Genomic DNA, 128,247 nt, shown 5'->3' on the forward strand with positions numbered 1-128,247 from the left:
GAAAAAAACATGAAACACCTGAAGGAACCAGACAAACTCCATCCAGAAAGTCTCCAATCTGTGTTCAAACCTTTAATAACCACTTTATAATGTGACAAAACACACTTTCCTTGACAAACAAGATTTATTTACCCTCTTCCTGTGATTGTTGACATGAGGTTCAAGCATAAAATTCTGTGACTGAGCCCATAAAAAAAGAAAAAAACAAATAAAAAATTGGCCAGTCTGCTCTCTGAGGTTGTCTCTCTGGGCAGCGCCACACTGCCTCTAGTGTGGGTCCTGTTTTTTTGTTTGTTTGTTTTTTTTTTTTTGGGGGGGGGGGGGTAGCTTTGCTCTGTGAAAGTGCAACAATTATATTCCCTTTATAACAACAATAATGGGGATCTGGTCGATCCATTCCTACGACATGTGAGCCTTTTCCAGTAAAGGCACAGGCTCCCTGCATCACTGACATTTTCTGAGAAGGAAAAATGACCACATGACTAAATTTTATTTGACCATTCCCTTGAAAATTACCCCTTACTGATATTTAATAATCGTTCACGACGATAAAGACAAAGTCTTAGGAAGAAAACAGATTAGACATCTATTAGACCATGGAGCAGGCATAAAAGAAAGGCAGGCCAAATTTAAGTCGAGTATCGTTTAAGGCTTCTAGGTTTAGAGTCAAAGAACTTTACATTCGCACCTATTTGCAATACTGATGTTTGTCAAGACATTGCAGTGTCTCCAGTTCTGAAAGTCCGAAAGTTTTATGGTATTTTTCTGTAAGAAAAAAAAGATGACAAATTAGATCCAAAGGAAAATGAGGGTGCCTCTTTGTTTTTCCTTTGAGTTGACTACAGCACAGACCATACTGGGCAGTTCTCAGTCCCAGTGAGAACTGTTAAATTAAGAATTTGAATTAGGGTTAATCTACATACTATAATGTGATGCTTTAACATCCCCTTACCCACACGCTGCTTCTCCATCTCCACAACCTCCACTCCCCACACCCACCCATTAACCACATGCGCTATGATCTTGGTGTGGTGCAGCTGTGTCAGCCCAGGCCTGTATGGCATCCTGCATACTGTTAGTCCAGACCACGAAACCATACTCTTCAATGGCTGCCCTTCAATCAGAGCACCAACACACACACACCCACAGCACTCCTGAGCCTTTAATGATTAAAATAGCCTCTGAACACTGAGAGGACAGAAGAGGCCGGTGATGGAAGAGGAGCTCTGAAGATTTGTTTTTCACTGTCTAGTTTGGTCTGTCAAAACATTTTCCTTTTTTTTTAAACACTTTTATGGGTTTGATTTAGGCATTTACAAACAAGCCAATCAGCACAGATGAAATGAAACACAGGATAGAATAAGCCAGTACATTAAAATCACATCAATACTAATCAAGTTGTTTAAATCAAGAGCAATAGAAGAATAAGATAACAGTCATCAGACAGCAGCTCCAGACTCGGTGGCAACCTCCGGGACTGAAAAATGACGCCGGCGTAAAACTGCAGATCTTCTAATGGCCTTTTTTTGTAGTCTGCCGCCAGAAATCATCATAAAATACTCGACTTTAGAGAAGAAATAAACACATTTACAGTCTGGTTGAAAAACAAAAACAGTTCTGGGCCCATAGCCAATTAACCTCTTCATGGCAATTGTAGAGGAGTTGCGTTTTTATATGGTAAAATTATTTTACATTTATGTTTATTAAGGCTCAAAATCATCTGTATAGGGAAATCTTTGAAATGCAGGCAATGCAGGCATTCAGTGAGGCAAACAAACCAGGTGAGCAGCAGGCGATGAGCAAAGCCAAAAGAAAAACTGTATAAAAGTTAATAACTATGTAACAAAATCTATAAAGAAAACTAGAATGAAAAGAAAACCAGGAGAATGCAATCTACGTAGGACAACACAGGAAAAACCGACTGGAAAAGTGTCTCAGTTGATAAGTACATAGGTGAGAATGTACAGTGTTGTCATAAAGTATCTGCCCCCTTCCTGAATTTTTACTTTTTTTGCACATTTTTCAGACTTAAGTGTTTCCGATCAGCAAACAAATTTTATTGTTAGACCAAGATAACCTGAGTAAATACAAAGAGCAGGTTTTTTAAATGATGATTTCATTTATTAAGAGAAAAAAGGTTTCAGAAAAACATCCACTTTACCAATATTATATTAAGGATGCAAATTCATGCAAAGATAATAGTTAGGCTCCATGCAATGCTGTTTGATGAGCAGCAATAATTGGAAACAGAAACGCTAAGATTTGCTTTCACTAGATGGAAATGTTGGCAGTGCTGGACAAATTTACTTCAAAGTGTCTCAACCTATAAATCATTTTGTTAATTCTGTGATTTGTTTTAAACCAGTGCTGCAGTTAGATCTCATCAGTCCTGGATATTTACGCAAAATCTTTATTGGCATTAAACAGAATTATGGCATAAAAACACTCATCCTCACCCACAATGATGAAGAAGCTAAGAAGTAAGCTTAAGTCTACATCAAGTTCAAGTTGGGTATCTTTTCCCTGCATCCTGCAACTGAAGGAGGACCTCTGTACTGACTGACTGACCGTCCCTGTTTCCTATTAAACCAAAGAGGTGTTGGGGTCCTTAAGGACAGTTTGGAGTACAGTTGAACCTCTGTGGAGCTGACACGTTCACAAACATCAGAGGAAGATTTGTGCGTCAGAACTGAAAGCCTCAGTGTGTGTGAGGTAACAGTTTTTTAAACATCTATCTATCCATTTATCTATCTATCTATGCATGAAAGACTTTTTTTTTTTAAAGAGGGGGCGTTACGGAGGAGGGATGTCGGGAAAGAGGTCTGTGTTTGATTTATGGCCCTAATAAATCCCAACTCTTTACCCTCTAACCCCTGAACCAGCCAGGCAGCTCCCTAAAACCTTAATTACTCCCCTGCCGACCCCCTCTATATCCTCATGGGGCGCGAGAGAAAGGAAAGAGAGCGAACAGTGGCCATATTATTCTGCTGTAAAACCGAATGGCGTCCTTGTAATCACCTGACTGCCTCATCAGCCAGAAAGCCAGTGCGGCAGTTGGCCAGTGAGACAGTTCGTTATTCAGTGACTTCTATGGCCGGTGGCCTGGCTGGATGAATTATAGAGGCCCTTCTAGCTTCACCACCAAAACACACACTGATTCATTCTCGGTCCAGACTTAATGGGACATATCTAAAAAGTATTTTTACGTTTACAACCCAAGAACCAGGGCTTTTTATTGTGGGTAAATTGGGCTTCCATTGTGAAGACAGACACAGAAAGTCTGTGCCTTTCTTCAGATTTGCATCCAATTTCAAAAACAGTATTTCCAGACCAGGTTATTTTCTGGCTTTTTGCACAGCTGATTTGAAAGTGGTGTTAAAAAGTTAGCTTATAGTCAAATAAACCATCTTCTCTCATATATGTGGACATGTAACTCTGAAATAATGATAGAAGAGCTGAACAAATGTCAGCTTTATGGCTCACACATCAAGATTTTAACCATTTTCTTTTATTTTAGTGACTTTTATTTTCACACATGGGTGGATAATTTGTTCTTCTTCATCTTGACATTGATTTCAGGTCACTCAAAAACAAAACTTTTCAAGGAATCCTGTCGAGAAATTTGACAGATTGACTGATTTGCAGCAAAAAAGTAGTGTTGTGGTTTTTTTCACCACCAAAGAAGGAGCAAACCAACCACAAACACAACGTTAGCGCAACAATGGAGAAATATTTTTATCGTTCCCAGAAATTGTACAAATGCATCGCATACTGAGCTGGATCAATTCAAGATGTCTTGAGGAAAAAACATACCTTTAAATCTGATGTAGTTCAGTTATAGTATATTTTGTGCATCACATATTGTTGAGAATCTATAAAAAAGGAGATTTGGAAACTAATGTAGCTTTCCGAAAAAGAAACAACATCAACAGCCTTTGAGGATTAACAGGCCAGTTATAAGAAAAAAGATTAAAATGATTTAAAATGCAAGTTTCTTGGTGCCTAAATCTAAAAATAAAAGTGACTTAAAATTATGATAAAATAGCACCAGAGAAATAAAAAAAAAACACTTGGCACTATGGGGGATTTAACCTACACTCTCCTCTGTAAATGATGAGTGACTCCTATTACCACCACCATCTTTTTCTTAAAGCACTCTTTATTGCTGCATGTAAGCAGAGGGAAATTTGAGTCTGTAAGCATAAAACTCTGTGACCGTCAAACTTCCTACATAAAAACGTCACAAACTGCCATTTAGAAATGAGGCAGCCATTTTTTTTGTCTATGTGCATGCAAAGAGAGAAAATTGGGATTTTTTTAATGAGTTTATCACACTGCTGGGAGATGTGATTAACTGACTGTAAGTCTGATCAGGGTGATCCTTTTTCCACTGTGCAAAGCAGCACCGTCCAGAAATGCACTGTGCTGGTCTGTCAGATATTAAACAGGTAAAATACCCTGTAGCATGTGCGCTGTAATACTGTGTTACTTTAGATTTATTTATGTTTAAATACTTAGTCCAGATTTAATTTGAGAAAAACAAAATCGTATTCATACAAATAAAACTTGACTAAGATGTTTTTTAGTCTTTTAGATCAGAATCTGTACTTTTTATGTTTAAGTAGAGCTCAGTCACTCACCTTTTCTTCTAAGTATAATGTGGTAAAACTATACAGTCAGCACAGAAGACAGTCCAGCAATTCCCAGGTTGGTCTTCCTGCACCTCAAAACTTGGAGTGCTGTGGAAAAGTATGTGAGCCCTTCCTGATTTCTTAGTTTTTAGAAATCAGTCATGAATCAACCACATTTTTTGGGAAAACTGGCTTCAATTTCACACCCAGACCTATCCAATCAAGAAATCATTTAAATAACATGTCTGACAAAGTGAAGTAGGCCAAAAGAACTAAAGATACAGATGAGCAATAAAGTCATTGACATCTATCAGTCTGGACAGGGTTACAAAGCCAATAACTGAATAATGTCACTCCTTCATTAGCACTTGCTGGTTTTCATCTCAGCTCTAACTTAACCGGCGTCCCAAATCCTGCTCGTCTGGCTGCCCAGTTGTCCAATCAGTCCATTCAGCTGTCAGCTTTGCTGACACACTGGACTCACTCACTGACTGACTTGTTTCCTGGCCAGCAGAGTTGTTGTGTCAGACTAGATTTATGTCTGTGGTGATAACTCATTTCAGACATACTGCTTTCCCCATGGGGGAGCAATAAAACCACTCACTGTGCTAACCTGTTTTACCCTGAATTCAGTGGAAACACTCCGAGCCTTTGTTGCTGTTTACATTTTCATTTTTGGACCCTGGCTGCTGTTTACCGAATACAACATTCCCATAAGCCCAAATTAATCACTGCTGACGCTACAGCAGATATCGGATTCTTATAAGAAGATGGGAATTAATCAATTCTAGCATTACTGGAATTTACACGACTGACTTCCAAGATACAAAATCAGTGACCGCTGAAGCCGAAACACATCTTAAAATATTATATAGCATGTTATAACTTTTAATGTCTCCTGGAAACCTTGTTATCCAACTCTCTGGCCTGTTTTAATAAAATGATAACAAGCAGTATTTCATCTTCTGTTCTCTAATAAATCTCACACATAGTTGGATCCAGCAACAGTTGGAATTTGTTTTACTAAATTTAAAGCAATTTAAAGATCATGACTGAAGACAAGCAGTATTAGAAGCAGGTGAGAGGATAATCAGTGGGACTGCAGTTGCTTTTTCCAGGATCAGACGGCCCGAGTTCTCGACTTTCAAGGACAGAAAGACAAAGGATGCAGCCTTTTAAGTGTTTAAGAGACACTCAGTCGAGACGAAACCACAGCTGTAAAGACAAAAGAAGAACCCAGAGGTCTCATAAATCACTTTTGTTTTTAAAAATGCAGCATTCACACCCGCTTTCAACAACGACGACAACCACTTCCTTCAAGACGACCACATGAACCAATAACAAGCTGGAAGGAGGCTTCTTTAAAAGAAAGAAACAGATGTTTATGTCAGTTGTCCACAGAGGGTAAACCGAAGCAGGAACACTGGAGAAGTTGGAAGTTTCATAACTTTAAGTGTCAAGAATCCAAAATCATAATAACTGCATGCACAGACACAGAGTCCATGTGACGTGCTTTGGTGCCACCAAAAGTACAACACATAGGCTCATTGGGCACAAACCAATGACAGTTTCTCAGTACGTCAATGTGGGAGGCGCTCCTAGATGCCACATTTCTTCTGACCACCAACACCTATCATTAAGTCAAGAATTTCTCAAATGTAAGCATTAACTGTTGTGTTGACGTAACGTTTTGGATAAGCACTGACCAAATCATCAACCATAACCACAGTTTTAACCTCTGAGGGTAACAACAGCTTCCACTGTTGGTAGAAAATATACTCGCTAAGACTTCCACTAGTCACTGTTTACAAAAACAGACTAATTAAAGAATAAAAACCTAAAGATGGTTTCAAGCTGGTGTTTATGCAAATGCAGTCCACCTTTTGCTACACACATGAATGGTTTGTTGTCATCCACCAAAGCCTGCTCAAACATTATTAACCAGCTAAACTCTGACAAGAAGTAAAATACCCAAAATCCTTTTACAGCTTTCACATGTTTATATTCAGATATTTATTTATTGAGATAAGTGTGAGATTTGTTTATTTGCTCCCAGCTGATTCACCACATCTTCTCCCAGAACTTTTCTTGCATATTAGTCAAGCACTTATCTGCAGTATCTTTCTCTCTCACACACACACACACACACACACACACACACACACACACACACACACCTTCAGACACCAAGTTACTTTTTGACACAACACTCAGTATTTTGCACATTTCGATTGCACTGTCTTGTGTTTGTATCGTCCTGTTCTGGCAAGTGTTGCACTGTCTTGTCTTGTTTTTTTGCAATTTTTGTACATTGCACTTTATGTAGTCCTGTGTTGATTGTCTGTTATATGTCATATGTAGCACCAGAGTCTGAGAGAAACGTTATCTTGTTTCACTCTGTACTGTACCACTGCACATGGCTGAAATGACAATAAAAGCCACTTGACTTAACTTGAAGTGTCAACTTTTCCAACTGTTGAAAATTGTAGATTACATTTTACCTTGAAACATAGCCAGGTGCCTGCTTTGTTATCTTTTGTTGAAATATCTTTTAGTGGAGCGTTTGCAGTTGGAAAGAGCTATTCTGGGACAGTAACATTAACAGATCCTTAAAAAAATTATATAATTGTACCAGGCTACTTTCCACCTCAGTTACTTACGTATAGCGTAACCACTTTTGAGTGATGTGCTGTTGGACTTTTGCACAGCCTCAGGGCTACTCGAATGGACACTAGTAGGTCATAAATTCCACTTAAATTGTACATATTCACTCTTATGTCCAGCCTCAAGAACTGGAAGCGCTGCAGCTTTGACAGACACACCAAAATACATCTACAATATTTAGAATGCTTCACATTTTAAAAGGCTGTTGGTTTTTTGTTCCTCTTTAGTCTTATTAGCTGCACTACACTTCAGCATTAGTCTGAAACTTTCTTGGATTTATTTTATTTCTTTTCCAACACAGGGCTCGTGTTTACTCTGAATATACTGTATGCTCTCACCTCAGGACAGTCAAACATTTCAAATCTGTGTTTATGAAGGACAACGTTATTGTTCATGTGGGTTTAAAGTTTAATCACATTAAGAATAATTATACTCATGACATAAGCTTAGGAAAAGTCTCCAAGGGGTTTATCATTGTGAGTTGATGACTAATATATCCTTATAAGGAAGGATATGGGTAAAATTTACCTAATATTACAGCTCATAAAGACTTGGAGCGCTTTGGTAATTTGTTTCACTTGGCTTGTTTGGGTGCATATTTTACAACATGAATAAAATATGGCTAAATTCTGGTTCAAGGTTAGAGTAAGACATGAGAAACTGTGCTTTTATAACAGACTCTGACCCACTTCAAACCATACAAAAACAGCACAGTAAGACAAACAAAACTAACTCGCTGATTGAGGAAAAAGGTTTTCAGGCCTCTGAATGCAAGTTGATTTTCACATCAGCAAGTTAATGTATGCGCACTAATTTTACAGTAAATTGTCCAGAAAAAAACTATAAAAGCTGTGTCAACTAGAGCCATGCACCTAGTTTTAAAGCAACCACTTCTTTTAATAATATGAAAAACTGTCATTTGATAACAGGTTGTTGGGGCTTTTTACAGAGTCATTACCCAGCTGATGTGAACGATTACCATCGAGCGCAACCAAGCAGGCCTCTAATTGTTCATGTATGGAGCCCCGAGGATGTGACTGATGGATGTCATTAAGTCGAATTTGCGTCAACGGACGTGTAGCGAGCATATTACAGTCCATCTCCCTCAACCCTGCACTTTCTCCTCAGAAGGCAGCTAATGGCCCAGAAGGTCCAGGTAGCAATTTAGGCCTCTTAAGTTTTAAATGCTTCCTACTGTAAAGCTGAACTACACACACACACACACACACACACACACGCAACGGAACGCTAAAAACCATTTATGATCTTTGTAGGTTACATTTCGACTCAAAGACAACGAGGAAAATTGGAAGCACAAAATTTTTTTATTTTTTCTTCCAGTTTCTGACTCACATTTGTCGATTTAACAACACTTTTTAAAGCAGTTTTTAATCAAATAAGTAGATGTGTAGTTTAAACAAACAAACACAAAAATGAATTTTTTCTGCTCACAGTCTGGTGTGACGCTACTTTCAGCTTCCCTTTTGCCACCAGGGGTTGGCACAGCGTGTACGGCATGTTTCATTTTACACCAAATAGCCTTCCTGATGCGAGCCCAACTGGGATTTTTGCCACAGATGAAATTCTTAAAGGATGCCTATGGTGCTATTCTTTTTTCCTGTCATATCTATACTGGTGTAATGGTGGAAAGATTGAAAATAATGAAGTTGACATATACTCGGGGAACACTTGTGAGCACGTCTGAATCAAGTTACAGACACCTTGCCACAAATTTTTCGTGGGCCTAAAGCAAATTGTATTGATGATCAGTTTTGTCCTTTTTTAATAAATAGATACAATTAGGCAGAAAATGTCACCTCTGATCTTGATCTTGAGATGAAGGTCACCAGTCTTCAAACTCATCTGAGATTTTGCCTTGTTCTCAAGTTATTGCACTCAAGATTTTTAGAAAACTTGACCTCTGTCCTTGAGGCCAAAGTCAGAGATTCAAACTCATCTTCAATTTTTTGTAGATACACCTATGTTACCAGTTTAAAAATCCTGCATTCCCTCAGTCTTCGTGTTATTGCCTTCACAAATCTAGGTGTCCTCAACATCACTTCACTTTTACCCCTCAGAATAATCATCACAATGCACCTTTACTAAAACGTCAAGTCTCTGGTATTAATGGAAACAATGATACTGTGTTTCATGTGTGTCTCCTTGTCTGTTCTCCTTCTCTCCTTCTATCTGATGCACTTGTTCACAGTCCCACTCCCAGATGAGTGATGAGTGAGAGATCTTTCCCTGGGACAAGCGCACTTTTGGGATGTGTCCACTTAGAACAGGAATAAACACATTTTTGTTTCCATCCATCCATTTTCTTATCCAATTCAGGGTCGCCAGGGGGCTAGAGCCTATCCCAGCTACCGTCAGGCAAAAGGCAGGGTACACCCTGGACAGGTCACCAGTCTGTTGCAGGGCTAACAAGGAGACACAGAACCACTTGCACATATGAGCAAATTAGAAGTTGTGCATCCTTGTTGCCAGTTTCATTAATTTTGCATAGCTAGCTGAGCCTAGGTGACATATGGACCGCTGTATTCTACCAATGATAATTTTTCATGAAAGCAAATACACATCCATGTTTTGATAATATATAGTTTCAAGAGTTCTCTCTTGGATGGGCTGCGACTGTGAGCGGACCCCCAACACAGGTTGTTCCTAATGCTTGGATTAATACAGTTTTTTGCAGTGTTTTTAACTGACTGTCCAAACCTGCTGTTTGTGAGGAGAAGCCAGTGCTGACTTAAAGGGAAAGAGGCTATGAGGGCTTCTTTCAGACAATCAGAAGTAATGAGGGGCCCAGTATGAGAAAAATAAGGATTATTCTTTAAATTGTGAATTTGTGGGCAAAGCTACTCTATTAGAGTCAAAGAACAAAAACAGCATCCAATCGAACTAAAAGAAAAGTATGAATACAGAGGTGGCAGAATTTTTAAAAACTTGAAGCGTTAAACTCCACAATGGTGGAAATGGACTTTTCTGTGAAAACTTTTTATCCTAAATCATTACTTTAGAAATTCCTCAAGAAAAAGCCGCAGAATTGCGATGTCATGCTCATTTATTTCACAGTACAGAGTCCCAAGAAAGAAATACAGAGGTCAAAAAACACATGAGAAGGATGATATTGCGGCCGATGTTAAACTATTAAATGAACGAATATTGGATGAGGTGCCACAATTTATCTTAAAAATGAATCTGTTCAATTGAGTGTTTCCTATGCACACAGATAAGAAAAGAGGAGGACTTTGAAACCTGCGCACTGGAGCGAAGAAGGTAACCGAAGCATTAATCATGAACAGGTCATTTGGTTCACAAACAAATCTAGTTTTACAACCGAGAGCGTTCTGGAAAATATATAATAACATTTTGTCTTGATAGCTGCTGGAAATTGGTCTGTAATTTTCCTTAACAACCTGCACTGAGCAACATCTGTGCGCCTTCGGCTGTTCAGAAATGTGTAAGATAAAATCTCAGCCATTTGCCTCATTGAGTATCAGAGCAGTTGGATGATTTTCAGAAAGATTGCAGCTGCAGGGATCATGCAGTGCTGCGTTCAGGTGCTGTGGTGCGTGGAGAGTTCTCACAGTCAGACCTGAAAGTCTTCGTTCCCAATAAAAATATCCTGTAGACCAGAAAAATGACTTCGAGGCTCCAAACACAAATGATCCATATAAACCTTAAAACACTCAAAAACAATCAAGATATTCAGCAGAGTTTGAATTACTTTTAGCGCAGTAATATTCTTTGCTTCTTTCCTCCTTCACACCCTTTTGGTCCCACATTATAAAAATGGGCTCCACTTCTTAGTGGTGGAATTTATTTGAAAACCATTTGGAAAACCCCGTTAAACTAGCTCGAGCTCCGAGACATCTTGTCTGTGTGTCTGCGTGTGTGATTCGCGAGTGCGGTCATGTTTGCGGGTTATCGCTCATGTATTTGAATTAAATATATGTTCAAAGACAACTGACTTTTGCAGGGGTTTTATAGCACCGTGATTGCATGAGACGGGTTTTATGGGTGAACTTTACAACATGAACAGAACACAACAAAGAGCAGCTGCCGGTGAGCACTTTGTTCCTTATGAATGACAAGATTACTCAGCTTTTATTGTCATAACAAGACAAAGCATGTGTAACAACACTGTGAAGATTTACTGCTCTGTGGCCGTGCTTTGATCAAAATGCTGACTGCATGTTCAGTACGTAATGTTCAAACTCTGGTGTGAATGAAGGCACAGATAGTTGAAATCACACAGTGACATGGAGGGGATTTCTCATCCAGCAGGCTCCTAAGTAAAAGTAATTATGGGGAAAAGTGCTTAAGCTTCTTTTAAAAATTCATCTTTCTTTCATGTTAGCTTCAAACATAAAAGACAAAAGGCAAGGGAGGTAAATCTGTCAGAGTTGGGAAAAACAAAGTTTTGGTTTATTGTTATATTTCATATACATTTCATATATCTTGAGTCTTTAGAATTTTTTCTGCATTTTAATTATGGTTGGTGTGTTTGGTATGGTTGCTCATGTTATTTCCATGTCAAAGTTGTGCATTAGGGTCTTCTCTTCAAGTAATTACACATACGGAACACCTGCGAAAAGATAAAATTTAAAAATCTTTTTGGAGGTTTCTTCCAGTTCAAAGGGAGTTTTTCTGTCACACTGTCACCAAAGCGCTTACTCATAGAGAGTCATATGATTGTTGTGGTTTTCTGTGTTTATTTTTGTGGTTTTCTGTGTTTATTTTTGTATTATTGTAGGGTCTTTACCTTACAGTGTAAAGTGCTTTGAGGTGTTGTTGTGATTTGATGCTATATTAATTGAATTGAAAATTAAGTTAAAGTCTATGCACACCAGCAGCATTGCACCTTTGTGGAAAATCCATCCTCAAAAAAACTCGCTCTGTCATAGTTTAAGTGGAAGACACCAACTTGTCTGCAAGCAATCACCATTTGCCCTTAACAAGTGCAACAAACTAGAATTGGAGAACATTTCCCTTAAATGTAAAAGTTATGCCTTAATGCTACCAGCTAACATGTTTGAAAAGGTGCAACTTTTACACATAAGACCAGTATTCTCCATCTTTGGTTGGTGTCAGATAATCCGCCCTCAATCCGTGTCATAGTCAGCAGGTATGAGATCCAAACAGAAAACTACCTTTATTAAAGGCAAGATTCTCCCCCCCAAAAAAATCCCACAGACATACTACAGGTAGGACGACGAAGCAGACACAACACAGGACAAAGGGACAATTTATACTGACTGACACACTATAGGCTAATCATTGGAATAGGGAACAGGTGGGGTGCAAGGGACAGCTGAAGACAATTAAGGTAATGAAATAAAGGGATGTAAAACTAAACACACAAAACAAAGAGCAAAAGGCTTCAAAATAAAACAGGAAATGAATAACTGACAGGCTGAATACAAGGAAACAGGATGAACAAGAGAAAATAAACACATAGAGGCGGGAAACCATAAAACTCATAAATCAAAAGAAATCCAAGATGTTCAAGTTAAAGGCATAAAAATATAAATTTATGATTATAAATACAAACAAAAAATGTGGAAAAAAATAACAATAACCATGCAGTACTGCAACAATATCAGGCAACAGTTAGTATGAAAACAAAGAATTCCCAGCAGCATGCCCAAAATTTACCCATAAATTATATTTTCCAGTCATTTGTATGAGTAAACACGGATTCCCATCACCTCAGAAACAGAAACAGCTCAGTCTGAATCTTACAAGCGAAAAGAAAAGAAACATTTACTTACCATAAATAAAAAAAAATGTGATATCAAAATCCCCTGAGGGTGTTTTAGGATAATTAGCATGAGAACAAGCCATAATTATGTTGAACTAAAAATAGCGTAAAACAAACTTCATTTGCTTCCTCCACTGGCAAATGTCGACTCTGTAACTCAATCAAATCATCATCCATGCACGTCAGTTCACAGGTGAATGAGGGGTATTACCCAACTAAACGGCTTGTCAAACACTCCAGTCATCGCCCCAAACATAATAAACAATATTTCTTTAATTGTCAACACGACCCCCCAACGTAGCAGAAGTGAATTTTGGCTAATTTGTTATTGCAGCAAATCGCAATGGGGGGGAAAACCTACTGACTTACATTTCTTGGGAGACTTTGGAGTCACATTATTGCACATTTCTCCGTCCTCAAACTCCGTACTCGGAACTGTGCTCCCCACGTGTTTATGTTTATACTGATGTGGGCTTTGGTAACGATTTTAAAATCCTTCAACCAGACTGTTACATTGGATGTTCCAGTTGACATGATTTACAGCTATTAATTAAACACAATATGTCAGCATTGTTTATACAGTAATTCTGAGGGCAACACTGGCGATATATTACAAAACGCAGTGTATGATTATAGTTTCAAGTTAATTAAACACCCGCGGCAGACAAAAGTGCTCATCAAGACTTGAATTTAAACCAAAACATAACAATCAGGCCTCCAACTGCACATGGAAAATGCTTTTTTGTTGTTGTTTTTTGTATTTGCAATGCAAGTTGGGACAGTTAAGAAGAGTTACTGCATGACTGAAATGCCCCTTAAATCCCCAAGAGTGTCTGTGGGCATGTGGACTACATGGAAAAATAAGAAAGAATGTAAAGGGAAAACAAAGAAGAAGAATAAGGCTGTCATCACGCGCTTTTCATCTATCATCGGTAAAATATGTAATTATCAGTCCGGAAGAGCGGCACTCCTCCTAGTCTCCTCTTTTCCTCTGTGAATGTGTGTGTGTTTGTTTTCTCAGCCGCCTTAAAACCTCTCTTTCACACACACACAAGGACACAAGTTCATAAACAGACAACTGTGATCCTGGGATCCTCTGCTGAGCTCCGCGCTTTGTCAGAGGCATTTTATTTGTAGGGCAAAAAAAAAAGAGTTGCTTCTTCTTTTCCACCTCCCACAATATCCTAAATCCAGTTTTCCTTTTTTCTACCTCCCACATTTAACATTTTTTTTCTATGCAGTTATTGACTTTCACATCTGCCAGTAGCTGGAAATACCTGGTACAGAAGTATTTAAACCCTCATTTAAGCACATGGGTGTTTTCATGGACTAAAAACATCCTGGCATCATGAAATTGTGTCTGAACATCTTATCACTAAGAGGTTTTTGCTTTTCATGCAACATTTCAGATCATCTCACCATTTGGATTTCCGGGAATAATTTTAATTTGGATTGTATTAAATTACATAACAACCTAAAAACGTGCCATGAAACCAATTTAAATTTTCAGGTCTCAGGGTCAAGCTAATCTACAGTTTCTTAATGGGAAAAGTTCATTTATGGTTCAGTATTTAAGCTAATTCAGCCTACACAATAATGGTGTGCATTTGAAAGCTGTCAGCATCTATCCAATAGATGCTCTATTGCAGGGGTAGGGAACTCAAGGCCTTGAGAGCCGGTGTCCTGCAGATTTTAGATGTGTTGCTGATCCAACACAGCTGATTTAAATGGCTAAATTACCTCCTGAACATGTCTTGAAGTTCTACAGAGGCCTGGTAATGAACTAATCATTTGATTCAGGTGTGTTGACCCAGGGTGACCCAGGTTTCTTGTCATCTTCAAGAAACCACTCTGCAATGATTTGAGCTTTTTGACTTTGTGCTGGAAACAGCCATCAGAAGATGGGCACACTAGGCTGTGGCGTTGAACCATGCTCAGGTGGTACTAACCACCACTGCTAGCTGCCTGAATTGTCAATACGAGACAGGATGGATGCATGTTTTCATGTTTATACCAGTTTCTGATCTCCTGTTGTCCAGTTTTGGTGAGCTAGTGCAAACTGTAGCCTCAGTTTTTTGTTCTTAGCTGAGTTGCTGCCACGTGATTGGCTGATTAGATATTTATGTTAAAGAGCAGTGGAACAGATATACCTAATAACAGTTACTAATTTGCATACAGTCAAGATTGTAAGTTACACCTGCTGTTTTACGCTGCTGTCTGCACTGCTACGCTTGGGTGCTCCTGTGTCTAATTTACAGGTATCAACACGTGAGCTTTATCTGGATAGACGGTCTACGTCATGAGATTTCCATACGCCAATTTGTCACAACATCTAACCCAGGTCATGGGAAGTAATGGCAACTTCAAAACTGAGTCAGTCTGTTACTCAGCAGGCAAAAATATGATGCTAAGGCGACCTGCCAGGGTGTACCCTGCCTCTCGCCCTAAGACAGCTGGGATAGGCACCAGCCCACGAGCGACCCTGAAAAGGATAAGCAGAAGCGAATGGATGGCTAGATGGAGGTTTCAAAATACAAAGTACAAAAACGGTGTAGTGATGTCACAGCAGCTAACAGTGACTTTTTTCTTTTTTAGCATTTTCTTTATTCAGACATATCCAGAAACTTAAAACCATATATGGTTTTCTTTTGTCTCCAGCTTAAAGTAAATAAAAGTATTGTTTGATTTCTTTAAACAGGTGGAGGATGCCAGCAGTGTTTTTTGGAAAACACTGTGAACTTGTTACACAAACATCACCTGATCCAAATCTTCCAAACTGATAGGAAACTCCTTGGAAATCTTGTTTGCTAGAGAGCTAAACAAATAAAGTTAACAGCTATCCATTGTCAAATCAAAAGACTTCAAATCAACATTTTGTTTACATGCCCTCAGTAAGTCAAACACATTGTAACAGAATCACCTCTCCTCCAGCATCCATGAGATAAGGATTTTCCCGGGTGGCCCGACTCCTGCCGGGAACAGAGCTAATCCGTTAAGATGAACAGCAGCGTTTTGTAAACAGGGAACAATGCATAAAAATGGCTGTAATTCCTAAATGGTTAATTTTTAAAAAAAAATTGTAAATCACCTTAAATTAAAGCTGAAATTCTGCACTTCATTCACATATTGATTGGTTTTAAATCTACAACAAAATAATGTGGTTTGGCCCCAAAAATGTATGCATCTGTGCTGCAGATGATGTCTGTGTCCCCTTCTTTATCAGGGTAAAAGTAGAGGACATTTTGAAACTAGGATCCAGGCTCCCCTCTTCAATCCGCGGAGCAGAAACGAGCAGCAGCAGCAGCTCCAACATTCGAGACTAGAGAGGTTCACAGCAGGAGCTTAATTAAAACAAACTGGCAGTGCTGTCGTACACACAGATGTGGGTGAAACAACCGGAGCCGCTAAGTCTCCCAAACGAAATAAACTGGTGCCGCCAAATAAGACCGTGTCCAGACAAATGTGAGGAAAACGCTTGCAATCACTGTTTATGTGGTTTGTGATGTGAAATACACTCATTTTCAGTCTGTCTCAAAAATACACAAAAAGACATCAACACATCTAAAGCTCATATTTTGTTTAAAAAACAGGGATGAGTGGAAAAAACTGTGAGTTTGTATGACAAAGTCTTGAAGACCCCACGACCCCCGTTCCCACCGTTTATGATAAGCCGAGGTAACTCCTTGGCTGTACTCCAAAGTCAGGCATGCCAGGTGAACTGGTGATTCTAAACTGGCCGTGGATGACAAAGTGTTTACAGTTTATAAGTCCTGGATGGATGGATGGTTAAATGTGGCTAAAGTGCTGTTACTCGTCACCAAGTTAGCAAGTGGTTGCTGAAATTGATCACAAAGTTTACCAGTGATTTGCTCTGTTTGTCTTGCTGTTGTTTAGTGAATGGTGAACGCTCGTGAAAATGGTTTAACAGAGGAAACAAAATAAAAACTAACTGAAAGACAATAGAATGAAAATTGAATATGGGGCCAGTTTCTCCCTCAGCCTCAGTTGAAGAAGACATTTTAATCTCAAGGGTCTTACTGGGCAAATAATAGTAATTGGATGATCTTCTGTTTTTAAGACACCCTTTCCATTAGACATACTGTTTTGACCCACTGTTGACGTGAGATTTTTATGTTAAGTTTAGTGAAAATAAGCGTTTTCTGACTTCTTTGAGGCCTTTATTAGTCAGCCAGTTTAGATATATAAAGGGATACAAATTAAGCTGTGGATGTTGCAGATGTGTTATCCAGTTCTGTTTTCAGCTTTGTGAAGCACATTATACATCGCAAAGATCTGCTATGGAAGGTGTTACTTAAAAAAAAAGAAAAAAAAACACCAGTTAAATGAGAAGAGAAGAACAACGCAGAGAGACACAGACTTTAAATTAATCACTGTGAGCGTAAACATGCACTATCTGTGATAACATACAATATTTGTTTGACTGTGATCTCTCTGGTATGTCAGCGAATGCTGTGTTTGTACCACCAATGACAAATCTGTGCTCCTCCCTCTGTTTGTTTGGCTTTGTTTTGCTTTCATCTACAAACCTCCAGAACAAGACAAGGGCCAGCTGTTCTTACCAGAGGACGAGGAGGAGGAGGAGGGCAGAGAAAGTGACCTCCTGCTCTCACCCAGAGGTCAGCAGGGAGGTTGTGTTTGTCCGAAAGTGATGGAAAATGGTCAGTTTGTTTAAGAAAAGTCATACTGAAGAAAACAGTGTGGGCATATTTCTAGGTTATTATTAGAATGGGAGAGGTTTAATGTAATCCGCGCCTCTTTCACTTGTTTTTATTTGAAAACTGACCTACAAATTGTGTAAAATCTCAAATATTCCTAATTTCACATAAGAACGTCTTGTTTTTTTTAACGTTTCTATATCATCAGTATTTGCGATTATTTACAGATGACAATATGGCAGATTGTTGGTGTGGTCACAAACTAAACTGTTGCACAATTAGCAGAAAAGCAGCATGTTTCCACCCAAACATGAGTTTCTGATCCGTGAGCTGCAGAAACGGTCTGTCTCAAAGCTGTAGTGAGCGCCGTGGGGTGATAGACAGTCTGGCGAGAGCCCCGGTGACCGGGAGGCTCAAACTGTGACCAGCATCTGACCACACAGCTACGGGTCAGTCTACACAGAGACAGACAGGGCGACGGCGGCCGGGGTTTCCTCCAGAAGACGTTAATGATCCAGAGACAAAGAAACGGTCGAGAGAAAAGCACTCTGTCTGCCATTAGAGGCACCGCTGTTACATTTAATTTAACCCAATAACAGACAGTGCAAACACACTATCAGTTAATCAGTGGTGACCTGCTGAGCAGAATCACAGAGATTATAAGGTAGCTGGTCTCATAACCAAAAGATACTCATTCACTTGTTTTCTCAGGAATCTTAGTATTTAATAATATAATTGCATTTCTGTTTGACCTAATTAACACTTGTGTATGAGCATCATACATTCTCCTACACAACGACAATGCATGTGAACAATATTGAAAAATATTATTTTTCAAATGCAAGCATGGAGAAAAGTTACCAGCCTTTTCTTAATGTCTCGTTGATTAGGTGATAGTGAGATATTTTATGAGCTATGTGGTGGAAACTACAGCAAATCTCTTAGAAAATGGCGTACTGGAGCTAAAATTATACACTTTTGGCCGATGTCCACATTTACAAACCCATAACTCACGACAGAAATGAGCAGAACAGGTAAGCGCCTGCTCGGTGCTGCTAAGCATGGAAACTACTGCAGACAGAGGCCTTTCTGTCTAAACTGAGGAGGAAACGCAGGCGTCATGCAGCACCAGGACGTCCTGACAGGCAGGCGGCCGCTCCGACCAATTAAAAGGTGAGAGCAGAGGAAGAGCAGGATGTCAGGAGCTGTGCCCGAGCCGTCTGGGCTTCCCTGTAACATTGGGATTACTGTAATTCTCTATTTCAGGCAGTTCTACTACAGCTTATTTCAACTGTCTGAGATTTTCCTCAACCACTTTCAAATGTAAACCTTCACTCAGCATGAAATCTAAACTGTGTCATGAAAAGTCATGAAAGGGAAAATTCAAGAGTTAGCTCGACATCGAAGAGAGAAAAAGACAATGAAACACTCTGAGCCATATATCATAGAGAATAATAGTGCAATATAAAAGTCACATGAGCGGATGTGCTGATGTTTTGCCTTTTTAACTCTTCTTCAGCAGCTGATTATAACAGGGTGTAGCTGAGATTGATGGGTTTGGATATAAAAAAGAATCAAATGACATATCAGTGATATAATGTTCATCATCATGGGGAAAAGACGGCAATTCCTAATTCCTCAGCCAGAGTAATAGACAGACCAGCACTGAGGCAAACAGCAAATGCCTCTGAAAAAACAGAGTGTAGATATCCACAATCTGCTGGAAGTAAACGTGTCATCGCTGAATACAATAAATGTACAGTTTCCTACTTTTACCTGTCTATGTAACTCTACTTTTAACAAAAATATCTAAGAGGAACATTTCTCAGCTGCTCCAACTTTTGGAAAGTCAAACTGAAAAACCTAACAGTGACATACACAAGTTGTTACTTTATGAGGATCATCCTTCTCTTTTCTGAGAAATGCACTTTACATACACTCTCCTCCCTGTGCCACAAGCAGCAGGCGCACCTCGCAAACGGAGGGCGCCCTTACTCCCAGCAAATGGGCGATAGAAAACCAATCGGTGCCTATGCCATTCCCAATATGCGTTGGTTGATGTCGGGGCAGCATGAGTACGAGCAATTTTTTGTTTTGATTTTTTTTGCCGATGCCCATGATGCTGCCCCCCCACCACGATGCCGCCCCGGGCAACCACCCGTGTCGCCCGTATCAAAAACCGCTACTGGATCTAGTGTTGCACTGTGCTGTAGTGCAAAGTTTGCAATGAGATTTTTGTAACTGTGAGTACAAACAGTTCTACCATAGCTATGTGATGGACTGGTTAAGTGCATTTATAAGTAGCTCTGGAATGAAACTGTCTCTGAGCCCTGGAGGTCGGCATCTGAAAGGCTCTGTTTGCAGGCTGTGGCATGGGTGTGGGGGGTTTGTCCTTTAAGACTGGAAGCTGCACCATCATCTCTGTAAATGTACCCAATCACTGCTGTGTCATCCAATTTTATGACAATGACAAAAGCAGGTGAATGCAGAAGTTGTGGCAGAGTCAGTGTAGGGAATTTCGCCAGGTAACAGGTGTGTTTTAATTAAGTAATCACTGAGTATACTAAAAAATAATAAAGATGGTCTAAATTGAGAGTCAAATGCTACTAATGTTTGCACATCTGTGCAACAATGACAGATATATAACCTCTGAGGACATTTGCATGAGCAGGTTTATCATTTCCCATATCCGGTCCAGAACGCAATTAAAACTAGAGTAAGACTATTAAGGATCTTACACAGATTAAAAGCTCATCTTAAATATCATTAAATGATGAGAAAACACTGAACACAGAGATCAGTGGCAGAAAAGTGGATTATGCTGTGAGAAAAGGAACTTATTAAAAACTCTCCTTTCTCCAGTTAGTGGACTTCAAACAGCACGGTGCTGTGAGGTCTGGCATGTCCAGCAGTAATCTCAGTGTTGATGGTGTGCGTTTTTTTGACGGAGGAGACAACAGAGAGGCTCGCGGTCGTCTTTTGATGAGGCCAGATGAGACCTTCAGCCACATTCCTCGTCAGTCTCCCGGGCTGCCGCTCGCCACATTACTGTCTGCAGTCCAAACAAACAAGGCCAGCCTCAGAGGGCCTCCTGAGCCGTGCCAAGCCCAGCCGGGACAAACCGCCCACCTCTGACGGTCTGAAAATATAGATTCTCCATTTTAACTCCAGTAACAAGAAGTTTTTTCAATAATAAAACAAAGTCGTTCCACACAGTCTGACACAAGCTGTTGTCACTTATGATGTCTAGACGTCAACAACCTGTCACTGGAAATTTGTGTGTTCCTGAACAACATGCATTTAAAAGTTCCCAGTCACTAATTATTTGTTTTTGTATTACACAAAATGTGGACCAGTTGCTAAGGACCAGTTGCCAACAAGTGGCCTGCCAAAGCAGTAGAAATACTCTAGTTTCACAAGCTGTGTCATCTGAAACCAAAACTTGGATACAAATGGCTAACTAGCTCTAATCTCAAAGCCGATTTATTAGCCATAATCTGAGAAAAAGTGAACAAAAGAAAACTAGGTGCTAACCTAAGGATAGCTGTGACACAACTGAACCAAAGTGAATGAAAATCAACTTGAGTACTTGAAAAGCACCAGCCTTCCAGGATAAGAGAGAGCGCCATCTCACAAGGCAACCAGCTTATATAGACTCCCAAGCAGGTGAAGTCACTCCTTTATTTAGGAGAAACCGTTAATTAGGACCTGAAAAATAGTACACGGTAGACATGAGCTCTCTCTGAAGTGTGGCTCTGGCCTCTGTCGTTTGAGAGGTGCTCAGAGCTGCTACTCCACCACATCAAAGGGAGCCCGTTGAGATGGTTCGGGCACCTATGCCTTCTAGGTGAGCTGATCCGGTCATGTCCTTTCAGGAGGAGGTCCCAGGGTAGACCCAGGGCGTCGCTGGAGAGGATTTATCTCTCATCTGGCCTGGGAACGACTCAGTGTTCCCATAAATGAGGTGAAGGAGGTGAATCGGAAGAAGGCAAGTCTGGGCTTCTCTGCTTAGACTGCAGAGCAAGCCCCAAATAAATGGAAGAAGATGGATGGATGGATCGGTTTGGCAAATAAATGCACCAACCCAATCCTACACATACTGTTATACAGCTAGCAGGTAGCTAAAGTTACTTTAAGCCACTGAAAATCTTGATGACTTGCTCTTATTAATGGGATCAATATTCTACATTCAGTGACAGCATTCACCCACCAGGTGACATTTCTTTTTTTCAATGCCTAATTAAGTATATGTGTATATGACAGGTGATGGTGATACATGGTTTGTGCTATTTTGCACCAATGGATAAATCTATTTATGTAAACGGACTATTGTGGGTTTGAGTTAGAGCTTATTTAGCCTCAATATGGACATTTTTCTTCATACATGGCATAAATACAACTGAGAATATGGTTTTTTATGGCTGCTCCACAGTGGCAATTTAAAACAGGTTTTTAAAAGCCAAGTAAAACTTAAATTCAGCTCCTAAAATATATATCTAACAGAAAACAGGTGGTGTTTTTGCATGCAGGTCTGTGTGTGGGCTGTTGTTTTATACTGTACCTCTAACAGAGGCTGAACACAGCTCATAAACACAAGCCACAGGATCCTGATTCAACACAAAGCTTCACCCGAGCAGTTTTTCGTGGTGTCCTGTCAGCCACTTCTTTAAAAAGCAACAGTAAAGTCAGATCTGAGAAGTGAAAACTGAAAGTTTTGGACTTGAAGAATTCAATCATGAGAGAGGAGTTTAGGATATCCGCTGCTGGAATTGAAATATAAAGAAATCTGTCCATAGTAGAGTCTGTGGAAGTCACCCGATTGCTGTTGACTTTTCCTTTTACAGTGCAAACTGTATCCTTCCTCATGCAAATGAACCTCTCCTTCTTTCTTTCTAGCCCTTCTCTTTAGCTAGCTTTGAATCTCAAATGACTGAATTTTACATGTTATACAAATTATGACATTTACATGTAACCAGGCACAGGCTGGACAAACATATATACATTAAATCAGAGTCCTATTGAAAAAGAGACAAAACAGGTATGGGTAAAATATACTTTATGTTATCAGAGCCAGTCTGAGCTGATAATAAAATGTCTAAGAATCACAGTGTCTGCTGTCCTTCCATTAATGCCACAGTTTTAATCTATAGACAAAAGACTTTTTTCAAGCTTTCACTTTGACTGAAAATGTTTTATCTACTCCAATCTAGTCATCTTTTGTAAGTTAACACGATAACTAAATAAAAGTAGCGTTGCATGATGAAGTTTAGCCCGTATGATGAAGAAAACTGAACCAGTCAGGAACTTCTGCCGCCTGCTTTGTCAGGAGGAGGCAGCCTGGGCAAACAGTAAGTTAGATAATGAAGTAATAAGTTAATTTGTTCTGTGTGTCATTAAAACCCATGTGGGGTGGACATTAAATAAATACAAATCGGCTCAGCTCCTGGCATTTGCGTAACACGATGCCGTCTCACAACATTTATTTGACATTGGATTCCTTCTTGTCTCCTGAGTGGGCCTGAATCTGTAAGACTTTATCATGGCTGTCAGAGCAGATTGACACATAACCTTTAAAAGAATCTGTCAGGATGCCAGGCTGCGACCGCTGTATGTTATTATGTGTGCGTGCCTTTGAATTTGCATCCCTGTGACAGACAGAGACATCAAGTCGTCAAAGAGGACAATGCGTCTGGTGCGGAGCTGAACTCGGGGAGATGGAGACAAAGAGATGGTGTGACAGGTTGGAGGAGGTGACAGAGAACTAAAGGCCAATGGGTGAATCTGTTTATGCCGCCACCTGCCCCCTCGCTGTCTGAAAAAATGACCATTAAGTCAAGGAAGGGAATTCCAGGAGATGCAGGCCTTCCCTTTTGTCTTCATATTCATTCTCCTGGTGATTTTCACTGAACTATGAGCCAGACTGCACAATGCCTTCCCGTTGAGATTAGGTTAAAGCTCAGACACAGATACCTGCTGATTGGTGTAACGTAATCTACAATACAACAACACTCAGCAGAACTTATTAGGCAAACTATTAGTTAGATTAGCCCCAAAATTGCCAAAATATTTTCCACAAGGCACCAACACCACAAACAAAGAGATTCTGATTAGCCTGAAACTCACAGTCTCCCTTCGTGGTGCCAATCATTTTATGGCAAAGTTATATAAACTATACCTTCGTACACTTCTCGTGAAAGGAGCTGTGAGCTACACAGACCGAGCTGTAAACAAGTTTATTTCTGCTTTATATTCGGGTGTGTTAAATATCGCAAACCGCTTGTTCAGCAGACGTTATTAGTTGCTAATCAACTTTGAATGAGCCACATGTCTCTCTTGACTGTCTTCCAGTGCTTTGTCCTCACCATCATCCAGTGATCCAGTGTCCGGCCCGCCACAGGGGTTGTATTATGGGCCGGTGGGGGTGTCACTCAACCCTCTGAGAGGAGAAAGCGGAGGGAGGTGATTTAGCATTAGGTCATCCCTACCCCTCCTGCTCGCTCTCTGAGGCTCGCTGACAGGTCTCATCATACAGGGGGACCTGCCGGGCAGATTGACAACTCAATGAGCCGACCAGCGCGAGGCTTTCACAAGCACTATTTCATGGCCTCTGTCTTTGTTTAACAAACCCCCTACACCACCCATATACCCTCCACTACTGCCCCCAATCTTTGCTTTTCTCCCTGGTTTTCTTGCAAACTGTCTTCCGTCTGCTTTGCTCATTAAAGATAGGCTAGAGCAGCTCCACTCGTCTTAATCATTAGTGACAGTGAAACAACAACCATTAATAGTAAATATCAAAAATTAGCAGTATATATCAGAAATTAACAGTTTATTTCAGCGCCAAAATGTGCTCAAATTCTTTAAAATATCTTAATTTCGGGGATCAAGTGTTGAATCAAAGTGCAGGATGCAGAAAAAAATTACTTATTATACACAAAATCTCAGCAAACTACACAATCAAGAGTTGAGCTACCAAAATTTGCAAACTGGTACATCTTAGGCCCTTTAAAGGTTCTTATCTATCTCATATAAATTAGCTATATCATGTTGCCTAGCAACCATCTACTAACATGCTACAATGACCCACTTCTAACATCTATCTACCGATAACACATTATTAAAGCATCATATCATTTTAATATCTTGAAAATAACGTCTAATTTCAGTCCATAAAACTTCATCATGCATGCTGCCGAGCAACCACCTAGCAACGGACCAAAATCACAGATCAAACAATACCGTAACGTGGTGTGTACTACAAAAGAAGGTACACTTGTTTAGCTGCTGGCACAAAAAAATGGATATGCATCCAACAGAAGATAATTGAAACATAAATCAACATAAATCAAGGTAGGATTGTTTTCTCATGCATTTCAATAAAGGCTTCATTTGGTGACAGAGGAGTCGCCCCCTGTTGGCCAGCTCAGTAACTATATTGAATGCTAAAGTCTTCAGGTTTTCTCTAAATTGCTTTAAATCTCCTCTATCTTTAGAGAATTAATGAATGGTAATGAGAGCACAGGTATTTCCTACATGCTGGGCATGAATGTCTCACCTACTACACATCCAGCCACTACCTTGTGGTTCTTGCGAAACACTGAGATGCAGGATTGACTGAAGTACACATGACTGCTCAGGACACCAGGCTGAGCAGTGGATGCAAGGTGAGGCTTGAGCAAAGGAAGCATGCAGGGAGAGGAGGGAGTGAAGAAAGGAGGAAAAGTGGGAGGCTTGGAGGGGAGGGGATACCGTTCCGCTTTGGTGCCTTTCAATATACCGGCCACAAAAACCGGCTCGCTCCATATACCTCATCTTTGCATGTGAAAGGACGGCTCCATTGTCCAGGCCTAACTGCACATTTAACCTGTCTGGAATGAAAGAAAGGGGAAATTTCTCCCCCTGTCTCTCCCCTCAAACCCACTCTCGTCTTAACAAACCAATTAGCCGTACATTTCTCCCGCAAAGACGACTTATTTACACTTGGGCTAAATAGTGAGTGAACAACCAGCTCACGGATGTTTAATTTTTAGCCAGAGGGAAGAACCAAGGCTGTTTTCCCTTTTTTCCCCTCGTATTTGTGCTTAATTTGGGCCTTGAGGAAAGATGCAGATTTGGTGTCTTTATCAGGGACTGAATGCCGAGTTTGATAGTGATGTCTGTCTTTTCATCAAATTTGGGCCTTTTCAGTTTGCAATAAGTTGTTTTTAACTCTGTGAAAAAGAAACGCTTATATTTTCATTTTGCTGTTATCACTTTTTGAAGCTCTTCTGTATAGTGCTGTATGATACTGCAAATTATGGTATCAATCTAATACCAAGTACTGCCAATACCGTTACCGATACCTTTCACTCATAAAGGCAGCTTATGTATTAAAGATCAGTGTGTCATGATTTATGAGATGAATCATCAGTTTTCAAATTCTAAACACACTTTAATGACCACTAAATCACTGTGATTTTTTTTAACTTTCCACAATAAGGAGTTAACACAACAAAGCACACTTTTCAGCTCTTCATGTATTGTGAAACTGGGTTGGGGGTTTTTTGGACACCTGGAATGTAAATATACAGCTTCTGATGTTATCAATCTCTTTATTTTCAAAATAAAATTAGCCAGCCAGCTACATACTGAACTTCGAGGATAGTAACAAAGTATCGATCTCATCCCACTAGTATCGATCTAATACCGATACCAGCATTGGTATTGATACTTTTGATATTTTGTATTGTTAATGCTAGTATTGAAGTTGCAAACTATTTTGATAGACAGTACCATTTTTAAAACATTACAAGTTACCAATATGTGCATAAGTTTTGATGTGAATGTGCACATTATTTTGTAGACCCAGCCATAAATTTCATTTACATCTGAATAAATCTGATATTTAAAAAAAACACAGAAAAATAGATGTTGTTGTTCAATGTGGTCTAATGACACATTTGTTGTCTAAACCTTAAGGCTCTTATAGTTTTCATCCAAACACTGGTATAATAAATTGATCAATTTCTGTCCTTAAATAGGGGCTCAATTTTGTTTGGGTTTTTTTTTTCACTAGAGGAGGCAAAATGATCCCAAGCTACTCTGCAGCCGTGCCCACTGAGAGTCCCAGCTCATGCTGAGGGGCAGAGTGGGGATCATTTTTTCTGCCAAAGCCCCTGGCTGTGTTTTGAGTTTTAAAAAGGAGGGTTGTTTGGCTCTGAAAGCACACTGACGCAATCCGACTCCAAGCCAGGCAGGCTGTGTGTGTCTTACAGGTGCCACATTAAGCAGTTATTAAGGAGCTGATGGCTTATCATTAAACATCTTTAAATCACTTGTTAATGCTTTATAGATCAGCATTGTCATTTTGCAAGGTTCTAAAAGAAAAAAATCCACTCAGATAATGTATTTTTGTCTTATTCCAATATTATTGCATGTTTGAAAGTAATGTATTTACAGTCTTTAATATTAACAGTTGTTATAACACTTAGTAGAAGACTTTGTTCCGGGGACACAAAAATGATCAAGTGAGACGTTAATAATGCCTCAGTGGAAGCCTGTACTGTGTGCAAAACTACTGCGCATAGTTGTTAGAGCAGGGGTGTCAAACATAAGGCCCGGGGACCAGAATCAACATAGCAAAAACAAAGTTCAGCCCACTAGTTGGCTTTGGAAAACGTGAGGAAGGGCACAAAATGTAGGTTTTATAGATTTTCCTACTGATCAAGACTTTCCCCATGGCCGTTCCTACTACACCAAAGTAATTAAGTAATAGATGCACAATGTCTTAAAGAAAATTAAAATGTCACAAAATGGGATTTAAGCAAGTTTTTTTCCCTAAATAATAAAGAGTAATGGAAAGGAATGGGTTGTTTTTTTTATTGTTTAAAGGAAACTTTAAAAAGCAGCTTTTTGATAAATGTATCAAGTTACCTACTTACCCAAACCCCTCATTACCCTTTAATTTGCCCACATTTGGATTTAGACAAAAAAATATTTGTAATGACTATATTCAAAAGGATTACCTTATACTTAGTTTATGTCACAATACTGCAGTAAGCTACTCACTTTGGTTGCCTCAATAAAAAATTATTATAAAAAATTTTTTTTAAATTGCTTTAAACTTCACAGTTGGGATGTGGTGGTTCTGTTAATGTTCCTGAACAGCCCTCAGACTTATTTGAGAGAATCTTACATGGACTATATTTCCACTACTTGCTTTCACCATCGCCAAATTATGAAGCAGATTGTCATATATTGCACTAGTCCACCAAACCAGAGGTCAGTTGAGGTTAAGACGCGGTGAGTAGCCGTGGATGTGATTGTCAGTGAGATGCCAGGGATGTGAATGCAGTCCTGAATGGGGAGGCTGCTGCTCCCCTAATGCTCTATCATGAATACGGCTTCCTGAAGAGACCTGGTGAGAGGACGCCGTCTCTGTACCTGTGAAGCCGTCAAGCGGCCGACTGGGGTTTGTTTGTGTCTTCAGTTGAGTCGGACCTCAGCAAGGGTTCTCCCAACACAATGTCCAGTACGCGGGCCCTCTGCCTCTGAAGCTCAGCCGAGGGGCCAGCTGTAAGAGCGTCTCAGCCGGGGTCCCGGGGCCAGAGTGGGTCCAAAGGCCTGGTGCTGGGAGTCTCCGACAGGGGCAGCTGCTTCCCAGCGGCCCCTCAACGCCCAGCTCATTCTTTTAATTAGACACTTGGAGAATTAACTCCCGCGTAGACGAGATCAGCCTCCACTCCCCTGCAGCCTGAGCAAAGTGGACTGGAAGGAAAATAAGGTACACTTGATAAGCTCTTCAGCTTTAAACTGTTCATTTCAATAAAAAGTGGTGGTGAGTGGTTTTAACTACTTTTAGCGTTCTGCAGCCAATGGGGTTCATTTTCTCTGGTCAGAGCAGCATGCTGGAACAGGTTTAATTTGATTTGGGGTTTATTTAGCAATGCCTGTGTTTGTTGAATTGTCTATAGAGCTGGTTGGAAAAATTAAGAGTTCATTCTGTCCTCTATCTACAGTAGTGCTATCATCCCCTATGTATGGAGAGGAGGGTTGCTCAGATCTAATACAACCATGCTTCTGGCAATCCTGTCACAACCTGACCTAACTGAACTCACCTGGTAAAGCCAAATTTACCAACCTTAAACACAAAGTTTTATGCTTGCTACTTCACCAGTACAAAACAAAGTACAGCACATGTAATCCAGTACTAAACAAATATCTCAAGGTTGAGCAATCTTCAGATGACTTCTAATCACAAATTGAAAGTGAAAGTTGTGCAAGTTCCCAGAATTTTTTAATATTGTCTTTTAATCAACTAGAACTAAACTAAATTTTAAAAATTTTGTTGCTAGAAGAATGTTGACAAAAAGCATACAACACAAGGAAGATTTATCTCCTGACCCGTCCGGGGCCAGGTTCCTATGCTGCTGAACAATCCCCACACTGCAGCACACGTGCTGTCCCAGGGACGTACATAAAAACTAATGGTTTGAAGTTCTGTTTTTTTTTTTAAAATGAAATATATGTAATTTCTTTATATGATCTTTTTTTTTTTTCTCTAGTGATGGGACATTTGTTGCACATGGAAACATATAACATCAAATATAACTCTGTTGTTTTCACTGTGTTTGCTGCAGTTTATCCACTGTGATGCTTCCCACTAGTTAATACAGTTTACAACGGTGGGTTATACAGTAATTGGGATACTTACCTACATAGAGCAAAATGATTTTTTTGCACCTGTCAGTAACTACGTTGGGTATTTTACCATTGGAGTCCGGGGGGACTGTGTCCTTTTTGGAGACATTTCTGCTTTGGTTTCATTTTCTGCTAATTAATAAAGAACTTGAAAACAGTCCACACAGATTTATTCCCAAACAAAGCTTCACTATGCTGAGCTGTGGAGGGAGTTTTATCTGCTGTCACAACAAGGTCATAATGCTTCCGCAGAGCTACACCTTTCCCAGGATCATTAGAGATTTAAGAAGCGCCGCTTTTGCAAGCTATCTGCAAACTTGTGAGACTACTGCAACACAATGGCTACACTGTTTGTCATGAAGCTGTACCTCAGGTGTAAAATATTGTTTTTCTTGAAATAATACAGTGTGTCTATGAGTTTCACTGTTTTCCTGTGGGATGTTGAATTTTTCAATTTGGTTACTGTAATTAAAATTGTATTCAGTGGTTTTATTATAAAACTACTGCCGTATGGAAGACTGTATGCCCCCTCCCCCACTCCTGCTTTGAGGCTGAAAAGTGACATCATTGTCAAAGTGTCTAAACTCAATTGCTGTCTGTACCGCTTCTTCAGTATAGGATGATTTTCATTGTTTTAAATCACCATCCCAAACATGTACCTGGAAAAATATATCATTTAGAAAAACTTGCATGCTTGAAAATAACTATCTTGCTATCTTGGCCTGGAGGATTAAATGTAAATGTTGGCTCATGCCTTGTGTTTTTTTTTTCTAGACTTATTGTGTGTGGAATTTCATCCGCTGCTGTTCCTGCCTCACAATCATTACTGTGAATACAGCATCTTAATTAGCGGAGACGGGATGCTGCTTATGGGGGCAGGTGCAGCTTTTAAATGACTTGACATTTTTTGCAGTGTGCAGGAGGTGGCAGGTTGTGATCTTGCAACCCACATCTCATATACATAATCCAGGAGGCAGGCAGGCAGGCAGGCCCTGCTCGTGTTGAATGGGGGGATTCTCCCTTCCTCTGGGGACGTTTCAGGGCTGAAAGAGAAACCTCACCACCCGGCTACCGGGGGACGGTGGGCGCAGTGAGAAAATGAAGACCTCTGCGCCCCTCTAAATCCCCAGGAATTTCTCATTAAGCATAGGTCCCGGTCTGCTGAGGGCCCTCTGGGCCCTCACCCACCCCCCGTGAGGGGTCTCCCTCTCTGGCAAGGAGAATGAAGCTCTCCACTCCACTTTGTGCTGGCTGCCGGCTACCAGGAGCTGTTATTCACCTTTTCTATTCTAACCAGCACAAGGGCTTTCTCCCAATCATGCTTTCAAAGCCCTCAGGACTTCCTCTTCTTTTCATTCAGTTTTTACATAAGTGTGTGTGTGAGAGTGTGTGTGTGTGTGTGTGTGTGTGTGTGTGTGTGTGTGTGTGTGTGTGTGTGTGTGTGTGTGTGTGGTGTCCCAAAAGAGAGAAAGGCATAATTGAATTTGACATTTTTTAATGGTCTCCTGAGATATTTTTGTCTGGCGGCACCAAAGCTGGAATGAAGCGGACTCTCATTTCAAAGAGTTTTTTTTTCTTTTTTTTTCACACGTTGTTCATGAGTACAAGTAGGATTAATGAGGATTATGTATATGAGGAGAGGTAATGAGTTTTGATGAGAGTAGAGAGGATATTTAGTGTAAGATTTCAAAACATCCCAGTGAGTCGGGATTTGGCAACATTAGCTCATGGCTTTTCCTGTTTTTTGTTTTGAAGTGACTTTCTCCTCATATTTTTCTGACAATATTTGGCCTGAATTTTACAAAATAGCGGGCTGACTGGAATGACAGTGCCGTGTTTTTCACATCATAAAGAGCACAATTAAGTTTAAGAAAAAAAACATGCCGTTTGTTCTTCTGAAAGAGATGCTGTTGCCTCCCCTTTGTGGAGAACAGCTGCCGTTACAACCACAAAACATTCCCAAAAGCACATGCAGCGGACACTCACAAGCCACTTGATTAGGTACTGCAGTTCACGGAATATTTTTAGACCCTTCTATAAAAACTCCTCGAAATGATTGTGTGTGTGTGTGTGTGTGTGTGGGGGGGGGGGTCCTATTATTTCAGCAGTTTATGAAAGACATTAATAGTCACCTAATTCCCCTTTTTTCCCCATTCTGATGCTCAGTTTCAACTTCAGCAGGTTTTCCTCATCGTGTCTACTTGCTTAAATCCCCTGTGTTGCTTCTATAGGATTGGCTGACTAGATATTTGCACCAACAAGCACTTAAGTGGTACTTAATAAACTACTAGCTGAGTTTATTCAATGTGTCATCTGTTTATTTGGTTAGCCTTCCCAAAGTGTAACATAAATAAGAATTTAAGAAACATACCTAGATATATTGAATACAGTATATCTTCGATTCATATAGAAAATGCTCTGTGGTTTCTAAAATGCATTTATGTAGCATCATTTCTGGGCTTGTTTATTCCTGTTTTAATCTTTTCATAGTCCTTTTATACTGTGCATAGATCATTTTATTGACCCATCACGAGTCGCTCTGCTCAATTTCCTGAGCCACTAATTTTGTGTGTATGTGCTATTGATATCGATAGCGGACTTTTAATGCATGTAAATCCCAGCTATATAAAGTTAAAACATCTAATTATGATATTTAAGAGTACTGAAAACATAAGCTGTCTCTTCAGAATTTCATTTTAGGACACCAGGAAACAAGAGTCCACTAATGTTTTCTGCTGGACGGCTCATCTGGTCACTGCAGTTCATCCATCAGCTGTGCGTGTTTGTGAGTCCGTGGGGAGGTGTTGGAACGATCGACAGAGACTCATTACCTCGACTGTGTCAACATGTGCAGCAGGAGAAAAACTCCATATGGTTCCCTCGTTGATGGAGAGCCTGTGATGGACTTGAAGGGTGACCCTTCTGGGCTGGTGTCCATATCTGTGGTGAAAAGATGATTCAGCATCTGGGGCTGTTGGTTAGCACTGACTCAACTCCAGGTGCTGAGCTTTCTGACAGTTTTCATTCTTTAAAAAGAAATGTTTCCTCTGGTGTGGTGTCCTCAATTTGTCCTCAATGTGTGTTGCTGTTTGGGATGTTTACATAAAGGTTGTGCAGATAATTTATCATTTTGAAAGTGTAAAAATTTGTTTTATCTACCTATTAATTGGTGCTTGTAACAGGCGTTAAATGCTTGGGAGACAATAAAAACAATGGGAGAAAAGAAATTACGAAACATCAAAGTCAACCTCAAAGGACATTTTCTGCTCTTTTTTTTTTTCAGGGAAAAAATTGGCAACTGTGAGGATGTACTTACATGCAGTATGTAGTATAGACAATGGCTTTTGTTATTTAGTTAACACATATTAGTTTATGGCTTTCATCTGGGGTCATCATCAAACATGTTACAGACACTGTTTTAATTAGTGCTCACTGAGTTTTAACCCTGCAATCTTTTAATGGTCACCAGGGGGCGATGGCCGTGGTTGCTGAAAGACTTTCAAGATTCAAGATTCTTTATTTGTCACATGCATAGTCATACAAGTACAACACACAGTGAAATGTGTTAATAAATAAATAAATAAATAAATAAATAAATAAGAGCATAGTCTGTGCTGAGCGGTTAGGAAGGCATCTGGACATGGGCACGCCAACTGCTAACTTTGTGTCCTATAAAAGTCTCTGTGGGGGAAAAGGCCAGCTGCCAACATTTTCGTACGTAGTTGGTGGGCTGAGTCAATTGTTTCAAGTGATTTTGATTAAAGAGTTCAAGTGAAGTCCACCAAAGATTGTTGGTCATCTTTGGAAAATACTAAAACTCCAAGAATTGAAGCACATAGTGGTTCACTGGGGAATGAATACAGGACATTCTGTGCGTAAAGCAGATGTAATTGCCACTACACTACAGATCCACCACAGAACACAGGAAACCAACTACTGAATGACCTAAAAACTATCAATTACTCAGTCTTTATTGACAGACTTTACATCCATTGTTAAAAAACAAAACAAAAAACACACAACATATAAACCTTAATAAAATAATTTAAAATATTTGTAAAGATTCAAAGAAATCTTAAAAGAAATCAATAAATACACAAACACTTCAACCAGTGCTTCCTCAGACTAGATGAGTAACGGGAGCCATTGACTGTCAGATCTGTGCTAAAATTTAGTGATATCTGATACAAGTGATTTCTCAGGGTGGTATCGACGATACTGATTCGATACCAATACTTTGTACGCACACCCCACTTTTCAGTTATTTATTTGTAAAAAATGTTTGGAATCATGCATGATTTTCGTTCCATTTTGCATTGGTCTTTCAGGTGGAATTCCAATAAAATTGATTCATGTTTGTGGCTGTAATGTGGGAAAGTTCAAGGGGGCCGAATACTTTTGCAAGCCACTGTATATCTTGTCATTTAACATATATATAGCTGCCTGGACATTTCAACAAAAACATTCAACATTCGCACTTTCCCTCATTCATAGTGCTGCTGTGTCACACTACAAATTTTGGTATCGATCCAATAGCAAGTAAATATTGGGCCAGTATTGCCGATATCAGTACCAATAATTGTAAGTTATTCAGGCAGCTAATTGGGAAGAGTAGTGTGCCATGACTTATGAGATGAATTCTCAATTTTCAAATTCTGAAACAGCACCAATCCGTCTGTCGATCTCCGGCTCCCTTCTCCCATCACTCGCGAACAAGACCCCAAGATACTTGAACTCCTCCACTTGGGGCAGGAACTCATCCCCGACCCGAAGTGGGCACTCCACCCTTTTCCGGCTGAGAACCATGGCTTCAGATTTGGAGGTGCTGATCCTCATTCCCGCTGATTTCACACTCGGCTGCGAACCGTTCCAGTGCAAGATGGAAGCCATCACCCGATGAAGCCAACAGAACCACATCATATGCGAAAAGCAGAGATGAGATTCTGAGGCCACCTAAGTGAAAGCCCTCCGCCACTTGGCTGCGCCTGGAAATCCTGTCCATAAAAATTATAAACAGAATCGGATTACAAAGGGCAGCCCTGGCGGAGCCCATCACCCACCAGGAACGAGTCCAACTTATTGCCGGTAATGCGAACCAAGCTCTTGCAACGGTTGTATAGGGATCGAATGGCCCGTAGCAATGGGACAGACACCCCATACTCCCATAGCACCTCCCACAGGACACCCCGAGGGACACGGTCAAATGCCTTCTCTAAGTCCACAAAACACATGTAGACTGGTTGGGCAAACTCCCACTTTAAACTTTATGGATGCACTTATTATGTGGCAGACATCTGAAACAGCATGGTTCCACTGGAGAGTGAACCCAGGACCTCCTACGTGTACGGTAAATCAGACGTGACGACCACAACACTATGGAACCACTACAGCTGACAAATCACTGAATGAATGGCTTTAAAAATCTGTACATGGCTCAATACACATAATTTAAAGGTGGTTTGGTCGTATTGAATAACACTTGAGGTCCTTGTTTTTTAATTAATGTGTAAGCACATTACACATCCTCGAGGAACAATCCTTTCCATCCAATATACATATCCACCAATGAAGTAAACAAAGACTGGATGCCTAAATAGAGTCCTAAAGTCCTAAACGCCTAAATAGATGGGCGTCGATTTGTGTGTAGTTTTGGATACAAAGCTTGTGTTTTTAATGTTTAGAACAAACCAATATTTTGGACTGGAGAAGATGTACAGGGAACAGATTGTCAGTGGTACTAGGTCAAAGATACACCATTTGGTATTGTCTAAAACACTGGTTCCACTGGGGATTGAACCCAGGACCTTCTGCGTGTAAAGCAGACGTGATGACCACTACACTATGGAAACCTCACGCCTTTGTGTAGACACAGTGCTGGGCTTTACCACCAACTTGCACTTTAGACGAGTGGGTTTGGAAACTTCATGAAACATATATGTCTTAACATATAATCAGACAGTAAATAATTGTCACATATAAAGCAGACGTGATACCCACAACACTGTGGAACCACGACATATCCTGCCACTAAATGAATGACCAGTGAGCATGTGACAGATGAAGGTGGCCTGGTCTCATGATTAACGGTCATGTCTGATGTTAGGTGATGGCAGCAGGATGCACTATGGGAAACTTTGGATTATGGTATTATTTTGATATCAGTGCTCCATAATGTGATTTTTTTTAAGTCTTGAACAGGAGATTTTTTTCATGTTCCCACCTTGTGTTGGTGTAGGTCACATACACCCTTACATTGAAACAGGTGGCCTCTTTTAGCAGGAAAACACATCCTATCACAGACATCTGGGCTGTGGAGGGTCCAATAAAGGGTGGTACAGCCCCGCATTACACCTTCAGAGCTGCTATGGCTGGACTAAGGACGCCTAAGTGATCTTAAGCAGGTGCTGATTGGTGTAACCTTTTATTACACTCTGCTCCGCGTTAATGTGGCAAGAGGATCGTATGTTTCTGTGAGCACTTGTCTAAAAGAAACAGAGATCTGCTTTCTGTCAGTGACCTGCCCACAGCCGTTTTCCTTGACCCCTGGGACAAATTAGCAGCCAGGCTGAGTGGTGGAGCCACATCTAACCTTCTTATTAGATCCATGAGATAGATAGTCCCATGCAGGCCAGGACAGCTGACAGCTGGGTTCAGCTGGGGTCAGAGGTCATGGATTGGCAGCAGTGGGGGAGTGAAGTGGAATCTGAAACAACAGGAAGAAACACACACACACACAGTTCCGGGAGGGAGACAGTCGTGGGCCTCCGGATCTCTCTCTTTCGCTCAGTCAGTTCACTAAAATCTCATATTTGAAATCAAGAGGCTTTGCTCTGTGTGTGTGTGTGTGTGTGTGTGTGTGTGTGTGTGTGTGTGTGTGTGTGTGTGTGTGTGTGTGTGTGTGTGTGTTTTACAGGAATCTAATGTTATGTAATTTGTAATTTATTTCTCTCCTTTATAAAGGGGGGGCATCTGAATCCTGTCATAAAAATTGCTTTTTCAATGATAAAATATTATTACAGATTGATACATAGTCTGATTTTCCTGACTTGCTTGTTTATGTCTGTATCCTTGTGTGCTCTGTATGTCAGTAACAACTTTGTAACAACTACTGAAGGAATTATTTGAATAAAAAGTATCCATAACGAAAAGGTTCCGGTGGCGATTGAACACAGGCAGAATAAATGGTATTAAATAACAATATACTTTTGTGGGCTAACTGTGAAACACGCAGTTAATTAAATGCACAAACGTAATTTTAAAGCAACTAAATTTTGTGTGTTAAGTATTACATTTTACATAAAGGTTTGTGTGTAACTGATATAAAGCGGGCAGGAAGGGTTAAAACATTTGTATAGTTCAAAACCTAAGGAGATATAGCAAACATTAAACAGAGATTGGGTTGGTTGGTTTGGCCTTACTTTGTGCACAGGTAAAAGTTGCTCATATAGTCATGATCTCATCCGGGATCTGACACTGTTTAGTCGCTTTAGTCACTTAAGACCTCTTTTCTGCGTTGGTGAAACTGTGTGAGCTCTGAGTGTTGGATCCGTCAACACTGGGCGCTGTTTTGCTGCCCCCTGGTGGATTTCTGAAGTCTTTACACTTTTTGTTTGGTTTGTTTTAATGATTATAAAGAAATGTGTTCTGAGGTGATAATTAAAAACATGTATGATATGATAATGTGATGCTTGTTAGGAAAATATGAATAATTCTTATAGCAAGCACAAAGGTGCATGTGTGTGCACACACATACACACACACACGCACATATTCAGTATTGTGAATACACTCCTATACTTTTAAGTTGAAGCAGTCAGTAAGATTGTGGGATTTCTGTCTTTGATTTTTGTAATATTTTGTATAAAAACCTTTTAGTGACAAATTTGATCGACGTGGACATGGATGACATTTGTGTTGTATGAGTCTGTGGAAAGATGTTGTTCCAGGTTAATGAATGTACTTGTCGAGATCACAGCATCCACTTTTATTCTCTAAAAACATTAGTAGAGTACTGTCCAAAAATCCTGAATCACTCTTCATTTCTTTGCATTTGGCTTTCGCAGAACCAAACTTTATTATAATATTTTATCTATAACACTGATCAAACAAATAAAATTGTATTTAATTATAATGTAATAATAATGCTTTATTTAAACTGATATCTATAATACTATTTATTGCATCCCATATAATTTTGGGTGTTTGTTTTTGTCTAAAAGAAGTGATGGGCATATGTTAATGTTTATGACCTTTATTGGGAAGCTGACATTTTTCACTTCTATGCTTGGTAGGTTCTCGGGGCCAAATCCAACTCATTTCAGCTACAGGCTAACACTGCAGTTTGCTCAGGTCTATACCGAGCTTCTGTTTCTCTGCTCCAGCCATAGAGTACGTATGAGATGGACACAACCACAGTAGGCAACTAAAATGTATCTTTGTTTATTATGTCTTTTGTCACTTTTTGCCAAAATCTTACTTACAGATGGTAAACTCAACTGTAACGGTGCCAGGCTGTGACTTATTTTTCATCCTTTAACTGCCTCTGTGGTAACAGCCTTTGTCCTGATTGTCCAGGTCACTAGACGTTACGGGTAGAAAAGCAGGAAGACATTGCATGACTTCCTGCGAGATAACGGCTGCATACACACATCTTTGTGTCTCTTTAGAATGCCTCGTAGCGAGACTATGCAGTGGTGAGACTATGCTCAGAGTCCATGCTTGATGGATGTTTGGTGCATGGACTCTGAGAACTCACTGCTGTTGACCTGCGATATCACTGTTTAATTTGACTGTTCAAAGCAGGCCACAGGGAGATGCTCCAGTGTTTCTAACTGGCTCTCTGCCACTAGGTCTGACTGAAACACTAAGAACACTGCTGCCTGTTGTAACTTCTCACAGGACAAGCTTACTCTAACAATGTATCCTTTTTTACTCTAATCTTGACAGTAATCTAAAAAATCATCATCCAGTACCATTTAATGAGACTTGAAACTCAAGAATGAGGCCATAAACTCATCAAGAAAAGTCATAAATTAAGTTAGCAAAAGGATGTTTTCCCATAAACTTCTATACAATCTAACTTGCATCTAAATAAGTCACCCCCTACTGGCTATTAAGAAGAATTCATGGTTTTCCTTCACCTTCCATCTCTTATGCACCGACTATGGATAAAGCCAGGGGTTAAAGTGGACTGGAACCGTTTTCCAGCACCATCAGTTAATGAGTAATCAAATCTGTTAAATAAATAAATAAATAAATAAAGTTTTATAAAATAATAAAATGATGTCATCCCACAGGTTCTTACAACCTCAATGTATCCTTTTTTTTCGATATCACCATGATGTGTTCATGCTGCTGATGTCAATAAAGTTGTTGCCAGACTTCAGCATCTGAGGGCTCTGGCTAGCATGTCAAACCATGAGTCAGTGTAAATGGAATAACATTCATAATTGGCAGGTAATTTCAAAAATTTCAAACAGCTCAACAAATATCATCAAATACAATCTAAAGTTTGGAGCACAAAATTATTGATTCATATTTATTGAAAATGAAAAGTTACTTTTAAGTCCACATGTAATTAAAAATTCCAATAAAAAAATAAAGGGGTATGTTAGCTGCCCCATACATCCCAATCTACTACATGTCTTTCTTTTCAGGGTAAGCAGTACCCTGGTAAGCAGGTCAGCAGCCATCAAGTTGTGTGTTATTACTGAGAACTTCCATTCAGCAAAATTCTTCCCTGTTAGGAGCAAGTTTTCCAAATCTGAAGGGAGATATTCTGAAAAGACTGACCAGATCCTCTCATCATTTTCTTTTATACTAGCATCTAATCTATCATGTGGCAGGGTGTTAAATTTCCAGTATCAAAGAGTAACGCTAGTTGGAGAAACTTTGATCCAACTATGTAGATAAACTTTCTGGAGATGAGAAGGAGCTTATAAATATTCCACTAGGTTCCCTGGAGATAAATGTCCAGAACCTGGAAATTAATTTCCACTCCCAGAAGGAGTGCAAATATGTTCCCTAATCAAAAAGCACTAAAAAAATAGAGGAATTTATCTTGTGCAAAGTCTTGTACAATCAGTGTGATGCATGTAAAGGGGGATTTGATCAGCCTGATTACTGCCAGACCTGATCACTTAAAATTAAATAGAGCCTGTCTGATAAAGTAAAGATCGCTACAAGAGTTCAAAGAGGGACACAACAACTTAAGACCAGTCGAGAAATAAAGTCACTGACATCTATCAGTCTGGGAAGGGTTACGAAGCCAGTTCTAAGATTTCGGGATTCCAATGAACCGCAGTGAGAGCCATTATCTACAAATGGAGAAAACCTGGAACAGTTCTGAATCTTCCCAGAAGTGTCCAGCCTACCAAAATTACTCCAATGTTTCATTCAGGAGGTCACAAAAGACCCCAGAGCAACATCTAAAGTACTGCAGGCCTTGCTTTCCTCAGTTAAGGTCAGAGTTGATGATTCAAGGATGAGATGGCATCCTTGAATCAGAGTTCAAGGAGGAAAAGGAGGAAACCACTGCTTATCAAAAAGAACACAAAGGCTCATCTCACATTTGCAAAAAAGATCTTGATGTTCCTCAAAACTTTTGGGAAAATTTTCTGTGGACTGATGAGATAAAAGCTGAACTTTTAGTAAGGGTTAAGTCCCATTACATCTGGTGTACAACTAGCACGACCTTTCATAAAACGATCATAACAACACTGAATCATGGTGGTGGTAGTTTGATCGCCTGGGGCTCCTTTGCTGATTCAAGAACTGGACGACTTGCGGTTATTGATCAACCAGATCTACCAGAAAATCCTCCAGGAGAATGTCCGGCTATTACTGTGCTCTGAAGCTCAAGCTGACTTGGGTTATGTAGCAGGACAGTGATCCAAAACACACCACTAAGTCCACCTCTGAATGACTGAAAGAAAAAAAAACAACAAAATGAAGGTTTTCAAGTGGAGTGGCCTGGTCAAAGTCTGGACTTAAATCAGATTGTAATGCTTGGGTATGACCTTAATCAGGCTCGAAAACCCTCCAGCGCTGCTGAATTAAAATAATTCTGCAAAAAAAGAGTGGGCCATCTATTATTAAAGTTTGGTTGAGGATCTGAAACATGTAACAAATATGCAAAAATAATAATATGTTGTCTTATAATAATAAGAGGGAGGGACTAAATGCTTCTGCACCACATTGTATGTATTTAGTAATTTCGTCCCAGACTTTGATACTAAAGTATGCATTAAAAAACTTATTTTTGATCTTCCCAGAGGCCCAACATTGGCAGAGGACAGCCTCCCTTTGCAGCCCACCCCGTCAGCTGTCAGAGTATGCAGGCAGTAATGTCAGCAAAAAAAAAAGGAGGGAGGAAGAGGGGGAAATACAGAGATCCCTCCCTCTGCTGTACAGGAAGAACAAAGTCCTGTGCTCAGCCCTGCAGGAAAAAAAGGAAAGGAAGGGCATTTGTTTTATTGTAAACACACAATTTATCAACAATTACTTCATGAGCCTCATATCCTGAAACTTCGATTGCAGATCCCAGTTGAGAGCAGAAAAAAATCCACCAAACCGAATGAAGAGAGTGGAGATAGGCAGACAAAATGCTCCTGATACAGACATCTAACTTTTCCTTGTGAAAAGTAAGATGTCTGTATCTGCCAACGACTGCCAGCGAGGTGAAAAGCAAGCCTGGCTAAGTTTAATCAGCCAATACTGGCACAAGTACAAAAGTATCAAAACAAAAAGTAAAGGAGTCAGGTTGGGGTTTCAGATGCTATCAGCGTGGACAAGAATATCTGCTATTTTATACGTATTAAATAAAAAAAAGAAAAAGTCAATTATGAGCATCACTCCCCATACAAATCTATCCAGCTTGTATACCGGTTTAAGTTCTGTTCCTTGAGCTTCAGAATTCAAGACCAATACTGAAAGAAGTTAAAAGCAGGTGAAACCCATTAAACCTAAAGAAGCTCATTCGGGTCAGCTGACGTGTTTGGAAAAAACTGCGATGACTGTGTGAACTCTTTTATTAGCAGAACAGAAACCACAGAGTCTTTCAGCTGAGTCATGTGAAGGCAGGGAAAATAAATATCTGTAACACACTAAATTGCTCATCACTATTAATCTGCATGTATAGTGAAACTCGAAAACCTCGTGGTGCTCTGCAGGAGAAGCACCCACTCTGGTTGATGCATGATGAACTGCAAATCCTTTACATAAGAGATGATACGTTTAATAGGGGAAAAAAGTGAAGGGAAAGTCTAACAGTCAATCAAATGAAAAAAACAAGAAGAGAAGTTCAAAGGGAAACCATATCATGGCACAGATAAGAACTCATAGGGTTGACAAATGTGCAGACCCATCGGTTTGATTCTTAACAGTGTATCTTAATTACGTGTATACCGTTTTTATAGTTCCCGCTCATTGCACTCATATCTAGCACTAGTTTTTGTGGTTTGTTTTCAGAGAATGAACTACTAAAGCTGTACTTTTGATAACTCACCAAGCACCAACCAGCAGACACACAAAGTCTGAAACTAGCATTTAGTTTTTATTAAGAAGGTGGTGGAGACCAGTAAATGTTGGACTTATTCTCACTGACTACTATATTAGACACACATTGCTAGTATGCCGTAAGACCTTCTTTTCCCTTCAGAGTTGTCCTAATTTCTAATGGCATAGATTCAACAAGTTTTAATATTCATAAGAGATTTTGGTCCAGCATCACACAGTTGTTGCAGATTTGTTGGCTGCACATCCATAACTTGGATCTCCTGCTCCACCCCATCTGAAAGGTGCTCTAGTAGGTTGTAGGTTGTGGTGTTTAAATGATGCTCAGCTGGTACTTAAAAACATAAAACGACCCAAGAAAATGTTTGCATCATCATTGATGAGTCTGTTTGAATTGTAGCCTCGGTTTCCTGTTTTTAGCTGACAGCAGAGGCATCCAGTGTGGCCTTTTGCAGCTGCACCCTGTCTGCTTCAAGGTTCGATTGTGTTGTGTTCAGAGATGCCCTTCTGCAAACCTGTGTTTGTAACAAGTGGTTATTTGAGTTACTGTTGTCTTCTTTGCCTTCAGCTTAAGGGAGTCTGACCATTCTCATCTGAACTCTGGCATCAAGAAAGCATTTTCATCCAGACAACTGCTGATCCGTTCTCTGTAAGCCCTACAGATGATTGTGTGGGAAAATCCCAGTAGACCATTCCATTTAGCACCAACAACCATGTGACATTCAAAATCAATCAAATCACCTTTCGTCTTTATTTTTTTTTAGCTCTATTTGAATGTCAGGAGGTCATCCTGACTATGTCTACATTTTTAAATGTTCTGACCTTCTGCCATATTAATGGCTGATTAGATATTCACATTCAAACTGGTGCACCAAATGAGGTAGCCAGAGAGTTTACATCAGTTGACTTTAAATGATTATATAATTTTTCCGTGTACATCCTGCTCCATGAGCTGGAGAGAACACGGCTGGAAGAATATTATTAGATACTTCAAGACACCATATCAAGAGAGATATAAAGGCGCTCATATGCCATGCTGGAGACAATGTGGCTTGACTGTTGCTAATCATTTCCATGTCTTTTGGGACCGTCCCAGGTTAAAAGATTTCTGGATGGGTGTCCAGGCCTCCTTAAGCGCAGTCTTTAACGCTCAAATACCTCTAGATTTTAAGGTTCTATACATGGGTCTGGTGCCTTTTCTGGAACGTAGGAGTGAGATTAAGTTGGTGCAACTACTCTTGGTGGCAAGTAAGAAAACAGTTACAAGAAGATGTTAAGCCCAGTTCAGCCTACCCTGGATGACTGGTTTGGGCTTTAGAGATATTTAGAATGGAAAAACTGACATATCAGTTAAGAAATCAAATTGTTCCAAATTTGGAACAAGTGGATCGTATTCATTACCCCCACAAGAGCTGACTTTACTTGATCTCAGTGGTACTTGTACCTTTGTAACCTACTTATCTAACTGTTGACCATTCTTAATTCATTTATTTTATTTACTTTTTTTTCTACTTTTTTTTCTCCCTGGCAGCAGAACGGGCAACCCCCCAGTTAATGATTATAGTTCCATATAATTTGTTCTACCTTTATGTAATATGAATCCCCTCCTAGAGAACATGTGAACCTTTTAGAACTTTATTTATCAGGCTATTCTCCTAGTAATATCCATTAGAGGATAATATGCACCTGTCGATCACTGTGTTTGTCATTTGCTTCTCCAGGATTAACTCCAAAAACCTGGAAGGACTCTGTTTTCATGTCATTCACATATTGCTATGTTGATAGATTTTTCTATCAACATAACACAGAGCACACAGAAAATATTTCTGTGTAACTGTGTCATCTAGTAACTGTTTGATAACAGGCTTTTGTATTAAATTGGTTCTCATCTCTCTCTAACTCTCTGGAATACCCTCAAGGAAGGTAGTGTGAGGATATAATGACAGAGGCGTGTAAAATCAGCCAAACAAACAAATATTTTACTCCCTCTTCATATAAGCAAATCAAAATAATGATTAAATGGCAGCTACGGACACCACAGTGGTGTCATAGCTGCCATAGGAATTCCCCTTTGGGATAAAAACAAGAAGTATATCTTACTAGTAAGTTGCTGTTTAAAATTTGTCTAATTTGTAGTTTAGTTTATGTTTTGTTTGATAATCTCACTATCATATATAATACATGACATCTATGTCTGCTAATAGTGTTCAACTCCTCCTACATGATCATGAGTTAAGCAAACAAACTTGGGACACAGATACATCGAAGTACATCTACTAAAGGTTCTCATCTACCATATCACATATTGTAGCGTTATTGCATTGCCTAGCAACCAACTACCAATCGTGTATGAGTTTATGCACCCACAATATCTTATAAAAGCAGAGTAGCATTTTAATTTCACGAGAGAGGCATCTAATCTATATCCACAAAAGCTGACGTACGCATTGTTACTTCGTAATGCCATCGAGTTGCCCAGCAACCACTTAACAACAGACTAAAACGACAGTGGAGGAGGATCTCAGCAGTGCGTGGAATCCACAAAAATGTGCTAATTCCTCTAATTCATCATAATATATACAGCACAAACAGACCAAACCATACTGTATTGTGACATCGTAATCGTAAAATATTATGTAGTGCTTTACAGTTGTGAAATTGGCTACAGGTTAGCAACATTTAGCACTAATATAACTTGTCAAAAATAATCACAGAACATTTTAAATAAGATAAGATAAGATAAGATAACCTTTATTAGTCCCACACGTGGGAAATTTGTTTTGTCACAGCAGGAAGTGGACAGTGCAAAAGTTATGACGCAAAAATTAGAATACAATAAGAATAAATACAGTACACAGCTGTACAGAATAGAATAAAATAATATACTATATACAGTAGAATAAAATTGAATAAAAATATACAATAAGATAAAAATAGAAATGCAGGACTGAGACTAATGAAATAGTTTTTCTCATTTAAGATGGACAAAATAACAGAAGCACAAAATCCTTCTGATGATTCAATTTCAATGAACTGTAACTGTGCGTATATTAATTCCAGTCTTTTTGAATCACTGAATCGTTTTTCCACGTCTTGCATCTACTGAGTTCATGGGTGTGTTAAATGAGTATTGACAACTTTTTCACACTTTAAATCATTTGCAAACGGAAGCTCTGACTCATAAAGCACCTGAACCTGCAATGATGCAGCGGTGGAAAGTCCGGGAAGCGGAGACTGACCGTGAAACCGAGTTGAGTGACGCCAACAGCGGCTCGCCGGGAGTTGCGCGACCGTGCCGATCCGCGGCGCTATTCTGCGCTGCGCAAACCCCTTAGCAGGCCCTGTCCTTTTTGCCCGTCTCTCCCCTCGCCTTTCTCCTGTCTGTCTCTACAAGTCTGTTTTTCTTTCTCAGCAGACCACTCCTGCCAAGATCGAGGCAGAAAAGCAAAACGCATCCTAAATCGTCCGGGTTTCCCCCTCCCTCTCAAACGGAAAGAGGAGCTCACACCAAGTGTGTGTGACGGCAGAAAGCGTACATTAATCTGACTCTTCTTTGTTCTGCTGGCTCAGAAATGATCTTATCGGACTAAAGGGTGTATTTATTTAACATCAATAGTTGACCCACCCAATGTTTTTTTGACAGAGGAGGGGTTGCGAGTGCTTTTTTGCGGCATGTCGGTTGTAAATGCCGTTTCTCACATCGCCACCCGGTGACTGTGGAGAGGTGTGTGTATGTGTGTGTGTGTCTTTGTGGTTGGGGGGGGGGTATTTTTTCGTTTACACCTGAAACAATCCCCCGACCATCCTCCGTGTCCCCAGTAACACATCCTCCCCACAAATCTTCAAATCTGGAGATTTCCTCAGCCATAAAAAACAAACACACCACGGCAGAAATCTCGTATGTCTCCCCGGCCGAGTGAGCTGCAGTTGTTTTCAGCTCTCAACCCCTCCGTGTGACAGAGAAGAAAAGCCTTCCCTTCAGACGTGCACACAAAAAGAAAAACTGGAAGCAAAGCAGCACGGTCGACGGTTAAAGTGCCATTAAATGTTGTGGTTTTTGCTGTCAAGACGTACGTTTGGCACACACACACACACACACACACCAGAGGATAAGAGAGCCTCAGTCCCCCTCCTGTCGTGGCAGAAACGCTCATAAGACAGTGACTTTGGGAGGCACAACATGTTACAGAAAATGTTACTGCCGTGACAAGACCCAAAGCAGCCTGCAGAAACCCCATCAGAGCACGGCAGAGGTGCGCTTTGTGGTTCAGTTTCTCCGTGACTGGGTGAACTTTATATCGAACATATATTAACACTTTGTGGCCTGTTTTTTTTCCCTCCTCTCAGGCTGGAGGACTCCATTTTGAAGGGACCGGGTGTGCAGCCAGAGAGACTACACAGCAACTCGTCTCAGGAAAGGAAACCCTTCTGTTTTTCCGGGTAGACTGCTGCACCATTTCACAGCCTCTCAGACGTGGTGGTGGACATTTTTGTTGATTTATTTATTTTTATTACTACTCGTCTTATCTCCAGGAGCATGTGAGCTTGCCCTCACATGCGGGGGTTGTGGTGGTGGTGGTGATGAAGAAGATGTCAGTTGTTGGCACAAGTTTGGCATATGGCATGTCATTGATGAAGGCAGCCCGCTTTGGGTTAATAATTGATGCTTGTAATTAAGAAGAGGGGCGGGGCGATTTTTTCTTTAGGTGTCGCGTGGTCGTCCGGTGCATTTTTTTGTTTTGTTTTGTTATGGGGTTTTTTGATGGCTGACAGCTCAGATTTTTCTCCTCTCTTTGTGTCTTTTTATATATCTTTTTTATTAAGGAGAAATTTACGGCCCCCTTCTGTGCTCCATGCTTTGGACCGGCTGGGGAGGGAGGCAGTGGTGACGACTGGCAGTGCGCACAGTAGAGATACTGACTTTCAAGGGGCAAGGCAGAGTCTGCGGGCAGGAAATAACCATGCAACAGAGCAAACATCCATAGACTGAGGAGGTGAGGGGGGATTATAAAGTTGTAGTTATAACAAAGCAAAGGGGGAGTGTCGCTGGAGGAGCACAACACGCCTGAATTTCTATTCCGGGGGCCGCTGGACCAGGCTTTTTAGCGCATGTTGAGAGGAGGAGGAGGGAGGAGGAGGAGGTGGAGGGAGGCTGTGGAGGGGGGGTAGAGAGTGAGTACGTTTCACAGGATCCAGGCCTAGTAGTATTGCCGCTGGGACTCTCCTCATCCGCTTTCAAAAAATTGGAAATTGACACATTTAAACGCCAAAATGAGCGGGGCGGGGGTCATTTTTGCGCTGGCCGACAGTGGAATGGTAAGATTCTCGCGACACATCCCGTGTCATGTGGCGTTTTCTGCGTGATTTTGCTGTTTGATGCACATAGCCTGCATCTGTCGGAGGGAAGCCCGTGGAAGTGTGTGTGAGTGTGTGTGTTCGTGAACTTGTTGTGTGTGTCGTGGTCTTCGCATGTTATGTATGTATGTGTCTTGTCTCTCGTGCATTCACTGAGCCACTGGAGAGCAGCGAACGACACGACACACACACACACACACACATGCAGCTGCACACAGACATACAAAAACACACAGATATATGTAGATGCAAACGCGCACACGCCTTTTGGGCACGCGCACGAACGGGTCCATTTTAATTCGCGTTTTCAGCGCCGGCGCGTGAACGCGGGCTTGATTTTCTTTTTTATTAATTATTTTTCCCCCCAACACGACGGGATGTGATAATGTCACCGGGTTTATTGATACTGTAGCCATGCGTGCGAGTTTACAGGCTGACCTTATCGCGCTTGATGTCATTTTCATCATATCGCGATAACATTCCTAAAAGGATTTTGCAGCTCGACCGCGGTGTTTGCGCAGAATCCCCTCTTACAATGACACGTTATTATTTCGACCTTCCCGTCGTCAGTGAGTCTGTTTACGTTTTTTTTTTGTTTTTTTTTTCCCAAATTTTGACACCACGGGAAGGCAGGCTGTGTTGCCTTTTGCGGATCTCGCCTCTGTGAGCTGTGCCCTTTCTCTGCCACTTTTTTTTTTCAAATATCTCATTACTCATTACTGCTTGGGATAACTTCAGATAAGCTCTTAAGACGTTTAAGTGACTGAAAGATGTGCCGAAACAAAATTTTAAAAAATGTCACAAATAAATCAAAGAAAATAACAGCCTTGAAGAATCAGAATGGATTTTAATGTACAAGGCATCTCCCAAAGTCTTTATGTTTTGGTTTTCCATTTAATGAAAGAAGGCCCTTCATTGATTATTTTGTCTTCATGTTTCAGGGAGGAGTCATGCCAGCATGAGTGGGCCTTACACAGGCCCAGGAAGGGAGAGTCATCAGACCAGCTGCCCTTTGACCCCTGGGTGTGACCTCACCGTCCTCTCCTGCCCCTCCAGACGCCAGGATCACAGGCTTGGGCTAACCATGTCAGGAGGCACCTCCTCACTCAAACATGCTTCCTCTATCTATGGGTTCACGACGCAAAGGGACCACTCCTCCTCATCCTCCTCCTCATCTTCGTACAGTCCTCTCAGGAGGCTCCAGCATCTCACCACCATGGTGAGCCAGCCTGACCTGGTCTTGCCGCTGCGGGAGCCAGAGAGGGGATGGGAGTGGGGGACACATAAGAAGAATAGGGAGAATATGGAGAGGGACTCCTGGGCTGATTGCACTGGCAGGGATCACTCTGGAACCCAGGTTACAAGCCGAGAGGCAACCGTTGTTAACATTGCTTCCAAAAAGAAACAACCTGAGGTCCAGACGGGAAGTAGAGACACACCGGCGCCTAATTATACTGATTCTATCACTTCGGAGAAAAAGACAGAAAACTGTTTCTCCGGCCCACCCAGTCCGGCCTTCTCCCTCGACAGTAACAGTCCCTTTGCGAACAACTTACTCCACTTTGAATCCTCTTTGTTTGAGGATGACGACAATGACATGGAGCGGAGGACCGTGCCACCTCTCAGTGGCATTCAGGAGAAACGGGAGAAGGTGGGGAATGTACTTCAGTCCGCCTCCGGAGACGTAAACTTGCACTCCAAAGACTCTTCTCTGACGACAGCCAAAGTCGTCACCCGCTCCCAGTCCTCCGGTCAGCGCAGGAGATACTGGGATGGCTCAGAGGACGAGTGGGACAGCGACACCGAGTTACTGCTATTTGAGGATAGCCCCTCAAGGCATTCAATGGCAAGTTTTTCCCCTTCTAAGTTATCTCGTCATGAAACAGCAGCAGTTCAGAGGTTTTTAGAAGTAGCAACGGCTTTTGGGTCTAGCCAAAGGATTGCTGGCATTCACCTGGCTGGGAAATACTTTCTCCGGAGCTGGATTACAAAACTTTTTCCACACACAAACCTTGACCATGACATGCAGTGGCTCACTGCCTGTAACCTGTCATAACAAATCACTGGTTATTTTAAATGCTGGCCTGATGCAGACAAACGCACAGCTCCACGGCTGTTGCCCTGCCTTTAACAAACCGCAGCTGTCTGTTTTTAAAAAGCAGCAAAGGATAATTTTCACCTCCGCCATAGGTGTTCAAGCTGAGGGCAGAACTGAAGGGAGGGCGTGGAGGGTGAAATATGATGCCAGCGGTGCCGATGGCTTACTGACGGCATGCTTAGCTACAGGGCCTGCAGTTTGAGCTGTAGCAGAGGACACACAACAAAGGCTATGGAGGCAAATTACTCAAAAGCTCTTATTTAGTTTTTGTTGCGATTTATAGTAAAAAGTGACAGTTCTTTTACAAATCCGATTTTAAAATACTCCTTAAAACTGCAGAACCTTTCTAAGAAGTTGCCTTTACCATCTCAGCAGTCCAGTTGTACTCATCAGTATCAGTGTGAATTTTACATACTTCTACGATGCATATTTCCAAAGTGCTAAACAAACACTGAATAAATAGTCCACAGTTAACCCACTAAATCCCCGGTACCATTATAACCATCCTATAAAGCACACGATTGACTGTAGGTACCAGTTATCCTAAAATCTATGACAAAATGTCAAATTTCATATTCATATTAATATTAACTTTACTGTTTGCACTGTTTTACATGTTTTTATGATGGAAAGCCTCTGTGGGCTGCCTTCTTTAGGACACCGATAGGCTCACATAACAATCGATATAAATACAACACAGCGGATGTTTTCACTCAGTACAGTATATTTAAAGTAGGATACAAACAAAGTCCATACCATCCTTTCACATGCACAAGTTCAAAAGCATGACCACAAAATCCATTTGAAGGCACCGTCTGACCATCAACCAGCATCTGGACCCTGAAACTGAAGCATCTAAATGAAATGCAGGCGTCATTCAAGGAGGTTCCTTCCTGCTATAAGGGAGTTTTTTCTTCCCACTGTCGCCAAGTGCCTGCTGATAGGGGGTTGTCTGACTTTTGGTGTTTTCTCTCTGTTATTCTAGCATCTTTACCTTTAGAGTATAAAGCACCACGAAAACAGCTATTGTTGTCATTTGGTGCTTTATAAATAAAATGTTATTTAATTCCTACAGTGACCTATCAGAATGTCTTAAAAACCCATAAAAGCTTTTTGTTTGTAGACATGATGGGACATTGATGGCAGCCTCACAGGAAAGCCGTGTTCGTGAAAAATTCAGTTTAGTTTCCTGTAGTTTAAAGAGTTTTCCTCAACTCAAAGGAGGTATTTGAATTAAATAAATTATATAGTACATCATGTGTTGTTACCTTTAGAAGTGCTGGTAAAAGGATTAAAAGGCTACTTTGGACAGAGCTGGGCTAGCTGTTATCAGTAGGCTTAGCTCTCATGTCCTGGCTTTACCCCTGTGAAACTGTGTCAGACATGTTGGATGGTTATTTAACTAATAAAATATTTGGCTAGTTGTAGTTATGGTATCTTAACCTTTTAGTAAAGTGACAATCTTAGGGGTTTTCATTTAAGTAGCAGTGATTATTGAGCCTCTGAAGCTATTCCCATATTTTATATATTTGCAGCGATGTGAACTAGGTGTCAACAAAAACAAATAAACAAAAAATGCCATATTGAGTTCATGCTAATTTAAGCCAAGCCAAATCCTTCAGCTTCAAATTAAAAGCATTTAACGGTTAAAAAACACATGATGTCAATGAGTTGAGCTTTTAAAGTGGTCACGTTCTGCATTTCAGAAGAAACATTGGAGTATTTTGAAATTGAGATGCCATATCCATCTGCGGTGGTGAAGAGAGAGCTGAGTGTGAAAGCAATGCTGTTCATTTACTGGTCAGTTGTCGTTCCTACCCTTATTTACGCCCATCAGGTCAGGGTAATGACCGGAAGGCTGAGATCCCGGATTCAAGTGATGGGAATGAGTTTCCTCCAAACAATGTCTGGGCTTAACCTTAAAGATAGGGTAGGGAGTTCAGTCATTTAGGAGAAGAGCCAACAATCTGCAGCAGTGGCTTGGGTAGCTGACGAGGATCCCTTCTGGACACCTTCTAGGTGAGGCGTTCCAGTCATGTCCTAATGGGAGGAAGCCTCAAGGCAGGCCCAGGACACAGAGATTACATCTCTTGGCTGGTCTGGGAACATCTCTGTGTCACCCTGGTTGGAGACTGTGGCTGGGCACAGAGAGGGCTGAGCATCTCAGCTCATACTGATGTCCCAGATAACTTGCAGAAAATGGATGGACGTGTTTTGAAATATTGCAGGGAGTAATAAAACAAGAACAGCCACAATGACCACAGTGTGGTTGGTTATCTCCACCAGGTAACCAAGTATTACTTTCACTATTCCCTGTTGTTCAAACTCATGCTGCATGCAGCTTAAAATCAGGTCACAGTTGGACTGCAGAATGATGGCAAAAGACAGGCTGCCTGTCAGCTTTATTCAAATGCCAGTAGTTTGTTTTTGCTGGCCAAGAAATCTGTGATCTATAGCGTAAAATCTGCATTTGCTGTTCCTACTATCACCCGCTGCAGTGATTCTCACACTGTGAGGTGTAGCGCCACGGCCGGATGGATGGGGATGACCAGGGGAGGGAAATATGACAAGAAATTCGATTCTTTTTCATTTTCAGTGATTTTTTTGTTTTTTGTTTTTCTCTCTTAGTCTAAAGTATGTCATGCCAGAAAAAGGTTGAGAACTAACACCCAGGCTTTTAGATTGACACCTTAAGTGAGCTTGTCTCCAGTGCTAACAGCTTTTCTGGTCACACAGCTCTCTCTGGAGCCCATAAAGCTTTATGAGACTTTATAGCCATACATCCTATAAAGTCTCATATGTGAGCACAGACTAATAAAAAAACAACTTTGCAAATATTGCAAAATACAACTAGTGACAATTTCTGAATGCTATATCATTTTATTTCACAATAATCCAAAATAAAATGCGTAGAATACTTTTTAAAGTGAAATTCTTGGTCACAGAAATGAAGAAAATAACTTTTTCATTCAACACTCATTTTGAATTGAGTAAGATATGAAAAGTTGTATCAGAAAAACAAAAATCAGTAGATGGAAGCAGAAACGTAAAATTTAATATAGTTATATTACAGGTCTTGCAGTCTCCCGTAGCAGTCGTAGCATTAAAGTGTTAGGCTTGTATCGGACTACTGATCATGCAATGTGGACACGGCGTCTTGGCCTTACAAGACACTCACGTGAAATGAGGCACTAATCTCATTTTTATTACCCCGAATTATTTTGTTGTGGTTATTTTTATTTATAAAAAGATTTGCATTGGTGCTTGTTGCATTTTGAATGCCTCTCGGTATATTTTAGGCTTAACCTGAATCATTAGACTCATCCGGGGCAGTAGGTCTAAAAAATGAGAAATATGCTCATGTTTTTAATTTTGTGGTACAACTTGTGATATTTGCTCAATCCAGCATAAAAGGTTGAATGATAATAGCATTTTGTTTAATTTTTGTGATAAAGAAAATCATGTTAAATAGTATTCTACATTATGTTTTGCATTATTGTGAAATGTAACTATATACAATGCAGAAATTGTCTTTTGCAAAGTGAAGTTAGTGTGTTTTCAAATATGGGACTTTGCAGAAGTCCTTCATTTTTTTTTTTTTTTTTTTACTTTCTTTTTATTTCAACTAGCTTATACTGAGAGCTTTTTTAGTGCACCTGTCCCAAACTGCAGATACTGATTTAATTTTGTGATAAGAGAAGGGCAGTGAACATTTCAGGCTTTAATCTTTAATAATTTCTTATATATTCATGTTCAAACGTGGACTCAGATTGTAAAAAAATTATATCTATTTATAAAAAATACATGTTTTATATAAGCTAAATTATGTCTAAATTTCAAACTGTGACATTTTCAAGAAAAATCAGAGCTGATTAAGCAGAAAAAATTCAAAAAAATTGATGACTTGAGATGCAATGACCCTTTATTTTTACACAGGGTTAAATCATAGCAGCTCCCAATGTCAGCCCTCTGGTCAGGCCTGCTACATGCCAGTCATAATTCAGGCCTGCTCATGTATCTCCAAGTTCAGCCTGGTTACATTTACACAAACAATCCAGCAGCTACAATTGGTACTGGGTTTTGGTGTTTCCATGCTGAGGTTTGTGTCACGGTTTGAACTGGGCATGATGACAAGTTAAAATTAGACCACAGAAAAGGTTTTTGGAGGCCGTGAAACTGAAACTTTTGGTTAAAATATAAAATGATAGTAAATCCTTTTCATATCTGTTTGTGTGAAATATTTGTACACTTACACAAGGTCATATTTTATCTTTGCTCTTGTCTGTTATATCTTCTGTACTGTTCTGTTAAGTGAAAATAATTCTTTTACTTATATTTCCCTCTTCATTTTTCTGTTGTCAGCCTCAGAGCAGCCTCAAGAAAAAGTCTTTGCCACCTGTGAAGTTTGTTGAGGGTGAAGTCGTTTGGGCAAAGTTCAGCCGGAGACCATGGTGGCCCTGCGAGGTGATTGTTGACCCCGTACAAGGAGTCTATCACAGAGCGAAAGGTGGGCCTGGAACATTGTTGACTTACTGTGATAACCCAAGCCGGTGCTTGGTAAATGAGTAGCTTTTAATTGTTCTGTGCAATGGTTTGGTCTCTTAACTTCAGCTGGTGGTTACAGAATGAATCCGTGAGTCAATTAACGGTGATTAACAGCACATACACAGCCTGACGTTGAGGCTGTTTGAGATATATTTGATTATTTTAACTTCTTATACTGGGGTTGCCAACTTAAAGTACAGGTTGCAGTGAGTGTGGGGATTTTGGGAGAAAATTATGAGGTGTGGTAATTTGGCTACACTGCAACTATGTGCTTCAGGAGAAAACTTTGCCACTTCTGTAAAGCCTGAACAATAATACCCTTAATAAATAGTGAAAGCCCAAATCTGCAGGTGGTGTTCTTTACAGAACAATTATACTGGTTTATGTTTTAATGGTTTCTAAACACAGTTTAGCTAGGTTCCCCAGTCATACACGGTAGGTTAACTGGTGAATGTGACTGTGAATGATTGTCTCTCTGTTATATGGCCTGTTTATGCCCGCCGTTCTCACAATGACGACAAAAGTGACGTCACATCAACTGGCGCCGCTGCTGTCATGTCTGTTATTACTGCCACTTGAATCAGATATCAGTGCAGGAGCTCAGACGTTCCCAGATTAAATAGAGATGAAAAGGGGGGGAAATGTCGTGACTTCTCCTCATAAACCAGCACTGATGTGGGGATTTTGGCTGAGTGGCGACACTTATCGTTCGGGAGTAAACTGTAACAAGTGGTGATGTAAATGGGTTGGAGATATGCTGGCGTTACTGTTCAAAGTGACCAATGTGGTGAGCATAAATTGGCCATTAGTCCTATAACAAACTGGCAGCCTGTCCAGGGTATATCCCGACTCTTTCCTAGTGACAAGCGGGTTAGGCTGCAGCTACAGCCACGACCCTGAATTGGTGAAGTGGAAGAAAATTGATGGATGTACACAGAACATTATCTCCTTATGTGATGCCAGGATGATGCCTTCCTGCTTTCTCTGGACAAAATATGTGTTTTTCACATGAAGTACACTTAAAAGATTACTCTCAAATTCATGCTCTCTGACATGAAAAGACAATTGTATGTATGTGTGTAGTTCTGTACAGTTTCATAAAATGTGTTTTCAGAGTTACTAGGCTACCCGTTTCCATATCAGAGGCATTCAAGCGGCAATAATAATTGGTGAATAAAAGCAACTGCTGTGTTTACTTACAGTAAAATAAAGACATCTGACATTATAAAGTTCAGGAATGAATTCGAGGGCTATGCGACTATGTATCGAGTGATGACTGCCTGAGGGTTTAGGGATATTGTCTTATTCTGTTATGTCCTTACTGTCCCTTACTGTAATTCTGTGTCTGGAATAATTGGTTTACAAATAATTAAAGAAGCTATCATTGTGCCAAGTGCATGCTCTCACTTTTGGGACGCTCATATGGATCCTGCTGCCAAATGTTATCTTAAGTGACGGATGACAGTCCTTTTCTACACTATGTTATCATTGGCTAGTTTTTCTTCACCTTTCACCATTTTATCAATGATGAACTATGATTGTATGCAGCTTTCTTAAAAGCTGTCATATATTGAGAACCTAAATGATTATGTTGGCTATGTGTTAGCCGCACATTAGTCTTTGTATACAAAGAATTGTTATTCACAAACAGTAACAATAACATTTCAAATTGCTCATTTATAGCAAATTACAATGAGTTTTTTTATTTATTTGGCGCGTTTCATTTCACGTAAACATAATGTGCCTAACATTAAAGATATAAATTAAAAACCTATGTAGGTGTCCTATGTCTTAAGGGAATAAAAACAAAAAAAACAAAGAAAAAAAGCATGATTATTGAATTTTTTTTAATGGTTCTTGGAGTGTTTTTATGATTCTAAAGTCACAGCGGGCCTCCTGCTGCGCCTGTTGCACATTTTCTTTTAATTTTACAGTACCTCCATAATCTGCAGCATATATGGTACTTTCCTTTCCCACAAAGAAGAAGTTCCATATAGAGCCATTTTTTTTCAGTTGATAGCATTGTGGTCATTTAGCAATATGTCATGCTCATAGTTCTGACATAAAGACATCATGTATTTCCATCAGTTATGGGTTGTTAAGACTGCTGTCTTCTTATATTTTCAAGTTCCCTTTTCTTCAGGTGATGCACTGATCTGACTGGACTGAGAGTAATTTTTGTTGTTGTCTCAGAGCCTAGCGACCGGCCCTGTCGGCTCTACCATGTCAGGACGTTTGGGGAGCCCCAGGAGCTGGTTTGGGTGGAGGAAAAATCAACTCATACTTTCCATGGAGGCTTTGAATTTGAACAGCTCCTCCTACTACGGCGGAGGGGGAAACAAAGGGAGCAGAACAGCAAATACACCGTAAATACCATTTTATTAATAGCAGGACAACACTTGCATGCCTTGAGTTAAAAAAAGAACCTTCCTGGTAGATAACAAAGGAAAGCTTGCACGTCCAGAAATAAAAGACTTGCTAAGGCCAAACAGGTTATTTCTGTAAGCTGAAATATGCGCAAAGATTGAGGAGTCTTTGCTTATCTTTCTCTAGATTGCTAAGCGGTTTAAGGAATCCTGGAAGTCCAGTGTGGCAGAAGCTGAATCCATTCTTCCTGAGAGACCCAAAATGGCGTCTTCCATGTCTTTGTCCATAGCTGATGCCTTCCATGATGCTTCCCCACTGGAAAGAGAGAATAAGACCCATCAAAACTTTCTTCCTGTCACTTCATCTGTCTCCACCCATACTGAGACGTCACACATAACCAATGGATCCATTCCATCCCCAGTAATTACACCCCCTGTTACAACTCCAACAAAGCCAAGCACTTTAAAGAAATCTTCTGGAAAGAAGAAACAGAATGAAGCATCAAAGGATACAAAAAGTAAACACTCTAAAAAGACATTGAATAATAGTCCTGACAAATCGGATAGAGACAGTGAGGAGTGCCCGTACTCTGACCTTGAGTCAGTCCCTAAAATTTTGTGTCCTAAAGCACTTGAACGTCAGCCTAAGCTAGTTCCAACTCAGCCGTCTGTTGTGGTTGTCAAAGAGGTAAAGAAGCAGCCTGAGATTCAAAGTGGTCTTTGGTTTAGCAAATCGAGCAAAGACAGGCGACCTAAAACAACCAGTCCAATGCCAGACCGCAGTCTCTTCAGTAAGGTCCCCTGTAAGAAAAAGAGCTCATCTGTTATTAGTAAAAAGACACCAGCTTCTTGTGCCTCCTCCTCTGTCAGTGCCGCCGCCAACGAGCAGTCAGGATTGTCGGACAAGCAGAAGACCACTGAAACGAATCTGCCTCCTGAACAGTCAGGAAATCTAAAGTGTAAAAACACTGTTGCTGCTAATGGGCACTTTGGTACAGCTGGTGGTGTGGGTGAGCAGAAGTCTCTAGACTCTGAGGATAGTGGTTGTTCAAAGGGTAGAAAGTCATTTGCCAGTTCAGTGGATACCATCAGTGGCACATGTGGCCAGTTAAGTCTTTCAGACATTAAGAAGTCCTTAGAGGCCACCGTGAAAGATAATTTGAGTGATCTATCCAGGTTTTCAGAGAGTGCAAAGATTGTCAGTCAAACTGAACATTCTGATGCGACATCTACTAAAAAACATTATACAACTGAAAACATTGCTGAGGAGGAAAAAGAGAGCAAAAATGCTTCAGCATCCTGTTTACAAGATAAAACTACGGACCCATTAGGGTGGCTAGAAACTCAAACGAGTCTGGTCTCTAAATGTAGGCTACCCTTTGTCAAATTAATACGCAAGGACATAAAAGATAAGAAGATCTCAAACTCCAATACAACTATTCATTCCAAAGACCAACCTGGAAGCACAAAGAAAGAGAGAAGATCGGATACTAACATGACTACATTGTCATCCAAACAATCAAACTGGATGGATGGTCAGGGAAGAGCCTCAAAAGACGAGGTAGTCGCCTCCAAAATAAAAGTCTCAGTTAAGAAATTAAAAGCACGCGGCAAGTCAAGTATGGTTAATTTCTCATCAGAATCATCACATGAGAATATCATGACCTCAAATGTTTCCACTGAGGAGTTTGGTAGCCCAGAAACAGAGGGAATACCAGTTTCAAATGGAAGTCTGAGTACTGTGAGTTACTCATCCTCGAACCAGTCAGATCAGTTTGAAGGTAAAAAGACACCCGACTCTAATGTAACAAGCAAGTCTTCTGAACAACTGGTCAGACCAGACCAAGCAACCACATCTGTCACATCACATAGAACGACCGTTCCACCATCTCACCAGCGTGCAAGGTTAGCATGTAGAAGAGCTTATTTTCCAGGACGTCCTTCCTCTGAGAAAACCAAGAAAGTGGCCTATAAATTAAAGCGTGGCCTAGATGAAGTGAATAAAGTCATGCAAGAGCAGCCTGCCCACCTCCCGGCCAGCAGTCGGCTGATGACTAGAGCGCTGAAGGCCATGCAAGAGGCTGAGGAAAAAAAGCGTGAAAAAGTCAAAAAGGAGGCTGAACAGAAACAACCCTTGAATAATTTTAGAAAATCTGAGGACCTGAGCTGCAGTCCCAAGGCCAAATCGGACTTTTGCACTAGTAAAAAATCTCCAAAATCACATTCTAATGACAGTGTTGAGTATGCGCCTGACAGTTTTTCCAGTTGTAGCAGCCCCCATTTGATTTTTTCTGATTCCAATGACTATGACACAGATGTTAAGAGTGAAGATGAAGACCTCTCAATTCCCTCAACTCCACCGATGGACTTTATACCTCTTACTTCTAAAGCAAAGGCAAAGAAGGAGGATTGCTCCTCAGATGCATGGTTATCGCATTCACCGTCTTCGCCATTTGCTTTTATAAATGCCTTTAAAAATGTTGAAGAGGTCTCTTTTCAGTCCCTGACAAATGAAAGCAATGGTAAACCAGTTTCTTTCAAGCCGGACACCAACTACAAGTTTAGCACCTTCCTTATGATGCTGAAGGACTTGCATGACACTAGAGAGCGAGACGGTGCGCCCTTAGAACTGGAGATTGGGCCACCAAGTGCACATGTTAAGGAAGAGCCTTTAGTGATGCCAGGGGAGGCTACGCCTGCAGGACAAGATCAACAATTAGATTTTGTTCATAGCATCTCAAACTCAAGTCCAGATAAAACCATAGTCGCACATAATGAGGAAGGTCCGTATCAGATGTCCAAGAGGCCCTACAACAGACGGGGTAGCTCATCCAGGTGGAAAAAGAAAGCCAATCGCAAAGTGCCTTGTCGTCGCGCCAGGTCTGGGCCTGGTTTCCCAGGACTTGAGTCAGGAATGTCGTCCATGCCAGCAAAGGACTCTTCATCAACAGAGGATTGCTCATCAAAAATGCCGGGCATATGGGAGCAGCCTGGAGGTGGTGAAGGAGCAGTTGTGGTGACCGAGGAGGACAGTTGGAGCAGAGTAAAGGAGAATCTACAGATCATGGTGCCTTTGGAGCAGAAGGGTCGTGACATTGCACTGTCTTTGGAAAAGCCTAATGGGCTTGTGGACTGCACTAAGAAGAAGGCGAGCTTGACGCACAACACTGGAGAAGGTGACAAGGATCCGACAGGTAAGGAGAATTTAGTGTAGAGGCCCCCCATGGAGAGACTAAGCTGATGGGTGTAATGTAGAAGAAAGATAATGAGAAAAACTGAATAGAAGCCAGGGAGGCAAGGGAGAGCTAAAAGCAATTGTTTTTAAAGAGGTTTTTGTGTGTCTCAAGTGCTCCCACACTAGCACCGGCTTTTTCAAGTGTATAAATGCATTCATATTAGTGTGTTTACATAAACTGCTAGAACAAGCAGAATGGTCAAAAGGTTAAGAGTAAAACCCTGAACTCTTCTCTCCCTCAGTGGTTGCCATCTTGGCTTAGTAGCAGAAACATAAGGATAATTTCAGCCAGTTGAAGGCTACATCATCAGCGTTAATTTTGATTAATGACAATTAATGACAGTCACACCATGTTTAGAGGCCATTTCTCCATCTCTTGTTTATTTTTTAGAATTTTGTTTTATTCGTTGTTATAAATGCCAGTACAGATAAACCGGCTAATCACTAAAATCCTCAATGCAAATAACCAAAATATAGATGATGTTTGTCATGTCTTTGCTGTTTTTTTTGTTTGTTTGTGGGGGTTGTTGTTGTAAAGGTTGTGTCGATCGGATTAGCTTCATAACCGTGTGTACTCGTTACCCTTTGATTACTCAATTACAGAAGTACCTCATTCTGTTTAGATTAAATATTAAGCACTCTGGCAAATACCTCCTTAAAAAATAAATACTTCAGCCATTTTCAACTGCAAATTGCTAAACGTGGCCAATATCAGTTTTATACAATACGATTACGTCAAGTAAAACAACACTGTAACTAAAACCTGCCATAAATGTTGCCATGAGACAGAGTCAGACTGATATCAGTGTGTGAGGCAATTACATGCAGACGGTTTCTGATAATACAACAATTAACTGTGATAAATCACACATCTGTCACTGACTACATAGGTAGGAATTTCTGTTTATTACATTTGTTCTCAGCAATAATCAGAATACATCCAGTTCATTTGAGTCCCCTCAAGTTGTGCTGATTGGGAAAGACTCCTTCAGACTGATGGCAACATGTTGGCAATGTGTCTGCTTTTATAAAGTAGGTGGTGAGTCAGTCCAAATTGGATTGTGACTGTTTGCAGAAAAGTTGCCTCCCATCGGGCAACCTGTGCAATCGCCTTGTGATTAGAAGTGGCCATTGGTGTGCAACAGCCTTAACGCTGGGACAACCATTTAGTCGCCACTAGTTGCAATTAGTCACAGAATATGAAAAAATTTCAATTAAAAAAAAATCAGTACAATTATCAGGCAGCTGGAGATGATAATCTTATTTATTTGGTTATTTGTTATGATACATGGATACATGCTGTCCTATTTTTACTTGCACAACTGAGCCATTAGCTTTCACTGAATTAGGGGGTTGTTTTGTCAAGCTGAGTCTTGGTTGATTTTTTTTTTTAGGTTGAGCCAATTCACAAGTTTGGTCGGCTAACATTATCTGCATGTGATGAGCCCTCTTGTTCGTAGTATTCCCAGCAGGGGCGAGTCTACAGAGGGGGAGACAAGGGAGGGCAACTGCCCTCCCTGCTGTAGTGCCTTGCCCCCCTAGCTTTTGTTAACTCCATTTACACATAGGGGATTTTCAAATACTTCACTGAAGAGTGAAGTATTTGAAAATACTTACGCCTCTTTTGTGTCCCTGTAATGGTACAGTATCATCACGCAAAATATCGTGATGCTTTTCTGCATCTGTTGTTTTATTTTTCCCCAACCCTAGTTTATACAATAATGTGTATGAAATGAAAAATCTGTGTTTCTGAATAGTAAATCCTTTAACCACAGGTGTAAATCTGTGTGCACATTAAACTGCAGGTATAAAAGTAACAGTACTTTAAACTGTTATGTTCAGTTCTGAATTCTGACTTGCCATTGAGGAATTTAAAAAAAAAATAGCAGTCTGTTTCTGCTCATGTAATGGGTAGACTACTAACATAGTTAGTCTACCAGTTGTACAAATACTAGTGCTCTCAGTGTTAATGTCGTTAAAATGACGTTGACGCCATAACCGCATTAACACGGCAAATCTCCGTTAGTGAGTTAGCGCGAATCGCCCCGTGCGTGGGGCTGCACGGCGTCAATGCATTAGCGCGGTTAGCTCGTTAACGTGTTAGCGCAGTCCAGCCACACACACGAGGTGATCCGTTAACGACATTAACGCTGACAGCACTAACAAATACTGATGCTGTCAAAGGGCTAAATAGGTCAAAAATAAATGTATATCTATAATCTTTTTAAAAATAAAATAAAATTTGTCCCCTTAGCACATAAACGAATAAGAAAACCAAGCAAGAGGATGCTTGAATGGACTGAAGAGTACGACCAGATTTTCTCCGTGAGGAAGAAAACGAGAAAGCCTCTCCAGTTGATTGGAAAGGTAAAAATCACACAAAGTAAGCTCTTTTGTAAGTACACATTATTATATGAGCATAACAGTTTAGTATTAACCAGCCAGTGTAACTTTATACTGCTTCACACAACTCATGCAATCTGCTCTCTCAGGCCTCTCAACCCATTACCTCCATATCTGAACCCTCGGAGTGTGACAAGAGCATGCAAGTCCAGCCATCCTTGAACTTACTTCCCGAAATACAGACACCACCCCCTGAGGAAATCTGTGCAACGACGCCCTCTGACCTACAAATTCCCTGCACTGAAAACACACCTTCACAAGATGCACCTGTTCTTTCCATCGACACGTTAACCCCTCCTCCTGAAGCAGAACCTTCGCTACCAGAAAGCATCGTCAAAGACAATGGTAGGACTATGTTTGTGTGCTTTTCTTTCTGAGGACACAAGTTCAGGTCAAGTCTCTGTGTAGACTGTGGTTGAAATATTATACGGTTAACTTTAAGATTTTCCTGCATTGGCGCTAAGAAGCCTGAACCATGACCAGAAATATGCAGATGTGTTGTAGACAGCGTTGTGGCCATAGGCACGGGTATCGACGTGCTCCTCTGCCATTTCAGTACTCATACCTTTCACACAGGGTCAACTTATACATGAACTCTTTTAATAAGTGCTGCTGAAGGTTCTACAAGTTAAAAGGTTCTTTCACTTGATAAGGGCAAGGCTTTTAAACTTCTCATTAGTGGTCATGATTGCCTTCAAATGGTAGTTTCTATTTGCCAGCATAAAAATAAATGTTTGACATCGGACAGAAAAGTCCTAGGAACTCAGTGAAGCTGTAAGAAGGATAATTGTAGATTTATAGAAGCTGTGGAGATCTATTGGAGTCCTTTCAAAACAACTGCAGATTCCATCATCAGTTCAAACAATTGTACATAAGTACACCTTATTTGGTTAAGTCACCACTTTGGATCTTCTGCTAGACCTTGTCAAACTGTCAGCCTCAGATGAGAGGAAGTTGGTTAGGACGTTCAGGAACAACCTAGGAACCATCAAAGGCTCAAGGCTGCTGTGAACTGGCAACTGGTGGAACACCAGTGTCGCTGTTCACAGTGAAGCCAGTTTTACATCGACACGGAGTGAGAGGATGCCGATCAAGAAAGAAGACCGTGCTCCAAAATCAACGCCTTCAAGCTCAACTGAAATTTGCAGTTGCCCAGGTGAACAAGCCAAATGCTTTTTGGAGGACAGTTTAAAGGTCAAAGACAAAGATTGAGCTGTTTGGCCTCTAGACAAGAGGCATGTATGGAGGATTAAACGTGGAGCTGTCAAACCACATAAGAACACAGTACCAACTGGTGCATGCATGGTGGCGGTATCATTGTGCTCTGGGGCGATTTTGCTGCCTGTAGTACATTGCACAAAGTGGATGGAATAATGAAGGAGGAGGACTTCGTCTTCACCATCAACAGCTAGACGCTTGAACACACTTGGACACAGTTTGGTGTTCCAACAGGACAATAAACCCAAACACACATAAAAACTGGTTTTAAATGGATAAAGAAGGCTAACATTAGGCTTCTGGAATAGCCTTCTGAAAGTCCCGCCCTCAACCATGTTGAAAATTTGTGGACTTAAACAAATATTAGTGGAGACGTATTTATATATTTGACCCTGTGTGGATTAAAGAAAATTAAAAATAAATTCAAAGCCCAAAATTACCGCGACATTCATGCCGCTGATAAGCAGTAATAAACCTGTAAGCACAACTGCACTTAAAGAAAGGCAAACAGAAATGATACAAGAACTTAGAGCTGGGCGATAGAATGATAACGATATGTATCGCGATATAACTTTTACTCGATAGAGAAATTAAGCTATCGCGATAGACCTCGCCGCTCTTGTCCTCTTAAAATAAAAAAAATAAAAAATAAAAAAAAGGTCAGCCAATCCAAACTAAGTAGCGCAGAGCCGAACCAATCACAGCCGCAGCGTCACGTCGCGTGACTTGTTACGTACAGCACAAGTGCCAAGCCGCACGTGTGTTTGTTTGGGAAGCAGCCAGCGGGTAATGGAGGAAATGAGTGTGCCGACTAGAAAAATCAACCGAGCGTGACCGAAGAGAAAACAGATGATGGTTCCAATGCCGGAGATTGTGGAACGGAAGAGCCATAGAAGTTCCGTAGTGTGAAGGTATTTCGGCTATTTCAAGTCTGACAAAAAACAGAGTAGCGTGCACTGTAAATTGTGCCGAAAGCAAGTCTGGAAATACAATAAACTGGTGCATGCGTCACACTGCGCCACGTTATTGTTTCGGTGAAATGAATTTCTACAATACTGTTACTGTTAATTCTACTCTCTGCAGTGTTTAAATGCTTACATACACACACAGTTACTGTCCGTCCACACATACGACTCGGTTCTGCTTCTATGCCGCAGCTTTGTTTACTTTTTCCCACCGAGGCTTCTAGACTTCTGATTGGCCAACATTTCTGCACGGTTAGGAATCTAGCGCCACCTGCTGCTTTGGCATGTTCATAGCAGCGTTTTCCTTCATTTCTGCCTTTATGTGTGGACGGGATTATTTTTTCAAAAATACCCGTGTACGTGTGGACGTAGCCTCAGTCTCTGACTGGAAGCGCTAATTCGTCATTCGGCTTTTGTCAGACTAAAGTAACTGTTAAAACTGTTTGAAAAGCTCAGCTATACAACAAGGAGAGATTGAGAATTTCCTTTTAGTTCTCAGTTTATTTGATATTGACAAAAGTTAGTCAGTTTTGTCTGTTCTTCTGTAAAACAAACTAAGATTTATTTTTAGAATTAATATTTTGTTTCTAAGTGGAATTGACAATTTAGTCTGTTTCGTTTGTTCTCTTTTGAAACTTAAACGCTTTAGCGGCTGCCTTTTGTGTAGTTTGCAATATTTGCCTTTATTTATCTGAAAAAGTCTCATGTTCCTTAAGTACATCTACCCTGTTGAACTTATTATGGGAAATAAATATTTAAATAAAAACAAGCTGCTGATTATTTCACATTTTACTTGTGAGCAACGGCACATTTAAATCTTACAAACATAGTTATTTGGCTTATATCGTGATAGATATCGTTATCGCCTGAAATGAAAAAAACATCGTGATATGAAAAAATCTCATATCGCCCAGCTCTACAAGAACTGGAACATGACAGGAATTCCTAAGAATTTGTAAGAATGAAGTTTGTGTTTTGTTTTAACAGGTTACAGTTCAGCGTGCAGTAAGTTAAGTGCTTAAAGTAAATACTGTCAGTAACACTGTAAAATGAGACCAGCTTAAGATGACTGGTTAAACAGGAGCTTTAACCAAATGAAGAGTAAATATTGTATTAAGCTTTATCAGAATCAGAAACTTTAGAATCAGAATCAGAAACTTTATTGTCATTGTCATGAGAACAACGAAATTAAGAATGGTCCCCGATCATTGCATCATCCCTAGCAATATCAAAATATAAATAAAACAATAAAATTCAATAAATAAAATAGATAGAATACTTAAAATACTAATAAGATATAACAGTAAAACATTCACATACATTCCCACACACATGCTTCAGACCGTGCATAGATTAACACAAGAGTGGCGTGATGGACATTTTTTTGTAGTATTCAGATGTGTTATTGCAGTTGGATAACAGCTGTGTTTGAGTCTATTAGTCCTTGCTCTGATTGCCCTGTACCGTCTGCCTGAGGGCAACAGTTCGAACAGGGAGTGGCCAGGATGTGAGGTGTCTTTTATGATGTTTTGGGCCTTTTTAAAACAGTGGGCGTTGTGTAGAACTTCCAGTGTGGGGAGAGGGCAGCCAGTGATCTTTTGGGCGGTGTTAATGATCCCTTGGAGTGCTTTCCTCTGAGCCCCTGTGCAGCTAGTGTACCAGATGCATATGCAGTAAGTTAGAACACTCTCAATGGTGGCTCTGTAGAAGGACACCAGCAGTCTCTGTGTGATGTTATTCCTCCTGAGAATTCTCAGGAAGTACAGTCTCTGTTGGGCCTTTTTCAGCAGCTCGGAGGTGTTCACACTCCAGGAAAGGTTCTCCTCTATATTGACTCCCAGGAAGCGGAAGCTTGCCACCCTTTCTACACAGTCCCCATTTATGAATAGTGGTTGGATCTCTGCCTTTTTCCTTCTGAAGTCTATTATGAGTTCTTTGGTTTTTGAAGTGTTGAGGAGGAGGTTATTGGCCTTACACCATGACGTCAGCTGCTCCACCTCGTCTCTGTACGTAGACTCGTCTCCCTTGGAAATGAGCCCCACCACTGTGGTGTCATCTGCAAATTTCACAAAGATGTTGCTGTGGTGGCGAGGAGTGCAGTCGTGTGTGTAGAGAGAGTAGAGCAGTGGACTGAGCACACAGCCCTGGGGTGAGCCAGTGCTGAGACTCAGGGCTGAGGATGTGTGATGGCCAACTCTGACTCTCTGTCTACGGCCCGAGAGGAAGCTATTGATCCACATGCAGGTGCTGTATGGAAGCCCCAGGTCTTGTAGCTTGGCCACCAGTTTGTGTGGAAGGATGGTGTTAAAAGCTGAGCAGTAATCCACGAAGAGCATCCGCACATAGCTACCATGCTCTTCCAGGTGAGTTAATGCAGCATGGAGTGCTGTGGCTACAGCGTCTTCCGTGGATCGGTTTGCTCTGTAGGCAAACTGGTGTGGATCCAGGCTTATTCTTGTGCCAGTGATCTCATTACTGTAAACTATCAGTTATTATTAATAAAGCACTAGTTATTCACATATTTACACATACACAAGTATTTTAAGCACTTCCTGTCGAGCACACATAGATACAGTCAGAAGAAATGTGGGTTCATGCAGACCAGGGGAATAAACCACTGATGACCTAACCTACCTCCTGAGCCACACATAGCTGCTGCAAATGGCTTTTTAATGTAGGAAAAACCTTGAGAGTATTCCACAGAGAACCAGTCACTTTCTGTTTTGTAGCAGGCTGATAATAGTCAGTTTTTATCATCACTTATGTTATTTGGTTTGTATCCACTGCTCCTACAAATGTGTGACGGAGCAAACAAAGTCTAATGCAGGCTGTCAGTGTTTCCACACATGGACTTAAAAATTTTCTAAAGCCACATAAAACTTTGATTTATGGGTGTGTTGAAAACTTGTGATGGTTAATGCTAATCTGGCTGTGACACTTGTTTTTCCAGGAAGCGCTCCTGTGCTGGAGAAGAAGCGCAAAAGAAAACCCACTCAGAAGATCCTGGAATACTGCCTGGAGGCCGAGGCATCAACAGGCCTCAAGAAGAAGGTACAGCATGTTTAATGAGTGTACATTTATTCGTTTGGTGTAATGTATTTGTATGTGCCAGCTTATAAGATAGAGCTGTACATTTTATTTAGCGCAAAAAAATCCATTTACCTTCATAAAAGCATTACATCAGATTAGATTTTACTGAGTTAGCAATTATAATTAGAAAGAAAATCTTAGTTTCCTCCTATAGTATCAGTAGTACAGTGCCATGAAAAAGTATTTGCACATTTGTCATACTTAAATGTTTCAGATCATCAAACAGATTTTAATATTAGACAAAGATTGACATCTGTCAGTCTGGAAAGGATTACAGAGATATTTCCGAGGCTTTGGGACTCTGGCAAACCACAGTGAGAGCCACAGATGAAGGAAACTTGGAACAGTAATGAACCTTCCCGGAGGTGGTCTACCAAGACACTAATGACTCCCCACGGATGTCACAAAAGAACCTGGAACATCATCTAAGGAACTGCGGGACTAACTTGGCTCAGTTAACCCTTTAAAGCCGGTCGGAGCGGGCACGCTCCGTTTTGCCTATTTTTAAATCCCTGTAGAACCGGAACTAGCGCAATAATTTTTTTTGCATATGAAACCGGAGGAGTTGTACTTACATCTTATGCCATCAGCTTGTCCTAGGTCACGGTTTCCTTCCACATATAGCTTTGCAAATATTGCATAAAAAGCGCTTGCAGGAACAAAAACATAATATTCCAGAAACACGCTTTGCCGATCCGATCAGCTGTTCGTAACACTTCCCACATTGAAACAGACGTCAGCGCGAACGATCGCATGTACGCTATTTCCTGCCCGAAATCGGAAGTGACGTCATTTTCGTGGAAAATGTAGTTTTTTACTTGTAAGCCTTAAAAGCCTATACTGGTGTTTTTAGAAGTCATGTTTGACTTTATGCTTTTCTGAATAGTTTCTGGGATGCTTAGAACTCGAATTGCACTGCTGGAAATAGTTTATTTTGATACACATGCTGTTTTCTTTGCAAATTTGCATCATAGGATTGTTTTTTCGTTTTTCCTGCAGTATATAAAAATTGCTGTATCTCAAAAATAAAACTATGAAGACACTCAAAATAAATTTCCTGTTGTTGTAAACTATTTTTTGCAACTTTTTTTGTATTTAAAATTTTGAGGGATAAACCTCTTAAATTTCTCCAAGTAGAAATATATGTAAAAAACAAAAAACAAAAAGATTTTCAATTTTTTTGTAGTTTATTGCACTTTTTTGCAATTAATGTAGTTACTATGGACTTAATGCATACATATTATTAAAATATGGGCTATAACAGTTGTATTGATGTATAGCAACTTGAAATGCTCCCAAAAATGGCTCTACAACATGTTAAAATATAAAGTAAGCTCTGGCAGACTTGGTTCTATGGTAGGTCTTAAAGGGTTAAGGTCAAAGATCTTATGCAAATATAAGAAAGAGACTGGGTAAAAATGGCATCAATGGGAGAGTTCAAGAGACACAGAAAACCACTGCTGACTAAACGGAACATAAAAGCTTATGACTCATTAAAAGTACTCTTATTATACAGGAGGATGATCCAAAACATGGCAGCAAGAAATCCTCTGAATGGCCAAAAAAGAAATAAAATGAAGGTTTTGGAGTACCTGAGTGAGTTCAGACTTTTATCCGATTGAGATACTTTGGCCTGACCTTAAACAGACCATTCATGGAATTGGAATTAAAATTCTGCAAAGAAGAGTGGACCAAAACTCCACAGTGATCTGAAAGACTGATTGATAGTTATCACAAAGTACTTTACAAAGTAGTTCTTGCTGCCAAGAGTGGCACAACCACTTGTTACGGGTTATTACTTTTTCACACAGGACTTAGCAGGTTTGGATAACTTTTTCTCCTTAATAAAATAAATAATCATTTAAAAACTGTTACTCCATGACTCCAAGACAAAATTAGTAGTCAAAGCTCTCATTATGTTATCCACGGTCAGATTTAGTCACTCCTGCACCAGCAAGACATTGTTTTTATTGCAAGCTGTAAAGCAAATAAGTATAAGGAAAATTTTCAAAAATGCACCAGTGGGAATGGAAAGTTCCTTGGGTGATCTACTAACACTAACACTTTGTGTATGAACACTAATTCATACACAAAGATGCAGTCGGTTTATTGCGATAATTGTGAGCAGCATGGATTAGTGACTTAGAAACAAGCGCACCTGATGAGGGAGTGCAAGGGAGCGTTTAAAGCCCTAACAAAAATGAATCGTTGTAAGTTTGGATTTTACAGGTTTTTCTCTCTGAAAACAGTGTGGCAGTTACGATAAATGAGAGGAGGCTGAAGGAGAGAATGCTTTACTATAACCGTGAACTCATTTGTTAGAAATAGGTGGGAACTGTGTGAGGTCCTGAGGCCTGAATCTCAGTTTGGAGTATAGGATTTTTCTGCACACCATTCAGGTCAGCTGTAGCGCAGATTTCAGGTTTATAGGGTGGAATAGTTTCTCCTCTGGATCAATCCTGCCTCCACCTGAGCTGTGAGAGATATCTCTGATAATACAAAGTGGAGAGAGTTGTAAGCAGCATGTAAGAACTGATGATCTGATGGTCAGACAGATGTCTTTACCTTCCTAAATTCAGTCTGATGCTTGGTCATAGTTGATGTTCAGTTATAGTCAAATAATAGAAACTTGCCACTGTGTTGAAAAAACCTTAGAAACACCAATGTGCATGTAGGCAAATGCATGACCGATGCACTGTGCTACTTAAATAAACAGCACTGCACCACGGGCATTAGAAACATTAGAATCCTTTTTCAGTCCAATAAAAACAACGTAGGGATGTTTGATTGGCCTCCGGTCACAAACATAAGCACCGGTTGAGTGTTTCCAGTCATTCCAGCATTTAAGAGATGATGGAGGGTTAATCCTCCCACACGTGTTTAGTTAAGATGTTTAGTTAAGCGCATCTAAACACGCATTATGTTAAGAGCTTCTTAAAGTCTGGGGCTTTCAAATAATGAAGTGTATTTCATTTTATGTAAGCTTTGCTTTGAGTTATAAATAACAAACACAAGTATAAATAATACAAGTAAAGGATTTATGCTGTGAATGCTGTGGAGATGAAGCTGAGACTATGAGATGATCAGATTATTTCAGATTATTGTGTAGTTAAAAAACAAACAAACAGATAAACAATTTTATAGAGCCAAAAGTGCCTTTAAAGATTAAAAGTGTTTGTTTTTAATTGAATTTATTTGTTTTTAAATATTTTATTTTAAACATCACTCACCTTACATTCAATCTCAGCTAAGAAAAGAAGTCAGTGACTTTCAAAAACAAAATAAAACTTTGACAGCGTGTAGTTCTTCCCTGATCCTCTGTGTATCACTCCTAAGAATGTCTTTAGAACTGATATCGTGTAGATGAGCACCCCCAGTTTCCCCAGCAAGAGATGCGTGGAGCCTCTACTTGAGGTTGAAGTTTCTCTCAGAGCTCCCTCGTGGTCTTGTTCACAAGTGAGACAAGACGGAGATGGAGATCAACAGATGGACTGGTGTATAAATCCAGTTTTCTGTGGTGAAGCGAGAGCAGATTAAGATCACAAATACAAGTGTTGAAAAGGCTCTGAAGAGAGGCTGGGCTCACCTTTAGAGACAGGACTCAATCACTCAGGAGGGGCTCAGGATACAGCTGTTGATTCCTCCACATCGAAATGAGCCAGTTGAGTTGGATCAGCCATGTGACTAGGATGCCTCCAGGACATCTCTTAGATTAAGTGTTTTGGGCTTGTCCTACATGCTGGAGGGATTATGTCTCTCCACTGGCTTGGAATCTTTGTGTCCCCCGAGAAGAGCTGGAGGAGGTGTGGGCATCTCAGACTGATGCCCTTTCCAACCTGGCTGGAATAAACGATGGATGGATGGGCATGGATGGAGGATTCTAGCCTTAAAATGCTTTTGAGAATTGCAGATAAGAGCTACAAACAAAGCAAAAAAAGAAACTTTTTTTTGTTTGATAGACTAAAACAATGTTGGTTTAACTGCAGTCATTTTTGAAAGTGTTCCTCTTTGTTCCAGGTCAAAACACTGAAGACTAATCCACCTCCAACTCCTCAATCTGGTCAGTGAGTTTTCGTAAAGCCTTCTAAATTACACTGTAGTGTGCGGTATCTCATCCAGGACTACTTTTATTTAACTTAACAGTAGGTAGCAGGCCTATATCTGTATTAGAGGCAGGCTTATAAAGACATGCTTGATCAGAGGATTTTTACTCATCTGCCACTTTTTCTTCTTCTCCTCCACTTGCCCAGTTTTCAACTCTTTGGGAATCACATTAATAGTGTAAAAATACAATTTTATGTCTGTGTTATCTTTGGTATTTTCCATAGTTTTTATTAAAGAAATGAGAACAAATAGTGTTTTTGTGACAGACCGCTAGTAACAAAGTGTCCAGAAATACAATTTAGAATTAGTGCTTTACTAAATTATCTGTTATATGTCGACACGACACACATCATCCCTTGAGTTTTGTATATTTATGCTTGACTGACTCATAGGTCAGTGTTAGTGATGGCTTAGAAAACAAAACAAACAAAACATGAGTGGAAAAGCAGCAGATTTAGAAAGGAGAAAATATAATAGGTAATTAAATGTTGTAAATGAAATAAAATAATCATTGTGTACATGTTAAATCTATAAAGTGTAATTACATTATTTGTTCAGTGGGTTTCAAACATTTTATGACACAGAAGAAGAAGAAGTTAACATAAAAAAAAAATCCAAGTCACCAGATTTTCTTTTTTCCTTGTAAATTAAATTTGGGAAAGCAGCCAACTAAAATACGCTCTGAGGAGTCCAGATGAATTTACAGCCAAGCGTATTTAATCTGCACAGTTAATGTAATTTAATATGATGCTAAGAGGAAGTCCTTGTTGTTATGAGTTGAAAATCTTGAAAAGCTAGTTTTTCTGTCTTACTGTTTCAAATATGGTTTTCTTCCACATAGACTGCTCAGCACCACCCCTAAAATCAAAGAGTAAGCCACTTCCAGCATCAGAGTCCACACCGGCAACGACCTCTGACCTCTGTACACCCACACCTTTGGTTCAGACCAGCACTCCTGCACCTTCTGCTCCAGAGCAGTCTTCGCCAGAACCCGGACAGGAGGAGACGGCACCAGCCGATGTCGACGATCCTCAACCGGACGACGGTAAAGCCGAGGACATCAAAAAGGACGGAGCAGAGTCAGAGGTTGGTCAGCTTTACTTTTTTACGTACAGCAATAATTAAAATTGTTGCTATGCAACAGCAAAGTCCTGCTTTGTCTCCTCAGGGTGAACCATCCAGCCTGGACAACAGTTTCTGCTCCATGAAGGACGACTTGTCACTGTGTGACGACTCACTTTTACCTACGAGGAAGATCATAGGGGACCGAGGAGGCCCGGCTTCCATGAAGGAGAACATATGTCAGGTGAGCTTTCAGCAGTTTAGTGACAAAAAGATCCCTAGAAATGTGTCCAGAAGCTCCATAAGAAAAGGTTTCATTTTAGCAGTGATAGATTAGAACGCTACTTGTGTCTTTACAAGAAGCTCTACAGCGACTTCTCTGCTGCTGTATTCAAACATTTTATCACAGCTTCCATTTCTGTTCAGTTCATTACTTTATGGTCAGATCTAAACAACAGTTAGCAGACATTAGATGTTTTCCTCTAAAAACTCTGAAGCCTTCATATCCACCTCGCAAACCATGCATACATGAGACGTAAAGTTCCCTCTCTCTGAGTCATTCTAGTTATGCTATGATCTCTGCTCAGGTGTGTGAGAAGACCGGGGAGCTGCTGCTCTGTGAGGGTCAGTGTTGTGGCGCTTTCCACCTGCCCTGCATATCTCTGGCCGAAGCACCGAAGGGGAAGTTTGTCTGTCCAGAGTGCAAATCAGGTAAAAACTAAACAGCTGTTCCCTGATGTCAGTAGAGCCTATAATTTAATTCTTGATGTGTGAATTTTCCAAATGTAAAAATCACTACAAAAGGTCAGACTGTAAAGTCTAAAGATGTTCTAGCATAAGAAATATCCAAGCGTTTGGATTTTTCTTCACTCCCCATGTTGCCTTAATCCACAACGGGTCACCGCAGTGGGTGGACTTTTATTTTTTATTTTTTGTGTCTGCTCCCAGGATCAAACTGGGAATCTATGTAAACCACTACACATAGACCACTACGCAAATTTATTTATTGTTATTATTTATTTATTATTTTTAGTTTTCAAAATTTTTCTTTATTTTTGGTTTCAATTTTATTTCTGTTTGTAAGACTTTTTAGTCTGTTTTAGCAATCATTAAATAATTTTTTTTTAAATAATTTAAAAAAAAATGCCTGTCATGTTTGCCATTTTATTTATTTTTGTTCATACAATGGAAAAACATGTTTAGTATTGAAATCATGTCTAGCATGGGAAGTTTTAAACAAATAGTTCACGATTAAAAACAGATTTAAAAAGAATTGTTAAAATAATCATAGTTTTATTAGGAATTATAGTTTTATTTATATATATTTTCCCAGTAATTTGTGTTCATTGCATTCTGGAAGCGATTAGAGGGAGAATTGAGGCCACTTATTATCTGCTGTTTTCATTTTGTTAAATTAATATGAAGATATATTTTTTTAGGTGATCATTTAAACCTGTGACTTTTCCTGTGTCCAGGACTCCACACCTGCTTTGTGTGTAAAAAGCGCGGTGAGGATGTGCGGCGCTGCATGATCCCTGTGTGCGGGAAGTTTTATCATGGCGAGTGCATCGCCAACTACGCCCCGACCGTACCCGTGAACAGAGGTTTCCGCTGCTCCATCCACGTTTGCCTCACCTGCTTCATCGCTAATCCCAACAGCTCCAACATCTCTAAAGGTAATCAGAGGACGCTCAGACCGCACCTTCACTGTAATCACCCGTCTTGCGCCGTGGCATTTACTCTCCTCTTTACGTCTACAGGTCGGCTGGTACGTTGCGTGCGCTGCCCGGTTGCCTATCACGCTACAGATCTTTGTATGGCAGCGGGCAGTGTTGTACTCTCCAACAACAGCATTGTCTGTCCTAACCATTTCACCCCCCGCCGCGGCGTCAAGAATCACGAACACGTGAACGTCAGCTGGTGCTTCGTCTGCACTGAAGGTACAGATGCGAAAGGAAACTCCAGACCAGACTAAACTGGTTTTGTTGCTGAGCTGTTTTCTTCACCTCAGATTTATATTTTATTTCACCTTACGGTTACGAATTACAGTCAGGTGGAAAATAAAGTACCGGTAAGGTTTTATGTCAGGATATTAATAAATCATCTGGTTCTCACAAAGTATTTTACGATCACCAACACGTGGCATATGTCACTGTCATTATTTATTTAACAAAAACTGAACCAAAATCCAGAATTACTGTATGAAAAACTTAAGAATACCTTTTATTGTTTCCACAAGAACTAAGATTTTTGTTTAATTCATTAATCATCGTTGTTTCAAAGGCTAGAGCTGAAGACCAAATTTCTGCTCTAAGGTAAACTTTCAAACTGGTCCAAAAACATGCAAAATCCACTGGAGATGCAGCCTCAACAGGCAGAAAAGCGTTTAGTGAAATACAGTTTTAATACATTTAAAAACATGGACAAAATTGAAGTAAAATAGACATAAAGCACCCAGAAAGGGTTAGGCCATAGACTCATTTGGACATAATCAAAGACCCAAGGCTCTTGGGAGCTCCCACTTTTTTAGGAATGGAAGTTTCCAGTTTTGGTCTGCTCTGGCAGGTGTTCTGGAAAATTTGGTATTTTCCAGTGTCTCATTGTTTACTATACCCAGTGGGATAGTGCCACAGAGTCCAACGGACTCCCACAAAATCACCACAGAGTCCCGCAGACTCTGTGGCAGCCAAGCCAAGTAATGATCTTAGAGAAGCAGTTGTTACTGCCTATCTGTCTGGGAAGGGTTACAAGTAGATTTCCAAACAATTTAAAGACCATCATTCTACCGTGAGAACGATCATTCACAAGTAGAAACTGAACACAGCTGCCAAACTTCCCAGAAGTGGACATTCCAGCAAATTTACCCCAACGTTGTTTAGCAAAACTGCAAAAAGCCCAAGAGCTGCATGTCAGACTCTCAAGGCCTCACCTGAAGTTCTTGATGGTACAATTTGAAAAAAAGAATGAACAAGTATGGCTTGTTTTGAGAGGTTTGTAGGAGAAAGAACATGGCACTACAGCTCAGTTTTCGCACAAGTCGGATCTGAACAAACCACAAGACTACTGGAATAAAGACCTTTGGATAGATGAGACCAAAGGGGAGATGTTTGACTGTAATGCGAAAAACGAAACAAGCCAATCAGCTGGAACATCTTATACCAGCTGCTGATGGTGGAAGTGTGATGATTTGGGCTTGTTTTACAGCAACAGGACCTTAAAGTCATTGAGCCAACCATAAACTCCTCTGTATACATACAGAGTACATATAGGACTAAATGTGAGACCAGCCGTCTGACAAGCTTTAGCTGTCAGACGGCTGGCTTCATGATTCATTGATGAGAGGTTAATGCAATGCTGTCCCTCCTCCTGTGCTCCAGGGGGCAGCCTACTCTGCTGTGAGTCCTGTCCTGCTGCATTTCATCGGGAGTGTCTGAACATCGAGATGCCCAAAGGCAGCTGGTACTGCAACGACTGCAAGGCCGGGAAGAAGCCTCGCTATAAAGACATTGTATGGGTCAAAGTTGGGCGCTACAGGTCAGCTATGACCCACAGAGTCTTTTAAATCTGAAAAGTCAGACGCACGTCATCAAATCCTTTAATCTCCCATTTTCTGCTCCATAAGGTGGTGGCCGGCAGAGGTCAGCCATCCCAAAACAATCCCAGAAAACATCCAGAGAATGAGGCACGATGTCGGCGAGTTCCCCGTTCATTTCTTCGGCTCCAACGACTACCTGTGGACCTACCAGGCCAGAGTCTTCCCTTACATGGACGTGGACGCCAACAGCAAGGAAAAGATGGGTAAAGGGGTTGATGCGACCTACAAAAAAGGTAGGCAAAAGTAAAATTTGTCCTTTGATCGGTTTGATATCATGGTTTGTGTTTGCGATCGCTGACTTTTGACGTCCTTCCTCAGCTTTGGAGGAGGCGGCTGTGCGGTTCCGTGAGCTGCAGGCAGAGAAGGAGCTTCGGCAGCTTCAAGAGGACAGGAAGAACGACAGGAAGCCTCCTCCATACAAACACATTAAGGTAATGGAGGTGCCTTTACTTTGAAATCAAGCTGCTTAAATCACAAAGAAACTGTAAAAAGCTTTCTTCATAAGTTGACTTAAAAAATGAGGTTTGATTGTAATGCTCGGTGATGAGTGATACACACCTTTCTGACTCATTCAGGTTAATCGACCAATAGGAAAGGTTCAGATCTTCACTGCTGACCTCTCAGAGATCCCCCGCTGTAACTGCAAGAAGACAGATGATAGTCCATGTGGGATGGACTCCGAGTGTATCAACCGCATGCTGCTCTACGAATGCCATCCACAGGTACCGAAACACCTTCATCACGCTCATGCACAGCTACAGATGGATTCACTGACTGATCCAAATCATTGAATTCAGGTGTTCCAGTCACTTCGATGGCCACAGGTGTATTAAATCATACAGACTGCTTCTACAAGTATTTTAATCCAGTTAGTTTGGTTTCATTTTTTTCTAGAATTTTATTGTACAAGGTGCATGATCTAAGTGTTTTTAGTTATTTAGTGAAATTTTCTACTTTCAGGATGTTAAGAAATGCGTTTAAAAATCTACTATGCTGCCACCAATAGCTGTGCTTGACCAATTGGAGTTTAGTGGGGCTAAGACGTAATAGTTGTATTGCTCCAGATCTTCTAAAGTTGAATCGGGAACTTTAGCGGCTGCCTGCCCTGGACTTTGCAGCCAGGTGTCGAGTATCTGACCGAGGCCGCTTCTTTACTTGCAGGTTTGCCCGGCGGCCGAGCGGTGCCTCAACCAGGCGTTCACCAAGCGTCAGTACAGCCAAGTAGAGATCTTTAGGACGCTGTCTCGAGGCTGGGGGCTCCGCTGTGTCCATGACATTAAGAAGGTAACCGCAGTGCTGCTGCTGTTGCTGCTGGAATTCCCATCATAAGCCAGGAGTGAATGATCCACGTTTCCCGTATGTGTTTGTTCTCTCAGGGTCAGTTTGTGAGCGAGTATGTCGGGGAGGTGATCGATGAGGAGGAGTGCAGGTCGAGGATCAGACACGCTCAGGACAACAACATCTGTAACTTCTACATGTTAACTCTTGACAAGGTACGACTCAGAGCCACGTGTGTTTTTAGGGTGTTTTCACATTAGCCTGTTACGTTCAGTTCACTTATGCAGGTGTGTACACATTAATCGCAAAACAACTGCACCAAGACCCTTCGGAGGAGGAGGTCTCATTCAGTTCCTAACCGATTCGTTTATGGTGTGAAAGTGATCAGACCTCAACCAACTATCAGGTGAACGTTGGAAGTTTAAATTAACATCTTCCCGTAGCCACATATATTTTGCATTCTGGGATGCAACAGGGTAACTTCGATGTACAAAGGTCTGTATGGGCTGGCAACCAGCTGTAAAATGTAAATTATCGTTTCATCATATCTTCCCTAATAACTAAGTGGAAAGAAACCAAACCACAGGAAAATACTTCAAGTTTACAAACCCATTAACTAGGGCTGTGCGATATGACCAAAATCTCATATAAGACATCTATCGTCCGATAACGATATAAATCACAAAAATTTAACATTTTCTGTAAATTCTGTGAATCTCGCGCAGCTCGACTTGCGGGAAGTGTTTCCAGCTGGGCGTCATGTACCTGGAGTCGAGTGTTGTAACCGATGCATGAAACGATACATTTTTAGACATAAGTTGTAACAGCCGCCGTTTTCTTTGTGAGTATTTATTACACAGCGTGCTGCGTTTGAGTCTAAGGTTTATTTTTTTTAGCACCTGACGGCTCTATGTTGCTTTTCATCGGAAAACACTCTGCATCGTCTTTCATATGATTCAGTTTATTTTGAAAAGTCTCAACAGGATCTTGAGCTTTATTGTGAAAGGTTTATGTGGAAAATAAACAAGCGGACACGTGATGCTGTTACCTTGTTGCTAACAACAAGGCATTAAAACAAGCGCTTGTCTGTCTGTAGTGTGGTTATATTAAATATAAGAGAAAGAGAGAACTTTAAGAAAATAATATAGCCACTACAGTGACCATCAAAACGATGAAAAAATATTGCCATAAACAGTTTATTTTGCGACACCACGAAACAAATGATAGCGTAAAATGAAACATTAGACGTCATCCGATATATCCATTATATCGAAAAGCCCTACCATTAACTGATTTGGACCAGAGTAAATGAACTATAACTGTGAAAACGCTGCTAACCTCAAGAGCAACCCTATTCAAGACTACAGAATGCACTAACTGAGGTTTTGCAGCTACGTGGCCGCTTACTACATGACATTAACTTGTCAGTTATTATGAATGTGTGACAATCATGGTGGCCATGTTGGATCAAGTGAATAAGGCCCCAGTCACATTGGGTCAGAGCTCAGTTAGTGGCCTCCCCAACTTTGTCTAGTAACTGGTAGTGTCGTTTTTCTTTTTGAGCGAGTATAGAGGATAAAGTGGTCAATGTAGTTCTGAGGAGAAATAACAAGTGCATCAACATTAACCAAGGACTTGAGCCTTAACAGGGAACACAGAAGAGTGTTTAAAGCAGTCCAAATTATGGTTTAAGAAAAAAAAACAGTAGCAAACTGCCACATGGTTAGATTAAATCTAATTAAGATCTAAAATTATTCACTTACACAGAACAGCTTTGGAGTAAAGCCTCTGAACATGAATGGCTTTCCTACATCTCTTGTTTCCTGCCGTCTCTTTTTTTCAATCAATACCTCCTGATAGGTATGAATGCACTTCTAACAGAATCGTGTGTTTGGTAGTTTTAACCTTGTTACCAGCAGTAGATGCTTTCTTGGCACTTTGGAAATTTCATGGCCAGACCTGTGTTTGAGTACAGGTTATAGCTACAACTTCAAACTAGAGACCTATACAGTAATTAAGTTTAATTTAATTTCTTGTTGGATGACTTTGTGTTTTAGGATCGGATCATTGATGCTGGGCCGAAGGGGAACGAGGCACGCTTCATGAACCACAGCTGTCAGCCAAACTGTGAGACGCAGAAGTGGACGGTGAACGGTGACACCCGGGTGGGACTGTTCGCTCTCATCGACATTGCCGCAGGTTCGCCGCCTCTTACAGATCAGAAGATAGAAGTTGTTTCTATCTTGATGTTTGGTGATGCCAGCAAGCCACTCTCACTCATTTGTGTTTATCCTTTCAGGCACAGAGCTCACCTTCAACTACAACCTGGAGTGTTTGGGCAACAGGAAGACAGTGTGTAAATGTGGAGCATCAAACTGCAGCGGCTTCTTAGGCCTCAGGCCAAAGGTGAGAGGAGGGACACGCCACAAAAATTAATAACCACCTGTGTTTGTTTGGGAATAACCTACTCCTCTGCTCTCTGAACCAGAACAACCCCCCGCCTGATGATAAAGATCGCAAGCTGAAGAGGAGAGGTCACGGCAAGAGGAAGAAAAAGGTGGTGTTGACCAAAGAAAGGGAGGACGAGTGTTTCATCTGCGGAGACGGAGGACAGATGGTGTCATGTAAAAAACCTGGATGTCCCAAGGTTTACCATGCAGACTGCCTGAACCTCACCAAGAGGCCTGCAGGTCAGTGACTTAATTTATTTAGGATTTTCTCTAATCCACACAATATCACCCAGTTTTTATGAAAATAAAATGTAGGATGGTCCCAAAACAGATCTATGCCACCAAATGTTTATTACAGCTGGTGGAAATGTTGTTGTGGTCCTCAGTGAAATAAAGATTCCTTAATGTTCTTGCATTTGTTGTAGGTCGGTGGGAATGTCCGTGGCACCAGTGTGACATATGCAGTAAGGAGGCTGCGTCCTTCTGCGAACTGTGCGTCAGTTCCTACTGCTGCCAGCACCGTGACGGCCTGCTCTTCATCTCCAAACTGGACGGCAAGCTGTCCTGTAGTGCCCATGACCCCTGCGGGGAACCGCTAGAAGCAGGCGAGATCCGAGAGTACACACCCGAACCCACAGCCCTCACCTCGGGGCTGGGCATGGCGGTCATTCCCTCCTCTGCTACTAACACTACCTGCAACGTTAACCCGACTGCCAGGAGGGCCTGGGACGTAAGCACCGGTGCCGGCATGTGCGCGTCAGAGTCCTTTCCTGCTTTTTCCATCCCAGTACCTATCACTATTCCCGTCGCAGCTCCTGCAACGTCGCCTCCTCCCAGTAGTTCTGATGCTCCCAGCAGCCCGCACGTGTTCGACCTCCCCCACTACTCGCCCATCTCCTCATATGAGGAGGAGAGGGATGTCTTGGAGGAAGACCTGTTGGCTGAAGAAGAGGAGGAGGAGGAGGAGCTGTTGGAAGAGGGTGATGCAGAGAGGCATAAATCAGACACTAGTGAAGACGACAGAGAGACGGTAATGGAGGAGGAGGGGGTCGAATACCTGGAGCTCAAAGATGAAGAAGAAGAAGAGGAGGAGGAGGATGAAGAAGAGGAGTGACGCACAGAGGATCATTATTTACAGAGTCACTACAGTGAGGAAGCACATGGAGGTTACTCAGTTACAGTCACTGTTAATGTTCAGTATTCAGTTGGATGTATGGAGGGGCTTTTAGGAGAAAACTACATTTAAAAAAATAAACAAATTGTGAGGTTTATAAATAAAAAATATAATATAATATAATTTATGTATACACTGACACACATCCAACAATTTTGCAGTTTATTTATGCTTGCATTACATGTAGTTTTACCCTGGTAATCACTCCCTACCTCCATCTACACACCTGCTACGAGTGCACAAAAACTATCCGGACCCGGGACATCAATCATGAGACTTGGAAACACATTTCGTCTTTTTTTGTTTTGTTTTCTCACATGTTTGTTGGAGGTGTAGGTCAGGTGTCCTATGAAGCTTTGTGCGGTTAGAGGCAGATGTTTTATGCTAGAAAAGAGAGTCACAGCTGGGCTCGGTTTGTGACTTCTACTGAGTTAAATCGGGATTATGTTTACATCCGTGCAGTTTGAGGCCGTGTCAGAAAAACGTTGTATTTGTCTAGAATTAAACTAGCTGAAGTTCTCTGTGTCCTTTTTAAAGCTTTTCTTTCTAATCTGAACACTGTTGAACCACCACAACCAACTCGCCCTTGTGGTCCAGTTGTCGGGACGCACGATGCTGGCAACACCTGCCACAAAGGCCCGAGTCAACGTACACGCAGGACTCCATATCCTGGGAATATTAATTGTTGCTTATATTAAATCCACTCTCCTCTCCATTTCCAGTTCTTCATGATGACTCACATCAATTAGTTGGTGCTTCAAGATCCAGGACTACCAGTGAAGATATGACAGGCTGCCTGGAGTAGTCTTAACCATGCCAACTTTGTCTTTCCTGGTGTTGTTGGGAAAAACAAAATGCAGTATAATGGAATCAACTGTTTTTTAATACATGTAGATTTGGTTTGCAGCTACAAATAGACTCTAGATTCGAACATTTCATGCCAAAAAAAAAAGATTAACTGTTTGAAAGTTAAAGTGTGAAAGATTTCGTGCCATCCTGGGACATTCAGCTCCACTGTTGTTGGACTGCAGGCTCACGTCGTCCAACAACTAATGGTGTGCAACGCGAAATGAACGCTCAGCCTTGCCCTTGCAGTCGGAAAGAAAAGGTAGCACTCAGTTGGCTCCAGTGTGTGTGCTGTGCTCTGTAGTCATTATTTATTCGCTGGTCTGTGACGCACAAACGGTGACGAGGGAGGGAGGGAGAGCGGCGGGGTCGATGCCCTCCTCCCTCGTTCTTGACCCCCGCACTTCTCGGGGAAACAAAAGTCTTTCGGAGGGAGCAAAAACGTTTGAAACGGCGGACTCCTGTCACCACGCTTGCACTTGGGTATGTGTTCTTGCCACGTTTCGCTCTGTCTTCAAGCTTAATATTGTCTGTGTGTTATCTGCCAATGCCTTAGAGTGTATTTCTTTGGAGATATTTTTAAGGAACAATGTCGCCCCTGTGAGAGCCAAGTTTCCCTACTAATGCCTTTTTACAGTTGCCCAACAAGAAATGTCTCATTCCAGTGTAATTATGTTAGATCTCAACCACTGACCTGTCAAAACAACTGCTATATAAATATATAAGAAGACATGAAATAAGCATCTTGTGGCTCGTATCTTTTTTTTTGTTTTGAGATTAATAATTATAAATCTGAAAAGAGATCTGTGAGATACTTGGATGCTTTTTAAAGCCAATAATGTCAATTTTTAAAATAATTACATTATACCACATTATTATTTAATTAAAATAAATCACACAAGTCAAGGATCCAAATTAGTATGTTTTCACTACTATAGATATATAGAAATATATATTTTTTTAATATGATATTTTGTGAATTATCAAAATTTTCTTTTTTATAACGACAGGACAGTCTGGGCAATAAGTTACAACTTTTTCCATTATTTTCCATTTATTTCTTACAATTTATGCCCAAAGAGTCATGGTGACAGATTTCCTTCATTGCAGCATTTTTTTATGCTTTTGAAATTGCACTTATTTTTCTAATACTAAAATATGTCATGGATTAAGTGTGTAGTTAAAAGTTATTTATATCAAGAAAAAGGAGTTTCACTGGTCCGATCCACTAAAGTGGGCTGTAAGTGTGGGATAAAAAGCCAAACATACCAACCTGAATCAAAAAGGTTTTTAGTATTCCTCGAATTCACTTCTGTAGGCAAACGTGCAAAGATTTATGCTGATATGCAATCCAATGCCAAAATTGCGCATATACAGTATTTTTGTCAGTCTTTGCCAAATATTACACACAAGCAAAATACTGTGGATCAATTCAAACTTACAATCTATCTGCGTTCTGAAACATTCTTGGAATGAGCCTTTTATTTTTCAGAACAGATGTGGACATCAGTTGTTTTTTAAAAAATATTTGCATCAATATTGAACATCAACACATCAAAGCAGCAACCTACAAGTCCATTGCGCAGTACAACTTAAAAGGCAATAAATTAGTGACTCGAATCTTAAATATAGCTTTAAATGTTTGTGGGACATTACAATGTTAGCCCACGAGGCTTTTCGCTGATCGTCCTTCTGCAGAAGAGCTTCTTCCTGAAATCATTTGAACATTCCAAGATTTTCCTGCTAGAAATCTGTCAGATATATTTCTTTCTTTGAGAGATGCATTCAAACTTAGAAAAACAGTAGATTATTTGTAGAAAAGTAACATTCCCTAAAAATGTTCTTTTAGGCAGCTCAGGCCATGCAATTTAATTACAGATATGTGGGCGTGTTGTTAGTCACCTCCTTAAAACCAGCTTATTTTTCGGACATTTTTACAGAAATTGTAGCTTATGATGCAAAACAGATCTGTTTTAGCAGCATTTAGTGTTCTTGCTGTGTTGGACACAGCAATTGGACTTCATACTGGATTTTTTTTGGGGGGGGGGGGGAATTTACACCCAATTCAGGCATTATTTAAATTATTTTGTCTTTGGGAATTATGCTTTTTGGGCCACAGTTTTTGGGGGGTTTTGTGGGTGTTGGTGCACTACCTTGAGTGGCAACTAGGACAAATGCACAACAAGTCTGAGTAGTGGCAGCGTACGGCGCTTTCGTGGCTGACACATGGCAAAAGATGTACTGTTACTGTAAAGGCCTCTATAAAGAAAAATGTCGTGTGTTTTGCCAGTTTTTCAAGTATTTCACTTAAAAATGCAGCGGGTAGAAAACTAGAAAAGACAAACCAAGATTGTGCCAGAATCTACAACCTTCATCCTGAAGCATGAGCTTAGTTTGGTCTCCACACAGGATTCAAACCCTACTCTTCTGGGTAAAAATTCTTCTGCAAAACCCAATAAGCTACCACATATGAATTCTTACTCAGGCTTTTTCTTTTTTTTAAACTTAACTGATTGATTTCTTTTAAAGCCTAAAATCAGAGCGTAGAGGAGTTGCATGAGTCTAGCGCCCTCTTGAAAGGTTATTATGGGTCATGTTGCCTACCCCGGCTTTAATTAAGAGCAGGAACACAAGTAGTTTTCTGACACACTTCATCCTAGCTGGCTTCTCCATCTGTGTAGCCTTGACTGAACATGAGCAGGACTGACAGATGTGTTTCCACAACAATGTTAAATACAGTTGGAGGTAAACAAAATCAGCATTTGCAAACAAACAACTCCCCCTCCCAAAACACAGCAACCGCTAAAACACACAGCATCAATCGAGTTCTCTTTCAGTCTGGCTTCAGTGAGGATCCCACACCCTTACCACTGCAGGCTGTTGTCCAACCACAGTGTTGCTTCTGATTGTTTAACACTGTGAACTTGGGGAGGCTTATCGCCCTGTGGGCTGCAGGAAAGTCACAAGTTGATATGGTGATAAATATGAATAACTTGGTGAAAAAAAGTGGGCGTGGTGGTCTTTAAGTCCCTCACCACCCAGCAGTTGAGGATCCTCTTCCCCAAAGTCTTGCAGCTCTCAGTTCATTATGGCACAAAAGAAAAAAAGAAACATATCCAACAAAGTATAAAGAGTTTTGTTTGATTTTCCTTTTTGTGATTTGGTACCACATTCATAGATGAGTTACAGCTTTCCAGCATTTCCAGGTTTGACTCCAGCTGAGGGAATGCAAACACTTCCTGTCCTGCTCCTCAGCATCAGTTGTTGTGACAACAGGAGTAGAAATAAGAGTCCTTCTTCTGGCCTAAGTCGACGCCCGTTTCCTCTGCTATGAAACAAAAGTGATAGGACTTTAAATTAGTTTGAGATCATTTCCAGGAGATAAACACATTGCATATTGCTTTTACATTTTGATAGTTTGTATAGATTAGAGAAAGTCCTGCCAAACCTAAGGAAACCTGTTTCACCCATTTCCCATTTAAGTTAATTAGCTGAAAGCTCTAACTTTATATTCACATCTAAAAGACTGGTACTGGTCTTTTTCCCCCAAAATTTTAGCAACAAAGATAATAGATATATTTCTCCAAAGTCTAAACTTTTCTACAAGGTCCCGCGTCTACTATATTATAGGTCAGTAATTTGTAACTTACTCCATTTTATGATGGTGTTCCTCAGGGATCATTTCTGGGACCACTGATATTTTCTAAGTATGAATGGCTACTTCATATCACTTGTGTCACAGTTAATTTCTGCTTTTTTATTTTGGATTAATACTATTTAAAAGCCCAAAATGTGATCCCTCATGCACCATCCCATCTGAGCACTAATACTGTAGTGTCTAAATCTCAGCTATACATTTACCAAACAGAAATTCTTGGACCCAAAAAAAAAAGAAAAAAAAGAAAGAACAATTGGTCTCAGCATTGTTTATTTATTACATATTCTGAAAGGATTTTTATTAATTTCTGTGCAAAAAAGTTTTGTTTTTTTTAAATCCATGAATTTTGTTTGTGAAATGTTATAACTTGGTTTCTTATTTTTTTTATTTTAAAAAGTATTTGTTTTAATACTACTAGAAAAAAATCTTTAGATATAAAGTATGTTGACTTGTATTCCATATAACTGTATGCTAGTTTAACATCATAATATAGATGAACTATTGATTTTGATGGAGTAACAACAAATTGCAATAAAGTAAATTAAATATAAAGTCATTAAATAAAAGTCAAGGGCTTTTATTTGTAATCCTTTGTTACTTCCATGCTTTTCTTTAATTCAAACACGTTTGTGGATGTGTAACATTTTTAATATTTTCTGCACAGATGCTAAACCTTTAACTTTAAAAAAATTTGATTTTCCTGAAAGTTCTGCAGTAAATTCTGCTACGGATAACATAACTTCAAACAAATTTCCATTACCCTTGCCACATGAATTGATATAAAGATAACAAAAACAATCTGTGTACATGAACGACACGCTTACCTGTCATATACTGGAAAGCAGTGCTGTTGTAATCCTCTGCAACTTTCTGGAATAACTCATCTGGAAAGCAGAGGAAGAATGAGGCCTGTCAGTTTCCATCAGTTCGTATCTGTCATGGCCAACAAAAACAAGCCAACTCACATTCCTAAAACCTGGTGTACAGCACGCAATAGCTTCTTTTAGTGTAAGCAGGCTGATAAGGGATGCTCCAAAACCTGCATCCAGCGAGAGAATGCTAAAAGCCACAAAGGAGACAACGCTCTTGTTCTAATTAGACTTTAATCATCAGATTCAGCCATGGCCTCACACTAGAATACTGGCAATAATCTACCAATTAATTAATCCATTCATTAAGCTTCTTAGATTAAATATTTTCTCTTGTCAGGAAGTAAATTAAATATGTCTGGCTGTGATTAGCGGAAAATTATGGTAACACTCTTTGATCACACTCGCATAAAAAAAGAGAAACACTCTTAAGTGCACAAAATTTATCAGTACATATTAAAACTATGTGCTAATAAGTAACTTAAAAATAACATTTGTCCAGTTCATGTCAGCTGTTTTGTTTGAAGAAGGGTGTGAAAATATGCAGAGATTCTCTTGGGTAAACAAAAATAAAAGGTGGACTTGGGTGAATCAGTAACCTACTTTTTATGCCATTTTGGTGGATTTTGTCATGTCAGTTTGTCCCTGTTTGATTCTGGCTACACACACCAATTCGAAAACCTCATGATGCACTACTCAGATCTTAAGCGGTCACCCTGTGTAACCTTCCTTCTGCCTCCTGTTTTTGTGAAGAAATGTGTCTAAGTTTGACCCCTGTGTTGCATTTTTACAGACAGAAAAGCTGCCAAAGAGCAACAGTTTTGATACTCTTGAAATGTTTCCAATCAAAAACTGAAAGGCTTTCATTTGCACATACAACACTGCTAAGAATACATTTAATCCAAAACTGAGTGGGTATCTGCAGCAGCTTCAAGCGTCTTTTATGAGGAGCCAACTTGTATCTGCCATGCTGTGTTCTGACCATCCTCTGATCATCCTGCATGTTAACGAAAACATACCCATATTTTTAATGCTACAGCTCACTTCCTCACTCATCAAAACCACGAATGAATGAATGAGGCTGCGGTCAGAGCCAACAACCTGTGTTACATGAAGTCTTCCGGTGACTCGAGGTCGAACTCACCTACATTATTCCCCGTTTTACTGGAGGTCTCAAAGTGCTGTGCACCAATCTCTGTGAATATTAACCAGAACATTCAGGTTAAACATCAGTCAGTCTGAAGGACAAACTTATGTAAGTGAAGAGAAATTGTGTTTGTGTTGCAACTCGGGCTGATCACACAGAGAAAGCAGACAGAAGTTAGAGATTTCTTAACATCCTTTTAACAACATCCAGAGTGTTCACAAGCTCTTCAGTATACAGTCTTTCCCCCAGTTTCAAACATGACAGCGCACGTGGAAAATCCTGTTTCTAAGGTTAAATGATCAACTTTGTCAACACATCTGACTGGTCTCTTAAAGCTGTCTCGGATACAATTTTCAAGAAAAAGACAAGAAAATATCAGAAACATTCAAGGAATCAACTATAAATCATTTTTCCACAGCTGAAGAGCATTTATAGAGTTCAAACACATATTTACAGTATATAAAGTAAGGAAAATGACTCATGTACTAAACACTCAGGGTATTTTTAAGTGACACTGTGGATACAACTGAAACTGTCTGTGATCGTCTGTAAATTTGTTCACATATAAAAGACAAAGTTGACTAGCTTTATATCAATAAACAACCAAACTAGGTTTTTTTATTCTTCCATGTTTTATGTATTTATGTTTACATTTTAGAAAATTATGAATGCCTCAACTTTAGGAATTTGAAAATTTCGAAAATCAGAAATCAGTAACCTGAAAGAAACCACAAGACTATTGCTCAACTGTTTTCATAAGTAATGCATACTGTTAAGCATACTGATGTTAATTCACTTCTGACCAGGCCACCGTCTCAGAAAGAAAACATGTTACAGCGTAATCTTTCTGCATGTCTACACTCCACTGGGCTCACCTTCAGCAAAGTCCTGAGCGTCGTGGTAGTCGATTTTGCGAAGACTCCGGTCTTCCTGGATCAGGTCGCTCTTGGTGCCACACAGGTAGATCTTACAGTGCTGCAGTGCACAACACACCAGAATAAAACACAATGTCCATTACTGACATGATGGAAATTTCAGAAATCCAATGTGGGACTTCAGCTTCAAGTAAACCTCGCTGACAGCAGACTGTGCGGCCACAGATAGTAATAACACATACATTTATCTGGATCAATAAAACAATCAAATAAAATAAAAACAATCTTCCATAAGGTTGTGGACTGAACTCTTATATTTTTTTTACTACAAACTGAACCATCTGATCACATCCATCAAGCTGAGTCTTATTTGATTAGATATTGCCTGCTTTAAATATATGGTACTTTCAGCTGTGTAAAGGACTGAAATAGAGTTCAGAATGAGACAGTGTTTTTTCAGTGCTTCATTATCCTAACAGATGCATATAAACTGACTGCTTTACAAAATGGAGGCCGGATTACCTCAGAGGCAATTACACTGAAACCCCAATTTAGCAACCAACACAGCCAACTAGCAGAGTTACACCATCATAATATAATTTTATTGTATAAATCGGCTATTGTATAAACGCAATTTGCTAACTTTACTTATGGTGTAAAACTGAATGCCCCCAAAACCCTTTGAGCTTCCATATTAAGATGACTGTTGGGCGTGTGAAGAAAAAAAAAAAAAAAAAAAATCACATATCAAATGACGTGCAATCATTTCAATGAAAGAAACCATCTTACCTCCTCGTAGTTTTGCAGCTCTTTGACCCAGAAGCGAGCTCGCTGGAAGCTGCTGCTGTCAGTCAGATCTGAAAGCCAAAAATATACAGCAGACTTTTCAGTATTCAACATCCTTGTCTAGACACACACACTAGGGCTGCCACGATTAGTCGACTAGTCACGATTACGTCGACTATCAAAATCGTCGACGACTGATTTAATAGTCGACGCGTCGTTTGAAGCTTTGTAAGATCACAAAAGACGCAGGAATAAGTGGCAGGATTTAAGAGTGTAATAACGGACTGAAACAGAAGATGGCAGCATTGCATGTACAAGGATGTCAGCTACCGTTAAACCCCGAAGAAGAAGAAGAAGAAGCAGCTGTGTCCCAGAATTCATAGCGCGGCCCAGCGCAGTTTCCAACAATGGCGGCAGCTAGTTAGTTTTAATGTTACTCTTATTATTCTTTCTGGGTCACAAAATAAACGTTTAACATATTTTCAGGCGAGAATGTAGCTGTGTAAACCTCAAATATCTGCTCAGTTTATCAGGACACCACATATTTTCAAAAGCGCTCCGACGTTTTCGGAGATGTCTGTTACCCACTAGCTCGTTAGCGAGCCGGGGCGAGGCTCACTAGAGCCCTGAGAACACCGGACTCCCCGCAAATCGTTTTCAAACCCACCGCTGTCTTTCGCTACTCAGGTTGAATATATATGAGTCACTTAGATAACTTAAAATGTTATTGTTTGGCTTTTTTTTAGTATTTTATTTGTTCCTGAGTAAATCAGTTTGTCTGAGATTAAAGTTATAGTTTTTACACAGCTGAATAAACGTCAAGCAGACAGCTGATTATCAGAAGTGTGAGATGCTCCAGAATATACTCCAGTGTCCTGTTATATTTTAGATAGCAAGGAGTTTATTAAACTCCACCGAAACAATCTGAAAACTTCATTAAAATTTAATAAACTATCATCTTGTCTTTATTTTTAGTTAGTACAGACCTTAAACACTTAAAGCTGTAAGCTAATGATAGTTATATAAGAGCAGATGCTGCTGGTGCAATAAGCTGTAGTTTTACGTCTAATGGATGATGATCTGATTAGTCGACTAATCGCAAAAATAATCTGTGACTAGTCGACTATCAAAATAATCGTTTGTGGCAGCCCTAACACACACACACACACACACTCACCAATCCATACAGAGCAGGCACCCCATATTCGTCACACATTAAAACTAACAGCCAATCTGTCCATTATTTGTTTGATAATATAATTGATTAAATATGCTGAAAGATTAGGCTATAAGGTGAAATACAATCCAACTTAAGAAGGAGGAAGTTAAAGAAGAAAGATGTTAAACTAAACATCACAGCAGTGTGACTAATCTGCTGGGAAATGACTATCCACCGACTATTTTTACAAAGTTCCCCAATGTGGAAAAAAGACACAGATCTGAAAGCAGTTCAGGACTGGACAGTGGCTCTTTGGTTAGAGGCCAACACCACACCAACTAGTTTGCTTCTTAACACTTAAGCCAGGATTCCTTGATGCCGATTCTAGGAAATGGGGTAATACACTGAAAGAAAAAAAAAAAAAACTGATAATGCATTACTGCCGTTTAAAAGGATTGAGAAATATTGTATCCCTAAACTCAATTTCTTTTGCCATTGACAAATTTGATATTATAGATTGCAAAGCACAACCGTACATATCTTCTATCAGAAAGCTGTGGTTTCAAATGCCTAAAATGATAGCCGTTGTTGCCACCTGTGGTTTTTCCAAGACCTTAGATAGATGGAAATGGGACCTTTCTGTCACAATAAATGATACTGAATAGGAAGATATACAGAGATTACAGACTGGAATTGAAAACCGGTGCTGCTTGAGAACCGGTTTCAAATTTTCCACAGCACTGTCATATGTGCACAGTTGAAACAGCCCAAAGCATTGGTAGCTGTAATCTTGTAATCTGTAACATGATTATTTAAAGTCGGATTAAAATGCCCACAACATGCTGAAACATTTTTCTACACAACAGCTCAAACCAGACATCACAACACCAGTTTGATTTACACGTCACCTGCTGAAATCATCACCAGGTCGAGTCAGTGTACCTGCCTTTGAAGGATTCTCCTGACTGTTTTACAGAGTGCAGTGATGGGCAGGACGTCTCATTTATGAAATGGAAACTGCTGCCTCGAGTGAGCTGTGGTAGCACCGAGCAGAACTGGTACTGAAGCCGACCCACACTTTCGTTTTGACCCTCATAACTTCAGAATTTATAATAATAATAATAATAATAATAATAATAATGGATTGGATTTATATAGCGCTTTTCAAGGCACCCAAAGCGCTTTACAATGCCACTATTCATTCACTCTCACATTCACACACTGGTGGAGGCAAGCTACGGTTGTAGCCACAGCTGCCCTGGGGCAGACTGAAAGAAGCGAGGCTGCCATATCGCGCCATCGACCCCTCTGGCCAACACCAGTAGGCGGTAGGGTAAAGTGTCTTGCCGAAGGACACAACGACCAGGACAGAGAGCCCGGGGATCGAACCGGCGACCTTCCGGTTACAGATGCGCTTCCCAACCCCCCTGAGCTACAGTCGCCCAAATGAGGGTGGGAAAACAAAATCTGAAACTAAGAAAAGAAACGCAGGCCAAGCTGACTTGTCACAGTTCTTGTGGTCCCCTTGTAACACATTAACAGTCACGACTCACCTATTAAAAGAACGTATCATGAAATTCAACCTGGCTGTGACTGAAAGTGAGTGAACACCATCATCTTTATAAACCAGATATGCGCGTCATAATTATCAGCAACACTGTGCTAATTTGCACACCGGCCAACCTGACATTCTTGATACTGATACTCAAAGCTGCTTAACAAACGCGATTTTGTTGCAACACTGAAGTGGTTGTAAAATTGCTCTTAAATGTGTTTTTCAGCCCTAAACAAATTATTGTGCTAACTCATGTATTTAGGCTAAGTTTAAGTTACAAGGCACCAAAAACAGTGGAAAAACAAGGATAATTAAGAAGCACCAACTTTCAACACACACAACAAATATCAGCTGATTTTGACAGGAGGTCAGGGTGAGTATCCAGTGAAGTTATTAACGTAGGAATATCTCCTCTTCACTGTAAAAGTATAGATTTACCATAGCAGACGATGGCGGCTCGAGCTCCTCTGTAGTAGATTCTGCTCATGGCTTCGTAACGCTCTGATCCAGCTGTGTCCTGAGTGGGAAACACAAGAGAAGAGATGAACTAACTGGAACTGGAACCTAAACAGTGATGAAATGATCAGGAGAGAAGCCTTAACTTTTTGTTTAAAGCTATCATAAACAGCTCAAATGCTTTATCTTTATGCCGCAACAGGCTGTGGTTCCAAAATTTTACAGGTCAAATTAATATTATGTATTTTTTTTTACCTCTATTCTTATTACCATTTATATGAGATATGATAAAAACTACTTTCATTAATAACTATTTGCATCCACCCACACACACGCCATCATTTTTACATAGTTTCCACATTCACACAGGGAAACCATTTGTTTAGCTTCGGACTTTTAATCCTTTAGCAGGTTGAGTCAGGACAGCTATGCAGAGAGTTCTTCTAACTGGCACTAACATCGACTAATTTAAATTAAAGTTAAGATACATTAATACTGGGTACATGCTGATGACATTAATCTATTCTGAAAGGAAAATTCAGAATCATCAACCTTCAGTTAGGTAGTAATTTAAGTATGATTATACCGGTATTAAAGATATAAAGAGGCTGTTGTTTTGGTTATTTCCTAAAACAGAAACCAGGTAGTCAGTTAAAAGCTAGGTCTTTGGAAATGTGATCAACACAAACAACACAAAGGCCTGTAGGGACAAAAGCACAACATGGGGTGGAGACCAGTCAGCTTGGCTGATGGTGCACAAAAAGGAAAATTCTGGACCGTTTATTGGAATAAATATGGTACATAAAGTTTTATTGTGTTGAGGAAGTTTTGGTTGTGACATAGCAAAGCTTAGCAATATTAGTTCTCTTGGTTCCAATAACTTTGAAGCTGTGACACCATGAGTGCAGTGGGTAGTTGGGTTTGGAAAAAATAGACAGAGTTACTGTTAGTATGAACCTTTTAACAGCATAAAGTAGCAACTTCAGCAGGACAAATGACATCGGACTGGCTTTGCTCTTACTCATGGCTATTTTCCGGTCTTCAAACAGAGGAAATTTTGAAAAAAGGAAAAAAAAAAAAAAGGGAAATATACAAAATTCCTTTTTGGGTTTATGAATCTTCCATCAGCTCATTGAACTGCAAGAAAGGGATCAAATGTGAAACGACTGACTATCACAAAGCACGTGCATTTTAGGCAGCCTCTAACTCACCCATATTCCAAGAGTAATCACTTTCTCTCCCACCTGGATTGGCTTGGCAACAAAAGCAGCACCGATGGTCTGTCAGAAAGAGAGAAGCAGTGGGGTTAGACACTGCAAACATATGATATGACTGCTTTCAGCCATGTTAGATTGATATTTGTCAGATGATATGTGGATTTCGTTTTTTCTTAAAGCTTTTCTCATTTCTCTAATTTGTGCCTCCTCGAAATGTACGCAGGTTTTGACACAGAAATCAATCTCATTGCGTCATACTGAAAGACTTCGTGTCTCCTAAAATCCATCTGGAGGACAGAGGAAAGGAAGAGAGATGGCTTGATGGAGGAGCTTTAAGTAAAGATCCACAGGTGTTTTCTACATGAGTGTTGTAGGAAATGTAAGCAATATCTAGATTTTCCAGAAAATCCTAAATATGCACTTTGAATACCATTAAAAGCTATTTTTATCATTTTGACGTTAATTGTTTTTTGTTTCCATTTGTAGATTTTAAACATGATGTGTGTTTACTTACGTCTTCTATTTTAGTGTTTGTGTTTTTGGAGACTTGGAAGGCTAACAGGTTTGCCTAAACCAGAAAGCATTTTGGGTTAACTCCTGCGGCTTTAAAGAGGCTAATGACTTGTATAAAACGGGTGTGACACCTAGCTGGAATAAACGAACCATGGTGGGAAAAATACTTGATTATTTGAGATGATTAATTGGATCATCAAACTTTCTGCACCTCACAGTATTGTCACATGGTGCAATTAGAAGTGGTCCAAGATATAAAACAAGTGCCATTAATCCTGTTGGGTCTAAGAAAACAATTTATGATGCAGTCATATTTAATTGGAATCACTTTAAAATAAGGCTCATAGGTGAAGATGGCTCACTTTGTTAAAAGCCTGTTGCATTGCCCACACCTAAGCTCGAGGAATCGAGAATAAATAAACTGTTAAGTGAGAACGAGGGAGGTCAACACTGTGAGGATAAAACCAATACTTTCACACTCTCACATGGAGAAAGTCATCAACAGAGCAGCTTCCTTTACAAGATAGAATTGAGGATGTCTGCCTCATAGGCCTACAGCTGCAGAAATGAGTGAGCCTTAAATCCTAGGTGGGGCCTCCTGGTTGTTCCAGACCTACATCTGAAGGTGCCTACTTTGGAATTACCTACCTGAGGAGATTAGGCTTGCAGAGTGGGTAACCACCTCTTAGAACTCTCTTTTACTTGATGTCTTACCTTATACTTTTGCCTTCTAGGCTCCCTTTATTCTTTTCTTATACATGTATAAGTTTACATTTTTTGTCCAACTTTAATGTTTAGATCTGCCATTGATTGGTCTGTGTTTGTCTGTTTGTCAAAGCCCTTTGCAAAGGTGGTATATATAGAATGTTTACTATACTGTTATTATTTATGGAAAATGCAGCATTAGCTTGCAGAAATGTACTAAAACATTACTGCAACCCTACTTCCTGTCAGAGCTTTGACGCATTGAAACAATCACAGACTTGATCTTCTGTTACCACAGCCTCCCTTGGGCTAAAGTTAAAACTGAAGCCCTTCATGGAGGCAGCAGACCAACATGGAAAATTGAAGTGGAGCAGCTGACACTCACATTCTGGTACGGGCCCACCAAGAAGCGATGGTGAACATATCTCTCCACCAGACTAGTCTTCCCCACGCTCTCTTTTCCTAGCATCACCACTTTGACGTCCACACGCATTGCGGTCATAACGACGGCGTCTGGAAAAGCCAGAGAAGAGACCACGGCACAGCAAACAAGGGAGAGCAGAGGGGAGTTGATTTATAAGGCAGCTGAAAAGAGAAAATACACGAGTTAGAGACTGAACTTTATAAATCATGCACTGGAAACAATGAGAAATTACCAACTTAAATCCTCACCCGTTCTGTAAGAGTCTGTTAACACCATAGTTACTTCACAGGGAATCTCACAATCATTTTTTTACGATTTGAATCTCTGGATGCATTTCTTTTCTTATTTTTTCAAAGATGAAAGTGAAACAAAACTGCAGCAGTAAGACCCAACCCTCAAAAACCTACATAAAAGTGGTAAAGAAAAAGGTACAATTGTAGCCTTAATTTCTAGTTTAATCTGACTAACAACATAAAACACGAATTATTTCCTTTAAATTTATAGCTACTACTGCATAACTGCTGCACTTGTCATTGAAAATAACCACTAATTATCATAACGTAGATTAAATATTTATACACTATGTACTTTACTATATTATTTTAAGATAACCTGAATTTAAAAGGAAAGTCTTACTAGGTGTGTTTCTATTCCTGAGATATAGAGTTAGCTTTAATTAGAGTTTTACTAAAGTCTCTTTCTTTTATTTTCTCTTAATAAAAAAAAAGCAAAGGTGTGGTTTTACTACCTTGCATGAAGCTAGAAATGATCCAGCTAGCTTACTTGCTCAAACACGGCCGAGCATTATCTTTACAGGGTTTCAGGGCTCCCGAGTTGGGCTAGGCTACATATAAAAACATCAAAACTCACCGGGTAGCTAGCTTGACTCAACAAATCTCTCGTAGCATCAGATCTCCTCCCAGCAGGAACCAAAACCAAGGCTGAGCCCCGTCTATCAAATCCGCTTTAAAGTGGACACAGCAGCCGTCGGCTCGCTCTTCATCTCTGCTCCCAGCCTCGCAGAGCCGGGTGGTGTTAGTACTGGTAGCGCTGGCGGTTAGCTCGGTTAACGTTATTATTGTTGCGCAATGAGTGAAATTATAAACAAGCCTTCAGTCAGCTGAGCGTGTTACTGGGACACACGGGAGCCAACTGGTCATGGTTTCTGGTTATCAGGAATCCAGTCCTCTGAAAACAGGTTCAGGTTACTGCCGCTGGGGCAGACACGAAGCTAAGTATCGTCTCTGTGAGGAAAAAAATCGCCAGCTGAGCTTTGTTTGGGTGGGTGGGAACCAAATACCGGAGAGAGGCGGTTTCCAAGAGGAAGTGGACCGAGTTCTATGACACAATCGACGGATGTTGAAAGCCACAAATGACCCTACCACAACCACAGCTTTTTACTGTTATTATTTAATTCAGTCTGCCTGTGTGCACCTTAATCTCATCAGAAAATCACCCAGAAGTTAAAAAAAAGAGACTTAAATCTAGAAGAATACAAGATTACAAGTTGCACACATAATAATAATATGTATTGATTTAGCATATTATACAATTAATTCATGGATATATTTATCTCAAGCATTAATTATTGAATGAGACCACCAGGCACAAGAAAATGATCCACTTTTTTAAACTTTATTTTATGAAAACATTTTTATTCAAAAGTAACAGAGAGTCACAAAAAGACATAAAACAACCAAAAACACTTTCACACCGAGTCCAAAGAAGCGCTTTTCTGTCATTTTGCGTCTCTGTGTTTGTTTTATGTGTGTTGCTTTGTTTCATTTGTTTGTGTTTGACTTATAATAACATAACTTTGTTGTGGTGGTCATTTTTATCTCTTTTAATAGGAATATGTAGCCATTATGTAGTTGTGCTGGGACCTTCTAAACATTTTAAGCCTGTTTTTGTTTACATTTACTCTTTTTTTTCTTTTTTTTAGAAATATATCTTTATTTACTTATTTATTATGTATTTATTCTGTTTTGGAACTAATTAAAGACTTATCATATTAATCATTTCTAAAACAGAATTATTGTTAGTTTTTTGTGTAAAGTTATCAATATAATTATTGACGATATCCACCACAGGACCAAGGACATTAATTTAATTCGGGGACCAAATGAAGAAAACAAAGACCACATACACAAAAAAGACAAGATGCAGTCAAAAACATCCAAAATGAACACAAAGGAATTAAGAAGCATTTGTATAAATTTGCATCTCTGTATTTATTTTATGTGTTGTTTTGTTTAATTTGTTTGTTACATTACATAACTGTTTGTAGTCTTTTATATCTTCTTTTAGTGGTGGTTTCATGTCGCACCGTAACTTCCTTGTTGTTTTTGGCGCTTTTTAGACTTTTTTTGGCCTCCACAGATGATTGTTACATGGACAAAGTACGATATCTATGGAGGCACTTAGAAGACGTTGATTGGTCCAAACAGCGGACTGTAAGGGTGAGAGAGAACTGTGATTGGTCCAGGGATCACAAGCGCTGGCTCGGCCCTAAGCCGTTGAGTAGTGTGAGGTCAGGCTCCACCAATCCCACCCAGCACACACTGTTCAGGGGAAAGAGACGACAACATGGCCGAAGCAGAGAGTAGCGAGTTAACTTCTGGTGGAATTTTTCAGGAGATCTTCACTTCTCCGCTGAATCTGACCCTGCTCAGTCTCTGCTTTTTCCTTTTGTACAAAATCTTCCGCGGGGACAAACCACCGGAGCTCAGCGAGGAGGACAAACCACTGCCCAAAATGAAGAAGAGAGATTTTACGCTTGCGGAGCTGAAGCCCTACGATGGGCTGCAGAACCCGCGGATCCTCATGGCCATCAACGGAAAAGTGTTTGACGTGACCAGAGGGAAGAAGTTCTACGGACCAGGTAACGTTCGCGCGTGCAGTGGTTACTAACTGTGGTGTCCTCGTGCCACGAACAAAACCAACGGCAGTTAGTTTAGCGTGGGTTTTAGTTTAGTTACTATCGCTAAATGCAAAAAAAAAACAAAAAACTGTTGCTGCTTGGCACAACTTTTAGTTGACTTCTGTGTCTTGGAGCTGGCGCCACACCCCCTTTAGTTGTTTAACTGAGATCCCGTTTCATAACAGAGGGGCTGCGGTGGCCTTGGAGCCAGAGATCGTCTATGAAGACGTTGGGTTCTTAGAAAAAGGGCTTGATCCCTGCAATGTTTAAAACATACCCGATGCTTCTTCTGTCCATAGAAGAGTCCAGTCTATTAGGGGTTTAAAACTGCAGTAGGGACCATTCAGGGTTTTATATGAGCCCCGGGGCATCCAGGTAATATAGTAAAAGCACAACAGTATGTACTGTGCGGATGGAGGACATAATATAGGAGTCAAAATATTGGTGCCTTCAGAGCTTGACACAAAGTAGATAGACTCTCTGATTGGTCTGAATGTGCTGTTAACATGTAGTTAATGTCTTAATAGCTGTTATCTAGATTGTTCTTTTTTATAGCTTTACATTTGGACTACTTTGAATTAATTTGACTATGTTTTTTTTGTAGTGACTAAGCAGAATTGATCTAAAACTCACTGCACCATCTTATGGTACAAACTGTTATTACACAAAAGTACAACCCAGCCCTGGTTCAGTTTCACTTGATGTCTCATCAATGCAATACACAACGCTTTGGACACAGATATAGCAGTTGTTTCTGATGATAGCTTTACAGAAAATGGACAACAATACGTTTAAACCAAACAAAATCACTTAAGCTGCACATTCCCATTTCTGAAAACCACTTTCTAAGAGGATGAAATGAAAGAGTGAAAACCACCAGGACTGTCATCTTTAACAAGTTTTTTTTAAGTTCCATTTAATTAATAAAAGCCAAAAATATGTTTAGCAAATGGCCAAAAATCTAAAGAAAAGTCTGAGGCCGTGAAAACACAAAATTTAAAAATTAGGTAAGTAAATTAGTTAGGGAAGTATCTGGATGTGGATGATATGATTTCCTGGACACAGTCAATTTTCTCTGTGACTTTTCACTTCTGTGGAAACGGGCACAGAGTGAGCACTCTCGGGTTTTGTCTTATCTAAGAATGTAACCTCTGTTGCGTGTAACCTCTGGACAACATGATAGTCATCTGTCACGCAGATTTTCTTAGTGCATTCCACACCCTGCCCTGTAGCCTAAATTCCACGGTTTGTCTCATTTCAGGAGTTTGGATCACTTATATTAAAATTTGCCCTCAAGTTGAAAAAGCTTTGGCAGCTCTCGAGGAAAACCTTAGGACTGGCTGTTGTTTGCTGTTGGGGGGGGGGCAAATAAGGCTGATTAACTCTATATGCTGATCTTTTTGTTATATCTTTTAAATAAATCCAAACTGAGGCAGGTGGTCACTCACCTAGTTCAGTATACTCTGGGATAAGACAGCATTCGTTAGGAGTTTTAAACACCCTCAATGATATGAACCACATCTTTGGGGGGGTTTTGGGGAAAATGTATCATTATCTGTATTTGAAATAACCTTTCTTTAACGTCAGATTTTTCCTCAGCGCGCTCTGTGGTTTAAAGACAAATATTCAAGATATTTTCCCATGCACGATCATCTGATCGTATGTCTTCCTCACCTTGCAGATGGACCGTACGGAGTGTTTGCAGGCAGAGATGCATCCAGAGGTCTGGCAACCTTCTGCCTGGATAAGGAGGGCCTGAAAGATGAACACGATGACCTGTCGGACCTGAACTCCATGCAAAAGGAGAGCCTTTCTGATTGGGAGTCTCAGTTCACCAGTGAGTGGAAGATAAAGCACACTGTCAGGTTATTAGGGTCCAAAAATGCCACAGAAAAAAATTTAAAAATGTTTTACAATTCTTGTGTATTTTATAATTTACTAAGCATTTATAGTAAAATAAAGCCTGTACTTAGATCAACCAGGGTTTCAGTCAACAAGTATGTCGGGCAGTTTGATTTGCCAGCTCTTAATCCATTATCTCCCTTTACCCTTTAGCCACAAATATTTATTTTCCTCACTGTCAGTAGCCTGTTATCAGATTAAAAGGATATCAGATTACAACTGGATTGCTTTAAGATTGTTTCCCATCATGCTCATAGTGCAAATTTGCAAAAACCTGTTGGAACCATGCAGGTGAAAAAGGAAGAGATTTTGGCCATCTCTGCCATTTATGTGTTCAGGGCTTTTTCCTGAAACAGCCCAGAAGCACAGAGAGAGAGCGATCAGAGAATGTCACTGCTTGCATGAGCTTAAACAAAATTGCAGTGATAAAATGTTTGATTTTCATAAGAAAATGAGAAAAAGAGTAACTTGAGGCGGCTCTGGATGAGTTTCATGGCCACCTCACGCAGGTGGCCTTGGTGTGAGGTCACATTAATAAAGTGAGACAGCTGCAGATCGCAACGTGCAGACCTTGGCTGTTTTCCCTTCGGGTCTTTTTTCTTTTTCTTTTTTTAAATTAGATTTTTGTTCTACGTTTCAGTGAAGTACGACTACATCGGCAAGCTTCTGAAGCCAGGAGAGGAGCCGACGGAGTACACCGATGACGAGGAAGGAAAAAACAAGAAGGCGAACTAAAACATGAACCGTGACCACAAGGGGGAACAAGATGCCTTAATGTATATTGGTAATTTGATAACCCTAATAGGGTCGCTGGAAAACTCCTCCACCTTCTGACCATCTACCACTACTTTTGGACCAATCTCGGCTTGTATACAATGACTGAATTCAATTTATCTTTATTAATCTCGTCTGAAGGCATTAACGGTTAGAAATGCAGCTTTCTAATGTAGAGTTCTTTAATTGTTTAGAGCTGTTACTGTAATCTCTCAAACACTGATCCACCAACCAATCCCAGCGTTTTGTTGAGCTCCTGGTAGTTATGTGGTGCTGAAAAAGGTGATCAGCTCATCTTGATGGTTGCCAGGTTTCGCTCTAGGGTCTCAGGAAGCGATTTTTGGTTATGATTGGCTGCCCATCAGAAACACCAGGCAGAGTTCTGTGCCTGAGATAACCATATTGCTGACATCCCCTCTCTGTGACCTCACAGAGACCCAAAAGTAGAAAAAACTGTCTGAAACTGAGCAGTGTAAAGTCTGAACCTTTGGCTCATAGGGGTTAGTTGTACATTTGAGTCTTTGGGCCTGTGTGATAAGAAAATCCATTGCTGTAAGATGACATAAATCACAGGAAATAATAATACACTGCCCTTGACACAGACTTGCGTCATTAAATCAAGGCCTTAAAGGAGGTAGTCTAAACACTGCTGGTGTCATTGTTCTGTAGCCGCTACATTGTGCAGTTCCTAACATGATAAGTTAAATCTAAAACTCGTCCATTGTCACTTTAATTATAAGAGTAAGTACATTTTCCTTACAAACTACATCTAACTTTCACATCAGGCCTGTTGTACTGATGATCTCTGAAGATTTGTACCTGCATGCATGTTCAAACTGTAAGAGGATGATGATGTACCATAGGTCTGTTATCCCTACCCTTCGGCTTACTCCTAACAGTTCCTGTAGCTGGAAAAAAATATTCCAAGTATAAAGGTCAAATTTTGCATGGCATAATTAAATACACTAAATCTGTCCCAAAAATGAGCTGATTTTGAGGGGATTTGGTGGGAACCTTTAACATATTTGATTGATCTTATATCAATGTCTCCATAGTCACTATTAACAAGTGAAAGATCCCTGGTTTGACTCCAGGAAGAGACACAGATCCCTTTGGGGTTCTTTAAGGGTATCTTTCAGGAGGGAACAGCTGAAAGTAGCTTTATAATACTACTGTGACAGTGCAGGTTGATGTGTTTCCTCTGCATGGAAAGGCCATCTTCTCTCTCCCTCTGCTGTCTCCTGCGATCTTACCACAGAACAGCAGTTAAGCATTTTAGCATCTGGATTCAACATCCCAGACAAAGGATTTGCTGCTCTTTTCATTCTCAATTTGCTTTTTGACCTGTAAAAGCAGTAGACATGTAAAAACCTTGTCAGTAAATGAATTAGAAAAAATGCGTAATGGTAAGTGCGGTCACCGTGGTGCTCCTTTAAACGAACAAACATTTGGAAATTATTTCCCCCCATTTATTCTGTTTACCTTGATTTTAACACTAAATCCATGATGACAGAGAGACCAAAACCAACCCTCAGATCAGCTGTCATGGACGTAACAGCTAAACTTTGAAGCGTTTTCAAGCCTTCAGACGTGAGTTCATTTGTAACTCAGGAGTTGTTTCTGACTGTAGAAAAATGTTTTCTTCTATGTAACTTCCATTTAAAACAAACAAAACATCCAATATGTTGACATTCCTGGTATGCGTATATATATTATTCATCATACAGTCATACTGTTATAATCCTGAAATGATGTTTTGATTTAAATAAAAAAAACTACAATATGAAGACTTGACTGTCTTGTGTCTTTCTATATCTATATTTCGATTTTTATTGAACATGTTTACATGCCTTTATGTTTATGCCCAATTCCGACCCTACCATCTGAATGGCTCAGCACAAATTAAGACCCATTAGACCATGTGATGTTTTTCCAGTCTCCTATTTGCCGAATCCACGCAAGCTCTTCTGACAGGAGTGGCACCCAGTGTGGTCTTTTCCTGATGTAGCCCATCTGGTTTAAGTTTCAGTGTGTTGTGTGCTCAGAGATGCTCTTCTGCATACCGCGGTTATAACGAGTCGTGTCATGGTGTGAGGACAACAACCTTGCCTTCAACACTGATAAGACAAAGGAGATAATAGTGGACATGAGGAAGAACAGCAGCACTACTTCTATGGACTGCCCTCGAGATGAAGGTTCAGAAGTGTGAAATCTAGAACATCCCGACTCAACAAATGTGTGTGTGTGTGTGTGTGTGTGTGTGTGTACACATATTTTACAAATTAAATAGAGTAAACAATAAATAAAATATATAAAATAAATAAAATAAAATATACAGAGTGACATCAACATCTGCATACCACACTTTTCTTTGCTTACTTATTTGTAATTATTTATCTTTTTTATTATTTTTTTATCCGTATTTTATCTTTTTATTTATTTAATTTAATTTAATTTAATTTTTGTTCTTTTACCCCTTACCTAACTTGGCATTTGTGAATGGACAGCAAAGGAAGAGTGTCATTGCACAGAGAATGCTATTTCTTCTGTACTGACAATAAACACTTTGAATTTGAGTTTCTGTTACCTTCCTATCAGCTCATAGGAGCCTGGCTATTCTCATCTGACCTCTTACATCAACAAGATATTTTCACCCTGAGAACTCACTGGGTAGTTTCTCTGTTTCTGGACCATTCTCTGTAATAGTTGTACAGGAAAATCTACGTGGATCAGTGTTTTCTGCAACAGTTTTCTACACTTCATTTACATCTGAAAAGCACTCTGATTTTAAAAAGTCCTGGATTGTGCCTGACAAACACACGATTCCTACAAAATGCAGAGTGAGTACTTGTGCAGAAAGCTCAGAACATTAGCATAAATGTTTGAGCTGGTAAACTTGTTAATTAGTTCTAAACTAATTTGTAGAAATTAACTAATAACCTACTCAGCCTACCCTAATCATTTTGTATCATCGATTTTAACCAAAAAACTTATGTGTCAGAAGTGGGATTCGAACCCACGCCTCCATTCGGAGACCAGAAGTCCCGTCTCTGCGGAAGGAGATTATCCTTGAGTCTGGCGCCTTAGACCACTCGGCCATCCTGACACGGTGCTCAACGATGTTGTTAGTAGGGGTCTTAACCCTAACACTGTGTAGCCTATGATTTGATTCGATTGTAATATATGTCGTTATATTTCTTAACAAAAGCAACTGCCAGTTATGTGAGCGTATTTTACAACTTTATCTCAGCTTAAAGTGCGTATTTATCTTCTGTATTCACTTTTAATGTTAAGACTTTATCTGCGCATGCTCGTTTTAAGACTCGTGATGATGCTGCGTTCAGGGAATAGAGAAGAGTGGGATAAATATGAAGTCATTTATATTATCTTTAGCGGATATCCGTTTAATTTGACATAACTAAGCATCAGCATTAATTCCACAGGTTTTAATATAGTAGGTTGATGTGAAAATTGAAAAACATCGTCACGAGAACAGCTCGTTTGCTAGCGGAGACCAGAGCCTTTTTATGGAAGGTTGAATGACTTACTCAAGTACATTGGCGGGGACTATTTTACTATTGAACATGAACGCAGCATAACTTCCGCTCTGTCTACGTGCGGCGGCCATATTACACTTCCGTGCTTCAAGGGTATCTGAAGACATCAGGCTAGGCAACATGTACCGGTTTGGTAAAGCTGCAGTGAACATTAGCGGTAAGAAAGCAGTTATTTTCATATAAATTCGCCCTAAATGGTTGCGTTTTTAGATCGGTGTGCTGTTTAATACTAGTTGACCTGGAGAATGACAGTTTGATGGGCCGGTGACCGCAGTCAGCATGCAGACAGGCTAACCTTAGCACCACTGAAGGAGGAAATCTTAAAAAGCTGTTTTCCCGATTAATTTAATAACCAGAGTTATATCCCGTAAGTGAGAGTCATTATTAGGTAGTCGTTTTAAAGTGCTCCTTATTCAATAAACATGTCGTTGTCCGACCCTCTGACCTGCGTAACTCGAAGACGTGACAGGCTAACACACTTGCAATGCTCATTTCTTTATCGAGTATTTATCCTAGTATGCATTCATTTTTGAAAGTACGCGAATGTACCCGTCTGATGTGAGAGTGCGATACTGCAAGGGCAAATAAGATTAGTAAATCTCTTGACTTGCCCTTCTAAAAGAGGCTAGCAGAAAGCGAAATTGATTGTGGAAGTATTGAGCTTAACATTTAATACAGCGAATTGTACTCACAAATACTATTTATTACAGGAGAGCAGAATGTACGTGCTTATTTTAAGCATGTATTGGTTTCTTTAAACCCCACTTTAAAAATGAGTTACTGTGTATGTTATGAAAGGGGACAACTGTAAAAAATACACAAAAACACATAGTTTAGATAGAAAATAGAAGCGCTCCATGAATACCTCTACATATACATCAATAATAAGATGAAGTAAAAAAATTAAACAAAAAGATGTTTGTTTAGATTTGTTTTGTTTTTATCATTAGTTTCTGTTACTGATTGATTTTGTTCCCTTTTTTTTTTTTTTTTTTTTTTTTAATTGATTGTTTTCAGTAGTTTCTGTATATCATCTCTTTTCATTCTGACAGCTCAGTCATTAACATGAGGACTGTTTCTTCTTGTCATGTAGGCCAGGCCATGCGGCAGGTGAGGCATGGATCCAACCTCCCCCAGAATTTCCACTCAAAGTACGGTGCCGGTGTGTTGGTCAGTGGAGCCATCTTCTGCACAGCCGTGTGGGGATACGTAAGTTTGATCGCATCACATTCAGTTATGAGCATGACCTGAACAGACCTTAACATTGATAATATAGTCAGTGTGGTTGGATGTTTGGTGTGGGGGGGAGGAGGAATAATCTATTTTTAAAGATAACAAAAAACATTGCGGTTAGTTTGGTCGATACTGAGATCACATTTGTTAAAACTATACTTTGGTTTAATTCAGTTTAAAACAGAATAAATGATTTAAATAAAGCAATTGCCAAGGTTTTGGGGACTGAATATAGACTCCCTACTGTATTGAGACGTTTGTTTCAAAATGAAATTCTACAGAATAACCATGTTTTCTGTATTGGTGTTTTTATTAAATGGCAAAAGTAAAAAGTAATTAAAAACAAAGTTTGATACTTCACACTCGCATTTTCCACTGATATGCAAATTTTTCAGTTTTTTAAAAATTGGTTTCATATTTCCAAACTTGTCTGTTTTCTCATTTTCACCAGGCAATTCTGAAAAAATAAATTTGACTTCTCTTGCTTCAGGTGCTAACTTCGACTGGCATCACCTGGAATCTGTCACCTGTCGGGAAGATCCAGCCCAAACCGTGGAGAGAGGAGTGAAGAGGTGCCATGACAGAGCTACCTTCCATCCAACCCTTCTGTTTGTACAGATGAATAAAATATCTGCGTGTTCAGACAGCAAATGCTCTTGTTTATTCCAACATGTTTCTTTGTCCAAATAAATTAAGTGTGATTCTACTGACTCCATCTGTTTGAATAAAGTTATTAGTTGGCTTGATATCAGACAGAACTGTTTTGAACTGAGGAAAAGTGAGTTGCTGAAGGGCATTAAAACATTTAAATAATACAGATTTTACTACCTGCCGTGTGTTTTTATTAGGCTTTTTAACAGAGGCTTAAGACATTTGAAGGGAGCAATATGGTAATCTAAAATTACAAGGTTTGTGTGATCATGAGAAATACTGTTACATGAGAAATACAGGCCTGAAAAACAAAAATAACCTGGAAAGCTTTGAATACCAATGTAGTCAGATTTTTAGTACACTCACTGGTACCAACCCATGTAGTTGACTTGAGATGAAGTTGAAGAATTTGGAGGTCATCCTTCATTATTCCATCCATTTGTGTTCAATGTACCAGTACCACTGTACCAGCCCCAGAGCATGATGCTATCTCTTTTGGGACCTTTGCAAAGTGGTGACACATTTTCTAACTAATGTACTCAGTACATCAAATATATTCATCCAAGGATGTGTATACAATAATAGAATAGAATAGCCTTTATTGTCATTGTACAGAGTACAACGAAATTGGAGTGCCACTCCCTTGGTGCAAGTTTCAATAATAAATATAAATGTGAAATATAAAAAGTACAAAAAAAACAATCGTAAGTACTCAAACAATAGTATGTACAATATATACAGGATAGCAGCATTAATATAATGACAGTATGAATAGCAGCATAATATAATGACAGTGACGGTATGGAATAGGTTCAATTGTTTTTGTGCTTATTTACTACGGTGAAAGCTCTGGGAAAGAAGCTATCCCTGAATCTAAATAATCTGTTAAAAGATTTCTTAAGTTTTAGTTACTGGTATGTTTTTAAAATGTATTATGAATTTCATTCATTTATTCAAAAGTATTAATCGGTATTGACAGTTTTTACCTTACAGATATTACTTTCCTTATTATTAACCTAATTATATTTTTCCTTCATGTGCTTATTTTTGCAAAAATAATATCCTTGATGCTTTTGCCAGGGGTAGATCTAGAGAAATGTCCTTAGTTTTTTTTTTTTACACATATGCAGCTGTTACTTTCTGTAATATGTATTATATATGGTTAAAATACATCAAAGTATACACATTTCATTTAAATATAGTCTAACACACAAATCTAACTCAAGCATCACACTCTTTTTTTAATAGAAAAAATAAAATTGTAACATGAGGTTTGTTACATTACATGAGAACACCACAGGCCTAAAACCTGCAGGTCTAACAATGGGAGGTGTATTGCTCCTCCTTTTTTCCACTTAGAGACAGCATTGCCTACTTTGACATTCAATAGTACCCTAATTTTTTTAACACACAAAACCAAACAATGACTACACTACACACTGACTATACTAGACAATGCTACACACTAACTACACCACAAAATGCTAAACTTCACAAATCTCTCACATTTCAAAACTCGCTCTCTCTCTCGCATTAGTCACACAAACCTCATGTGCTGCCATATCATTTTTTTATTGGTCGACACAGTACATTTTTCGTGGTAGCGTTTTTTTCCTTTTTTTGTGCTGTCATTTGAAAATGACGTTTTTACCATTTTTTTCCTGCACTAAACGTGATGACAGTATTCAGGAAAAAAAAAGCATCAGTATATATAGTTTATTTTAATCATAATTATGGTTTTAGTGGCTATCAATAAAATTTAAAAAGAGCATATAGGCAGGGGCCGATCTACAGGGGTGGCATAGGGTGGCATGTGGAACCCTAAAATAATTTCTTGTCCCCCTTAGTGCCACCCTAGTTTTGCAGATGACTGACTGACTGGGGTGACAAAAGACTATTATATGGCGGCACATGCCACCCAATGCCATGACTGTAGATCCGTCCCTGGCCTTTGCTATATCTTCTAAAGTATGCAGGAGGGGAGGGGGGGTTGAATGATATCCACTAAGTTCAGCTGATGCAGTAATCAGGAAGCATCAGAAGATAAACAGCAAACCGATCCAATCAGCGTGGAAGCTCTCCTAATGCATTAGCCAATCAGCAGCGGCGGGTGTGCGATTTGCCCTGCCCGGTGGTGTTCCTCCGCTGCGTTAAGGTCACCGCTGTCATTCGGTAGCTAACCAACAGCCGAAGGAGGCGGAGGAGATCCAGCAAAGGAAGGTGCACGAAAGAAGCAGCTAAACTCAGCAAAATGTCTCTGTCTAACAAACTCACCCTGGACAAGGTGGACGTCAAGGGGAAGCGGGTCGTTATGAGGTGAGCGTTAATTATCGCCTGGCAGTTAGCTTCTGCTGGCACCGTAGCGGCTAATCGGAAATGAGATTATTGATGAGCTTCTCCAAAATGTCGTGTTTGTTCTTCCTGCGGTGGCAGACTGTTTGGTGCTCACACACAGTGATGTGAGGGCATTAAAGTGATGGCTAAATGGTGTCTGAGTCGGTTTAGTCCGACGGGCAGACGACAGGAAGTGAACTCGTCGGTTGTCACGTTTTCCTTTCATGTTACGTGCCTGTGCGGAGATGCTGCATGGATGGATGGAACCACTGGCATCCGAGTCAGTCCTGTAAAATACACCAGCATCCCTCTAATAATAATGAGTTTGTCAGTTTAAAAACCTGAAAATTGATGATGAATGTTATTGAAGTCTTCAGATTTCAGCTTAGGCCTCAAAGGAGATTTTAAAGGTGATGATTCAGACAGCACCAGGAACTATTTCATATATAGAGGGAAAACTAGCAATTGTTGGCGTTATCTATGAAAGGGATTATTAATTTCATAGTTAATGATAATCGGCAAAAAATAGCTATCGCAAATATCCAGATTCACATTTTGACATCCATTCTCAGTAGTTTAGGAGGCCCAAAACAACCCAAAAAAGTTGAGTGATTTTTGAGCTGGGATATGAAGGTTGAGCCAAAGAAACACTTTAATTGCTTGAAAACTGAATCAAACAAGACTCTGACTTTATTAATCAGCCGACTGATCCACTTTAACAGGTAATGATTAGGTCACTGGCAATTCAGTCCAATTTGTTTGTTTTATTTTATTATTATTCCCATCTTCCAGTGAAATCTCTCTAGCAGAAAAGATGCCCTGCATCCTAACTGGACAAAACTGAAGTCAAATTTATATTAGTCTAATTTGGCAGTCATTCACTTTATATTTCTGCAGCCCTCTCCAGTGATCTTGAAGGCACTTTTGAAACTGACACCATGTGTGAAAATGTCAGAGGGCCATGCTGGTTCGCTCAGTTTGGTGATGCAACACCAGGTGGCTTAGAACAAGGTTCACCCATATTGCTGAGTGTTAAAAGGTCAAAATTCACCACATGTTGAGTTATGTGAGCGAATGTTGTGCCGGTCTAAGACAGTTAGACAATGGGTTACGTCAGATCACACCCAGGGCCTGTCGTGGCATGACACATGGTGGTGGTGGGTTTTTTTTCCCCCAGATTCAGATGGAGGCAGTGAATCGGTGTTTCCTTACTGAACAAGGCTGGCCCTGAATTTAAAAGGGGGAGGGGCTCTTTATTGAAAAGGGGAAAGGGCTCTATGTTGCTATAGAGACCTGAAGTGGCTGACAGAATTGAAATGTGTTCAGCAGAGACTTGCAGCCGGCTTCCTCTGTCATGTAGGCTCCTGCTGCAGCAGCATGAAACATGTCAGTTTTAGGGTTGCAAAATTCCAGCGAACAGAAAGATGAAGGCAAAAATGGAGAGTCAAACACACTAGTGCTTTTTGGGGCTCTGTACAAAAGTGAGAAATACCCTCACATGTTAATGTACCAAACTTTACAGCATTAAAAAAAAAAGGTTTAAAGTTTTACTTGATGGATTGCAGTAGACTTGAAGTCTACTGCAATCCAAGTCTTTATTAAGTGACTGAAAATTCCCATGAAAATCAGCTGCTGAGCTGCTGTTAACTCCTTCATTGAGCTTATTTCTAGTTGTAAAGCAGCTAAAAGAGCTTTAGAGTCCACTGTGCTATAAACCGTATAAAGATCTGCATTCAAGAGCAACAGGGGGGGAAATGCAGAAATTTACAGAAGTAGAGCGGAAAACTATCACAGCTTTTGGATGAGTGGCACCTGTGAACAAGATCCTACTGTTGAGCCTCTGAATTGCTGACTGATGGCTTTCAGACTAAGACAGTGGATTGCTGTAACAATGACGGCAGGTACAGAGTGCGTGCAGGCTGATCACATCTCAGAGCATCAGTTCCCCAGAGGGAGGGAAAGGAGAGGCAGTTATGTAACCGGCTGGAGTACGAGGGACACGGCGTGTACTCTAAGCTGCCAGTGTGCATCTATGAAAAGGAAAACGGTTTCAGTTCCTGGCTCAAAATGGGCTTTTTTTTTTTTTTTTCCCCACCTTTAAAAACAAAACAAAGTCGACCAATTTCATGCATGAGTAAAAAAAATTTTATTACTGTCCTGATGATTTTTGGGGGGATTCAAGGTTAAAACCTTGAAGGTTAAAACGTATGTTCCTCTCTACATAGGAAATAAAAATAAAGCGTGCTAAAAGTCATTTTAGAGGAAAGCTTCTCAGCTAATGGTATTGACTGCTTGGCATCAGGGGACTCGAGCTGTGTATAGCTGACTCCAGGAGTCAATAGAGGAAGGAGAAGGGACCAAACACTGAGCTAAAAATGGTGCAAGATTTAAATCAAGACCTCCTGTCTCAGCTGCCAGTTACATCTGGTTTCTAACAAATGGGTAAGGGGTATAGTCTTAAAGCAGGGGTGGGGGAACGCCAGGCCTCTAGGGCCGGTGTCCTGCAGGTTTTAGATGTGTCCTTGATCCAACCCAGCTGATTGAAATGACTAAATTACCCACTCAATATGTCTTGAAGTAATCATTTGATTCAGGTGTATTGACCCAGGGTGATATTTAAAACCTGCAGAACACTGGCCCTTGAGGCCTAGAGTTCCACACCCCTGTCTTAAAGTCTTGCCAAATTCCCTAAAATTTTGTAGCACTTTGTAGCATCCTGGTTTTATTTTCTGATGTGAAATGTTTCTTCTCTTTCAGAGTCGACTTCAACGTTCCAATGAAGGACAAGGCGATCACAAACAACCAGAGGTAGCGTCTATCTTATTCTGAATCTTTTCAGTCTGTTATGTGTTAAGCAGCTGGGATTTCTAGAAGAGGAGTAGCAGATTTAGATTTGCTGAGAGCCTTCCTCGGAAATGAAAACTGAAAAAATATGTAGTTTCCTAGCATGCTTTAATTCTGTTAAAACTCCATACATCGATGTCAAGATCTCACTGGCCTTGATTTTTGACAAACGTAACTGTAGTCTTTTAACAGAAAAGGGAAGAATGTAACATTCCTAAAAGCAAGAACATTAATATTAAGTTTGAGTAAGTGTGACTTGATTCTTTTTTTCTAAACACTCCTGTTCACTTGTGTGGTGCCTTCAGGATCAAGGCAGCCGTCCCCAGCATCCAGCACTGCCTGGATCATGGAGCCAAGTCTGTGGTGCTGATGAGTCACCTGGGCCGTCCTGACGGAAACGCCATGCCTGAGAAATACTCCCTGGAGCCCGTCGCCGCAGAGCTCAAGACCCTCCTAGGGAGGTGAGATGATAGCCTGAATAAGTGGTGTTTGTTAACAAGGGCAGAGGTGGTGTCCTTGTTATGGTTGAAATATTCTGGTATTAGTAAGAAAGATATTAACGCTATTTTTGGTTGCTTCTAGCAAAGGCAGATTTGTTTCGTTTAAAATGTATATATCTGTCTATCTATACACTAAAGAAGAGAAAATCTGCTCTAAGAACCAATCATAATCACACTCACTAATTCTGTGACTGTAGGGACGTCACCTTCCTGAAGGACTGTGTGGGCCCTGAGGTGGAAGCTGCCTGTGCTGACCCCACCTCTGGATCCGTCATCCTGCTGGAGAACCTCCGCTTCCATGTTGCCGAGGAGGGCAAAGGGAAGGACCCCTCTGGGAACAAGGTGAGCTTCTGAGGTTTGAGTGTTAACAGTGGTTAGACTCGGCAGCGTTATGTGTGGTTTGGGCTTCAGTTTTTGTTTTGTTTTTTTGTGTGTGTGTCAGTTTTCCTAAAGACAGAATATTGGTCTGTCATCTAAGACTACAGTCATATTAGAAAATTGAATATTTAGTCTCTGAACTGCCATCGGTGTGAAGAAGAGCACGATAACTTACAGCTGCAATCAAGTTCCTGTTATTTTCAGAACTTGCATGTAGTCCTACAGTTTGTCTCTTTACTTCCAGTCCTCTACTTTTTTCTTTTTGCCTCCATCTAAAAGAAGTTGAACATTAACCTCTCACAACACACTGAAGTGAATTTTTCAGAGATTGAAATAATGTAGTTTGGCCAAATTGGTTTTTCTCTATTTGCATCACATGGCAATTTGCTGCATCACAAATGTAACTGAGCAAGTTGTTATTTGGCAACCAAGCCGTACACGGAGGACAGACCAGGCTCTATCCACGAACATGCTGCAGTTGAATTTTCGAGCACAAAAGACACGGAGAATGAGAGCGTCAGTGCGAAAGGGAATGTGGCCCAATCATTTTGTCAACATAATCACTGGAATCGGGCAGCACGGTGGTTAGCACTGTTGCCTCACAGCAAGAAGGTCCTGAGTTCAATTCCACCATCAGGCCGGGGTCTTTCTGTGTGGAGTTTGCATGTTCTCCCCGTGTTTGCGTGGGTTCCCTCCGGGTACTCCAGCTTCCTCCCACCGTCCAAAGACAAGCAGCTTGTGGGGATAGGTTAATTGGATAATCCAAATTGTCACTAGGTATGAATGTTCGAAGGAATGTGAGTGAATGGTTGTCTGTCCCTGTGTGTTAGCCCTGCGACAGACTGGCGACCTGTCCAGGGTGTACCCCGCCTTTCGTCCTATGACAGCTGGGATAGGCTCCAGCGCCCCCCGCGACCCTGAAAAGGATAAGCGGAAGCGAATGGATGGATGAATCACTGGAAGGCAAAATTGTATTTGAAAATATGACCCAGGCCTCAGACAAAGGTGTCTTTTTATAGTTTAAAAAAAGTGTGTTCTATATTTTACACACTTTCAATAAGACCTAAAAAGATGCAAAGTGAAGCAGAAAAATGGCCAACACCTTGTCGGTTCAGCAGATTTTCTTTATGCTCGGTCACATGGAGGAAGACTCAGTCACTCCAGCTGCAGCTTCTCCTGAAATTGCTGCATCACCATCTGACATCACAGTGCTGGTGCAGAGACTGTTTTGTAGCACACTGTTAACCGCACTATGTTCGTAGGATAAACTAACTGTGAAAATGTGACTAAACTTTTCTAAAACCAGCTTTTCTAAAAAGCCCTAATGATGCAACACACACAATAATAGGCTTTCATTTACCTATTTAAGATAAATTTGGTCATTTGTGTTTTTATTGAGATTCATATTCGTCTACTCATAAGCCATTTATGGTGTGGTTTAGTAAGGCTGCTGTAGGAGCAATTTCCCATCTCTGGGATAAATAGTCTGGTTAGAGAATGCCTGGTCGCACTCCCTAATCTCCTCCTTTATGCTGAGGCATAAATAATGTAGCATATTCAAACTCGCAGACAGACGCTGTCTGAAATGAGCATCGGTCTGAGCCGTGGCCGAGCACCACTTTTGACCTGTTGACATTTATCTTGAAGGTCTGTGGGCTTTTCCTGTCCTGTGAGGCCTCGTTGGTATGCTGGTTGGTTTCTACTGTACCGCTGTAGTGTATACACCACGGTCTCTTTATTTTTAGCTCATTATAAAAACATGAAATGGTCTCACTTTCTCACTTAAATGGGCGCTCCACTGCTTTTTACACAAGGATCGGTTTGTCGCCAGGAGGAGGACTCGGCCTGTGAAACTGTAAAGTGTTTTCTGTAGCTGTGAAAGTTCATCAGGGTTATTTCAGCTTGGAGGTCTGGCTATTAAAAGCATCACTGTGTCGAACTATGGGGGAAGATCCATATTTAGTTTTACCCAGTTTATTTTTTGGCCTGAAGCAAGTAGTTAGTCTGGTCAAGTAATGGAAAACTAATCTGCAGCTATTCAATTTTACAAAAATTGCTAACTTCTGTTGGTTTCTGAAGCTCATACTCTTTGGAGGGGGGTAAAAGTTTAAAGCCTGAAACCTGTCCCTTGGAAAGAAGTGACCTGGGCTCCCTGGCATTTGGTCGACCCCTAAAGAGCTCTCTTGACCTTTACTCTGCCTACAGTCTCACAGTTGTGACCTTTCCCTGTTAAAGTGCATCAGAAACCTGACCCACAATGTACTGACTGAATCCTGATGGATAAACTGAGTTCATATTGACAGCAGTCCGATTATACCTGGACACAAAACGGAGTTGAGCTTGAAGATATTTGGGTATGTAGGTGTTGCCCTCTGCTCATTTATTTGTATGTGGACAGTGGAACTGGATTGGAGCTGAAACAAGGAAAAACTGCTTTGAGATCAGGATGATGAGACATGCAGCATCAGTTCACAGGACTTAAATGAGTCCCTGAATTTAGGCCAACAGTCTTGTTGAAGTAAAATGAACTCTTGCTTTTGCACTTTGCAGCCTTAACAAATGGTGTTTGTCTTCTCTTGTCTTTCCAGACGAAGGCAACCCAGGAGCAGATTGATTTCTTCAGAGCGTCTCTGTCCAAACTGGGAGACGTTTACGTCAACGATGCCTTTGGGACGGCTCACAGAGCCCACAGGTGAGCGCCACGCAGGTCAGGTGGATACAGTGATGATCACTAGGTGAAATCTGCGGTCTCAAAGCAGATGGTCTTTGAGAAGTTTCAATTCGATTAGTTTAATTAAATGGTATAATTCAGTAGTTTGTAACTTCTTCATCCTTGTCGCTGTTAGCTCCATGGTGGGAGTGAATCTGCCTCAGAAGGCAGCTGGTTTCCTCATGAAGAAGGAGCTCGACTACTTCGCCATGGCTCTGGAAAAACCTCAGAGGCCCTTCCTGGCTATCCTCGGAGGGTGAGAACATCTCTTTTTAACAGATGAAGTTTGAAAATGTTGGCTGGACAATATAAAAAAAAAAAAACTACGCAGAGCATGGTCACTAGTTCTGATTTGTGTCCACTTTAGACATTATTTTCTTCTGCTCAGTTCTTTAGGAAGGGTCACAGGGTGTCCAGCCAGGAATAGAGGAAAAGCTCATTATATTGTCTGTGGTGTCACTGTGCACTGCTTTATTCAAGGCTCAGTGAGCAGGCAGATCCAGGATTAAGATTTAAGTTGATTTTGATTTATACTCTAACCCCTGATTTATGGTCACAAATATTTGGTGGTCAACAAGCAAAATTTTATGTATGTTTTAAACCTTTTATCATGTGTCTGCAAATTATACTCAGAAAGAAAACTGCCCATTAACCTTCTGTGCACAGAAGTAAAACTACAGTTTCCATCATTAAGTGAGGACTTCCAAAATAAACAACTTTATTTTCTAACAGTTGCTAATCGTGTCAAAGTCTTGTATAAGGTAACCATTAGAATGTATTTCTATTTAATTGTATAGAAATTGCTTCTATACAGTGAGAATAAGAGCTGCTTCTCAGGAATAATGACTTGATCAACAGTTTTAGTGAGACTGTGGCACTGTTTCCTGTAGCTTTGTACCTCTGTCCTGCCGTGGTTTCATAACCCTTAACTTGCTTGGTCTGCTGCCAGCCAGATGTGGCAACATGCCAGAGTACATTGTGCAACAATTGCTGGCAGTCGGCGTCGACTGCTGCAGCCAATCAGCTCCTCTGTGAGGATGCTGACCATTAGTGTGTAAATGATCTGCGTCGACTGCTGTTGTTAAACCCCTGACTTACAACATTACACCTGCAATCCGGTTGTTCAGTGATGACGCGACGAATCCTACTTCCGGGTCTAAAGTAGTCTGCGTTTAATATGGCTTTTGTGTTGTTAACATGTTTAATGTTATGTATTTTCTTCTATTTGATCTCAAAAAGCTCCTAAAACAGTCAGTGATCACTGTTGACCTCCCTCGGCTTTTATTACCGCTAATCATTTATTTAAGCTCAGTTTTTAAAACCTTAGGATGTAACTACAGCCCAGCCCATGCAGCAGTATATGAATGACTAACCTTGTATTGTGGATGGATTATCTCAGTAGTTCTCCTGGTTGAAGTTTGGTCCTTTTACAGCATCCTGCCATGCGATTACATTTGTTCCTGACCACCGAGAACACTCACGTTAACTTTTATCGAGTGGAAAAAAGTTAGCTTGTTTATATTATGCTAACATAGCTGTGTCGCTAGCGGTCACGTAGCACATCATTATATAGCAGCTAGCCCAACTTCAGTAACCCTACAAACGTCACTGCTGTTTAGTTTTCTGTCTTCATTTATGCTGGAAGTGATAACAGAGCTGTACGTTTTAATTTGTTTCCAAAACCCCGCAGTCAGGACATGCTATATTGTATTTAGATAGAAGCTAGCGAGCTAACTCCCTGCTAACTTCTAACTCCGTTAAATGTCATAAATTCCGTTTTCATGGATGCCTGGATGTTAAACTCAATTGTTACACCTGGTAGAGCAGAACGCTGATCATTTTATTAAAGATGAAAGACTTTAGACAGTTTTTCAACTCTCAGTGATGCCATAGTGATCGTTTGATATATGGACCTGCAGCGGAGTTTAGACCCAGACACTGCTAGTGACGTCAGACTGAACAACCGGATAGGAGACTGCAGACTTTTCTGCAGCTCAAAGTCATCAGCGGTGAGGTTAATGGTACAGAGGTGCAGATAAATCGATTAGCAGCTTCGCTTTCTGATTTCACTGACATAATTCTTTTTAATAACTACAGTTGAAATGTAATAACAGTGCAGATCTATTGATAAGGGTTTGGTATAATGACAGAAGGTTGTGTTCGAATATTGGAATAAAAAACAACAACAAAAAACCAGATTATTCAACCATTTCTTGTCATTAATGGTTTTCCTGCACTGTTCTGTGTGGTGGGATGCAATACAATATAATATCTAAGCAGCTCCATGAGCCAATATTTAACAATAATGGAGAAATAATGCACTGCTAAAAGACTTTGAATTACTAAAGTTTGTCTCAGTGTAACTAGATGCTACTTTACAAAGAAGAGTTTCATTCAAAGCCAAAGACTACAGCAGCTGTCACGAAGCCTACATGAAACCCTTAAAGCATAAAGGAAGAGGAGGAGGCCCTCACAGAGAGCCAGTGAATATTTTTGCTTGAAATGCCTAATCTTATATAATCAAAGACTTAATTGAATTATTGACTCACAGAACTTTGCATTAGGAGGCAGTGGGTTCACCAGATGCCCTGCGGCGAAAGACTGTGCAGTTTTGATAAAGAGAGAAAATCTAAGGATAAAATTTGGCTATGACATCTTAACTAATAAAATAAACCAGTTTTTAGCTCCTGTATGTACAGATGAGTGAATTTCAGGATTGTCACTGTTTGTCTGTCCTGACGTGTTTTCTCTGTTTTAGAGCAAAGGTGAAAGATAAGATCCAGCTGATCAACAACATGTTGGATAAGGTTGATGAGATGATCATCGGGGGTGGCATGGCTTTCACCTTCCTCAAAGTCCTCAACAACATGGAGGTGAGGAGGAGGATGCGTCGCCAAAGCAATTCGAAAATCAAACCGTTAAAAATGGTGGCTCAAATGACTTCACCTGATGGAGGTCGCCTGCTCTGTGCCTCTGAAAGCTTTGAGCTTCAGCTCATTGTTTAGCTGTACATAGTTTGCATTTACACTTGCTCCCCTTGTGCTGGATGAACTTCCCAAAAAAGACGACTCGGTTAAAAAAAAAACAAATCGCATACAACACACTATTAAGTTAAAACAGTGATGCTTTTTGAGTCTTGAGTGGATATGTTTCTTAGTTTTCCATGAGTATTCATGTTTTAACCTCAGTGTTCAGCCTCAGGTAGATTAATAAAATAAAATTTCTCCTTCTAATGGAGCTCACACTTGGACTTTTGTAGTGACGAAACGGTCTTGTGAAACAGTTTTGTTTGCATCACTGCAGAGACCGAAAGTCACAATTGTGACCTAAATTTGACTTCTTGACAAGCAGATTTTATTCAGTTTCCTCCTCCTGGTTTTATTTGCCCAGTTTATGAAATGAATAGCTACCACAAACCCAATAATAGTGATAAGTTGCTGCCTGCCTGGGCAAAAAGATTCCTAATCTCACTAAGCTCACAGTTGAACTATGAGGCAAGAGCAGAGGTATGAAGACAGAGTGGGTGAAAGAAGCTGGAGCTCTTAAAAATGACAGGCCGTTACTTATTGTGATTTGTGCCTCAATGCAAACAGTTACAGGTGCAGCTATAAAATTCTCATCCCAGTCATTTGTGACATTGCATAACTTTTTAGATTTAGTAAACTTGGAAACTACAAAAAGGTGAGGTTATTTTGCACCACAATGGGCAAATCTGCCCTGTGAAACGGGCATCCTCCTACTGTTCCTGTTTGAGCGGTAAATGTTGTGTTGTGTACATTCCTAAATGATCTTGATCCATCTGAGGCTGCAAGATATCAGAAAGCTGTTGTCACTTCCCTTTAAATGGCACTGAGCGTCTCCACTAGAAATGACACAAACTTGCTCAACACATGAAGGGTGTGAAGTAAAATAAGTTTCAGCATCAGCTTAACTCGACAGTTTTCATCTCGTGGGGTAGCTTCGGTGCAACTTCCAAACATTAAGTAGGACTTGAACACAAAACCTCTTTGAGACTCGTATAGAAGAAAACCCAAAATATGAATCATGCAGTGATAAATGTCTGCAGATTTGAGTAAATGTTTTTTCTTCTTGCAGTCCTGTCTGTATCATAAAGAAACATCAGATTTCAGAGGGCTGTATATTAATTTATTTTTTAAAGTAATAGTCATGGAAGTTTACAGTAAATCTTAAAATGTATAGCTGAATATAAAGTTTTAGATGCAAAACTTAGGATGTTCAAAAGTGTTCAATGTGTCCCCATTCTGAATACTCTTCGTATATAGTTCCTCAGATTTACTTGTTTTTAATTGTGTCTTTGCTGGTTTCATGTAAGTCACAAATCTTTTCTCCCGTCCTCCTGCTCCTGTCAGATCGGTACCTCCCTGTATGACGAGGAGGGCGCCGGCATCGTCAAAGACCTGATGGCCAAAGCTGAGAAGAACAAAGTCAAGATCACGCTGCCCGTCGACTTCGTCACTGCTGACAAGTTCGACGAACATGCCGCCACCGGTACTGCAACAGTTGCTGCTGGCATCCCCGCCGGCTGGATGGTGAGAAAGGACAAGTTATTTTAAATTAAAACTACTTAATGGACTATGAAGAAAGGTTAAGCATTCTTTCCTCCTCTGCAGGGTCTGGACTGTGGACCCGAGAGCTCTAAGGCCTACGCAGAGGCGGTCGGCAGGGCCAAGCAGATCGTGTGGAACGGTCCGGTCGGTGTGTTCGAGTGGGACAACTTCGCTAAAGGGACGAAGAACCTGATGGACAAAGTGGTCGAGGTGACCAAATCTGGCTGCATCACAATCATCGGTAAGAAAGAGGAGACGAATGGGGAGCGTGTTCCTTAGTTTCACTCAGTTTCATCCCTCGCTCATCACAAGGAGATTTTACTGTGATTTATTTGTAGTCTGGTTTATGGGACACAAGTGTTTACTGGAGACACACAGGGACTCGTGCTGCATTCAAGAACATTACGTTTACTTATAGTGCAGCTTTACAGTTCGGACTTTTTTTTTTTTTTTCTTTTTTTTTTAATCATTCAGGTTCAGTTCCATATTTGTTTTTTTTTTTTTTAGATCTTGTTCTTTTACTACTGACAAATCGTAATAAACAAAATGTTTGAGTATGCAAAGCTGAGGAGAAAAGCTTTGTTTCCTGTCTCTCTGCACCTTTTAAACTGTCAGATAAAAGCAGATCTTTCATAATGAGGTGTGTTCTTACATCTGGTTTGTTTGCTGTACAAACAGTAGCACCACATGTGCAGTTAGTCCAAAAATGAGTCATTTATGATGGTTTTACTGCAGCCATGTCACCTTCTTAATAACATTCAGTGATCGTAAATGTTATGAGGGGGTTTACAGCGAGATTAAATGATGAGCCTCATCATTTAATCTCGCTGTAAACCCCCTCATCAAACAAACATCAATCAAACAGCCTGTTTGGGTGAAAAAAAACAAACAAACAAAAAAAAAACAAATGTGTGGAATGTGCACAAAGAGCAAGTAAAAGTATAATTTAATGGTGTTTTTGTACCTTTAAATCGTTCACGTGTGTTTCTTCAGGTGGGGGTGACACCGCTACTTGCTGCGCCAAGTGGAACACAGAAGACAAAGTTAGCCATGTCAGCACGGGAGGCGGAGCCAGCCTGGAGCTGCTGGAGGGTGTGTGATGGGAGAAGCTGCCCCATGTTCACTCACAGAATAGAAAACACTGTTTTTAACATGTTGAGCCTGACTGAGCATCTGCTCTTTGTGTCCTCAGGTAAAGTCCTGCCAGGTGTGGACGCCCTGAGTAACGCTTAAACCTTCATCAACTGGAGAGCGAGTGTGTGTACGAGAGGTGGTTAGCTACACAGCCAGACTCCTGTTTACTCCCAGAACATCCCCAGAAGTGAAATAAGACAAATCCCATCTTTACCCTGCAGCCGTTTCATGTTCAGTCTTTGTTTTTGAAGTTGTGACTCAGAGGAGGAAAACGTTACCTCACACCTGCTGTCATTACTGAGTAGAGCGCCCTGCCTTACTTCGACATGCTTCTCAAAGCCACTCTGCTGAAAGTAGGAGCCTTTACTTAACGGTTAGGACAAAAAAGATCAACCTCATCGAGGTGGAAGTCGTTTCTTTCTGCTGAAACACAAACTGCCTCTGCAATGACTGAATCTGGGTTCAAACAGCAACGTCTGCTTCACTGTAAACTTCCTCAGTGGCTCGTGTGTGTAAATGTTTTGCTGCGTCACTTTTGCCTCCCTGGGAACGTCACTGCACCACCCTGAGTGTATATACATGCAAAGTATATATATTAAAATGTATGAGAGAAATGGTAACTTGGTGTGTTACATTTTGTCTGTTGGCACTAATGTTTGCTCTGGTCGTCTGTCCTCTGTGGTGGTTGCTGGTTTCGAGCGGCTTCAGACAGATGTCTCGGCTGATCTGTTCAGGCTAATAAAACTGTCTCTGTGTTAAAAACTCTGCTGTGAACGACTCCTCCTTTGAAGGTGTTACTGTCATAGAAATGCAGCCATTTACTGGTGAAACTGATGACGCGATAAAGCTTATTCTGGGTTATCTGCACTACCAGGAAAGGAAACAAAGTTATTTAACTTTTTGGTGAACAAAGGTTAAAAAAAAACGGGGTGAAAAATTAAAATTATTTTGTGAACTTTTAAAACTGAATAAGTTAGCAGAGCTATTATTGTTTTGTTTTCCATGTTTCCATTATCTAGTAAAGCTCAAATATAAGCATTCAAACTTGCATGGACTTCTATTGATAAAATGTATGCAAAGAGTCTCTGTATTTAGTGTTGATCCTTCATAATGTCTCCAAATCTCGGTGGCATGCCTGACTTCAGTGTCAGGGTTCAAATCCTGATGGTGAGACACATTTTTGTGGTCTTCTGCTGGTCTACCTATATTATGAGTAGCTCATGACTTAAAGGTTACCCTTATTAACCATAAATAGTAGACTTGAGTCTGCATACAAACTATCATGAGAGTAATAGGGGCTCAAATTCTGGATCAAACAAGTCGTACCAGGATTGACAACAAATGTCTCTTTATGATGTAATTTTGGATGTTGTGCATCACAGTGAACAGGTGATGCTCCCATGTGGTTGGGCTGGAGGTTTGAGAGCCACAATCCTGTACTATTGTGTTTGACCCATAGTCATGTTTTCTTTTATTTAATCAAAGAGCCACTTTAGAGGCTTCTTATTTTTGTTTTCAAATTTAAGAATAACTGTGTGAGATGATGCATGAGCCTGAATTTATGACTTTATAATCAGCTAATCTGACACAGAGCCTGAACCCACCGAGGACTAAGAAGCCGTTGACTCGGAAGTTATTAATGAAGACTTTCACCAACATGTCAAAACAATCCATTAAAGATGAAATGATTTACATGACTCTGGCTTTGTTAAGAAGAAAAACCTCTCTGGCTTTATTATTTACCGCATAGAATCACTGTGTAAACATAATGTACTTGAACACCACGGTTATTATAATGACTAAAAATAGGTTTGAAAAATGTCATTAAATGGAACCAAAATGTTTAAAAAAAACAAAGTAAAACTGAAACACTGTTGCGAACTTGTAAAACAAAAATAAAACCAAAAATAAGTTAATCAAATAACTTTATTTTATTAACAATAAAATAAGTTAATTACTACAGAGAGAGACATACTTGGAATCAATCCTTTGTGTTTTTGTTGCACATATAGTTTTGGTGAGAAGTTTACACACAATGATCATAAATGGGCATAAATGTCATGGGAATGTCTTTGATCTTTTTCCAGATTGTACAGCATACATGTTAATCTTTTGGATTTTCTTTATTCCACACAGAGTCAGAAGTATACATACAAACTGAAATATATACATATACTCAAATATTTAAAAAAAAACTCAAACTTGTGTTCCAGCAGGACAATGATCCCAAACACACATGAGAACTGATTTCAGAATAGGATAGAGCAGGCCCCGACTTCAGCCCTATTGGAAATTTGTGGACTGTGCTTAAACGTCAGGTCCGTGCCTGTGCCAGGAAACCAATCAGTTTAAATGAACTCTACCAATACTGCCAAGAAGAGTAATCAAATATCCAGGAAATGTATTCCAGAAGCTTACCAATGGATATTTAACCAAAGATTAGTGGAAGTGTATGTATATACTTGAGCCGGATTAGAGAAAATCCAAAATAGATTCAAACTTGTGCACCCAGTTTTCTAAAGTCATTAAAGATGTTGTACAATCATTCCACCCTGGAAAAAGATCAGTTCAGAGAAATCATTGAAAGCCCCAAAATACCATGACCTTCATGCCCATGATGAGAGTATGTAAACTTCTGACCACAACTATAAATTATTGCATGTATATAATTTAATGAAGTCTACTTCCTCTGTAATACATTATACTTTTTTCACAGGGATCAGTGTCATAAATTTGAAAAAATTCTAGAATATGAGCAGAAAAAGCAAATAATAGCCTATGTGTGGTCAGTTTCAGTTAATTTGATCATGTTTTTTTTTTAATCATTTTCATCACTCATTTTTTTTTACGTATACAGACTGGATTAAAAAATGGAAACCTTTTTTTTTTTAAGAAAAAGGTTTTTATCAAAGATTTTAAAAAAAGCAAAACACAAATTTGTTTACACTATATTTAAATTGATTTATTTCACCACCAGGTGGCAGACTTGGTTTTCACTTTCAGTGTCCAAAAGCATCTGTGCATGTTATTTGCACATCAGTCAGACAGACATGAGAATCTTTTTTTAAAGTAGCAGTTTTCAGCTTCAGTTTTCCACCAGATAACTTGCAGAGCTGTCCAGGATGGTCACATCTTCTCACCGATGCTTCTTTCAACATCTTGATTTACGTAATCTGCCTCATCTGTAAAACATGTGCATAAGTGGTTAATGATGAAAACACGTCCAGACCATTGACACATTTGCATAATGACTGAAACTAGCACCACTGACAAACTGGGCTGTGAGGTCAACTAAAACCTGGGCAGCTCTGCTTAAGCACAGCTGAAAGCAGGCCTTTAAATGAATGTTTTCACAGTCACCGTACTGTGGAAAAGTCTTAAGCCACGCTTATATATATTTTTTTCCAAGGAGCCACATTTCTTATTTTTGAAAGTGGTCTTAAGCAATAGTTTTCCAGGCTTTCTGATGGTCTTCCTGACAAAATATAAAGAAATGAAAGGTAGCACAAGACTTTTTCACCGTGCTCTTTGTTCCTCTGTTGCATTTAAATCATATATCTGAGTGCTTGAGATTTCCAAGCAGCTGCTGTAACATGTTGGCTGTTACTGTATAAAGCAAATGCCCCAGGTAGTCAGTAATATGGCACCACATTTACTGTTGGTTGAAAGCTGTGTGAAGTAATATAGTGAGGCAGCCAATTAGACGTTCACAGGACTCTGGAACCTATAAGCATCCTCAGTGGGCCATTTTCTGTTAGTGCTCCTGTGATGTTATCAGCCAGAAAAGTTAGACATGTTATATATGGCAGTATTTTGGTCTTGTGGTTATACTGGGTGAGTATGCAAATAAAGACGTCCAACGCCATATAAGTGCTACTACTTATATGGCGTTAAAATAACTACGTCTTTTATGGTATTTAATCAGCGGGAAACACTCTGGGTTCCCCAAAATGCCCTGCTCACGTCATCTGGTTGATGTTACTTGACGTCAGTGTTGCTGAGCTTTCGTTTGAAACTGTTATGAATGCAAATTATTGCGTGGAATAACTTTTAGTGGCAGAATCCCTTTGATCTCTGGTCTTCTTTATGACATCAGCACACGAAAACCTATAAATAGGGGAGAGGTTCTCACTCTTGTCAGTCTTTCAAAGATAGTGGAAGAATTCACTAGGCAGGAAAACACTTAAACTACTCGAAACTTCCGTTTCTGACACAGTTGACCGTATTTTTAAAAAAATCTTTTAGTTGGTGCAGAGATTTAGCATCAACTTCAATTTGAAATATGAGTCTGTCAAATCCTGTTGCATGCAACATGAGAGCCGAGAACGAAAAACTTCAACAGCAAATCAAAGAGCTGAAAAATGAGAATAAAACTCTCAAACAACAAAACTCTACCATACGTGACCTTAAAGTCGAGAACGCCGACCTTAAGGAGCAAAAAAGAGAGCTCATAAATGAGAACAAGATTCTCCAAAAAAACATTGAAGTTCTCTTCAAACGAAGTGGGTTCTCTAAAAACAAGAGGAAAAGAGACCTGCAACTAGAGAATGAAACAATTCACTTCAAAATTCAAGAGCTGGAATATTGGAACCAAATTCTAAAGGATTTAAACAGCTCCAAAACCAAAGAGATCCAGCAACAGAAAGAGGTGATGCAGGAAATGGAGGCAGAAATCAGAGAGTTGCAAAGCAGCAAGACAGGCTTGGTTATAAAAGTGGGAGACATGGAAAAGGACAACCAGTCTTTAAGAGAGGAAAATGATGTGACGGTAAAACGCATGTGTGAGCTGAAAAGGGACTTTGAAAAGGAAAAAGATGACATGCAACAGGAAATACAGGCTGTTAAAACTGAGCTCCATCAGGCAAACACAGCCTTTAAAGAGTTACAAGAGAGTGAAGAAAGAAAAAGGATCATGAATGAGGAAAACAAAACAACGGACAGTGAACAGCTCAGACAGACCCTGGAACGCCAATGCTTTGCACATGAAATTGACATATTGAGGCGGCATAACGAACTTCTTGAACAGGACCTCCAGGAGCTTTCCAAAAGGAGTGGTGATTCTCAAAAAGAACTGAAACCACACGATGAGGGTGTGAAAGGAGAATCACGGATCTCCAAAGCCACTGAGAAAGACTCTGAACATGATGTTAACGTGACCAACGAAGAAAAGGAGTTGTTGTGCCATGAATTTGAGGAAATGAAAAGAGAGCTTGAAGAGGTCAAGAAAAATCTGTATGATTTACAGGAAGCCTTGAAAACAGAAGACATGGCGTTGCAAACCCAAGCTCAGACTCCCAAAGTTTCACAGGAAGAACATAACAATCTGATAAACAACTACGATGTCCAAGTTGACATACTCAAACAACAAAATAAGGCCTTAGAAAATACGGTTAGTGACCTTACCAAAAAGATGTGGAATGGACGGGAAGCGATGAGACAAATGGAAAAGAACTTTCAAGAACAAAGGAAGCTACTCGAAAATCTCCGAGGAGAATTCGAGGAAATTTAGCACAACTACGACTTTGGCCCTCCCTATTAAAGCTGGTTAACGCAAGTTCAATAGGGCTATAACTTAGACAGTGGAAGTTCATTTGATTTAATTGGCCCAAAATGAGTGACTGCACCCAGACACTCAGTAGCAAAAAAATTACAGAGATTCAAGAGAGAAAACTGTTTCTGCATAGACTCCTATAGTACTGCAAGTCGTGTCATCGCTTGGTGTCCTGCATAGAGTGCAGGTTTAAGGTATCTACGTATCTTTCAGAATTAGAAGCTATGCTGCGTCAGGGGTTATAACAGCTGTGCCCCCCCCCAACCGGTCGAGGCAGATGGCCGCCCCTCACTGAGCCTGGTTCTGCCGAAAGTTTCTTCCTGTTAAAAGGGAGTTTTTCTTTCCCACCGTCACCAAGTCTAAGGAGCTTGGAGAAAAGCGCCTGGACTTCTTTAACTTAAAGAAGTCCAGGCGCTTTTCTTTCCAAGCTCCTTAGACTACTATGGCCTTGATGACTGATAACCTTCACAGACACTGTCATCAAGGGTTTGCTCACAGGGGATCATCTGATTGTTGGGGGGTTTTCTCTCTTATATTGTATGGTCTTTACCTTACAATATAAACAGCCGAGAAGCAGCTATTTTTGCGATCCGGTGCTTTAGAAATACATCTTAGCTGAACTGAACTCCATAACATCTGGACCGAAATGCCTACACACAACGGTAGGCATTTCAATCAAGAGCTCTGTCCAAAACGTTCAATGACAAGCATCAGCACCAGGATTGTTTTTTAGCTCACCAACAGTTTTTTATTGTAACTGCAACTTTGTAAGACTGGGTTGGGAGATGTTCTTGTGGTGAGCTTTTATTCACATAATTGGTTTCTTTAATAGTGAAATAAAATAAATTTGTATAACTGGAAACAGCGTTCTCATGTGTGATTATCACATTGTATTCTTTAAACCATGTAACAGAATATATAATATATATAATTTACTCATAGTAATATTAATATCTAATGTGATTGAGTTTCCTCATCTCTACTTATGTGCTGATGTGTTCACTGAGGCCATTGTATGGTCCATTTTGGCTGCATTTCCATATTTTAAACATGAAATTTGCTTATTTAAAGGGTGTCTCATGTATCTCTTATGCAGAAATATGTGTTGCCTAGCTGGACAAATGTAGCACAGGTCTACTATTATTGGCCTAATGTGAGACACTACAATGACTGGTTTTTACGGAGCCCCTCTGATGACATGGTCCAAAAAAATAAATAAATTGTGGCCACAAAATACTACTTCGTGGGCACGAAATAGGTGTAACGTGCCCACGAAATGCTAATTTGTGGGAACGAAACACTTGACCGTGATCCTTCCCAGGCCCTTGCAGTTGGTTGACAATAAAATCTATCCCAGCGTCCGGGTCGTATTTACGTCTGCAAAGCAACTGGGCTCTCAATATCCTGTTTAAATGTCTCTCTGGAATAATGGTTCCTTGCAGTGCCAGGCTTTTCAAAATGCATTTGTAGCTCATTCCCAGCCTAAAATTGTCAGGGATCTGAGTGACCTAGAGTCCCTGAACAATTGTGGACTACTTATTTATTTTTTGGACCATGTCATCAGAGGGGCTCCGTAGGTTTTAAGCAATCATGGTAAGTGTTACACAAAACCGATGTTTACTAATATTAGGAGACGCGAAGACCTCCTGTGAATCAGTGTGCTTCTTTTTCTTTCGAATTCAAAGAGGATGGGCTGCAGCAGCAACAGGCCTCATCAAGTGCTACTCCTGTCAGCTAAGAACAGGAAACTGAAGCTACTATTTGCACGCATCACCAAAATTGGACTACAGAAGATGGTGTGATGATTTTTTTTCGGTCTGATGATTCTCGATATCTGCCGTGACATTTGGATGTTAGGGTCAGAATTTGGCATAAACAACATAAAAGCATGGATCTATCCTACGTTTAGGCTTCTGGTGGTATAATGGTGTGGGGGATATTCTCTTGGCCCCCTAGTATAAACTAAGCATCATGTAAACGCAACAGCCTACCTGAGTATTCTTGCTGATCATGTCCATCCCTTTATGAGCACAGTTTACCCGTCGTCTAGTGGCTGCTTACAGCAGGAAAATGCACCATTTCTCAAAGCTCAAATCATCATAAACCTGGTTTC

General features: G+C 40.2%; 5 protein-coding genes and 2 non-coding genes across 13 annotated transcripts; 4 read left to right on the forward strand and 3 right to left on the reverse strand.

Moving 5' to 3' along the window:
• Positions 1 to 35,193: 35,193 nt before the first annotated feature.
• On the reverse strand, positions 35,194 to 35,266 carry trnav-uac (transfer RNA valine (anticodon UAC)). Its single transcript has one exon. It is a non-coding gene; the product is annotated as a tRNA-Val (tRNA).
• Positions 35,267 to 46,011: 10,745 nt separating this feature from the next.
• On the forward strand, positions 46,012 to 82,455 carry nsd1b (nuclear receptor binding SET domain protein 1b). 6 transcript variants are annotated; one of them, XM_026181092.1, is made up of 26 exons: positions 46,012 to 46,183; positions 46,278 to 46,370; positions 46,755 to 46,924; positions 48,227 to 49,131; positions 53,746 to 53,890; positions 56,122 to 56,294; positions 56,482 to 59,488; positions 61,784 to 61,896; positions 62,022 to 62,277; positions 67,066 to 67,166; positions 71,223 to 71,265; positions 72,151 to 72,395; positions 72,478 to 72,615; positions 72,959 to 73,082; positions 73,847 to 74,047; positions 74,132 to 74,311; positions 75,749 to 75,905; positions 75,994 to 76,199; positions 76,285 to 76,397; positions 76,542 to 76,688; positions 77,128 to 77,250; positions 77,343 to 77,459; positions 79,302 to 79,443; positions 79,544 to 79,650; positions 79,733 to 79,934; positions 80,120 to 82,455. In XM_026181092.1, exons 4-26 carry the CDS (start codon positions 48,244 to 48,246, stop codon positions 80,806 to 80,808), a joined length of 7,617 nt encoding a protein of 2,538 aa, XP_026036877.1. In that variant the 5' UTR covers positions 46,012 to 46,183; positions 46,278 to 46,370; positions 46,755 to 46,924; positions 48,227 to 48,243; the 3' UTR covers positions 80,809 to 82,455. The 6 variants fall into 6 exon arrangements, with proteins under 6 accessions (XP_026036877.1, XP_026036879.1, XP_026036878.1 ...); XM_026181094.1 differs by lacking the exon at positions 46,755 to 46,924; XM_026181090.1 differs by lacking the exons at positions 46,012 to 46,183; positions 46,278 to 46,370; positions 46,755 to 46,924 and adding an exon at positions 47,379 to 47,854 and having other exon boundaries at positions 80,120 to 80,842; positions 81,591 to 82,455.
• Positions 82,456 to 82,889: 434 nt separating this feature from the next.
• On the reverse strand, positions 82,890 to 96,451 carry rab24 (RAB24, member RAS oncogene family). 2 transcript variants are annotated; one of them, XM_026181097.1, is made up of 9 exons: positions 95,949 to 96,451; positions 95,040 to 95,239; positions 93,431 to 93,499; positions 92,202 to 92,280; positions 89,053 to 89,120; positions 88,264 to 88,363; positions 87,386 to 87,436; positions 86,197 to 86,256; positions 82,890 to 85,039 (listed from the first exon to the last, which is right to left on the reverse strand). In XM_026181097.1, exons 2-9 carry the CDS (start codon positions 95,154 to 95,156, stop codon positions 84,972 to 84,974), a joined length of 612 nt encoding a protein of 203 aa, XP_026036882.1. In that variant the 5' UTR covers positions 95,157 to 95,239; positions 95,949 to 96,451; the 3' UTR covers positions 82,890 to 84,971. The 2 variants fall into 2 exon arrangements, with proteins under 2 accessions (XP_026036882.1, XP_026036881.1); XM_026181096.1 differs by having other exon boundaries at positions 82,890 to 85,042; positions 95,949 to 96,447.
• Positions 96,452 to 97,549: 1,098 nt separating this feature from the next.
• On the forward strand, positions 97,550 to 102,461 carry pgrmc1 (progesterone receptor membrane component 1). Its single transcript, XM_026182604.1, has 3 exons — positions 97,550 to 97,959; positions 99,680 to 99,835; positions 100,541 to 102,461. Exons 1-3 carry the CDS (start codon positions 97,665 to 97,667, stop codon positions 100,633 to 100,635), a joined length of 546 nt encoding a protein of 181 aa, XP_026038389.1. The 5' UTR covers positions 97,550 to 97,664; the 3' UTR covers positions 100,636 to 102,461.
• Positions 102,462 to 103,669: 1,208 nt separating this feature from the next.
• On the reverse strand, positions 103,670 to 103,780 carry trnal-caa (transfer RNA leucine (anticodon CAA)). The gene is made up of 2 exons: positions 103,743 to 103,780; positions 103,670 to 103,715 (listed from the first exon to the last, which is right to left on the reverse strand). It is a non-coding gene; the product is annotated as a tRNA-Leu (tRNA).
• A 490-nt stretch (positions 103,781 to 104,270) lies between these two features.
• Positions 104,271 to 106,179, forward strand: cox7b (cytochrome c oxidase subunit 7B). The gene is made up of 3 exons (XM_026181931.1): positions 104,271 to 104,388; positions 105,325 to 105,440; positions 105,955 to 106,179. Exons 1-3 carry the CDS (start codon positions 104,352 to 104,354, stop codon positions 106,030 to 106,032), a joined length of 231 nt encoding a protein of 76 aa, XP_026037716.1. The 5' UTR covers positions 104,271 to 104,351; the 3' UTR covers positions 106,033 to 106,179.
• A 2,071-nt stretch (positions 106,180 to 108,250) lies between these two features.
• Positions 108,251 to 121,346, forward strand: pgk1 (phosphoglycerate kinase 1). The gene is made up of 11 exons (XM_026181858.1): positions 108,251 to 108,431; positions 111,207 to 111,257; positions 111,599 to 111,754; positions 111,991 to 112,135; positions 114,760 to 114,863; positions 115,018 to 115,137; positions 117,640 to 117,754; positions 119,252 to 119,431; positions 119,513 to 119,690; positions 120,443 to 120,541; positions 120,642 to 121,346. The coding sequence occupies exons 1-11, from the start codon at positions 108,367 to 108,369 to the stop codon at positions 120,680 to 120,682; spliced, it is 1,254 nt and encodes a 417-aa protein (XP_026037643.1). The 5' UTR covers positions 108,251 to 108,366; the 3' UTR covers positions 120,683 to 121,346.
• Positions 121,347 to 128,247: the final 6,901 nt, after the last annotated feature.

Source organism: Astatotilapia calliptera, chromosome 10 (assembly GCF_900246225.1).
Source record: "Astatotilapia calliptera chromosome 10, fAstCal1.2, whole genome shotgun sequence".
In the NCBI taxonomy this organism is placed as follows: Eukaryota; Metazoa; Chordata; class Actinopteri; order Cichliformes; family Cichlidae; genus Astatotilapia; species Astatotilapia calliptera.

What these genes read in the sequence shown, in the direction of transcription:
- cox7b (XM_026181931.1), top strand. Translation starts at nt 104,352, where the DNA reads ATGTACCGGTTTGGTAAAGCTGCAGTGAACATTAGCG. An exon ending in AGCTGCAGTGAACATTAGCG is followed by an intron (nt 104,389 to 105,324) that starts GTAAGAAAGCAG and finishes CTTGTCATGTAG; the next exon opens with GCCAGGCCATGCGGCAGGTG. An exon ending in GCACAGCCGTGTGGGGATAC is followed by an intron (nt 105,441 to 105,954) that starts GTAAGTTTGATC and finishes CTCTTGCTTCAG; the next exon opens with GTGCTAACTTCGACTGGCAT.
- nsd1b (XM_026181089.1), top strand. Translation starts at nt 47,737, where the DNA reads ATGTCATTTTCATCATATCGCGATAACATTCCTAAAAGGATTTTGCAG. An exon ending in ACCTCCAACTCCTCAATCTG is followed by an intron (nt 71,266 to 72,150) that starts GTCAGTGAGTTT and finishes TCTTCCACATAG; the next exon opens with ACTGCTCAGCACCACCCCTA. An exon ending in TCTACGAATGCCATCCACAG is followed by an intron (nt 76,689 to 77,127) that starts GTACCGAAACAC and finishes CTTTACTTGCAG; the next exon opens with GTTTGCCCGGCGGCCGAGCG.
- pgrmc1 (XM_026182604.1), top strand. Translation starts at nt 97,665, where the DNA reads ATGGCCGAAGCAGAGAGTAGCGAGTTAACTTCTGGTGGAATTTTTCAG. An exon ending in GAAGAAGTTCTACGGACCAG is followed by an intron (nt 97,960 to 99,679) that starts GTAACGTTCGCG and finishes CTCACCTTGCAG; the next exon opens with ATGGACCGTACGGAGTGTTT. An exon ending in TTGGGAGTCTCAGTTCACCA is followed by an intron (nt 99,836 to 100,540) that starts GTGAGTGGAAGA and finishes TCTACGTTTCAG; the next exon opens with TGAAGTACGACTACATCGGC.
- rab24 (XM_026181096.1), bottom strand. Translation starts at nt 95,156, where the DNA reads ATGACCGCAATGCGTGTGGACGTCAAAGTGGTGATGCTAGGAAAAGAG. An exon ending in TAAAACGGGGAATAATGTAG is followed by an intron (nt 86,257 to 87,385) that starts GTGAGTTCGACC and finishes TCTGCTTTCCAG; the next exon opens with ATGAGTTATTCCAGAAAGTT. An exon ending in TGCTTTCCAGTATATGACAG is followed by an intron (nt 85,043 to 86,196) that starts GTAAGCGTGTCG and finishes TTTGTTTCATAG; the next exon opens with CAGAGGAAACGGGCGTCGAC.
- pgk1 (XM_026181858.1), top strand. Translation starts at nt 108,367, where the DNA reads ATGTCTCTGTCTAACAAACTCACCCTGGACAAGGTGGACGTCAAGGGG. An exon ending in GGGAAGCGGGTCGTTATGAG is followed by an intron (nt 108,432 to 111,206) that starts GTGAGCGTTAAT and finishes CTTCTCTTTCAG; the next exon opens with AGTCGACTTCAACGTTCCAA. An exon ending in AAGTCCTCAACAACATGGAG is followed by an intron (nt 117,755 to 119,251) that starts GTGAGGAGGAGG and finishes TGCTCCTGTCAG; the next exon opens with ATCGGTACCTCCCTGTATGA.